The sequence below is a fragment of the Ovis aries genome, chromosome 3 (assembly GCF_016772045.2).
Source record: "Ovis aries strain OAR_USU_Benz2616 breed Rambouillet chromosome 3, ARS-UI_Ramb_v3.0, whole genome shotgun sequence".
Classification (NCBI taxonomy): Eukaryota; Metazoa; Chordata; class Mammalia; order Artiodactyla; family Bovidae; genus Ovis; species Ovis aries.
This window is the reverse complement of record NC_056056.1, coordinates 194351903-194475083: the sequence shown is the minus strand read 5'-3', so window position 1 is coordinate 194475083 and position 123181 is coordinate 194351903. Positions and strand designations below refer to the sequence as shown.

Genomic DNA, 123181 nt, shown 5'->3' with positions numbered 1-123181 from the left:
GGACCAGTGACCAGAGAGAAGGCTCTGGCCCATCAGCTGCATAGAAATGAATTTCCGCATAGAGATGGAAAGAAGTAAAACAAGTAAAGTGTTTGTTTATTAGGAGGAAAAAGAGGCCATGCGGATAGCAGGCACATAGGCAGGCTCAGAGAGAGTCAAGCCCTCATGGTAGATTGAGTCCCTTTTATGGGGCATTTCTTCTGGTTTTTTCTTCAGCAAATCATCTTGCTTTGCTTGGTTCTGAGTCTGTATTTGGTTGATCTCAGGGTCCATAGAGTCAAAGCTATGGCTTTTCCAGTAGTCATGTATGAAAGTGAGAGTTGGACTATAAAGAAAGCTGAGCACCAAAGAAATGATGTTTTGAACTGTGGTGCTGGAGAAGACTTTTGAGAGTCCCTTGGACACCAAGGAGATCAAACTCGTCAATCCTAAAGGAAGTCAACAACAATAGGATCCTCCCATGTGTGCATACGCATCTCTTAGCCAAGATGAATTCTAGCGGAGAGGCCTATGAGTAGGCTGATATCACTATGAGGTGATGCCCCCTCTCCTTTGACTTCCAAGGAGCCTTTCTGTATGTTTGTAGTCAGGAAGGTCTCCTTGACTTTGAGAATGAGGAATATGAGGTCTTTGATCTCTTATCTGACCAGAACTCAGCTCCTCTCTCACTCCTGCTATTTTGGAGTAACTATCCACAGGGCACCAATTCCACCTTCTTAGCCTGGAGCTTATCTCTTGTCTCATGTGGATATGGCTATGGAGACAGGTAGGCTTGGTGAACCAGGATCTTGGGGGTGACCTGTCCTTCCCTGGATAGTGGAACTTCTCTTCCTGCTGCCCTTCCCAGCCACAGGAGTTTTCAACAGCACCACAAGCTACAGTTTTTGTTGCCCGTCCTCATGGAAGAGAAAAGTTTCTCTTCCTTAGAAGTCATTGTTCAGTTGCTCAGTTGTGTCTGACTCTTTGTGATCCCATGGACTGCAGCACACCAGACTTCTTTGTTCTTCACCATCTCCCAGAGTTTGAGCAAATTCATGTCCATTGAGTCAGTGATGCCATCCAACCATCTTATCCTCTATCATCCCCTTTTCCCCCTGCCTGCAATCTTTCCCAGGATCAGGGTCTTTTCCAATGACTCAGCTCTTCACATCAGGTGGCCAAAATACTGGAGCTTCAGCATCAGTTCTTCCAATGAATATTCAGGGTTGATTTACTTTAGCATTGATTGGTTTGATCTCCTTGCTGCCCAAGGGACTCAGCAGGAAACCTTTATTAAAATTAAATTTCCCATTTAACTCTAATGTTTGCATTGGGATTTTTTTTTTAAAGTCATGATCCTCTTAAAGTATAGCACATGGAATTTGTTATGACTTTTTTTGATCCCTGTTCTAAATAAATATTCACTTTTAACTTTATTTTGTATTCATAATCTTGAATTTAGTAAAAATATTTATTTATTTATTTGGCTGCACCAGGTCTTAACTGCAGAATCTAGTTTCCTGACCAGGGATAAATCCTGAGCCCCTTGCATTGATAGCATGGAGTCTTAGCCAATGGGTCACAGGGAAGTCCCCATTTTGAATATTTTTATAGGCCTTTCTCTCAAATTTGGTAAGCTTAAAAATCCATAAAACTCAGCCCTGCCTCTGCTACTGGCCAGGCTCTTCCTGTCTCCCGGCCACACCGTGTGTCACCATCTTTCATCCTAGTGCTTCTTGTCACTCCTTGAGTCTAGCATCCTCACTTCCCAAAGGAAGAAGGAAAAAGGGCAAAATGTCTTCCCAGAAAGCTTTGTCTTCTTATTTTGGAAAGAAATCCCTTCCCATCTATGCCTCTGCCAGTATCTCATTGATCAAAGCTTGGAGTCTCTGTAACTGTAGCCAGCAGCAAAAGAGATGTTCTTAACATTTGTTTCTACCTTTCTGTAAATCAAAAAACAGTGTTAATCCTTCTTTTATCAACCCAGAGTCATCATTACCCTCAAGACTGGATGAGAAGCTTTACTCTGTGACTCATCTCATGTCCATAGGGTTTGAAATTACTTTGTGCTGTTTGTCATCCTGTCATTGTTTTCTGTGTATATGTATTCACCTGATAAAATGGCACCAACTTAAATTTTACAGCCTACAACTTAGTTTATTACCATGTCCTTACATACATGCACCAACATGCATATCCTCTAAAACCAAGTATAGAAAATAAATCGTTCAATAAACAGCCACTGGAGAACCTTTGAAGCTCTCACAATTGGAAGACTCAGTTTCCTCCCTTTCTGTAAAATGCCTTACTTCCTTTCATATTGCTTTTGCTGATGTGTTCTCTGTGAAACATTACATTTTCATTGTATTTTACATGCACAGGGAAAGTGAAGTTGCTCAGTCATGTCTGACTCCTTGCAACCCTGCACCAGGCTCCTCCGTCCATGGGATTTTCTAGGCAAGAGGACTGGAGCGGGTTGCCATTTTCTTCTCCAGGGAATCCTTCCTGACCCAGGGATCAAACCCAGGTCTCCTGCATTGTAGACAGACACTTTACCATCTGAGCCACCAGGGAAGTGGATCACACGGAAAAGAAATCAGAATATAAAAGAGACGAAAATGCTTGTAGACTTTTGGATCACAGCCATTCTGACTGGCATGAAATGGTACCTCACTGTGGTTTTGATTTGCATTTCTCTGATAATGAGCGATGTTGAGCATCTTTTCATGTGTTTGTTAGCCATCTGTATGTCTTCTTTGGAGAAATGTCTATTTAGTTCTTTGGCCCATTTTTTGATCAGGTCGTTTATTTTTCTGGAATTGAGCTGCAGGAGTTGCTTGTATATTTTTGAGATTAGTTGTTTGTCAGTTGCTTTATTTGCTATTATTTTATTCCATTCCAAAGGCTGTCTTTTCACCTTGCTTATAGTTTCCTTTGTTGTGCAGAAGCTTTTAATTTTAATTAGGTCCCATTTGTTTATTTTTGCTTTTATTTCCAGTATTCTGGGAGGTGGGTCATAGAGGATCCTGCTGTGATTTATGTCGGAGAGTGTTTTGCCTATGTTCTACAAGCAATAAATGCTGGAGAGGGTGTGGAGAAAAGGGAACCCTCTTATACTGTTGGTGGGAATGCAAACTAGTACAGCCACTATGGAGAACAGTGTGGAGATTCCTATTAAAAATGGAAATATAACTGCCTTATGAAACAGGAATCCCATTGCTAGGCATGCACACTGAGGAAACCAGAACTGAAAGAGACGCGTGTACCCCAGTGTTCATCGCAGCACTGTTTATAATAGCCAGGACCTGGAAGCAACCTAGATGTCCATCAGCAGATGTATGGATAAGAAAGCTGTGGTATATATACACAATGGAGTATTACTCAGCCATTAAAAAGAATACATTTGAATCAGTTCTAATGAGGTGGATAAAACTGGAGCTGAATATACAGAGTGAAGAAAGCCAGAAAGAAAAACACCAATACAGTATACTAACACATATATATGGAATTTAGAAAGATGATAACAATAACCCTGTATGCGAGTCAGCAAAAGAGACACAGACGTATAGAACAGTATTTTGGACTCTGTGGGAGAGGGAGAGGGTGGGATGATTTGGGAGAATGGCATTTAAACATGTATACTATCATGTAAGAAATGAATCACCAGTCTAGGTTTGATGCAGGATACAGGATGCTTGGGGCTGGTGCACTGGGGTGACCCAGAGGGATGGTATGGGGAGAGAGGTGGGAGGGGGGTTCAGGATTGGGAACACGTGTACACCCATGGCAGATTCATGCTGATGTATGGCAAAACCAATACAATATTGTAAAGTAAAATAATAATAATAATAATAAATAATAATTTTTTTAAAAAAAAGAAGAAAAAAATTAAATTAAATTAAAAAGAGAGATGAAAATGCATTGCTCTTTGCATCTCTTCCTGGGTCTGATGCAGCAGAGGCAACCACTTCTCTGCGGTTCTGATAAGATGTGTTTGCCAATTTTATCTGAATTTATCATGATTAAAACACATTTAACTCTGTGCTATAAAATATGAAAAATTCCTCTCCTTCCCTTTATGCTTTTCCCCAATTTTCATGGTTTTTCTAAGTACTTATTTGTAAAGTTCCCATAAATATTAGTTATATTTACAATTATAAACAATATATTAAATCATTTCTTATTCCAAGAACTTTGGCTCCTCGCAATATTAAATAAGACCATGAATGACTCTAAGCTTCCTATTACCTGTTTCCTGCTGTTTCTCTCCTCTACTTTCATCTGCTATACTTTTACTTCTACACTATCCTGAGAGAGGCCAAATGCCCAGAAAAATAATTGACTTTCCCAGGCTTCTTGAACTTGAACAACAGAGGTCAGGAGTGGTCACAAAGCATTCCAACACTCAAGAAGCGTCAAAAGAGAACCCTGCAGCAAAATGTCATCTTTCCCAGCAAGGAATAAGGGTGAGCCCAAGACACTGGGTCCAAAATCATCTCTCTCTTGACCTACTTTGCTCCATTTAGGGTATTCAAGTGGGTGAACCGTGCATACAGTTCAGACTCAGCTTTCCCTGATCACTTTAAACCCATCAATAGTAGTCAAGAAAGAGCCACAGGTACTCAAGATTCTGCTTTTTCAGTTTGCCTCTGTGACAAGGAGTCATGAGGGAACCCAGTCATGACACCATCTGATTTTGACACTCATGGTCTTGCCAACACCATCTGCCCCGAAATCCATCAGGACTCATCTCCCTATGTCAATTACCTAAAAATTCCCAGAATTCCAGATGATCTCTCATTCCCTTTATTCTAATTTTCATTGTCTAATTTCCACATTTTCAATTATCAACTTTTTATCTCAGACTTAAATTTTGAAATCTTCCCACTTTCAGTGAATCCTCTGGAACTCTGAGTCCCTCACCTCCAAAACTGTTCCTATTCTAAAACTCATAAACCAGCATTCTTTTTCACAGCTTCAGCCTCACCAAAATCTGGGTTTCTCCTGAGGACTCTGCTTCCCCCAAGAGCTTCTCATATGGTAGCTGTTTTTCTCACAACTCTCTGGATACAAGGTAAGTCCTTGCTTCTCTTTTACCTTCCAGACCGCTCTCCCCATTTCCTCCCTTCCCAAATACAGCAGATCCAAGTTTCATTTCACCCTAATACCCAGTGGTCCCTCATCACAGTTGCCACACCTCTCCTGAGTTGGAACTCCTCAGTTGCAATGATTTTAGCTCCACTCTCCAGTGTAAATACTATTCCTGCCTTGAATCATGGTTCCTTCTAAGACAGTCAGAGATGAAATCTCAAATTTCACAAGCACAGAATTTAACTTTTAATCCTCCACTCAAACCTGTTCCACTCAGTCCTCTCCGTTGCTTTCTTCTTAAATGATGCAACCAATTTTCAGGGGATCTTATTGGTCTGCAAAGTTTAGTTGCTAAGGTTGAATAGCTGAAGAAAAAAAAATCCAACAATCTTTGCTACATGATTTTTAATTACTTAATTAAGTTTGTCAGTACTCTGGAAAAATGAGAAAATATATGATATGAATCACAAAGGAGGGAATGAACGGAAAGCAAGTGATAGCATATTAGTGAGTCAGTTCAGTTCAGTTCAGTCATCCAGTTGTGTCCAACTCTTTGCGACCCCATGAACTGCAGCATGCCAGGCTTCCCTGTCCATCACCAACTCCTGGAGTTTACTCACACTCATGTCCATTGAGTCAGTGATGCCATCCAACCATCTTATCTGCTGTAGTCCCCTTCGCATCCCCTTTTCAATCTTTCCCAGCATCAGGGTCTTTTCCAATGAGTCAGCTCTTTGCATCAGCTGGCCAAAGTATTGGAGTTTCAGCTTCAGCATCAGTCCTTCCAATGAACATTCAGGACTGATCTCCTTTAGGACAGACTGGTTGGATCTCGTTGCAGTCCAAGGTGCTCTCAAGAGTCTTCTCCAACATCACAGTTCAAAAGCATCAATTCTTCAGTGTTCAGCTTTCTATATAGTCCAGCTCTCACATCCATACATGACTACTGGAAAAAGCACGGCCTGACTAGATGGACCTTTGAGGCAAAGTAATATCTCTACTTTTTAATATGCTGTCTAGGTTGGTCACAACTTTTCTTCCAAGGAGCAAGCATCTTTTAATTTCATGGCTGCCATCACCATCTGCAGTGATTTTGGAGCCCCCCCAGATAAAGTCTGCCACTGTTTCCCTATCTATTTGCCATGAAGTGATGGGACCAGATGCTCGATCTTAGTTTTCTGAATGTTGAGCTTTAGCCAACTTTTTTACTGTCCTCTTTCAAAGAGGCTCTTTAGTTCTTTGCTTTCTGCCATAAGGGTGGTATCATCTGCATATCTGAGGTTAGTGATATTTCTCCCGGCAATCCTAATTCCAGCTCGTGCTTTTTCCAGCCCAGCGTTCCTCATGATGTACTCTGCATATAAATTAAATAAGCAGGGTGACAATGTACATCCTTGACATACTCCTTTTCCTATTTGGAACCAGTCTGTTGTTCCATGCTAGTTCTAACTGTTGCTTCCTGACCTGCATACAGGTTTCTCAAGAGGTAGGTCAGGTGGTCTGGTATTCCCATCTCCTTCAGAATTTTCCACAGTTTGTTGTCCGCACAATCAAAGGCTTTGGCATAGTCAATAAAGAAGGACTAGATATTTTTCTGGAACTCTCTTGCTTTTTCAATAATCCAATGGATGTTGGCAATTTGATCTCTGGTTCCTCTGCCTTTTCTAAAACCAGCTTGAACATCTGGAAGTTCACGGTTCACATACTGTTGAAACCTGGCTTGGAGAATTTTGAGCATTATTTTACTAGCGTGTGAGATGAGTGCAATTGTGTGGTAGTTTGAGCATTCTTTGCCATTGCCTTTCTTTGGGATTGGAATGAAAACTGACATTTTCCAGTCCTGTGGCCACTGCTGAGTTTTCCAAATTTGCTGACATATTGAGTGCAGCACTTTTGCAGCATCATCTTTTAGGATTTGTAATAGCTCTACTGGAATTCCATCACTTCCACTAGCTTTGTTTGTAGTGATGCTTCCTGAGGCCCATTTGACTTCGCATTCCAAAATGTCTGGCTCTAGGTGAGTGATCACACCATCATGATTATCTGGGTCATGAAGATCTTTTTTGTATAGTTCTTCTATGTATTCTTGCCACCTCTTCTCAATATCTTCTGCTTCTGTTAGGTCCATACTATATCTGTCCTTTATTTTATAAAGGACAGAATTTTATAATCTATTTTAAAAGAATCATTTCTGTAATGAATAGGAAGAGTTAAAGAATAATTCCAAAATAGAATAAAAATATTTAAGCTTCTTTCACTTAAAGTCTTTGACTTTGTTCACTCTTTCACTTTGTTCACTTAAATTTGAGCAAAATCCTTAAATATTCACATATGAAGAAAAGAATATCAGTCTCCTAATAATCATCATATCAAAGCAAGATTTCAATAGAATTAAATAGATTTTCATAATAGGAAATTTTTAAAAATAATTTGGAAGGGATGTGGGAAATATTTTGCATGAGTTAAAAGAGAAATTTTTGTTTTAACAATTTAACATAAAAATAAAGTTGGTTTTAATATCCTGTTTTGTTTATAAATGTCTCTGAGGAAAATCTTAAATGCCATTGTTGCCTCAGAAATACTATCATGAATATTTTTTCTCCATGAGTTAAAAAAAAAATGTTGAGGTTCTTAAAAATAAGGAAAAGTTATCTGCAGTACCTCTATTGATTTTAAAAATGATTAAGTTGTATTGTGTTCTCCAATTCTGGAAAGCATAATATAAAAGAGTATTATAGCTTTGTTTTCAATTCATCGTCATTCAAAACTTTGGCATTTTGATCCACTTCTTTGCCCTCATTTTCCTTCCCTTTATACTTTGCCACAAGCATAGTTTCTGAAGAGGCATTTTCCTCAGATAGTCGATACTTCCTAAAAATAAAGAGAATCAAAAAGGCTGGAATATAGCTTGATCCTCTTATTGCTGCCGGTAATCCAAGATAGATGTATCTATTTAAAAAAAAAAGTTAAAATGTATTAAAACTTATGAAGATACAACTAGTTTTGCATATTTTTAATTATTAATATTTTACCCCATAAGGACAACAGCAGCTAATTGTTTTGCATGTCAGCCTTAGGAATGAATCCCATGAATATTAGGAATGAACCTCATGAGCTTTCATTCATTAGCTGATGAATTCTAACTTTTGTTAAAATTATTTGGGGAATATTTTATCCAGGAAAATCAAAATTTATTTTCCTCTTTTTAATTTTCTGTTACTGTTTTTATTTTATCTTTTTACATTAAATATACTTTCTAAATTAAATTTAATACTGACAGTGATAGCAGTTTTTTTTTTCAGTGTTTAGCAAGAATGCTTCCAAAGAATCACCACTAATTGTAATATTTACTCCTGTGTTTCCTTATATGATCTTCATTAGGTTAAGGAAATTGCTTTCTCTTCTGAGTTTGCTCAAAGTTTTAGTTTTGAACTTGTAAAATACCACCAAATCATTTTTCTGTATGTAGTTAGCAGAATAGCCAAGACTATTATTATTATTCTGAACAAACTCTATTTGTTAGTTTTTACACATTAATAGATTCAATTTGTTAACTTTTTGCATGTATAACTAAAATCAGCTTGTACTTTTTGCCTTGTATTGAACTTGTCTAATGTCAATATCAAGACTGCATTAGCTTTATAAAATGAACAGGGAAACTTTCCTCCTTTTTCCATGTCTAAGAATAACTTGTATTATGCAAGGATCATCAGTTCATTGAAGATTTGTAAAACTTGCCTTCAAAGCTTCTGGACTTGATGCCTTTGGAAGATGAGAATTTATGGCTCATTCACATTTTTTAATGACTATGAAAATATTCATGTTTTTTATATATTTATAGTAAAAAAAGGAAGATCAAGGCATCCGGTCCCATCACTTCATGGGAAATAGATGGGGAAACAGTAGAAATAGTGTCAGACTTTATTTTGGGGGGCTCCAAAATCACTGCAGATGATGACTGCAGCCATGAAATTAAAAGACACTTACTCCTTGGAAGAAAAGTTGTGACCAACTTAGATAGTATATTTTAAAGCAGAGACACTACTTTGCCGACTAAGGTCCATCTAGTCAAGGCTATGGTTTTTCCTGTGGTCGTGTATGGATGTGAGAGTTGGACTGTGAAGAAGGCTGAGCACCGAAGATTTGATGCTTTTGAACTGTGGTGTTGGAGAAGACTCTTGAGAGTCCCTTGGACTGCAAGGAGATCCAACCAGTCCATTCTGAAGGAGATCAGCCCTGGGATTTCTTTGGAAGGAATGATGCTAAAGCTGAAGCTCCAGTACTTTGGCCACCTCATGCGAAGAGTTGACTCATTGGAAAATACTTTGATGCTGGGAGGGATTGGGGGCAGGAGGAGAAGGGGATGACTGAGGATGAGATGGCTGGATGGCATCACTGACTCGATGGACATGAATCTGAGTTAACTCTGGGAGTTGGTGATGGACATGGAGGCCTGGTGTGCTGCGATTCATGGGGTCGCAAAGAGTTGGACACGACTGAGCGACTGAACTGAACTGAACTGAACTTAGTAATACATATTTATCTTAAAAACTTCTACTTGATATGCTTCCAAATTACAATGTTTAAAATTCCTAAGTATCTGTATTTATATTTTTTCCGTTTTTAATAGTGCTTATTTGTGCCTCTTCTCTTTTTTTGCCTTTCCAGATTGTTGTTATTATATTTTAATATTTTCAAAAGCACAGCTTTTTTGTTATCTCTATGGCCTATAGTCTCTTTATGAATTTCTGCTTCTTGTATTCATTTTCCTAGTTCTAAATTTTTCTCTTATTAGGAAACATATCCAGAATTAAAGAAAAAAAGAGTTAAACATATTTATACTCATCACCCAGGTTTTTTAAATGATTAAATTTTGCCATTTTTGTTTCAGACCAATTTAAAAGATATTAATACGTTTAATTCCTCTGTATATTCCTATGATCCTATTATACTCTAACCCACTCCAGATATAACACTATGTTGAATTTTATGGATTTTGTTCCTACTTCATTTCTATAGCTTTACAAATTACACATGAATCCACTCATACTTTATACAATTATTGCATATATTTTTACATTTTAAATAATTGGCATAATATTATGTTTTTATTCTGAAATTTTTTTCTATCAGTCCACCATTTTAGACTAGGCTTATACATGTAGTTCTACGTTGTTTATTTTTAACTATTGAACTACATTGCAACAGATGAACATAAAAGCAATTGTTTCGCCCCTTTTCTGTTTACCCATTTCTGTCCCCTCTAACTTTAAAAACCTAATTATAGTAAAGAAATCACTAAACAATTGAAACTAATTCCTGATTTATGCTTTCTTGAATGTATACCATGTGTTGCCTAACCTGTTGATTCTTTTCCTAGATAAAAAGAAGTAAGAATGAAGAACTAAATAGTTAAAAAATGATAAGCTCTCTGCCCTCCAACAGCCCTTTTAGCAATCCTGCAGGAAGATCATTCAGGCAAGATAACACCTGAAGAGAGAGTCAGCCAGTCTGCACTCAAAGGAGAAGAAAACAGAACCAACTCTTCTGCCTCGATGATTCACTGAGATCCTTCCCCTCAATATTTTTCCTTTAAAAACAGTCATGACTGAGCAGAATCCTTGGAGTTGGTCTCTGGGCATGAGTTCACCTTCTCCCAAGACTGGCAGCTTTTCTGACTCAAGCACATTTCCTCTCTACCAACACTGCCTCTAGCAACCAAACCTGCTGCTGCCGCTGCTAAGTCACTTCAGTCGTGTCTGACTCTGTGCGACCCCATAGACGGCAGCCCACCAGGCTCCCCCGTCCCTGGGATTCTCCAGGCAAGAACACTGGAGTGGATTGCCATTTCCTTCTCCAATGCGCAAAAGTGAAATCGCTCAGTCGTGTCCGACTATTCGCAACCCCATGGATTGCAGACTACCAGGCTCCTCCGGTCATGGGATTTTCCAGGCAAGAGTACTGGAGTGGGGTGCCATTGCCTTCTCCGAACCAAACCTGAGTTCGGTAATAAACACACCACAGCTTACTATCCATTTTCCTATTGGACACTTTCGTTCAGATTTTTTCTAATATTAACAAAACTGCAATAAACCTTGGTTGACATGTCTCCTTGTGCATGTGAGCAAGAGTTTCTCTAAAATATGTGTAAGGATTTTAGAGGATGCAATTGGGCTTCCCTGATAGCTCAGAGGATGAAGCATCTGCCTGCAATGCGGGAGACCTGGGTTTGATCCCTGGGTCGGGAAAGATCCCCTGGAGAAGGAAATGGCAACCCACTCCAGTATTCTTGCCTGGAGAATCCCATGGACGGAGGAGCCTGGTGGTCTACAGTCCACGGGGTCGCAAAGAGTTGGACACGACTGAGCGACTTCACATTCACTTTCACTATCACCTTCAACTTAGTAGAAAGAAAGAAAAGAAAGAAAGTGAAGTCTCTCAGTCGTGTCCGATTCTTTGTGAGCCCATGGACAGTAGCTTGCACCAGGCTCCTCCATCCATGGGATTTTCTAGACAAGAGTACTGGAGTTGGTTTCCGTTTTCTTCTTTAGGGAATCTTCCCAACCCAGGGATTGAACCCAGGTCTCCCTCATTGTAGACAGACGCTTTACTGTCTGAGCCACAAGGGAAGTGGATACATTTTGAGATCTGCAACTTAGTAAATATTTCCCAAGAGTTATTTTCCGTAGTTTTTATTCACCACCAGCAGTGTATGAGAGAGTTCCTGATGCTCACCGTTTATGTCCTATTATTCTTCATTGTCTATAGTGTCTTTAATTACAAACAAGTTTTTAGTTTTATATGCAGCCAGTCACATTTGCCCATTTCTTATTCTCTAGTTTGTGTTTTTGTTTCAACCCAAACCCAAGGCAATAAGGATCATAAAGATATTAGGATCTACGGTTGTTGATAATCTATCACTATTGGTCTAATCATATTTCTTTATAAACCATGTGTTTATTTCTCTGGGTTGTGCTTATGTTTTTTTCTTAATTTGAACATTTGTAATTTCACTTTGATATGTCTATTTAATTCATCCTACTAGGCATTTAAAGAGCACTTTTGATCTGAAAATGTATGTCTTTATTAAATTCTAGGAAATTCTAAGCCATTAATTCATTAGTTTATTTCTACTATTTCTTCTGCTCTCTGTTCTGAAATTTCCTGAGATATATCTTTTAATTTCTAATTGATCTTTAAAATTACTAAGGTGGTTCTTCTGTGTTTATGAGATCAAATCATTAATTTTCATTCCAGATAATTTCTACAATACCCACTTTCAGTTCACCAATTCTCATTTTAACTTATGTGGGCTTGAAATTTATTATCTATTTAGAATTCCTTTTATTTCAATGCTATCCATTTAATCTCTAATATTTCCAAGAGTTCTTATTCATATTCTTATTTCTGCTAGCATTTTTTTTGTTATTTCTTATTCATTTTAATGGATATTATGCTATCATTTTATTATTTTTAATCCTATTGAGCTGGTTAAACATCTTATTTTAAAGTTTGTCAGACTCTTACGTTAGAGTAAATTTAATGTGGAATGAAGTCATGTTTCAACTGGAAATTTATGTGCTTGTCATTTTTACTATTGGATTTATTCATGTATTTTAATGTTTTAGTTTACAAGCTCTTTTTGAGTATTTTGTTGTTTGTTTACTTTGGTTTTCTTTGCTTGCTTTGTTTCTCTGTATTTACTCTTCCAAATCTGCTCTTTTCCCTTTGCTTTTCCCACTCCCTGGGTTCTTAGGCCTTTCCTAGTGTTTTTCATAGTGATTCTATAAATAATCACAGAGGGAGCAGATCTAGTCCTTAAGTGTATCTGTATCTATTCCCTCCCAAGTATCACAGCAATAATATGCAAAATATTTTTAATCTATTTTACAATGAGATTTCTATTATTTTCCTACAGTTGTGATACTTGGGTTTAAAAAAATCACTCTATATCTATTAGATAATGCTTGCATAGTCAGATGGTTCAAATCTTCTATATCGTCATGAGTTTTTCACCTGTATTTTATATTCACTTCTTGAAAAGTGTGTTGCAAATTTCTACTCTGTAGACGTCTGCTTGTAATTTTGTGAATTTTTGTTTTATATATTTGAAGTTATACTGATAGATTTATATGGATCCATGATTGTTATATATTTTTGGTGAAGTATTTCTTTTATTATTAAGTAATACCCTTTTTTTACTCTATGATTTTTTCTTATTTTAAATTCTGTTTGTCTTATAGTCAATATAACTGAGGAAAAGGGAACTGATGAAAACATGAATCTCATTCTGTCTGCTCTCTTCACAGTTCTTGACATATATATCCTTTTACTGATCAAGAGAAGACCTTAGACTCTTTTAAACAATACCAAATCATTTTTTAGTAATTGAAAGAGTTGTCTTACTGCCCATAGTCAGCAATTAAGACAAATCTAGACAGAATTCAGGTCTCCAAATGGAAAAGAATCTGAAAATAAAGAGAAAAATGGAAGAGTTTTGTTCAAAAACAGGTTGATATTAGATGAAGTTTGTTCAAAATCAGATCTATATTTACAAAAAATAAGGCTTGAAGAAACATGAAGAATACTGTGTCAGTGAAATTTACTAAGGGAGAAAAAATATTTTAGAGATCAGAAATGGATGGCCAAAGGAAGTAAGGATTTAAGCTAGTAAAATGCTGGAATGATGTAGGATTAAACGAGAATACTTGAGAGTAATATAATTTAGATAGGTAGTTACTCCACAGACATGGCCTTCAATAATATGCTGATTGCAACCAATTTAAGGAACAACCTTTTGAAAGCCACCTGTTCTTATATTTATCAAGTGCTTTGAAAATATTGAAGAAATAAAATGAATATGTAAATAAGAAATAGAGCTATAGTATCAGTACCTATTTTGTAAATAAAACCAAAAGTAGTCTAGTCTCTTGACAAAGAAAGTGTTAGACATGTACTGTGGTACCATGTACCATTTTATACATCATCTCTGCTTAGAAAGCAATTTTTTTTAATTACTATCTTTACCTGAAGCTGTTGGAATCATATATCCTGCATGCCCCTGACTCACCACACTTCAAAGTTCCCCAGTGTAAACATGTGTAGTCCACCAAAGCTCCGAAATATATAGGTGCAGGAATTCCAGCTACAATTAAAAGGGAGAAAGAAGAACCCATTAGCAAGGTAAGAAGATATGTTGTTTTGTTTGAAAGTATTAAAATTTTCTCTATTTGTAGAACAGTTTAACAGAATATAAATCTACAGCTTTAAATTTTACTTTTAGAAACTAGAAGTTACTTTTAGAGTTAAGTTTCTAGATTTAAAAAGGTAAGTAATTAAATGGATAAAGGCAAAATAAAAAACTATCAGTAGAGAAAAACACTGAATTAATGATTATTTATACTTTTTTCTGCAATATTTTGGGCAAAGCACAAGCACATTTTATTTTAACAAAACATTGCCTCTTTGCTTTTCAAGTTTATTGATGAAAAGTAGAATGTCAGGTAGGTCTTTTTCAAGTAAAAGGAACAAATTTTTCATTTCTTCTTGTTCTTTATTCTCATACTAATTACAAAGTGCTATTTACAAGCAGAAGGGATATTTGCTAAATTGTTACTCTGAGGGAATGACTTCATTTACTCAGTATTCAATAGTGGTCTGATATGATATTGGGAAAAATAATTATTTTTACCAAATACTCGTGTGCAAAATGCATGTAATCCCACACCAAGAGATTTCTCTTCAGGCTTGACAAACCTAAAAATTTAATGAAGTTATAAATTTAAAAACTGCCATAGTGTCTTAAAACAACTATTTGTATGCTAGTAACACATTGAGCATTAGCAAATTTTCTTGCATACTCAAGTCTTGGCTATTCAAGGCCTAATTATTCAGTTCATAAGTTTCACAGAAGCCCCACCTCTGGTCTTTGGCATTCTATCCATCACTTTTTGCTCACTCATTTCTATCATAAAGTTATCAAAGAAGAAAACATTTCATATCAATTGATTTCTACCCCAGTATCCTCTTCTCAAAGTAGTTTGTGATTCTAATGGTTACACCTTTAGCCTCAAACCAAAGAAGAATGCAACCCTAAGTGTATTTAAATTATTTGTATTAACAAAATACAGAAAAGCCAAGGATTTACATAAGTAAATGTAAACAGAAAAGAAACAAGAATAAAAGTTTTCCAAGGAAAGTGATTTTTAAAAATCCAAAGCAAACATATTTTAAGTGATTTGGTATCTATTTAAAAGCTGCACAGTTTCATCCATTCTTTCCAAAAATTCCCCCACCTTTTCACCATTGCCTGAAATAATTCCTTAGGTAGAAGTGTGTGTGTGTGTGTGTGTGTGTGTGTGTGTGTGTGTGTGTATGTAATAAGTCACTCAGTCATGTTCAAATCTTTGGAACCCCTTGGACTGTAGCCTGCCAGGCTTCTCTGTCCATGGAATTTGCCAGGCAAGAATACCAACCCAAGGATCAAATCCAGGTCTCCTGCATTGCAGGCAGATTCTATAGCACTGCGCCACCTGGGAAGCCCTTATATGTAGAAATAAAGACTATTGTTTCTGGTGGCATTTTCTGTGCTCCACTCACTTTAGCATTAGCATGGCTATCTGCTCAATGAATTCACTTAGAGATTTCCTCTGTATTCCCTTCCCTTCTTTGACTAACCAAAGCTGAGAAAATGAAAGCAAATTTTTAAACAAAAGGACACAACACATTTAAGCAAAAACATCGTATTATTGGTTCTTACCAATTATCATATTATCTCCTTAACTTGCTAATGGATTCTTCTTTGTCCCTTTTAAGTGTAGCTGGAATTCCTGCACCTAAATATTTTGGAGCTTTAGTGGACACCGCATGTTTACAATAGGGAACTTTGAAGTGTGGTGAGTCAGGGGCATGCAGGATATATGATTCCACCAGCTGGCAGAATATGTTAAGATAGTAATTTTTAAAATTTGCTTTCTAAGTAGAGATGATGTATAGTTCATGATCTGAGTTGACTATGGCTCAGATCATGAACTACTTATTGCCAAATTCAGACTTAAATTGAAGAAAGTGGGAAAACCACCAGACCATTCAGATATGACCTAAATCAAATCCCTTATGATTATACAGTGGAAGTGAGAAATAGATTTAAGGTACTAGATCAGATAGACAGAGTGCCTGATGAACTATGGACGGAGGTTTGTGACACTGTACAGGAGACAGGGATCAAGACCATCACCATGGAAAAGAAATGCAAAAAAGAAAAATGGCTGTCTGAGGAGGCTTTACAGATAGCTGTGAAAGGAAGAGAAGTGAAAAGCACAGGAGAAAAGGAAAGATATAAGCATCTGAATGCAGAGTTCCAAAGAATAGCAAAGAGAGATAAGAAAGCCTTCCTCAGAGATTAATGCAAAGAAATAGAGGAAAACAATAGAATGGGAAAGAGTAGAGATCTCTTCAATAAAATTAGAGATACCAAGGGAACATTTCATGCAAAGATGGGCTCGTAAAGGACAGAGATGTTATGGACCTAAGAGAAGCAGAAGATATTGAGAAGAGGTGGCAAGAATGCACAGAAGAACTGTACAAAAAGATCTTCATGACCCAGATAATCACAATGGTGTGATCACTCACCTAGAGCCAGACATCCTGGAATGTGAAGTCAGGTGGGCCTTGGGAAGCATCAGTACATCAGTACAAACAAAGCTAGTGGAAGTGATGGAATTTCAGTTGAGCTATTTCAAATCCTAAAAGATGATGCTGTGAAAGTGCTGCACTCAATGTGGCAGCAAATTTGGTAAACTCAGCAGTGGCCACAGGACTGGAAAAGGTCAGTTTTCATTCCAATCCCAAAGAAAGGCAATGCCAAAGAATGGTCAAACCACCACACAATTGCACTCATCTCACAGGCTAGAAAAGTAATGCTTAAAATTCTCCAAGTCAGACTTCAACAGTGTGAACCATGAACTTCCAGATGTTCAAGGGTTTTAGAAAAGGCAAAGGAACCAGAGATCAAATTGCCAAAATCTGCTGGATCATCAAAAAAAACGAAAAGAGTTACAGAAAAACTCTGTATCTCTACTTTATCTCTGCTTATTGACTATGCCAAAGCCTTTGAATGTGTGGATCACAACAAACTGTGGAAAATTCTTCAAGAGATGGGAATACCAGACCACCTGACCTGCCTCTTGAGAAATCTGTATGCAGATCAGGAAGCAACATTTAGAACTGGACATAGAAAAATAGACTGGTTTCAAATAGGGAAAGGAGTACGTCAAGGCTATACACTGTCACCCTGTATTTAACTTATATGCAGAGTACATCATGAGAAACGCTGGGCTGGATGAAACACAAGCTGGAATCAAGACTGCAGGAAGAAATATCAATAACCTCAGATATGCAGATGACACCATCTTTACGGCAGAAAGTAAAGAAGAACTAAAGAGCCTCTTGATGAAAGTGAAAGAGGAGAGTGAAAAAGTTGGCTTAAAACTCAACATTCAGAAAACTAAGATCATGGCATCCGGTCCCATCACTTCATGGCAAATAGATGGGGAAACAGTGGAAACAGTGGCAGACTTTATTTTCTTGGGCTCCAAAATCACTGCAGATGGTGACTGCAGCCATGAAATCAAAGACACTTTCTCCTTGGAAGAAAAGCTATGACCAACCTAGAGAGCATATTCAAAAGCAGAGACGTTACTTTTCCAGCAAAGGTCCATCTAGTCAAGGTTTTTCCAGTAGTCATGTATGGACATGAGAGTTGGACTCTTAAGCTGAGTGCCAAAGAACTGATGCTTTTGAACTGTCGTGTTAGAGAAGACTCTTGAGAGTCCCTTGGACAGCAAGGAGATCCAACCAGTTCATTCTAAAGGAGATCAGTCCTAAGTGTTCATTGGAAGGACTGATGCTGAATCTGAAACTCTAATACTTTGGTAGCTGACGCAAAGAGCTGACTCATTGGGAAAGACTCTGATACTGGGAAAGATTGAAGGCAGGAGGAGAAGGTGACGACAGAGAATTAGATGGTCGGATGGAAGCACTGACTCAATGGACATGAGTTTGAGTAAACTCCAGGAATTGGTAATGGACAGGGAGGCCTGGCGTGCTGCAGTCCATGGGATCACAAAGAGTTGGACATGACTGAGTGACTGAACTGAACTGAACTGATGGGCATTTTCTTGGCATAAGTTTTTTACTACTTTGAAAAACTCTTAAGCACAATAGAGTGAGATATAGTTGACCAGTTCACTATCTAACACAGATTATTTAGGCAACATCAATGATTTTACTCAGAAGGAAGTAATAAAAGTCAGGAGACCTCACATGATCCCCTTGCTCCCATGGTTACCATTTAATATAGAAAATATGGTATTTAAATTTACTGAAGAGTTTTTCTTTCTCCTCTGCCTCTAACATACCACCTTATGATCTCACAAAAACATGAAATCCTTATAGCTAAGAAGTTACAAAACAGTTAGAAATAAAACTTCATAGAAAATATTAGCTGAGGTATAGCTAAAGCAATACTTGGAAGAAAATTAATCATTTTATATATATTAATCAAAATGAGCAAATTATGTAAGTATTAAACTCAAATAGTTATATATAGAACAACAGAAAAAAGACCCCAAAAAAATTTAATAAATAAAATAAAAAGCAGAAATAGATGAAATAAAGAGCAACAAAACTAAAAATTGCTTCTTTAAAAAAGAAATTAAAAGCAACCTCTGGCAACAATGATCAAGAAATAAAAATGCAATAAACAAAATACAGAAAAAATGGAAAATACTTCAGATATATCACAGAATATCCAAATGATCAAAGAACATTATAAAGAGTTATGCAGTAACATCTGGTATAAGTGTAAATGGAAAATGTAAATAGACACTAACATTAAATTGAAATGTTATAATGAAACATTCATGAAAATAATGAAAATAATAACCAAGTATCACTGACCAAGTAAGCCCAAAGTACAAGTAGTTTTATGAGTGAGTTCATAAAACTTTCAACAAATAGATATTTAATGTAAGTAGTTCCAGAAATTGAAAAATAGTATCAATTCATTTTGTGGGCCTAGAATGATTTCAAAACAAACAAACAAACAAAAAGAATAGAAAATAACATTTATGTTTTACCAATCAACATAGATACAATAATTTTAAATAGATTATTATTTAAATGTGACTAATTGTGACTTTTCTTAGATGTCCAAACAGCTCAATGTAGAAAAATCTATCACTTTTTTCACTACACTAAAAGTACTGAATTGGAAGACTATATGTAAATTTTTTCCTAGAAGAGAAAAAATAGTAGTTTGATACTGAGTTTATGATTAAAAACTCAGAAACTAGATGAAAATATATATACTAAAAATCTATAGCAAGCATCATATTTAATGGAAAAATTTTATATGGTTTCTATTAAAAGGATACTTGTTATCACCATTACATTTTAACACAGTTTTGGAGGTCCAAGTTGACGCTATAAGAAAATTTTTTTAAATCTAAGATGTATAGGCTTTAGAAGCAAAGAGATAAAACTCTCCTTGAGTGCACATATTTCTATAAAGAACACCTAACAAAGTCAGCAAGTTATCAGAACAAATAAGAAAAATTGCTGGATAAATAATAAATGTTAAATAATCAACAGCATTTCTCTAAACCAACAATAACCAACTAGAAAATGTAAGAGAAAATAGTACCATATTAAATTACAAATAAACCCCGTATCCATATATATATATATGTATAACTGTACATGGTACCATTTTCTGTGTGTGTCTATATATACATGTGTATGTGTAGTATCTATACAGGAAATTTTAAATAAATGGAAAAATATTTCATGGTCACAAATATTTGTTGTCAGAGTTTCTTTAATTAATATATATAATCCATACAGTCAAAATTCATATGTAAGTATAAAGATTCATGCATCAATAGCTAAGTCAGTTTGGGGGGAGAAAAAGGAAGAGTGAAGGTGAAAGTGATGAACGGATAAGGAAGAGCTACCGTATGAGACATGAACATATGCAGTGTCACTGCTTTGAGAACAGACAAATAAAACTCTGGAAGTGTGAAGACACCTTGTGTTATATAAAAACTTTAAATATGATAAAGATGGCACCATGAATCAATGGAAACAGGACTTCTTATTTGTGCTATGATGTTGGGAAAACGTTTGGATAAAAATAACATTGAATATCTCTCTCCCTTTCACCACACATAAAGATTAACTTATGATGATTTAAAGAACTAGGTAAAAGCCATGTAACTGGTAAGATAAAATTTAGGGGAATATTTTTATAAATTAGTAATATAAAAACCCTTTTGAAATGTGACTCCCCAATACATAAACCCTAAGGCAAGTAAATTGTCAGATTTCAGTACAACAAAAGTTAGGATTGAATTTCACAAAAAAAGCTATGAAAAATTTTGAACGAAAGATGAGAGATCAGGAGAAGATAATTGTATCAAGTAAATAATATTAGATTAACGTCTATAATTCACCAGAAAACTATAGGAATTATCATGAAAATGGACAAAAATAATGAATAAGCATCTTGAAGTAAAAGTACTAGTAGCTAGGAAAAAAGTTTAAGGAAATTCTTAAACTCATTGATTTAGGAAATCACGTATTAAAACATCAGTGAGCTACCATCTAATACCCATTGGAATAGTAAAAGTCAGAAAGTTCAGTAATTCTAAATATTAGTGATGCTATGAAAGTGAAAATGAAAGTTGCTCAGTCATGTCCAACTCTTTGAGACTCTAGTTCATGGAATTCTCCAGGCCAGAATACTGGAGTGGGTAGCCTTTTCCTTCTCCGAGGGATCTTCCCAACCCAGGGATCGAACCCAAGTCTCCCAGATTGCTGGCGGATTCTTTACCAGCTGGGCCACAAGGGAAGCTCAAGAATACTGGAGTGGGTAGCCTATCCATTCTCCAGGGGATCTTCCCAACCCAGAAATTGAACTGAGATCTCCTGCATTGCAGGCGGATTCTTTACCTACTGAGCTATGAGGAAAACCCAATGAAGAGGCATGAATTGATGGTATGAGAATAACTCATAAATAAAAGCAGTATTTGGTGAATTTATATTTGCATGTGCATTTTGAACCAAAACAAATTTGTAGCACAGTACTGTTTCTGTGCATATAAAAAACAATACACAACAAACAGTATTTTACAAAGGAAAGCATGTATTTAAGACTGTATGTCTACCATATTAATGTGGATGCCTATGGTGACAGGAAGTGGGAAATGGAATGAAAAAAAATAAAAATAAAGTAAAATAAAATAAGAGAAAAACCTTGCCCCATCTAGGATGAACTATGAACTGAGAATTACAATCAATTTAACTCTTCTTCAAGATGAAAAAAACTATGGACTTTGTTTACTAGTTATGTTTAAAATTGCTTATGAGACACAAAGATGCTGTCATTGAAAAAGCCTGTGTGATAAACGTAAGTTTACAATCTAGCTCTCCAGTTTCCTAGTTTTAGTAAGCCCTTCAACATTTATGTATCACAAGAGCCTCTTAAGACAGTTGAGCATTCATTATTATATCCATTTTTTTATTAAACAAAAGTAAGCCAGAAAGAAAAACACCAATATAGTATACTAAGACATATATATGGAATTTAGAAAGATGGTAATGATAACCCTGTATGCAAGACAGCAAAAGAGATACAGATGTAAAGAACAGACTTTTGGACTCTGTGGGAGAGGGAGAGGGTGGGATGATTTGAGAGAATGGCATTGAAACATGTATACTATCATGTAAGAAACGAATTGCTAGTCTAGGTTCGATACAGGATACAGGATGCTTGGGGCTGGTGCACTGGGATGATCCAGAGAGATGATATGGGGAGAGAGGTGAGAGGGGGGTTCAGGGTTGGGAACTCATGTACACCCGTGGCGGATTCATGTCAATGTATGGCAAAACCAATACAATATTGTAAAGTAAGAAAATAAAATTAAAAAAAAAAAAGAGCTCAGAAAGATCAATTCACCTGCCTTTGCCCTGTTGATACTAACTGGTGAAACTGGGACTTCCAACAGCTTTTAATTCCACTGTCCTAATACATCAGACTACAGGAAATGAACTATAGGCAACCACTCTTACCTAGGAAAATAACCATTTCATACGGTTTACCCTAAAATATAAATGTGTCTCTTCTTGTGTTAAACCATAAGCGTCTGCTAATTTAACTCTAAGTAATAAGGTAGGAAAGATAGGGAGGGAAATACCAGCAGATGAACATTTAAATTTGCTAGCTCAAAATTTTTTGTAAAATTCAACAATGCTTATTTGGAAAATCTTAATAAATGGTATGATATATTAGAGCACCAAGTTCTTAGATACTGTGAGCTTCACGTGACTTTCTTAGAAAAAAGCTTCCATACTAAATAACCAGAAATAAATCCAAATAAAGAAAATAATTCTTATACCTCAGGAGAACCATATATCCAGGTATGGCAGATAAGGAAAATATGAAACTACTGAACACGGACAAGATTAAAAAGTACTGTAGCATCATGGAACAGTCCTTTCCTTTATCACATAGCCCAAGAACTGCAGATGAATTTCCTGGTGTTCGAATGCAGCTACAATTTTGGAACACCTGCCAAAAATAATATATTACCTTATGTAAGGAAGGAAACTCTTGAACACAAATCTTAAATATTTTCTTTTCCCAGTTAGATCAAGATAGACGTTGTTTACTCCCTTTATTCTCATATCCTTTATGATCTCTCTCAGGATTATAGCATGTGACAAGACATAGAAGGGTAGTTTCCAAAAAATGGTACTTCTTTCTAATTTATTAAGTAAATTTGCAATAACTCAGCTGTCCTAAAATCATGCTTTTTACAAACACACACTATTTCAACATATGCTAAATATGACAAAATTTGCTTCAGAATGCCCAATTGAAATATTTAGATACTTACTAATAAAAAATCTTTGTTTAAAATAAAGTTTATTTCACAAGCAGAATAAAGTCAACCCTTTTTGAATTCTTACATTCCCAGGTTTTAATAAGAATCAAAATTTATATTTTATTTTGATCACCAACCAAGATTTTAAGTGACATTTTTTAAGCAATAAAACATGCCCAATTCCATCTTCTCAAAAATCTGTCAGGATGTAAAAAAACTCCGAAAGCACGTGTGTATGTACACAGAAAGAAAGAAAAAAATAGCAAAACAATTGACTGGATAATTGAGATCAAAACTGCCAACTTTATCTCAGTCGATAGTATTATTTTTCAGTCTCAGTTCAGTTCCGTTCAGTCGCTCAGTCGTGTCCGACTCTTTGCAACCCCATGAATCGCAGCCCGCCAGGCCTCCCTGTCCATCACCAACTCCCGGAGTTCACTCAGACTCATGTCATAGTTTTAAATGAAGTTAAGTAATCATGTCAATTGCTATGAAGCTAAAGATCAATGCTCAGGAATGCTAAAGCATTCAAATAAGAACTAGGAAGTAAAATGTAAACCAAGCAAGCATACACAGTCAGTCCCCTACACGCGAACCTTCAAGTTTTGAACTTTCAGAGATGTTAGTATGCGTTCACATATCCAATCATGTAAGTTAGTTCACGTGTCTGGCATACACTGTCACGTGTGCGTATCATCTACAAGCGGTTGTGGTTTTGTGTACTTTACTGTGAAAGCGAAAGTGAAAGTCGTTCAATTGTGTCCGACTCTTGGCAACTCCATGGACTATACAGTGCATGGAATTCTCCAGGCCAGAATACTGGAGTGGGTAGCCTTTCCCTTCTCCAGGGGATCTTCCCAACCCAGGAATTGAACCCACATCTCCCGCATTGCAGGCGGATTCTTTACCAGCTGAGCCACAAGGGAAGCTCAATACAATACAGTACAGTACAGAGTACAATAGTGCAGTATCTTTATTTCAAGCACAGGATGTTTGGAAGCAAGCGTAAGAGCAGCGATGATGTAGCTTGCACTGCTAAGAAGCACCAAGCAATAAAGGTGGGAACAAAAGTGAAAATAATTGAGAGAGTGGAGTGAGGTTTAAAGATGGTAGAAGTCACTTGCTCTTATAATATTGAACTCCTTGCTGTGCAACACAAGGAGCTTACTAATAAAGACCTGATAGAACTGGAGGCCCAGAGGAAGGACAGAGACAGAGGAAGAAATAACTGAGGAACTGAAAAGATTCACAACACAGGAAACGGCAAGGGCATTTTCTTAATTTGAGGAGGCACTGTTAGTTTTTGAGGCATGGAACACAAATGTAGCACAGGGCACAATCTAGTGCTACTGTGTCATCTACGATGAGAAAGAAAGTGCTACTATCCAGAAGTCGCTGGATCAGTTTTTCAAGAGGGTAGATTATGTTGAATCCAGCAAGAAACAAGGACCTGTGCCACCAACATCAGGTGTGAGTGAAGGCGCAGCTTGCCCTCCGTCTCCTGTTGCTGACGAACCTTCAGTCTCCCATCTCCCACCTCCTCCCCCTCCTCCCATCAGTAGCTCTTCTTGATTGCTCACTCAATGCCAGCCCCTGAGTGCCAGCTCTTGTGCCGTACTACTGTACTTTTCAAGGTATTGTACTGCAAGATTAAAAATGTTTATTTTGTGCGTCTGGTTTTTTTTTATTATTTCTGTGAATGCATTATAAACCTATTACAGTACAGTATTACAGAGCCGATTGTGTTAGTTGGGTATCTAGGCTAAATCTGTTGGATTTACAAACAAATTGGATTTCCAAACATGCTCTCAGAATGGAATGCATTTGTATGTAGCAGACTTACTATAGAAAGTAACATTTTTTTCACAAAAGTTTCTAATTTGGTTTTGAGGAAAGACTTTAATTTTACTTTTGTCAAATATGGACCGAGTTCATAGCTGGAATGTACCAATGCAGTACATAAGACAAAAGTTCTGTTTAAAAAAAAAAAAAAGGCCAAAAGGATATTTTACCATTTTTCTTCCTGTGCCAGAGGATGTCTCACAACCAGCAAGGCAAGCTGACATATATGACAAGCCATTGTCTCCACACACAGGGTCCCATACTTTAGTCGGACAGTTACAATCCATGTTGCAGTCAGCAAGAAAATTTTTCACGTGTAAATTTTGATGTATTCTGAAATGATTTAAAATAATGCCATAGATATTGAAAGAATATTAGAGCTTTTTCTTTTTACCTCAATTCACAAGTATATTTCTTCTGCTCCCCAAAATAGAAACAGAAATCTTTCAACTGTCAATATATGGTCTGGATATCATAACTCGGGCCTAACAGATACCTTGCTTTGGTGACCATAGCTACTTTTTCGATTATTTCTGTCAAGTAAATAAAAGCCAGTAAACAAGCATTAATTGAAAACTTACTATACAGAAAATATTTTTCCAGGTATTAATCAGAACTCAAAAATGAAGATAAGTAAATCCCGGTGTTTGATCCTTGCATGCATGCTAAGTTGCTTCAGTCATGTTTGAGTCTGTGTGACTCTATGGACTATAGCTCACAAGGCTCCTCTCTGTCCGTGGGATTCTCCAGGCAGGAATACTGAAGCGGGTTGCCATGCCCTCGGAGCCACCTCCATATGGTGGCAAAATAACAAGAAAGATTATTGCTTTATAAAAGCAATCTCAAGGGCGAAAAATCCGTAAGTGTAATTTATAATGCAGATAATACATTTAGCTCCAGAAATGTAACTATTTGAGTAAACAAATACAGTCTTCTACTAAAAAAAACTGTTCAGTGATCATCAAGAAGATCAATTCGCAGCTACCCTTAAACAGACACTACTGTGTAAATCCCAGAACCCAGCAGTGAGACCAAAGCACCCTCTGAACCACAGAGACCAAGAATGATGACCTAAGAAGGATAACAGGAGCAGTAAAACTCTGACTGGATGGCTCCTCCCCCAGGTTAGCACACCACGTCAAGAGAGCTCCCCTCTGCTTATGGTTTCTCTAGTGCGAAAAGAGAGCCCAATGCCCCCAGATTGTGGAAAGCTTCCCAGGAGGCCCACTCAGGGATCACTGGGGAAATCTGCAGAGTCTGATCCTGAGAATATATAATGTATCAAATCATCAGATAATACCTGATGGTTTTTATTGTTTATGTCTTAATAAAATCAGGGGGAAAGGTCATAACACAGAGAAAGACAAATATTATATGATAGAACTTATATGAGGAATTTTTAAAAAAATGATACAAATGAACTTATTTATAAAAACAGAAACAGACTCACAGACATAGGAAACAAATTTATGGTTACCAAAGTGGAAGGAGAGGAGGGATAAAATTAGAAGTTTGGGATTAACTGATATATACTATGAAAATAAATGGAATTACATAAAAAATAGTTTATGTAAAACAAATAAGAACCTACTATACATCATTGGGAACTATATTCAATATCTTGTAATAACTTATAATGGAAAAGAATCTGAAAAATATGTATGTGTGTGTGTGTGTGTGTGTGTGTGTGTGTATAACTGAATCACTTTGCTGTACACCTGAAATTAACACATTGTACCTCAACTATATTTTAATTTAAAAAGAGGGCTTCCCTGGTAGCTCAGTTGGTAAAGAATCTGCCTGCAATGCAGGAGAACCCAGTTCAGTTCTTGGGTCAGGAAGACCTACTGGAGAAGGGATAGGCTACCCACTCCAGTATTCTTGAGCTTCCCTAGTGACTCAACTGGTAAAGAATCTGTCTGCAATGTGGGAGAACTTGGTCAAATCTCTGGGTTGTGAAGACCCCCTGGAGAAGGGAACAACTACCCACTTCAATATTCTGGCCTGGAGAAGTCCTTGGACTATATAGTCCATGTGGTCACAAAGAGTTGGACCCAACTGAACGACTTGCACTTTCTTTAAATTTAAAAACAGATCTAAAAGTCTAATTACAATAGTTTTCTTGTGCTTAATGTAAAATGATAAAAAGAACCCTAGCATGGGAGTCTAGAAACTGAATTAAAGTCCTGGCTTATGGCTGGAGTATGCCTTTTTGTACATTTGCTCTGGGAATCAGGATAATTGTACATAGATTACATAGATTTGTAATACTTGTACATAGATTAAGATTTTCAGTTCAGTTCAGTTCAGTTCAGTTCAGTTGCTCAGTCGTGTCCAACTCTCTGTGAGCCCATGGACTGCAGCACATCAGCCCCCTCTGTCCAACACCAACTCCCAGAGTTTACTCAAGCTCATGTCCATTGAGTCGGTGATGCCATCCAACCATCTCATCCTCTGTCATCCCTTCTCCTCCTGCTTTCAATCTTTCCTAGCATCAGGGTCTTTTCCACTGAGTCAGTTCTTCACATCAGGTGGCCAAAGTATCAGAGTTTCAGCTTCAGCATCAGTCTTTCCAATGAATATTCGGAGTGATTTCCTTTAGAATGGACTGGTTGGATCTCCATGCTGTCCAAGGGACTCTCAAGAGTCTTCAACACCACAGTTCAAAAGCATCAATTCTTTGGCACTCAGCTTTCTTTATAGTCCAACTCTCACTTCCATACATGACTACTAGAAAAACCATAGCTTTGACTAGATGGGCCTTTGTTGCCAAAGTAATGTCTCTGCTTTTCAATATGCTGTCTAATTTGGTCATAGCTTTTCTTCCAAGGAACAAGCATCTTTTAATTTCATGGCTGCACCCATGAAATTAATGCAATCACCCACCATCTTCAGTGATTTTGGAGCCCCCAAAAATAAACTCTGTCACTGTGTCCACTGTTTCCCCATCTATTTGCTATGAAGTGATGGGACTGGATGCCATGATCTTAGTTTTTTGAATATTGAGTTTTAAGCCAATTTTCACTCTCCTCTTTCACATTCATCAAAAGGCTCTTTAGTTCTTTTTCACTTTATGCCATAAGAGTGGTGTCATCTGTGTATCTGAGGTTATTGATATTTCTCCCTACAATCTTGATTCCAGCTTGTGCTTCATCCACCCTGGCATTTTGCATGATATACTCTGATTATAGTTGCATGACATAATCTGATAAATACTCATATTATGTATTTGATATGATTCTAATTATATAGTCCTTGATAATTTTAAAGGAGCCATTTTATGATGCTCCTAATTTCATCTTAACTAATTACTCCTTTATCCTAAATATGTCCTACAAATGAATTTTTAAAATTCACATCAATATGTAAAATCTTCCTGTGAACCCATGTATCCCTCAAAATGTGAATCTAAAACCATTCAATGATATAGATATATATTAAAATAAAATATATAAATTTATGAAAGCATAGCTATACATATGTTAGGATTCAGTTAAGCTAAATTTAAGCCCATCAAGGAAAGATATATAGGTGATTGAGATTTTATATATATATATATATATATATATATTCAAATCTTAATTTTACCTATTTATGGTTGTATGAAATGTATGCATAACACATCCTAATACAACCTAAAACCATAGGTAGTTTCCTCATTTTACTATCTACTAGGACATCACAAAGACACATAAACACAATCATAGACTCACTATCTCTGTGATATATTCCCAACCTTTTTAAATAAGATGGAGAAAGACCACAAATTAACTCCAATAGGCAACTAATCTGGTCATGGATAATCATTGTGGAAAATATTAACAGTTGAAAGAGTATAATATTCATTAGAAAATAACATACCCTTCGTAAGACGTGGTTATGCCAGCAACTGAAGAACTATCACAGATCATGAAAAAACACAAAAAATGGAGAAGATACTCAGTAAAAGATAACCAACATCCTATGTGGGCAGCTTGTACGACAGTAATCTTGAACTTCTTCATAAATAAACCGCCAACTATATATCCAATGCATATTGGAGGGAAGTTATAAATACCTATAAATGCAATTAAAATATTATATACAAAGTGACATAGCGAAGGAACAAATATTATAACACACTGATCTACTATGTCTTACATAAAAAATCATTTAGGTCCAACTCATAGTGAAGAAGTTTAATTTAAACTTATCCCCTCTTAGTTACATATTACATACAGAGAGATTTTTAAATGCCTCACAACATCAAAGTAATTTTGGAAGACTGTTATCATTATCATGTATTTAATTAATAGCAGAAGTATGTAAATTTCTTGTCTGAGTTATGTTCTATATCTCTTTTCTTAGGATGCAGGTAGAAGTGACAAGTCAAAGTCAACCAGCCATTTATTACTTTCTGTTTTTTGGGTGGGATTATATATATAATATTTGTATGTAATGTATAGTATTAAATCATAAATAGTAATAGTAAATCATAAATAGTATGATTTATATGATTCTACAGCTGTTTATTCCCACTCTGATTCTTGAGAACTTGACTCAGCTCAAGGTATTTTAAAGGTATTTTGCTGAGCCTGTAATTGTCAAGTGTCTTTACATTCCATGCCTTACTGCTACTGACTAGCACTCTCCCTCCCCTAATCCCCTAATAAAGGAAAGAAAAAAGGGGGGAAAGACAGCCCTAGATTGCATCCATATAATACCAGGGTCTGTCTACCGAATCACATTCTTGGAAGAGCTTAATATCCATTCTTGAGTCCCATACCAGAGAGTCCAATTTAGTATAACTGAGATGAGTCCTAGATACATGGACTTTTAACACCCTAAGTGATGTGGATACATGTAATCTGGAAATTTTCCTTTCAAAACAGTAAAAAAAAATCTCAGGAAAAACTCAAGGTGGAGTAGAACTATGGAGTTGAGAAATAGACTGCTTCCTGCCATATCAGTAAATAAAGGACAGCACAGTCGTCAGCAATTGCAGCCACCACAGACGGCGAGCGGGTAAGCCCTGAAGGAACTCAGGAAAGAAAAAATACATGATATCTAGCAGCCATCAGACTGCAGCCACTCCCTGTGGTGAGCCCAGAGGATGTGAAACTCAGCATGTTAAAACACCCAAAACTGGCCCCAGATAGCTGAGATGCATTTCAAAGGAATGATTTCAGTGAGCCCAGACTCTTCTATCTTTCCATAGATAGAAAAGTGCTAAATTCCTTAACTTGCCATATCTGGTTTCCTTTAATTAGCAATCATCTTTTGATGTTCTGACTACCTGGCCTTTGTTGTAAAACTTTATAGCATAGCTCCTCACCCCCTTATCTCTTAGGAGCAGTTCTCTTGGGGGGTTACTTGAAATGCTATTTCCCAGGCTAAAAGTCCTAAAAATTTCTCCTGAATAAACCATAATTTTCAGCTTTTAGATTGTGAATATTTTTTAAATCCACAGAGATTAGTGTGGTAGCAGGAAAATCAGAATATATGTGCTGCAGAGATATCTCAAAATTGCAGAAGAGGGTCTTCCCTGGTGGCTCAGTGGTAAAGAATCTGCCTGCTGATGCAGGAGACATGGTTATATCCTGGAGGATCCTACACGCCATGGGGCGACTAAACCCTGGTGCCGCAAATACTCAGCCTGTGCTCTAGAGCATGGGAGCTGCAACTACTGAGCCCACGTGCTTTTCAACTAAATGAAGCCCACATGCTCTAGAGCCCCTGCTCCTCAACTAGAAAGTAGCCCCTACTTACCACAACTAGAAAAAGCTAGGACATAGCCACAAAGATCCAGCACAGGCAAAAATGCTTAAATAAATAAATAAAATCAGAGGAGCTGAGGAGCTAAGTTAGAAACCATGGAATTAATGGATTAGAGCCAGAAAAGCAAAATCTGGGAGTGAAATACAACTCCTGATCAGTTAACTGTCTTACTTTTTACATGAACAAATTAACCAGGGTGAAACTTTCATCCCCCGTGCATTCCCCAAGATTTCTACAAACATTTCAAATTTGCATTCTGACTAGGGAAAAACCCAAGTGTGTTAGTCACTCAGTTATGCCCAACTCTGCGATCTCATGGACTGTAGCCCACCAGGCTCCACTGTCCATAGAATTCTCCAGGCAAGAATACTGGAGTGGGTTGCTATTTCCTTTTCCAGGGGATCTTCTCAACCCAGAGACTCAACCTGGGTCTCCTGCATTGCGGGCAGATTCTTTACCTTCTGAGTAGCCAGGGAAGCCCAGAGAAAGACCCAAAGAGAAAAAGAAAACAGGATTCTATGCCTACTTCCCTTCCCTACCCTCTCATGATTTCCCTGGAAGCAGAAGGTGGAGAGTACCAGAGGCAAAAATATCCTAACATTTCAACTGAGGAGTTTCCTAGATTCATCATCACACTGTTCAGCATTTCATGGGGAAGAAAGTGGGCTACTAATACAGAGAAGAACAAACATACCAAGGAGAAAGATTGCCTCTGAAGCTGATTTTCCATAGTGCTGTTCCATATATTTAGGCATGAAGGAAATCATACTGACAAATGCATTGAACTGCAGCACACTTATCAGTATGAAAAGCATGTAAATTGGGTTGCATAAAAGACTTTTCATGAAGGGTAAAAAATCTGAAAGGAAAGAATGACAAAGGTGTCAGACTAACTTGGTTTGCATTTTACGACTGACTTTTTCTGAAATATCAACCTCCCCTCTAAATTCTGTTTTCCTGTTTTGTAATGCACATTTATACAAAAGGATTGATTTTATTCTTCTTACCCTTTGAAAGGTAAAGTTGTATCATTGTTTTGGTAGCTTCTGCAAGTCAGTGAGCCTGCTGACTGGACAGGGATCAGAACACAATCATTTACCTTCACTAAGTTACTATCGTGCCTTCAGGAAAAAGCAATATGAGTAAAATATTGCTCGAGTTCACACCATTTCCTTTTTTATCCTTCTTTTTTCCTCTACTACTATCCTCTCTTCTCTAGATATCATCTAGCATGAGAGATACTTGTTCTCTTGTTCTGTTCTCTGAAGTCAGGAAGGAAATTAATTCGATAGAGAGGTATCACAATTGATATTATCATTCCTGAGTATTTAAAATGAAGATACATGTGGAAATTCACAGCATAAAAATTTTCTCAAGTACTAGGTTCTCTGCTTCTGCAATACAATTTTGGTGGTTCTGCTTATGGTTCACACATAATCTCTTAAAATAGGTCTCATGCCTGAGACCCTGATTCATTTGGTATATACTAAGAATATACCATGCAAATCATTTGGTATATACATTTAAGATACATTGTACATACTGTGTAAATGCTTTAACCAAAGCATTTTCCTGTTTGTATGGACTAAGAAAGCTCATAGTCAAATTTGTGACCTAGCTCTGGCAAAGATTCTGGGTCATGCTTCCTGCATTTGGGGTCAAAGTGTCACTCATGGTTTCTTTTTACTTCTGTCTTCACATTCTTCATCTTAATTTCCTTACTTATCATATACTATCTTAGTTTGCTTCATAGACTGCCTAATAATCATTCTAGAACAAAGGATCAACAAATAAACTGGAAGAGAAGGAAAGACTCTAGTTGTAGGATTCATATTTATGAATAAAGTCATTGCCGGGAGAAACTTGTGTCAGAGCTCTTTGAAGCTTCTTAAGTTACCCGTGTTTGTTGACATTCTGTTCTAACAGATGAGTCTCTATCATCTAATTTCTATTCATTTTCTAGATTTCTTATACTGAGTTAAGCGCTTGTTATCCTTTCCTCTATCAAATATAGAGAATTACATGACCTGTAACTTTTCTCTTTCTGCCTTAGCTTCCAAGAAGCTCACAGACAAGCTAGTATTTTTGTTTCAGAACTATATAGTACTTATTTTGATTAGCAGGTATCTTTCCTCTTTTTTTCCTTGGTTTGAATTTCTTTTTTAATTAGATCTATGCGTTCTATAGGAGAAGGCAATGGTAACTGACTCCAGTACTCTTGCCTGGAAAATCTCATGGACAGAGGAGCCTGGTAGGCTGCAGTCCACGGGGTTGCAAAGAGTGAGACATGACTGAGCGATTTCACTTTCACTTTTCACTTTCATGCATTGGAAAAGGAAATGGCAACCCACTCCAGTGTTCTTGCTTGAGGAATCCCAGGGACAGGGGAGCCTGGTGGGCTGCCGTCTATGGGGTTGCACAAAGTCGGACACGACTGAAGCAACTTAGCAGCAGCAGCAGCATGCTCTATATAAAATAGTTTTTTAAAGCAAATGGGGACAAATTTATTTACTTACTGATTTGAATGCCCAGGTTGACATAAAATTTTATAGAAATGCTGATCTGAGATAATTCAGCTTCTAAATAATATCGCTTATTTTCATGTAATAGCATGTGAAGAATCAGGCTAGCTAGAAATTGACTGCTGTCTGCTAATATCAAATTGTCTTCATGTACCCTAGCACACTGTTAGACTGAAATACAGACATAATTATAGAAAATATAAAGTAAATTATATAGACTTGAAATGTTTATATTTGCCTTTAGTGATTCCATCCCTTTTCTTCTTGACATCTTCTTGTTTCTCTTTGTCATTTTTAATGATCTCAGCATTATGTTCTAGTCCTTCCTTTGGAAGCGTTTTGGGCAAAAAGAAAAAAGGAATGGCAGTGAGCACATTCACTCCTGCACAAATCAAAAAGCCAATCCACCATGCACCAACCCAACGAGTATCAGTGGGAGTTATGGTCAGATCATCTGTAAAGAGATATACACATTTTTTTATTAGCTTAAGTCATTATTTCCTGTACAAGCTATAGAAAATTATTACCATTACAACTGTCAAGTTCTAGCCAAGTATAGAATTTGCATAAAATTCAGACATTGATAAAACTTGCCTGAAAACATATGGTATTACAATATTGCCTAGCAGTAAACTAGTTTGACTATCTGTCCTACCAGGTAAGGAATTAATAAATAGGTACAAGGGCTTCTCAGGTGGCAAAGAACCCCCTGCCAATGCAGGAGATGCCAGAGACTCGGGTTTGATCCCTGGATCAGGAAATTCCCTGGAGTAGGAAACAGCAACCCACTCCCATATTCTTGCCTGAGAAATCCCATGGACAGAAGACTGGTGGGCTACAGTTTGCAGAGAGTCAGACACAACTGAGCACACACAAAAAATATATAAATAGGTATATATTAATTAGCTATAAGGGGACTTCCCTTAGAGCTCAGTTGGTAAAGAATCTGCCTGCAATCTGGTTTGATTCCTGGGTCAGAAAGATCCACTGGAGAAGGGATAGATTACCCACTCCAGTATACTTGGGCTTCCCTTGTGACTCAGCTGGTAAAGAATCCGCCTGCAATGTGGGAGACCTGGGTTTGATCACTGGGTTGGGAAGATCTCCTGGAGAAGGGAAAGGCTACCCACTCCAGTATTCTGGCCTGGAGAATTCTATGGATTGTATAGTCCATGGGGTCACAAAGAGTTGGTCACAACTGAGCAACTTTCACTTTCACTTTCTACTTGTTATCCACAAATGATTGCTTGATTTTAAAAAATTCAAACTGATGTGCTTAAATCTCCTGAAAAAAAAAAAATGACTTGTGCAATAGAATGAGTATTGGATTCTGTTTTAGAACATCAGCATTTTATCATGCTCTCCTGTTCACTGGTTTGAAATACTTGAAAAATTTTTTAAACTCCTCAACCTCAACTTGGTCACCTGAAAAATAGAGATTCTATCTGAGGGTCAAGTAAGCAAAATTTAAATGTGATATACTTGATGATGTTTTGTGTATTATAGACATTGTTTAGATTTTATGGAATTACCTGTGTTCACTGATTCAATGTCAACATAAACATTTGCACAGAATGACGCTAATGAAAGACCAATCAAAGGACCAATGATAGCTCCTGTTTCGATTAACCCTAAAAATGAAAGTAAATGTACAGTTATGGTAAAGTACTATACCCACATAAAGAGTTCTAATCCCATGAAGACTCTGAGGATTGAATTGTTTTTACCTGAGATATTTTTGCCTTATGTATTCAATCTGTTGGAAACTTACTTGGTTTACAATAAGTAACACAGTTGTTTCTTTAAATGTTGAAAAAGGAATCTCATAATTTGACGCCACTTTCTCTAGGCCTCCAAATTCTCTTTCACACCAGGTTACAAGTAAAGGCTTGTGATTAGAAGTGATTGGCTGCAGCAGGATGAGAATATTGTATGCAAACTCCCTTCTCCAAGATGAAATATCCCTTTTCACTTATGAAAGACTAACTTAAAATGATCAGAGTGTTTGTATGACTCCATTCCTTAATAATAATTTTGAAATGAAACTAAGGAAATGCGAATCTTTAAATTCTATGGCATCATATTCCACAATCTCAAATTGACCTGGTAAATTGATAAGACAAAGATTAGGTTAATAGACTGTCTATATTATGATTCAAAACCATTTTCTATTGTGGTATTATAGGTTGGTTAGAGTGATTGCCTTTTATGGCAAATTCTGTTGCGTTTTGTGAGTAAACCATTTCTGTGTCCCATTTTGGAATAGAATTTTCAATACTGTATCACGGGTGGATATTTTGATTACAGCTGAGATCTTGCTATTGAAAAAGTCACATTACAGAGCAAAACCCTTTTGATGTTTTCCACAGTCATATTTTTGAATGAATTTTAAAGCAATATCAGGTTATGATAAATTTCTTGTGGCATATTTTCAGAAAAATTTCATTCCCAAATCAACAACTTGATAATGTCCTTATATGCACAAACTTCTAAATTTTGATAAAATCTAATCATCTATTTTTTTCCTCTCATTGCTTGTGCTTTTGGTTTCATACTTAAAAACTGTTGTCTAATTCAAAGTCATGAAGATTTACACCTATGTTTCCATCTAAGAGTTTCACAGTTTACCTCTTACATTTAGGTCTTTTATCCATCTTGAGTTAAATTTTTGTATATGGTACCAGGTAGGAATCCAACTTCATACTTTGGCACCTGGATAGCCAGTTGCCCTTTAACTATTTGCTGAAAATAATCTTTTCTCACTGAATGATTTTAACATCTATCTTAAAGTCAATTAACCATAGAGGTATGGGTTTATTTCTAGACTAGCACTTCTATTCTATTGGCCTATATATCTACCCTTGTGGCAGAATCACAATGTTATTATTATAATTTTGTAGTAAATCTTGAAATCAGAAGTATGAGTCTGTTGTGGTTTTTTTTAATTTTATTTATTCATTTATTTTTGACTGTGCTGGGTCTTCATTGCTACCTGTGCTTTTCTCTAGCTGTGGTAAATGGAGGCTACTCTCATTGCAGAGCACAGGCTCTAGGGCACACAGGCTCAGTAGCTATGGTACATGGATTTAGTTGCCACAGGCATGTGGGATCTTCCTGGACCAGAGGTCAAATCTGTGTCCCCTTCATTAGCAGATGAATTCCCAACCACTAGACCACCGGGGAAGTCCATAGTTCTTATTTTTTAAGGATGTTTTGGCTGCCCAGTGCCCTTTGCATTTCCATTTGCATTTTAAGATCAGCTTGTCCATTTCTCTAAAAATAAAAGCAACTGGTATTATAATTTTCCTAGGCATTGCACTGAATATGTAGATCAATTTAGGGAATACTCTCAAGTTAGAATACTTGAACTTTTTCTGGTTCTATCCTCACTTTTAATGACACTTCTCTTCCATCTTACTGTCATATCCTTTCTTATCCTCCACATTCCCCTTCATCCTTACTTGACTTTTTACTCATCTGGATTGTTGTCATCAGCTATCTCATGACTTGTCTATAATTCTGAGTCTATAGTGATCCTTCCCTGCTTCCGTTAAAAATCAAGGCATGAGCTTCTTCAACTTTCTTCTTCGTTACTTCAGAATAGATCTTCATTTATTGCCTATGCCTTCTCCATAGTTCTATGGGTTCGTCCACCCTGCACACACCTGACTTCTTGATGCCTACCCTTTCTGTCTTCTCTGATGTTTTGTTCAACCAAACACTCTCTCTTGTGTATCTGTTCAATCTCCCTCATCCACTGATTTCTGCACTATATCAAATTCACACTGATTTCTTTCCTGTCATTACACTCTGCATCTACTTCCTGACCACTCACTCGACTCAAATGCTATCACTTTCTACTCACAAAACTCTCAGTATCTTTTGCCACTTGTCTATGTTAGTTGCTCAGCCACTTATCTGGTGTCCTTTTCATGGTCTTCATCTTCTTACCTGGCCAGCTTTCTTCTGATGCTCTTCCTCTTAAGACTCAGAAATCTGTGCATTCATCTATTGTTCCACTTTTTCCCTCATGACTACCCCTTCTTTTCATTTTCTTCCTTCCACTTCCTCCCTTACTCCCTTCTACTCGACAAATAAGAATTGTTGCTTTAGTATATTATCCCTGGGACCTTTCACTATACAGAATAAGTCATCCTATCACAGTCTATTTCTCCCTCTTGATTTTATTTTTGTCTCTGTATTGATGATTCTCAAATTTTATGTCTAGCTTTTATATTCTCTCCTAAACTCTACAGACATGCATGGAAATTTTTTCTTGGTGTATAGCCAGTTAAATTATACCTGGCCATATTTATTTCACTTTCCCCTAAGTTTAATGTAATTTTTCAAATTTAATTATATACATATTTATCAAGTTTTATTTATTTATAATTATGTAGTTATTTGGTTTCCCAGGTGGCTCGGTGATAAAGAATCTAACTGCAGATGAGGGTTCAATCCCTGGGTCAGGAAGATTCCCTTGAGGAGAGCATGGCAACCCATGCCAGTATTTCTTGCCTGGAAAATCTTGTGGACAGAGGAGACCAGTAGACTACAGTCCAGATGGTCACAAAGAGTTAGACACAACTTAGCAACTGAGCACATGTAGTCACTTATATACTAAATTTTGTATGGACAATGTCTTACTCATCTTAATACATCCAGAGATTATCAGTTGTTTCTATGTATTATATACTCTAATATTTGTTGAAGAAAGAAATACATATTTTAACAAGGCATTTGTTAATTTATTGCAGGTGAGCATTTTGTATTCTTTCAGTATAGGTATGTAGAGGGATTTGAAAGGATTGAATAGAAAGACACTGAAAAAGATTATTGCAAAATCAATAAGTCATCAAAAATCTCCCAAAGTTGCTTCAAATAATGGTTCCTAAATATTTTAACTCCTCATTATGTGTAGCTCTGTTCCTACCTTCTCTCACGCTCTTTGATTCTTCTGGTTTAAAAAAGCTATTTCAACACTAATAGCAAAATGTCCCAGTATTCAAAGTTATGATTTTACAACTAACAACAGATGGAATAACTAAGGAATATAAACAAATTATATATAATAAATTAAGACCTTTTAGGAGATTGTAAGGCAACATACAAAGGTGGATGTTAAGTTGCCTATTGTGGGAGGTAGTGATAGATTTTAAGAAAGTAAATTTCAGGAAACATAATCAAAGGTCTGAAGACAGATATCTATGGAAAATGTTGTAGAGAGGTTGTGATATCATAGAGAGACTGTGATAAAGAGAAACTATATAGGAAACTAGATAAATTGAGGGCAGAGCTAGGAATAAGTGGTGGGCTCATATTTAATAAAGAGTCAGCATACTTCATCAACTTGAGAGAGAAGACATTTAATATATTTGAGAAACATTATATTGCAAAAATTTTTATAAGAAATTGATTTTAAATACTACAGGTCAAATGACCAATATCAAAGCTAACAAAGACCTGAACAAAAATAGAAGTAATGAAAATAGAAAGATTTTGAATAAATGACATTTTAGAGAAAATACTGCTAAATTTCTTCACAGATTGGGTATACATTGGTGCCAAGAAACTGAAGAAGGCAAATAGAACTCCAGAGGAACTAGATTATTGGTATTTTCAATAGTAAAAAGCAATTTTAGCAAAGTGGCTTACTTGGAGATAGCCTATAACTGCTCTGTTCAACAAACATTAATTGACAGCCAATTGCACCAAAGCACTCTGTTCAACATTCTGGAAATGCCTAAGCATCTAAATAAATAACTCATATCCATGCTCAAGGAAATTACTGAAAAGAGGCTAAGGTAGATTTTCCAACTCACCAATATACAAAGGAGAGTTTTCAGATTTGGCAAAATCTTCTATGTAGGAAATACCCAAAGGCATGATGGGAGTTTCACCAATTCCACGTATAATATTTCCTACTAATACATACACCCACATTAATGATTTAACTTCCTTCACACATTCTGCATTAAAAGAAAAAAGGCATTGCATTAGTGTTTGAGTAGCAAAATATTAGCAATATTTAACTCTCAGTTTTTGGTAAGCATGTCACAGTTCTTATGTGACCCCAGCACTTACCAACAACTTACAATGCCAGAGTCTGGATGGGAGGGGAGGTTGGGGGAAATGGACACATGTATATGTATGGCTGAGTCCCTTTGCTGTCCACCTAAGAGTATCTCAACATTGTTAATCAGCTATTTTGTTGTTGTCATTTCATTGCTACATCATGTCTGATTCTTTGTGACCCCAGGGACTGTAGCCAGCCAGGCTTCTCTGTCCATGGAATTCTCCAGGCAAGACTACTGGAGTGGGTTGCCATTTCCTTCTCCAGGGGATCATCCCAACCCAGGGATGAAACTCATATCTCGTGCATTTCAGGCAGATTCTTTAGCACTGAGCCACCTCAGGGAAGCCCATTAATCAACTCTTTCATTGTCGCTGTTTAGTTGCTATGCTGTGTTCGATCCTCTGAGACCCCATGGACTGTAGCCCACCAGGCTCCTCTGTCCATGGGATTTCCTAGGCAAGAATACTGGAGCAGGTTGCCATTTCCTTCTCCAGGAGATCTCTCTGATTCCAATATAAAATAAAAAGTTATTAAAAAAATATTGAATTCAAAGCAATATTGCATAAAGTGAAAAAACTTTACTATACCAGCAAAGACTCATTGGGCCATCTTTTTTGCATTTTCAAACAAATACTTAGGTATGGCCAACAATAAGTGGTATCCTGGAGCCAGTTCCTACTGGGTTAGGAGAGATGAGTATACACATCTCTTCCCAATTCAGTATTTAGCAGTAGTTTGGTGAGAGTATTTACACCACAGAAATTTACAAACACTAAAAATCATAGCTTTTTTTTCCCCCTCCAGAGACTTAATTTACTAGCAACTACTAGACTTAGTTAACTGCTATAACTGCTACCCAATTTATATACTAACTTTGGGGAGAGGAAGAAATACAAATATCTCTTTCTAGAATTGTTACTATATTTATAAGATTTAAGAGTTTAAGTTCTCTACAGTTATAATTATTATATAGAAACTAAAAATGTTTAACTGGGTAGTAATATAGAGTCCACTATGTATTTGACCACCAAATAACTTTTTCTAAAATTGAAGTACAGTGACTTACAATACTATATTAGTTTCAGGTGAACAACACAGTAATTCAATGTTTTCATAGATTATACTCTATATAAGGCTACTATAAAATATTGGCTATATTCCCTGTGTTGTACAATATATCCTTTTGTCTAATTTATTTTGCCTAGTAGTTTGTATCTCTTAATTCCCTTCTCCTGTTTTCCCCTCTCCTATCCTTCTCTCCACTGGTAATCACTAGTTTGTTCTCTGTACTTATGAGTCTGTTTTGAATTTGATACATTCATCCATTTGTTTCATTTTTTAGATTTCACATATAAGTCAAAACATACAGTGTTTCTCTTTTTCTGACTTATTTCGCCAAGCATAAGACCCTCCATGTTGTTGTAAATGGCAAAATTTCATTCTTCTTTGTGGCTAACATATTCCATTGTGTATATACCGCATCTTCTTTATTCATTCATCTGTTGATGGATATTTAGCTTGCTTCCATATTTTGGCTATTGTAAACAATGCAACTGTGAACATTGAGATGCATGTATCTCTATGAATTAACATTTTTGTTTGTTTATATGTATATACATACACACACACATACAGGAGTAGAATTGCTGAATCGTAAGGAAATATTAAAAAGCAGAGACATTATTTTGCCAACAAGGTCCGTCTAGTCAAGGCTATGGTTTTTCCAGTGGTCACGTATGGATGTGAGAGTTGGACTGTGAAGAAAGCTGAGCACTGAAGAATTGATGCTTTTGAACTGTGGTGTTGGAGAAGACTCTTGAGAGTCCCTTGGACTGCAAGGAGGTCCAACCAGTCCATCTGAAAGGAGATCAGTCCTGAGTGTTCATTGGAAGGACTGATGCTAAAGCTGAAACTCCAATACTTTGGCCACCTCATCCTAAGAGTTGACTCATTGGAAAAGACCCTGATGCTGGGAGGGACTGGGGACAGGAGGAAAAGGGGATGACAGAGGATGAGATGGCTGGATGGAATCACTGACTCGATAGACATGAGTTTGAGTGAACTCCGGGAGTTGGTGATAGACAGGGAGGCTTGCCGTGCTGCGATACATGGGGATGCAAAGAGTCGGATATGACTGAGTGATTGAACTGAACTGAACTGAACTGAAGAAAATGGCTACCCACTCCAGTATTATTGCCTGGGAAATCCCATTGACAGAAGAGCCTGGCAGGCTGCAGTCCATGGGGTTACAAAGAGTCAAACACGACATAGCCACTGAACACCAATATGTTAGCTCTATTTTTAATCTTTTGGGGACTTCCATACTGTCTTTCACAGTGGCTATACAAATTTACATTCCCATCAGGGGCCTACAAGAGTTCCCTTTTCTCTGTATCATCACCAACATTTGTTACTTGTCCTCTTTCTGAGGACAGCTATTCTGGCAGGTGTAAGATGGTATCTCATTGTGGTTTTTGATTTGCATTTTCCCAGTGAGTAGTAAACTGTGCCACCTGCAGAAGTGAAGGTCCTGAACACAGCTGGATCTTGAAATTTCTTGTGAGGCTATCTGTCAGTTATGTCCAGTCCAGAAAATCATAATTTCCATTTCTTGGTATTCATATTTTATCTTGATGAGCATAAAGATTTATGTCTACAGATATTAAGCAAATTCTAGTTTTCCTCTAAGGCAAAAAATGAATATACCAAGGAATCAAAGAATCGACACACTCTCCTGGAGGCACACCATACTGGGAAGGCACACCATATGGAGGCACACCATGTTTATCTACTACAAAGCACACTAAGAAAAATAGGAAATAGGACCTGAATCATTCTTTGGTAAAAACCAGCTCAAGGAGAACACAGGCTACTGCTGATGTCACTGTTTCCCATTGTTTCCCCAGGGGGTTCCTTTAGCTTAGAGTTTCTGAGACAGCTATTCTTAAACTCCTTTGAACTATTTAGAATAAGGACCCACTATATAATAGCACAGGAAACTCTACTCAATACTTAATAATGGCCTATATGGGAAAAGAATCTAAAAAAGTATGGATGTATGTATAACATTCACGCTGCTGTATACCTGAAACTAACACAACATTTTAAATCAACTATACATCAATGAAAATTTAAAGAAAAATAAACTATTTTGCTTCCCTCTTATTCCATCCTGGTAGTGAAATTTCCAACCTAGGGGACCACCATAACTTTCACTAATATGAATCCAGCATGAAAATGTCCCCATCACAGGAAAAGAAGTTCTGGTCTGAGGCAAGTCAGTAGGGTCACCTCTTTGCTATAGAATATCAATTGTTTGCTATTACGTCGCTCAGTCATGTCTGACTCTTTGTGACCCTAGAGACTGTAGCACACCAGGATTTCCTGTACCTTCACTATCTCCTGGAGTTTGCTCAAACTCATGTCCATTGAGTCGGTGATGCCATCCAACCATCTCATCCTCTATCTTCCCCTTCTCCTCCTTCCGTCAATCTTTCCCAGCATCAGGGTCCTTTCCAGTGAGTCAGTTCTTTGCATCAGGTGGCCAATAATATAACACAAATCTTAAGAATTTTCTTTCTACCTCTGTTTCCTATTTAGATAATTGTATAGACCCAGATAATCATGATGATGTGATCACTAATCTAGAGCCAGACATCCTGAATGTGAAGTCAAGTGGGACTTAGAAAGCATCACTACAAACAAAGCTAGTGGAGGTGATGGAATTCCAGTTGAACTATTTCAAATCCTAAAAGATGATGCTGTGAAAGTGCTGCACTCAATATGCCAGCAAATTTGGAAAACTCAGCAGTGGCCACAGGACTGGAAAAGGTCAGTTTTCATTCCAATCCCAAAGAAAGGCAATGCCAAAGAATGCTCAAACTACCGCACAATTGCACCCATCTCACATGCTAGTAAAGTAATGTTCAAAATTCTCCAAGCCAGGCTTCAGCAATATGTGAACTGTGAACTCCCTGATGTTCAAGCTGGTTTTAGAAAAAGCAGAGGAACCAGAGATCAAATTGCCAACATCCGCTGGATCATGGAAAAAGCAAGAGAGTTCCAGAAAAACATCTATTTCTGCTTTATTGACTATGCCAAAGCCTTTGACTGTGTGGATCACAATAAACTGTGGAAAATTCTGAAAGAGACGAGAATACCAGACCACCTAACCTGCCTCTTGAGAAACCTGTATGCAGGTCAGGAAGCAACAGTTAGAACTGGACATGAAACAACAGACTGGTTCCAAATAGGAAAGGGAGTACATCAAGGCTGTATGTTGTCACCCTGCTTATTTAACTTATATGCAGAGTACATCATGAGAAACACTGGACTGGAAGAAGCACAAGCTGGAATCAAGATCGCTGGGAGAAATATTAATAACCTCAGATATGCAGATGACACCACCCTTATGGCAGAAAGTGAAGAGGAACTAAAAAGCCTCTTGATGAAAGTGAAAGAGGAGAGTGAAAAAGTTGGCTTAAAGCTCAACATTCAGAAAACGAAGATCATGGCATCCGGTCCCATCACTTCAAGGGAAATAGATGGGGAAACAGTAGAAACAGTGTCAGACTTTATTTTTTTGGGCTCCTAAATCACTGCAGATGGTGACTGCAGCCATGAAATTAAAAGACGCTTACTCCTTGGAAGAAAAGTTATGACCAACCTAGATAGTATATTCAAAAGCAGAGACATTACTTTGCCAACTAAGGTCCATCTAGTCAAGGCTATGGTTTTTCCTGTGGTCATGTATGGATGTGAGAGTTGGACTGTGAAGAAGGCTGAACACTGAAGATTTGATGCTTTTGAATTGTGGTGTTGGAGAAGACTCTTGAGATTCCCTTGGACTGCAAAGAGATCCAACCAGTCCATTCTGAAGGAGATCAGCCCTGGGATTTCTTTTGGAAGGAATGATGCTAAAGCTGAAGCTCCAGTACTTTGGCCACCTCATGTGAAGAGTTGACTCATTGGAAAAGACTCTGATGCTGAGAGGGATTGGGGGCAGGAGGAGAAGGGGACGACCCAGGATGAGATGGCTGGATGGCATCACTAACTCGATGGACGTGAGTCTGAGTGAACTCCGGGAGATGGTGATGGACAGGGAGGCCTGGCATGCTGCAGATTCATGGGGTCACAAAGAGTCGGACACGACTGAGTGACTGAACTGAACTGAACTGAACTGATAGACCAAATCATCAGTATAAACCCATCCTTCTAAGATGCTTTCCACAATGGAATTAACTCTACAGTGGCCCTTGGCAGGATGTATTTGCCTTTTTTTTTTTAATATCTGTTTATTTATTTGGCTGCAACAGTTCTTAGTTATGGCAGGTGGGATCTTTTTAGTTGCAGCATGGAACCCTTAGTTGTGGCGTATGGGAACTAGCTCCCTGACCAGGCCCCCTGCATTGGGAATGCAGTCTTAGCCACTAGCTTACCAGAGAAGTCCCTGACTTTTTTTAAATAACCATTTTAAGGAATAGACAAAGCAGTCTTAGTCTTAGTAAGTATATGCAAATATAAGAGGACTAACATTCTCTGTTCTCCATTCCTATTCTCTGTGATCCTCTCAAAAATCCTGGGGAGAAAATATCTTTTTGTTCATTTACGTTACTTAACCAAACTCAATAACTCATTCAAAGCCCTTCCATAGAAAGTGTTCAGTTACAAATTAACTAAAGTAATGAAATTTATAACCTGATGGGTCTTCTGTTGGTTTGAAAATCTGGGTTCCATTTTCCATACACAAGAAACTGTTTGAAGACAAATTGCCAGAAACTGAAACTGTAGATTCATATTCATATCTGTATGAACACAAAAACACACATGTTATGGAGTTGATGAGGACAACGTGAGCATTGTGAAGATGTTCATGCTTCATTTAAGATACAACATCCAAACCCAGGAAATGAGATATCTTTTTATCTTTGCCACCCAATCATCCTGGTTTAATGTTGCCAAAATGAACTTGCCACTCATGTAAATGTCTGATTCACTCACAGTTAGCTTTTGATTATCTGCATATCTACACTTTAGATTACCTACCATCAACCTTTTGTGATTTTTGGGTGATCATTTCCTGGAATATTACTGTGGGATAAGAAACAAAAACTAAGAAAAATAATAGACTCTACAAAGTATAATTAGAAAAATAAAGGCTTGTGGGGGCAGAGGAACAACATAATGAAACAAGTCTCCCATTTTGTTTTCTCTAAGGTTTGCTCATAAAATACATATTCCCACTTTCTGAGAATTCAAACAATAATCTCTTCATGCATTTACCAATCTCCAAGAAAAACAAAACATTTGCCCATCATAATGAGAGACCTTTGGATATTCAAACACTATGAGAGTGCAGTGTAATGACATTTTCTCTTCTCATAAGAACAAAATGGTTAATAGATTATGAACGTATGCCTTATATACCATAGGCAAATTACCACAAGAATCCTAGGCCCTTTCCAAAAAGTAGATTATTTTTAAATTTTTATTGGAGTGTAGTTGATTCATAATGTTATGTTAGTTTCTGTTGTACAGCAAAGTGAATCAGTTATACATATACATATATCTACCACTGTGTGCAAGAATCCCTTAGAAGAAATGGCGTAGCCATCATAGTCAACAAGAGTCTGAAATTTAATACTTGGATGCAGTCTCAAAAATGACAGAATGATCTCTGTTCATTTCCAAGGCAAGCCATTCAATATCACAGAAATCCAAGTCTATGCCCCGACCAGCAACGCTGAAGAAGCTGAAGTTGAATGGTTCTATGAAGACCTACAAGACCTTCTAGAACTAACACCCAAAAAGATGTCCTTTTCATTATAAGGGACTGGAATACAAAAGCAGGAAGTCAAGAAACACCTGGAGTAACAGGAAATTTGGCCTTGGAGTACCGAATGAAGTAGGGCAAAGGTTAATAGAGTTCTGCCAAGAGAATGCACTGGTCATAGCAAACACCCTCTTTCAACAACACAAGAGAAGACTCTACACATGGACATCACCAGATGGTTGACACTAAAATCAGATTGATTATATTCTTTGCAGCCAAAGATGGAGAAGCTCTATACAGTCAGCCTAAACAAGACCAGGAGCTGACTATGGTTCAGATCATGAACTCCTTATTGCCAAATTCAGACTTAAATTGAAGAAAGTGGCAAAAACCACCAGACCATTCAGGTATGACCTAAATCAAATCCCTTATGATTATACAGCGGAAGTGAGAAATAGATTTAAGGGACTACATCTGATAGACAGAGTGCCTGATTATCTATGGGTGGAGGTTCATGACATTGTACAGGAGACAGGGATCAAGACCTTCCCCAAGAAAAACAAATGCAAGGAAAACAAAATGGCTGTCTGAGGAGGCCTTACAAATACCTGTGAAAAGAAGGGAAGTGAAAAGCAAAGGAGAAAAGGAAAGATATAAGCATCTGAATGCAGAGTTCCAAAGAATAGCAAGGAGAGAGATAAGAAAGCTTTCCTCAGTGATCAGTGCAAAGAAGTAGAGGAAAACAACAGAATGGGAAAGACTAGAGATCTCTTCAAGAAAATTAGAGATACCAAGGGAACATTTCATGCAAAGACAGGCTCAATAAAGGACAGAGATGGTATGGACCTAACAGAAGCAGAAGATATTGAGAAGAGGTGGCAAGAAAACACAGAAGAACTGTACAAAAAAGATCTTCATGATGGAGATAATCATGATGGTGTGATCACTCACCTAGAGCCAGACATCCTGGAAGGTGAAGTCAAGTGGGCCTTAGGAAGCATCACTAGGAACAAAGCTAGTGGAGGTGATGGAATTCCAGTTGAGCTATCAAATTCTGAAAGATGATGCTGTGAAAGTGCTGCACTCAATATGCCAGCACATTTGGAAAACTCAGCAGTGGCCACTGGAAAAGGTCAGTTTTCATTCCAATCCCAAAGAAAGGCAATGCCAAAGAATGCTCAAACTACTGCACAATTACACTCATCTCACACGCTAGTAAAGTGATGCTCAAAATTCTCCAAGCCAGACTTCAACAGTACATGAACCGTGAACTTCCAGATGTTCAAGCTGGTTTTAGAAAAGGCAAAGGAACCAGAGATCAAATTGCCAACATGCACTGGATCATCAAAAAAGCAAGAGGGTTCCAGAAAAACATCTATTTCTGCTTTATTGACTATGCCAAAGCCTTTGACTATGTGGATCACAAGAAACTGTGGAAAATTCTGAAAGAGATGGGAATACCAGACCACCTGACCTGCCTCTTGAGAAACCTGTATGCAGGTCAGGAAGCAACAGTTAGAACTGGACATGGTACAACAGACTGGTTCCAAATAGGGAAAGGAGTATGTCAAGGCTGTATATTGTCACACTGCTAATTTAACTTATATGCAGAGTACATCATGCGAAATGGTGGGCTGGAGGAAGCACAAGCTAGAATCAAGATTGCTGGGAGAAATATCAATAACTTCAGATATGCAGATGACACCACCCTTATGGCAGAAAGTGAAGAACTCAAAAGCCTCTTGATGAAAGTGCAAGAGGAAAGTGAAAAAGTTGGCTTAAAGTTCAACATTCAGAAAACTAAGATCATGGTAGCTAGTCCCATCACTTCATGGTAAATAGACGGGGAAACAGTAGAAACCATGTCAGACTTTATTTTTCTGGGCTCCAAAATCACTACAGATGGTAACTGCAGTCATGAAATTAAAGATATCTCTTGGACTGCAAGGAGATCCAACCAGTCCGTCTTAAAGGAGATCAGTCCTGGGTGTTCATTAAAAGGACTGATGTTGAAGCTGAAACTCCAATACTTTGGCCACCTCATGCAAAGAGCTGACTCATTTGAAGAGACTCTGATGCTGGGAAAGATTGAGGGCAGGAGGAGAAGGGGACAACAGAGGATGAGATGGTTGGATGGCATCACCAACTCAATGGACATGGGTTTGGGTGGACTCTAGAAGTTGATAATGGACAGGGAGGCCTGGCGTGCTGCAGTTCATGGGATCACAGAGGGTCGGACATGACTGAGCAACTGAACTGAGACTGATACATATATCCACTCTTTTTTAGATTCTCTTCCCTTTTCAGTCCTTATGGCTCATTGAGTAGAATTCCCTTGCCATACAGCAAGTTCTTATAGTTATCTATTTTAAATATCATTGTGTGTATACATCAAGATCCCCATGCCCTTTCTCTGAAAGTAAATTATAAGCTGCGATAATGGAAGAAAATATCTCCAGCTAAATCTCTCTTTGTTAGAAATTATGTTGGACTAGTTTCTATATTTCTACTAGAAAACAGAAAGCCAAAATAAATAAATAAATAAACGTACCCTTCTGAGTTCCAAATGAGCTAAAGAATGTTATACTAGGAAGTCACTGATAATTCTAGTTTCTATGCTATTGAACATAATAAAAAGGGTCAATATACCTTCCCCTTAGAACAATTGTCCAGTCATGGCCACAGAGCTTGGCTGTGAACTGTGGACAAAGGCTTTTGTCTCCACACTCATGATCCCGTGACACATGCCAGCTTCAGACAAAAGACTAGCAGCTTTAGCAGAGGGTAGAAAGAAATATAAATAATAGCTGAATATTATTGATGTTGTCTTGGATAGGATAGAAAATAAAAGGATAGTAAAAACTTTTTGCCTGAAAACTCCTGATCCCTTCAGAAAGGAGATGTCATGTCATTTTCATTTATCTGATCCACAAAACTCATCAAAATAATTCATTCTAAGTCCGTTCATCCCGAAAACTTCCGCAAAATGACAGCTGATGACTTATAAAATGGCAAAGGAAATATAATGTCACAAAGGTAAAGAGAATGGAAGATTGACAAGAAGAAAGGGAATTTGAAATTTTGACAAGAAGATAAGATTTGGAAAATGGGAAAATCAATAAGTGGGTGGTCACTGAACTAGAAAATATAAGAAATACAGGCCTGAGGAAATGCCTGCAGGAGAGCAACCAAACATGAGCCACACACCCTTGGAAATTTCAGAGAGAATGCTAGATAAAGGTGGGAGTGGATATGATCCCAAAAATCAGAGGACTGATTTTAAATGTGTAGGAAGAGTAGTTAAACCTTTATAGGCATTGTCCACCAGCCCAACAAAAATGGCCTAAACTGCAGACACTCAGAACGGGCACTTTGAGGACAGCTTGTTGTTGTCATTTAGTCCCTAAGTCATATAAGAGGCCACACTAAAAACTAGGGATATTAAGTAAAAGAAGAATCTATGTACTGAAGAGTAAGACTCCCACTCCCACCTGGCTGGTAGCCAAGTTGCACCATGTCTCAGACAGCAGATTGGAGAACCCCTGCCTAGATTAACTGACCCATGGGCAGTGCTGAGCCAGCTCTGAACCATCTAGTCCCTGTGCTGGGAAGAAGTCCTCCCACAACCATGTCGTACAAACGCACACAGAACTTCTGGATAGTCTGTTGTTTTATCCCTGTTTCTTAAGTATGAATAGCTAACCAAGGACCACCAGATGTATGAAGACCTATAACATAAGAACAGAGACAAAGCAAATAAAAAACTGTACACTTGAAGAAGACAGAGACAAGAAGACAGGCGAAGAAATGTAGATGGAAAAAGACATTGCATTCTTAAAATAAGAGCAAGATGTTTCTTAAAAAGATACCTTCAAAGAACAACAAACAATACCTTGAAAATTTAAAATATGATAGCAGTGTTCTTGCCTGGAGAATCCCAGGAACGGTGGAGCCTGGTGGGATGCCGTCTATGGGGTCGCACAGAGTCGGACACGACTGAAATGAGTTAGCAGCAGCAGCAGCAGCAAAAGTTAGAAATGCATTCAAAGGTTTGGAAGGTAAAGAAATCTCCCCTGAAAGTAACAAGAAGACAAAGAGATAGAAAATTGGAGAGAAAAGATCAGAAAATTATAGGTTAACTCATCAGAGTGCAACAACATTCAGGAATGAATGGAAGTTTTATAAAAAGAAGTGGAGGAGTGAAAGTTCCAGACAGAGCATGTGTGCTCAAGTTGTGTCACAAGAATACTGGAGTCAGTTGCCATTCCTCAGTTGGTAAAGAAACTGCCTGCAGTGCAGGAGACCCAGGCTGGATCCCTGGGTCTAGAAGATCCCCGGGAGAAGGAAATGGCAATCCACTCTTGTATTTTTGCCTGGAAAATCCCATGGACAGAAGAGCCTGGTGGGCTGCAGTCCGTGGGGTCGCAGAGTCAGACGCGACCAAGCACACACACGTGCCATAGGGAAATGAAAGTAGGGGGAGGGGATATTATCCAAGAAACAATACAAATCATTTTTACAAATTTCCAGATTGGAGGCACCTAGAACAATAAAGGAAAATCACCTATACCAAGGCGATTATCATGAATTCAAGCTCTGGAGTTTAAAGAAAAATCCCAGGAGCTCCAGAGAGAAGAAACTGGACACAGGGTTTAAAATGCTATAGGATTCTCAAGAAAAACATTGAAAATGATATTTTCAACATCCCTAGGGTGAAAACCTCAAACCAGGATTTTATACCAGGTAAACTTTCAACCAGGTATGGAAGGAGAATAGGAATATTTTCAGATGTCCAAGGTCTTAAAATCATTACATCCCTTACACACTTTCTCAGAAACCTATTAGATAATGTTTTCCACAAAGAGTAAGAATGAAAAGGAAAGTGGAAGATACGATACCCAGGAAGTAAGCAACTGAATGGAAGAAAGAAGCAAAACAAGTTCGCAAGGAGAACGGTGAGTGAAAATTCCAAGGAGGCTGCCATGCAGCCGGCATGGAGAGTCCCTAGTTCAGATTGCAGATGGGATCAGTGGTGACAGGGGAGGCAGCTCAAAGACAAAAATGAAACCGTCTGATGTGTACAAGCGTATTCAGAAGACATCGCCTTAATGGTAGAGAATTTGGTGATGAATAGTGGGAAGTGAAAATGAATCAAATATAAAATGAGGGGAATTTCCCTGTTGGTCCAGTGGTTAAGAATCCACCTTCTAATGCAGGGAATACAGATTCAATCGCTGGCCAGGGAACTAAGATCCCACATGCTGCAAGGCAATTAAGCCCGTGGGCCACAACTACTGAACCCACATACTGCAACTAAGACCTGATGCAGCCAAAAATAAACCAATGAATATTTTTTAATATACTAAAATGAGGCAATTATTTAATCTAGGAAAAATTAAAAGTGATATAAAAAAGGAAAAATAGCATGGTTCAGCTGAAATATAAAAAATATTTACATAGTCACACGTGGAATAGTGACTATGATTTTACAGTAGGAAGGCAATATGTTTATTATATAACACTAAACTATCAAAAACTAAAAGGATAAACCTTTACTTAGAAATACAGAAGCAAAGAGCAGAAGAGCAAAATGAGTTGGGCGTGGCCACCTCTGAGGAGCAGTAACATGAGTAATATTGAAGGGGTGGAGGATAACACTTTTTTAAAATAATTCTACTTTTTGCAGCTTTGTACTCATTAATTTGGTAAAAGTTAAAATAAAAATCATCCTGAAGACTAGTCTATCTCTTGGTGACCTATAGTTAAACAAAAACTATAATTGTACAGAATAACATAATTAAACAGAAATAACTGGAAAAAAATTGTCTGTAGAAAGGAGTAATCCCAAATTTTTCCAGGTCCTAAGAAATTTCATCAATTTCTAACATAATTCCACAATGAGAGAACAGACTGTGTATGATTTTAGGCCATGAAATTTTTGCACCTTGTTTTATGTCCCTGGCTATGTTCCAGAGTTTCCCAGTTTACCGTCTATGGAAATTTGAATAGAATTTGTATCCTACTATTATGTGAAAACTGTATAAATTTAATTATGTTGAATTGGTTCACGGGGCTTTTCAGGTCTACTATATCCTTCTACCTCTCTGTATATTCATTTTATTAATTTTTGAGAGTTTGATATTGAAACTCCAACAAAAATCTCAATTTATCTACTTAAAAAAATAATTGCAATATATAGTAACCTCATTCTGTATTTTCCAAATCTCTTATAAATGTGTCATCATAGTTTGATAATTTAAAAAAATTAAAATTAAAAAAAGAATCTTCATCAGACTCAACTCCACAAAAGCACTGTCGCAAATGTCTGTTTCATAAATTGACATGTTAAATGGAAGTCAGATAGCCAAGAGCATAGAAGAGGCAAGAAGGACAGAATCTGCACCTACAGTTTTTTTTTTTGCAGTTCTTATGACAGTTCTCTGTGACTTTAGGAAGCATTATTCCTAGAAAGGAAACCCAAGCTTATTTCCTGCAGCTGAAAATTGCACCTAAAAAATCACCAGAAGCTGCAATACTTACCGGCCCATGAGGAAGTGAGGTAGTGATTGTAAGAAACACCCTAGGCCCATAACCACACACCCAACACCAATCATTATTGGTCTATGCAGTTTTGTTCCAAAATAACTCACGAATATAATCAACAAAAGATTTCCTAGAAAAAAAAAATTGATGTGAGAAATGAATATTTCAATAATTATGAACAAAGTCTGAATTAACAACTTCACCCAATCATTAACTATCTAGCATTCATTACATAATAAATATCTCAAATACTGGAATTGGTGCAGAGGTGCATGAAGTAATAAGTGATTAAAACACAACTTCTGCCACGAAGGAGAGCTCTGTTTCATAATGTGTTTCAACAGAGGTTCTTGAGCTGCAGTCTATAAACCCTGAAATAGTCCATGAATAGAAATCAGTGTTCCGTGAACTTGAGTGAGAAAAATAAAATTGCATCTTTATTTTCACTAACTTAGCTAAATATTAGTGTTTCCTTTGACAATGAAAGCAGACACAAACTCCAGGGGTATTGGCAGCATGTACAATTTTGTCACCAATTATCACCAACAGAAGTTACAGGTATTTGCATATAACATTACAGTTGATGCAGATGCCTCAAAATATTATTGACACTGATGATTACTTCAAAACTAGTGTAGATATTGTTATCTAATGTGTTGGTAAAAAGTGCAAATATGTTATTTTTCGTATTTTGCTAATTTAAAATTTTGATAATTTTGATAATATATTTTATTTCAGTATAATTGGCTCCCTTTGTACTCTTATAATTTTTGATTTATGCAATTAAAATGTTATTCTGAGAACACTTGGCATCAGATTGCCAAAGAGGTCCTTGACACAGAAATATTAATAACCCCGGCCACTTCTCTTAGTGATTCTCCGTTATCTAGAGGATAAAAGATAAGTTTTGTAGTGAGCATACAAAGCTCTCTAGTAACTTATTTCTCACTCCTGCCTGTTTCTACAGACTTATAATCTAGTAATTCCCACCTGAAGCTTGGCCAGTTGATAATATTGGGCTTAACATTGCTCTACGCATGAGCTACCATGCTGTTTCATCCTTATGCTGCTTCTTCTAAGGGAATTCTCTTCAAACTTATCAACCCTGTTTCTTCATCTGGAAAGCTTTTTCTTCAAGAGCCTATCTTCCTTAAGGGAGGTTGTGTCTCTTCTCTATGTTCCTAGAGGAATTGTCATATACCTATGTCACCCTACTTACTGCATTCAGTTAAATTATTTTGCATCTATGCCCTTTATTAGACTGTGAGCTGGGTTCACACAGGGCCTAGACAAGGAGTGACTTCTGGCTCCATGGCCAGGATCTGCCACATGTGTGGTGCTAAATGAGGTCTGAGAGGAGGGAAGACTAGGAGACAAGATCAGGCATCACTGGTTTCGGTTTTGCCTTCTCCAATATTAATTTTTCTGTCAGATACTGATTAAAAGTACTAAAGGCAACTTTCCTCTTAAAGGAAGTAAAATTCACTATAAAACTAAAGGAGTAACATTTGCATTTTCATGCCAATTTGTTCACAGGAGAAATCTTTCCCTTCCTCATTCTTTCTCTCTGTCCTCACATCTTCCCAATCAGCCACAAATATCAGAGCCCAAGAATAGACTTTATTCTTCCCTACAGGCTGTTTCTAAAATAAAGTCAGTGAGACATGAACACAGTTTCTTCTTCCCTCTTCACTTAGAAAAGAGAATTGTCAACCTCCCAGAAACAACAGGAGAAGAAAAATATGTGCTTAAATTAAAAAATGAATTCCCTTTTCCCTCTTGATATCTTCTAAACATGAAGATACAGCCCTACAGGTCATAAATGATAGATTAAATATTAGTACTCTAAACACTCTGCTGCTCATGCTAGCTGACCAAACGACTATTAGATTTTTAAAAATTTAACCATTAGAATAAAAAGTCCTGTGATTGGATATGTGGCAATGTTTAAGTGTTATTTGGGGATAATATTTAAACTAATTTTTTCAAAACATATTTCAAAGTGAGCCAGGTTATTTAAGCCATTTTAGAAAATGTATTCAGTCAGATTGAATGATGTAAAGCAGAAAATAAGGAAAGTAAAATTCAGACTAGCTCCGTAGATAATACATACAAAGAAGCAATGCAAAAACAATTCATTACCAATCTCAAAACTTCCATTAATAAATCCAACTAGAGATGTTGGGATGTTGAATTGTCTTTCTATTTGTGTGAGCATGGAATTCATATAAGATCCGGATAGTGTTTTGGACACAAATGCACATGTTATTGCCAACAGAAACATCTAGGAAGAAAAAAAGTACAAGAAAACATGAAAAACTTATTTTCAAATTGCATATTTGCCACTTGTTGATGAAATACCTTCTACCAAAATACTGATTGTTTCCAGTTCAAGTAACTCTTATGTTTAGAAGAACCTTTTAAAGTGAACTCTTCTTGTTTTCTATGCTGTGTTCTAACTTTAAAAATTCAAAGTTGAATTAATCGATTAGTGATATTGAATTTTGTAGGTCATTGGTAGCCTCATTATTTTATGGAAATGTCTTATACATACATAGAAACAAGTTATCATTCTAAATAAGACATAGCAAGTGATTTAAATAGATTTTCAGCACTATAATGCTATCGTAGAACAAAAGAATACATGCATGTTAATTTTTAAAAAAGAAGGTAGCAAAAAAAAAAGAAAAAAGAAGGTAGCATTACACAAAGGCATTATTTCTGTAGCAAATTTGCTTAAGTTCTCTTTTATGCAAAGCTATATGCAATGTTTACAGCATTATTTTGCTATTTACTGCCAGTTAATTTATTTAAAAAAATATTTTAATTATAAACAATAACAGAAATATTTCTAAACTGAACACATACTTTCTAAGATAAATAAATATGAATACAATATTCCACATATTTAATCATGTTTCCTATGTATTGGTATAACTTTAGACAGCTGTCAGACTGACACAATCCATAACAAAAATCAAGGACAAGTTAACAGATAGAATCATTGTGATCAGCAGGAACAAGAATGGTTAAAATATGAAAGGCTAACATTTTGATAGTTTTATTAAGTCAGAAGGGAAAAGATTTAGATCTTAGAAAGAGATTTGAAAAAGGAGCATTGTATACTGGGTAAGCATAAGTTAGGTAGATTAATTACTGCTTCAAAATCAACAAATTATGGATAAATAGATTTATGTCAACCTGAATGGTGGTCTCCAATCTTATACCATGGGGCTTTTTCCTTGAACTCCTTAAAAATAATTCCTGATGACATTTCCATCCTGAAAGACCATTCAATTCACTCTCCAGCTAGTACACTCATACACTAAAATCTTTACCCCTCCAATTTCTCAATCTTGAACCAACCCCATAATTTATACTCTCCCTTCAAGAGAGGGCTCCAACTCAGCCATGTGCTCCTCTTGATCAGAAAATGATCTCAACATCTCCACCTTCAAATTTACCTCTCCCTGCCCCTCTAATTTTCCTCCCACTTTTAAAAGGATGGATCCTTCCCCCTATTTCAGAGAATTTCTCCATCCATGTTCTGGAACCCATTCTTTCCATTGCTGAAGTCCTAATTCATCAATTACTAACCCCCTCCTCTAATTTCAACCTCATGCTCTTTACTACCTCCCTGTCTACTAACTTATAAATATATGCAAGATATTTCTGTCCTAAAAATCTTCCTTCTGCCCTGGTAGTTACTCCAGCTACTATCAAGCTGTTTGGAAGAACAGTCTAGATTCATTGCCTACACGAACCTTCCACTCACCCTTCAGTCTACTACAGTCTAGCCCCTCCTGAAGCTACTAGCTACTCAGTAAAAGGTCATTAACAACTTCCTGATTTCCACATCCAATAGATACTTCTAGGTCCTCAGCTAACTTGATGTCTCAGAGTCATTTAGCATCATCAATTTCTCTTTCCTTCCTGAAATTTCCTCTCCCAATGCATATTTGTCTCTGCCTACCTGCTAGACTCTGGCTTCCCATTAACAAAAACCCTTTACTTTTTACATGGCAAACAAAGCCTCATCTATATCTCACTATCTATCATCTCCTGCCCCTTGTCCCCAAGCATAATATTCTATTTGTAGTTCTTTTAATTCACCATGCTACTTTAAATCTCAGTGACTTTTCTAGGTGGTCCTCCACTTGTAGTGTTTTCTTCGCTTTGTGCATCTGATAAATGTATGTTCAATATTTAAAATTCACTATACCATTATTTCTACTGTGGAGTCTTCCTTGTCTTTCTACTTACCAGGTATCCTCCTTATCTTCCCACTTTGCTGTGTTCCTGCCTATATTACAGCCCTCAGCACAGTGCACTTTATTTTTCTTAAGGGACATTATTTTTTTATTGGCCATGCCACACAGCCCATGGGATCTTAGTCCCCTGCAATGGAAGACAGAGTCCTAACCACTTAACTTCCAGGGAATTCCCCACAGTACACTTTACTTATGTGTTTGGATGCCTATAACCTCCTACTTCACTATCCTGCGAGCACCTCAATGATAGGAGCCATATATTATTTACCTTTGAATCTTCAGTCTCACAAACAATAGGTACTCAGTGCAATTTATTGAATAAATGACAGAATCAGTATTCAAAAACATCTTGAAAAAGTAGTCAGATCTGAAAGTAAGCTGACTATAGATGAAATTCAGTAGGATTAACTACATCTAAGCCAAAAGTTACCTGCACCAATTAATTTGGGGAAATCTGAATATAAATATATGTGGGAAAGACTTAGGAAATTTAAATATCAAGCTCAATATAAGTCAAAATGAATATTGTCATATGACTGACTAGATAGCATAGTTGTATCTCTAGCTATTTATCCTTTTATATTAAATCCCATTTATAAAAACCATGTCTGGCATCTTCCTGTAAATCTTTGCAGAGTACACTGTAAATAATTTCACATGATTTTATAATTCAGATTTTATATTTAAAAACAAGCAAAGCCAACCAAGCATAGTACAAATCATATTTGAAAGAATAATATATTTAACATTTTAAGAAAGGAAGCTAAATAAATCATGATCCCACTTTTCTTTTCGTGAAACTTCTAGGTAGGCTGTCTAACTAGTGGCTATTCCTACTCATGTCTAGTACAAAATAACCTTGATATTTGTAAAGCTAGTCCTATCAGCTTTTAATAATGCCCCAGCCTTTGAAGCAAACTTGTTGAAGAGAGTCATTACTTTCTAAAAATGCTTGCTTAATGAGCATATTTCTGAGGTCAGAGAATCAGAAAAACCCCAATGATTTATTAAGCAAGTGTCTTTTACCTGATAAATTTGTGCTCACAATATTTGGCTGTCATATTCAGATAATATCTAATCCTGCCAAACTCCAACATTACAAAAAATTAAAAGCCAATTTTTAATATACAATTCTTGACTTTTATCCACAAATGCTATTAATAATAACTAGTATTTATTGGCTGTTTATGATATTCCAGTCATTGTTCGGAGCATGTAAAAAGAAAAAAAAAATTCTATGAGATAAAAGTAAATTATCATTATCTCTTTCAGAGGAGAAAACTGGACCACAAAGAGGTTAAGCAACTTATCCAAGGGCACATAGCAAACCAGCAGTTGAACTCAGCACAAATCTAGGAAGCCTGGTCCTCAGTCTTTGTTTTTAAACCCTCAGTTTTAGGAGATGGACATCAGAATTAAGGAATAATTTAAGGGGATTTTTAAAATACAAAATTAATGTAGCATTTCAGGCAAAAGTAGTTTTCTAACTCTATATCATGATTCTCAACTTTCTTGTACACATGTAGATTTTTCCTACACACATATAAAAACAAACTTTTGATAGGAAGAAAATTGGTGGCAGTGTCATAGTTTGATAACCACTTGTAGGCACTAGCTGTAGAATCAGGACAAGTATCCAGATCTTCTGGTTTAAAATAAACTCAAATTTTGCTTGAGGGCAAAATGGTTTTATGGCTATGCAAAAAGAATTTCTCTGAAGTAGTTAAGAATACCCGAAACAGCTAGCAAAATGGGCATTTTTCTTATAGAGGATGACTGGTATGCTGCCAAAGCTTGAAGTAAACATTTGCTTTAGTGGATCATTGTGAAGTCATCACTGAATACAGATTAACAAAGCTTTTCTGTCCAATGTACCATTTTCCAGGAGAGATCTCCATACTCCTCTCACCAGAAGGGTGAACTTTAAATAGGCCTTTGATCCAGGAAAGTAAATCGTACTGTATTATGCGTGCTTGAAAATGTTTAAGATCCTGTCTCCCATTTAAATCCTTCAAAGCTATTCTGATTAAATTTCCTGAATCAATAATCCTATTTAGACACACTCTCAGTTACAAACCAATTTCATTAAAGCAAGAAATTATCAATATATCAGGTAGTATGATGTTATTATCAGATCACTGCTTGAAGATATAAACAACTTTACAAGACCTAGGTTTAAAAAGAAAATACAGTACATATACATATATCCACACAAAGCAAGTCCATACCTTCAACTTGGAAAGACATCTTATTCTATGAGTTTCAATTCTTTCCTCAGTTTCTCCCATGTTGTTCTTCTGAATAGTCCAAGATATTTATGTTCTAAATCTTGATATTTCTTAATTCTAGTCTTTTAAGAAGACAAAAATCTATTAAATTACTGACAAAGTCATAAAGGGTCATTCTTGTGAAGAAAACACTGAATCTGAATAACAGAATCAAGAATCCATTGTGTAACAAAAATACCTAGGAAGCTTCTGATTCAGATCCAGAAAGTGATGACGTTAGAGAAGGTTTAGTTGTTAGTTTTCCATTGAAAAAGTTACATCAAATCACTTTAGTTACTCTTTAGTGAGATTAAAGATTAAAATAATTTGTTATGGTCTCCTTGCAAAATAATAACCACATTGTTAAAACAAAACTTTTCACTTCTTTAGCCAAAATAAATAAAACCAAAATGAGCTTCCTGCTTACATGAAAATGCTGCTTTTAGGAACACATGGGCTTTGATTTGTGTTTGTGTTAAGTATCTGGTTTAGCAAGCCTACAAGGGCTCAATCTCGTTTGGCCAGGCTCCCTCTTCAAGTTCTTTGGATTCCAAGACTTCCCTGGAGTCTCAAGAAGGGAAACGCTTTCTGGGGCACTGCTGATTCACGGAAACCTGGGGAGACATGGAATTTTAATCATGGAAATAGCCTAAGTAAAAACAACAAATAATTCTTTGATCTGGAAAGGAATCCTACAGCTGCCAGTTAAGAAGTGAGGTCTAGGAGAAGACCAAACAAAGGTGGTGATCTATATGTATACATATATAATAAATAGAGATATATGTGTGTCTAAGTATATATATGTAATATATAGATACACGCTTTTATATGTAAAATAAAAAGATGGCCATGTCTTTTAAATTCTACTAATGTGTTGTCAAAGATTTTGCCTATTTCCTTTCTTGAAACTAGGGCAATATTTTGTACCAAAACCAAACTATATCACTCTGACAATATTTATTCTAGTAAATTTACTTCAAGTTGTCAGATCCTATTACAACAGTATCCCCAGGATTAATTGATTAAAATCCTCTGAAACATATCCATTTAACAATATCCAGACTGGCCCTTATTTTTAAAAACCTGAATCTAATTCCCTACATACATTAAGGCAGTAGCCACTGAAAAATAATGTATGAATTTAATTCTCTTTAGTTCTTCTTTTGTGAAAACAACAAATATGTATCAAAAGTCTACACTATGCCAGTCATTATGCTAAGCATAGGATTCCAGCTGTGAACAGGACAGATAAGTTGCCCTAAAGACAATAAATATATATCACTAGAGAAGAATAAGATTCTGTAGAAGGTACTTGAATGCAGATCCCAAGGAACTTATATATTTATTGGGAAAGGTAAACCTCTTCAATAAAACATATTGGAATAGAACTGGACAGTGTGTGATCAAATATAAATTGTTTGGTATGTAAGTGGTGAAAAAATTCATAGGTCACGAGTGAAAATTCTTAGAGACCACCCTTAACGATTCTGAATGACAATACAAATGAACTCACACTAAAACCCCTCCCATAAAATTCCAAATCACCTTAAGTACAGTTCAAGTTCATGACACTAATTTTAGATAAACCCATAGACAGGGATGATTTATCAAAAGGCTGGGAACACCTCTTCTTTGGTCTTCATCTATGGGGATGCAATGCAGGAGATGCAAGAGACCCAGGTTTGGGAAGATCCCCTGGAGAAGGAAATGGCAACCCACTCACTCCAGTATTCTTGCCTGGAGAATGCCATGGATGGAGGAGACTGGCAGGCTACAGTCCAAGGGGCCGCAAAGAGTCAGACTGAGCGACTGAATATACAGTCTTAATCTGGTTTTATCATAAATTTCTTACCTCACTTTTTCCTCATTTTTTCCTTCTCATACATTTTAAATCCCTCTCTCCTATGCTTTTTTTCCCCTTTTTTTCCCCATTCTTGCTTGCTTATATTTCAGTGTATGACAGTTCAATATAACCACCCAACCAAACAATAAGAGGGAGAGAACTTATTCCTCTTGGCATCAAAGTTGTACTCATGTATCTTGGTGGCTAAAATCATGACTATTCTAAATGCCCATTTTCCCCATATTGCTACGGAGGCATAGAAGTTGGAGTTGGTAAGAGAAAATCACTACCCTGGGAATTCTGTGTTTCCTTACATGCAATGTGATACTGTGCAGGTTTTATCATCATGCCTCAAGGATTTGTTACAAAATGTGTTTCCAGCCTTGAAAGAAGTTTTTAAACAATTGTCTTAACTGGGACAAAATGCACTGTTTAAAGCTAAGGATTTGAAAAGAATTAAATGTGATTCAATTACCACTAGTGTTAACCCTCAGTCATGTCCGACTCTCTGAGATCTCATGGACTGTAGCCCACCAGGCTCCTCTGTCCATGGAATTCTCCAAGCAAGAATATTGGAGTGGGTAGCCATTCCCTTCTCCAGGCGATCTTCCCAACCCAAGGATCAAACCCAAGTCTCCTGCATTGCCAGGCAGATTCTTTACCATCTTAGCCACCAGAGAAATCCTCAATTAGCACTAAACTTTTCCAAATTTGCTAACTTATACACTGAAAACATTTTAGCTTTTCAGGCTTTGGAAAAATTTTAGTGGAAATAAATAAACACACTCTATTCTTCTTACTTAACAAAATTAATTAATGTCACCGTCACTGCTGAGCACTTTGGCCATAAATCAGAGACTACACATGTTTCTTCCTTCATACCCTCAAGACCAGACTAGTGCCAGCCTAATGAACAGTCCCCTTTTCTCATCACAGCTCTGTTTACATGGTGATTTCTGCTCCTAGGACTGCAGCATCACTGACCCAATCCCCATCAATCATCACTGCTGATGAAAATGCCTTGCTGCAGCTTTATTAAGTAGAGAATCAGTTTATTTCTCTAACTCCTTCTGAGCATTCAGATGGGAGCAGGTAATTCTGCAGCATGCACGTAGTTGAATTTTTTCCATGTCTACTGGTCACAACTCTGCTTTTTGTGTCTTCTTTTTGTTTTCGTTCTAATTGTGGTAAAATCACATTACAGAATTGTTCACTCCAGAACAATTAGCACGTTTTTGGTTAGTGGATTTCTAGAAATTTTTCATCATATGTGATTGAAAGTCTATACCCATGAAACAGCAACACTCTGGGGTTTTTAACACCCCTTGGTATCCAGCCCATAATGATGCATCTCAACCACAAAAGAATACAATCTTTTATAAAACAAATAAATGGTCTTATTATGTTCTTTTCCCAATGATAAATACATAGCTTCTATTCTTACAAACCACCTGGGGAAATGCATAATTTAATTTTATATTATTCTATACTATTGAACTAACATAATAAAGGCTTTACTTTATCATGGCAAAACTAATAGTACATACATGAAGAAGGTTTAGGAGAACATCCTTTCCCTGGGAAAAAAGACAGGGTCACACCAGCAAAAATCTTACAAAACTTGTTTATTTCCAGAATCTTCAAATGGCTCCTTGCTCTGCAAAAAGAGAACAGCCTCTTGGTGGTATCCAGCTGAAATCATATCAGCAAATACCAATCCAGGCAAGTACATGCCAAACAAGCACAAGGAGAGTCAACAACAGCCCTTTGTATGATGCCTACCAAATTGTCTTGCTTCTATTAGTTCCTTTTCATCAGAAATCAAAGAATAAGACAATGGATTCTGCAAATCGCCCTTACAAATAGAGGCATTATTTTAAGTGCAAACTCAGAGGAGGTATCGGGAATGCATCACTCTGCTAACACTAAGCGAAAAACTTAATCAGGCCATAGACTTGCACATATGATTTTACTATGCAAAACAAAGAACGGAACACTCAGAAATATAAGTAAAAACCATCATCAGTAGTCCAGCAATAGACATACCTACCCCAGTTACTTTGGCTACACAGTTACTTTACTGTCTGGTGTTAGATAACATGGGCTTCCCAGGTGGTGCTAGTGGTAAAGAAACCACCTGCCAAAGCAGGAGACCCCAGAGATGCAGATTAAATCCCTGGGTTGGGAAGATCCCCTGGAGGAGGGCATGGCAACCCACTCCAGTATTCCTGCCTGGAGAATCCCAAGGACAGAAGAGTCTGGCAGGCTACAGTCCATGGGGCTGCAAAGAGTCAGACACAACTGAAGTGACTTAGCAGGCATACACATTGGATAATAAACCAAGACCTGGAAAAGTAAAGCTAAAATCTGTCTTCTAAGTCTTTAGGAGAGCTGGTTGTGAATATCATCAGTGTTACATCTCATGCCAAGTAACTAGAGAATGATTAGATAATTATGGGAGTAGCCAATGTTTTTTCACATCAGCAACTTAAACTGTTTCATTTTTCATATTTTTACCCCAATTTCTCTTTTTTTTTGCCTTCATAGACATAGTTTTAGATACAAAAACTTGTTCTTTTATATAATTATGGCAAGAAAATACCAAACTCCTCCTTTTTCTCATAGAGATAAGACTTCATCTGTTTATGAAGCTCCTCTAAAAACTGTAAATCCAATATGTTTAGATTTTTTTCCAACCCAATTATTTATACATTTTTTCTTCACATTAATGGAAGCAGCCAGATATAATCAGACTTTAATTCTAGTTTAGTTGTGAATTGTTTAAACTCTGAGTTTATTTTCCCTTAACTATGATGCTGGAATAGTTATGCCTACCTTGCAAGATTGTTTTGAAGATTGAGTTATAAAATTTATGTAAGACCCTTAACAGACTTACTAGAATGAATAATCACTCTGTACACAGTAGTGATTATTATTCATTCATTCCACAAATATTTATTAAGGCTCTACTACATTCCAAGCACAGTAGTTGGTGCTAGGAGTACAAAGTTGAATACAATAAGTGCTTACTCCCAAGCAGTATCGCAAGCTAAAGGGAGAGATAGACAGTTAAATGTTAATAATAGTTGCTTAGTGCTATCATGCAGACAATTTGAGCCAAGTAATAAAAATATGCATTGTATGAAAATTGTTTATTTGAACATTCATTCGGAATGTCCTTTGCATACAGCATAATCATTTTACTTGGGCTTTGAAATGAGACACAACTGGTTTGAAAGCCTGTTTTGTACAAGTCACTTAATCCACCCATACAATGAAGATAATCTCTATCTTTTTATCAGTCAAGATTCAGACACAAGAATAGAACACATGACAGGTAATTTAATAGAGGATTTAATTATGGGAAATTAGTTATATAACCATCAGAAGCGTTAAAAAGCCAAACTTGGAAGACAGTAGGCAACCCAGAGACTTACGTCAATGGCAAGTGTCTTTCACTCCTGAGACTATATCAGAAAGCGAAAAAGGCTGAGCTACCAGGGACAGACAGACGCTGCCAGAGGCACCACTTAACACAGGGAGCAGGGAGCAGGAGAAGCGTCTTTTCCCCTCTACAACTCCAGTCTCACACCAGTACCTCCCATCAACAGCCTAACTGGAAATCAGATGCAAGAGAACCTGGAAATTTTATCCCAAAAATTCATGTTCCTTCTTAGGTTATTAATTTAAAGTAAAATTAAGCTTCATAATGTACTTGCAAGGACTTCCCTGGCGGTCTAGCGATTGACAGTCTGCTTGCCAATACAATGGATACGGGTTCAATCCCTGGTTCAGGAAGATTCCACATGCCTCAGAGCAACTGAGCCCATGTGCCACAACTCTGAACCCATGCACCTAGAACCCACGCTCCACAACAAGAGAAGCCGCTGCAATGAGAGGCTCGCGCACCGCATCTAGACAGGAGCCCCCGTCCGCTGCAACTAGAGAAAGCTCATGTTTAGCAGTGAAGACCCAGCACAGCCATAAAATAATAAATAAAGTTTTTTAGAAAGTACTTGCCACATTTTTAATTATTATCCATGGATGACAAGTGTCTCTATTTGCAGTTGCCTTGTGATTTACTCAAGCCTGAGCACCCTTTGTCCTCTGGCTAATTGCCTCTGTGTTCAAGCAATGGGAAATCTATACTGTACTTGTTTTTGGTTGTTGTTGATTTACAATGTTGTGTTGTTTTGTTTGTTTTTGTATTTTTTCATTTGTTTTGTAAGTTCTTATATTTTCTTATTTGCTTTTTGCTAGAACACTACTTTTAGACTGGATCCAAGACATCCTCTTTCTATTCAGCAGAATCATGGAATCTGTTATAATTTTCCCTCCTGCAATTAAACACTCTGCCCCTAGACAGCAATTACTAGCTGTACTGTTTAACCCTTGCTCACTTACTATTGAGATCAGTACACATTTGTACAGTTTTTATATGTTCTTGTAGATATTCCTGGCATGAGGAAAGATATGTGGGGTGCCTTAGAGAAAGCAAAGTTGTTGAAACCTGAGGAAATTCTGAGGTAAGAGGAAGTTGAAAGAATACGTGTGGAATGACTCCTATATTCTCACCAGAAAGGCAGAGCATCAGGGATGTGATAGAAGACCTCAATAGGATGAAAAAAGTCAAAATAGTCATCATGGATATCAAAGCAAGAAGTCAAATGGAAGTGATTAAAAAGATTGGTAAATAGCATTGCTTGCTAGACTGTGTCAGATTGGATCATATGAAATATACAGATCATCAATGTCATCGTGATTTTTATGCCAGAAATATTCAATTTGAAATACAAAAAAAGAGGGAGATACATAGATGCATGTGCTCACTCGGAATTTTGAACCGGTTGTTTTGATTCAGCAATGGGTTGAGAGAGTAAACGAATCTAAGAGACAAGTAAGTAAAGAACTGAAGTCATGGACCATGAGGTTATTTTGAATATACAGAAGAAAGAGAGAATGAAGGAAGTGACAGATTAAAACCCCAGGGAATGTTGTGTTATGAGTAATATGATACAGGTCAAAAGTTGACTAATTGAAAGGTTAGAGAGTTAGACAAATAAAACATTACTGGTTAAAGAAAAAAATATTGAAATACATTTTCTAGTGGAAGATATCAGATAAGAAGTAGGTTTTTGAGGGGATTAGGCCACAGAACAGCCAGATATGTGGGTTGTTGATCTAAGGTTGGAAGTGAAAATATTAGTAATGGAAGGCAAGGTCAGGGTTTGAATAATTCAACCAAAGAGTGTGAAATTTTCTCAGACTAAGCAAAAGGCTTTCAAATACATTGTTCCTGAAAATTTTCTGATACATTTATAATTAGCATTTGGCAAGACTATGAGTTCTTTTGCCTTTAAAAAAAAATCCCCATAGCCAACATTTCAAAACAATCTATAACTGTTTTCCTTTTCTTTTTATGACACACTCCTTACATACAAAATTTCTTCAAGGTTTGCTATTGCTAAGTCACTTCAGTCGTGTCTGACTCTGTGTGACCCCATAGACGGCAGCCCACCAGGCTCCCCTGTCCCTGGGATTCTCCAGGCAAGAACACTGGAGTGGGTTGCCATTTCCTTCTCCAATGCATGAAAGTAAAAAGTGAAAGTGAAGTCGCTCAGTCATGTCTGACTCCTAGCAACTCCATGGACTACAGCCCACCAGGCTCCGCCCATGGGATTTGCCAGGCAAAAGTACTACAGTGGGGTGACATTGCCTTCTCCAATGCATAAAAGTGGAAAGTGAAAGTAAAGTCGCTCAGTCATGTCCAACTCTTTGCAACCCCGACTCTCTGCAACCCCATGGACTGCGGCCTACCAGGTTCCTCCGCCCATGGGATTTTCCAGGCAAAGGTACTGGAGTGGGTTGCCATTAAGACTAAAATCCTTAATAAAGGCCTTGCCACATTCGTACATTTAGAACATCTATCCCCAGTATGAATTCGGTGATGGTGAGCAAGGGCCAAACTCGAAATAAAGGCTTTGCCACATTCTTTACATTTGTATGGTTTCTCCCCAGTATGGACTTGCTGATGTACAATTAACTTTGAACGACAAATAAAGCTTTGGCCACACTCTGTACAATGATAAGGTCTCTCCTCAGAATGAATTCACTGATGTTGAATAAGAACTGAGCGATAGATAAAGGCTTTGTTACATTCTTTACATTTATAAGGCTTCTCTCCAGTATGAATTTGCTGATGTTGAGTAAGACGTGAGCGATGGTTAAATGCTTTGCTACATTCTGTACATTTGAAAGGTTTCCTTCCTGTATGAATTTTCCTATGTCTACTTAGGTTGGATGACTTACTAAAGACTTTCTCACATATCTTACACTTGTATTCTTTCTGTGGTTCTGAACAGTCTGCTGTTGAATAAGTTCTGAAGACTGATTAGAAACCTTACCATATTCACTACAAACCCTCTCTCCAGTACAAGTACTCTTATCTAGAGAAAAACCTGACATTTGATAAAAGGTATTTCTACATTCATTGCTTTTAGAATCCTTGTTTGAAAATTCGGGTCCCTGATGTTTCTTAAGGTTTGAGTCTCCTTCAACCATACACCCAGTTTCATTGCCTGAATACCTTCTCAGTCCACCATAAATACTGTTGTAATTATTAGAGCTGGAGCTCTTACTTAAGGTCTGACTCATCTTATTATGCATGGAAAGTTGTTGTATATTAACCATATCACAATATGTTTTGAACAATGATGGTTGGATTACATCTCTTCCATTGTCATCAACATTACACATCTCAGAAGGGACAGAAAATATCTGTTGGGGGAAGAATAATGATCCCCTGCTCATGGATCCCTCAAATTGGTTATATTATGAGTTTTCCCCCTCATTGTTAAATTTTAGGTGTTCAGACATGCTTGAATATATGTTTAGTTGAAGCCTATGTTCAGTATTTTCTGAATGAGTAGAGATTAGATTACCTTCCAGATTTTTGATGTTTCCTTTCAGAAAACATGTATGTTTCAAAAAAGGTTGGAAATCTTTTCTTAAATTCTTACACTTCACGTCAGATGTTGAACACCGAAATTGGTTTTCCCCAGTTTGATTCATATTGCTCATTTCTTTTTGCAGTAATGTTAGCATTATGTGTAACTGTCTTCATTTCTTTATGTCCATATAAACATCCTCTCTGTCTTTCATATACTCTCGTATATTCCCAGTCTTTCATTAAATTTAAGTTTCTAAGGTGAAATATTTGATATACTCCTAGGTTTGCTTTTGGGAATACATTAGGGATGCTATTAAAGAATAGGGCTCTCTGAGAATTCCCTGGAGGTCTAGTGGTTAGGACTCGACACTTTCACAGCAGGGGCTCAGGTTTGATCCTTGGTCAGGGATCTAAGATCCCACAAACTGCAAAGTGCAGCTGAAAAGAAAAAGAAAAGGGAGAAAGAACAGAGTTCTCTGAGAGCAGAGAGGAAAAGAGGATAAAAATCACAAAAGAACAGAAGTCAGCTGGTAGCATTTAAAGATCAGAAGCAAAACAGGTACAATTATTGCAATGAGCATCAAGGCTGGGGTGGTAACCAGTGGTATCTGAACTACAGAAAGTTATGGGAATGGTTAACAGAACATGACAACCCTAAGGTGCAAGATAGGTAGATGACCAACAAGGACATAACTCAACCTACACAACCAAAAGAAAACAAGGGTGGATACTCAGGAGGCTGAGAGATGCCATCTCTAATAAAACGTTACAATACCTTATTTATTTACCCTACTCGAGCTGTTTTTCAAGTTGAAAACCATTAACTGAAGGAGAGGACATGTCTGAGCAACTGAGCACTCATATAGGAAAGAGTAGACATTTACAAAGATAGCTAAAAGGGGGAAAGACAGTGTGAAGAATATGGCAAACTTCAGTGTAAGAATCACAAAAGAGACCCCCTGGATTTCTAAATCAAGACTGCAGCTACCAGGTGATGGAAATGATGGAGGTAACCTGAAAACGAATTGCCGCTGAACTAGCGCCCCCTCTGGGGAGCGGCCCGCCCGAAACTCAGAGATGACAGGCAGTCCTCCTAGTTAGCAGACCTTCAGGCAGTGCACTTGATCCTCCACTTTGTGTGGTGAGAGAAATGGCCCAATATGAAAATGTATCCAAACTCAGGGGCAATTTTACTTTGAGAATTCTGCCTAACAAACAACCACAACATCTTACTGGCCTGAAACAACAGATACTTATCTTCATGCTAATGCATCTGCTGACCAGTCATTTTGTCTAAATGAAAGAAGCTAGTAGGCATGGTTTTCACCCTCTCAGAAGTCTTTATATAGACCATACCTTTGCTCTGCAGCTGTACCTAGAGAATAGTTCTGGGATATGATTTTTGTCCTGAGGATATGCCTTAACTGGGTTACCCGGAAGGCTCAGTGGTAAAGAATCTGCCTTCAGTGCAGGAGACACAGGAGACTTGGGTTTGATCCCTGGGTTGGGAAGATCCCCTAGAGGAGGGTATGGCAACCCACTCCACTATTCTTGCCTGCAGAATTCCATGGACAGAGGAGCTTGGCCGACTACAGTCCATGGGGTTGCAAAGAGTCAGACACAACTGAAGTGACTTAGCATGCACACACACATATACATCTTAATCACTAAGATATCATCATTGTGATGAGAAACAATTTTATTTTGCAATCACAAGTTTCTGGGCTCTCCATGAAAGTGAAAGTGTTAGTTGCTCAAGTCATATCCAAATCTATGCGACCCCAAGGACTATAGCCCACCAGTCTCCTCTGTCCATGGAATTCTCCAGGTAAGAATACTGGAGTGGGTTGCCATTGCCTTCTCCAGGGGATCTTCCTGACCCAGGGATCAAACCCAGGTCTCCTGCAATGTAAGTAGAATCTTTACCATCTGAGCCACCAGGGGCTCTCCATAATCTCTTCCAATTCTGCTTGCAAACAACCCACTCTCTGAGTACCCCTTTTTTTGTAGTACCTTACCTATTGCAATTAGCAACAACCAATTCATGCTATCAACATTTCTGCCTCAAAACTTCCTTGCCAATGCTGCAAGTTCATTGGGTATGTTTTCTCTTTTGTTTTCTCCATTATTGCAGACCAGTTCTTTGACCAAATGTTTCACTAGCACATACCATGGGACCTTATTTTTCCAGTTCAGATTTAGCTCATTGCCATCTGATTCTAAAACCAGTGATGTCTGTTTCATGTTTTTGTTACAGAAGAACCCTATTACCAGTAACAATTTCTACATTTATTGGGTTTGAGTACAATAGCACTGCACAACAATCTCAAAAACTTCAATGGCATTAAAACAAGTGTGTTCACATTCCAGTCTGTTGTTTGGCTCTAAGGCAGATAAAGGCCTTACTTAGTTGAGCTGGGTGGGACTTTAGAGTTCTGTGATGCTTTAGTTCTGTTTCACTGATTCATTTAGGGACACAGGTTATCTGATGCATATTCTTCTCATATCAGTTCACTGGAATGCAGACGAAGTGAGTAGAAACTTGCAGTTGCAATCAGTGCTCCTTCATGCCTATGCTGGAACTTATGAAATATCATTTTGAGTGCATTTCACTGATCAAAACATGCCAAATGGCCATGCCAATATCAGTGTGTAGAGACTGGTGGCTTAGAGGTTAAAGCACCTGCCTCCAACACGAGAGACCCGGGTTCGATCCCTGGGTCGGGAAGATCCCCTGGAGAAGGAAATGGTAACCCACTCTAGTATTCTTGCCTGGAAAATCCCATGGACGGAGAAGCCTGGTAGGCTACAGCCCATGGGGTCGCAAAGAGTCGGACACGACTGAGCAACTTCACTTCACTAGAGACATATATACACCCATAATGTCAGAGGTTCTGAAAAGTTATCACACCCATACTCACTTCTGTATTCATGCTGTGCTCCAACTACACGTACCTGCTAGACATTCTTTCAAACTCATCTACTACTGTATCTTCCTGCATGATGGTCCATCTCACTAGAAGATGTTGCTGCTTTCTCTGCTATCTAATTCCACTTACTCCTCAAGATCACTCTTTGAAGTCTCCCCATCCCATTTTCATCTTCCTTCATATAATTTGTTGCCTTTCATTGTATCACTGCCCTTGCATTATAAATATGTGGATATTTGTAACATTATAATTTCTTTGAGGAAAGGTAGGATATTTAACTGGTTGTTGCCCTCAACACTGCTGCTGCTGCTAAGTCGCTTCAGTCGTGTCCAACTCTGTGCAACCCCATAGACAGCAGTCCACCAGGCTCCCCCATCCCTGGGATTCCCCAAGCAAGAACACTGGAGTGGGTTGCCATTTCCTTCTCCAATGCATGAAAGTAAAAAGTGAAAGTGAAGTTGCTCAGTTGTGTCTGACTCTTTGCGACCCCATGGACTGCAGCCTACCAGGGCCCTCTGTCCATGGGATTTTCCAGGCAAGAGTACTGGAGTGGGGTGCCATTGCTTCTCCTCCTCAACACCACTGCTGCTGCTGCTAAGTCGCTTCAGTCGTGTCTAACTCTGTGCTACCCCATAGACAGCAGCCCACCTGGCTCTCCCGTCCCTTGGATTCTCCAGGCAAGAATACTGGAGTGGGTTGCCATTTCCTTGTCCAATGCATGAAAATGAAAAGTGAAAGTGAAGTCATGTCCAACTCCTAGCGATTCTGTGGACTGCAGCCTACCAGGCTCCTCCATCCATGGGACCTTCTTGGCAAGAGTACTGGAGTGGGTTGCCATTGCCTCCTCAACACTAGAGCTTCCCAAATTGTGGCCACTTATTTAGTGAATGGATTAAAGGTGTGGTGAGTTATTAACAGCCCACCAGAATTAGTGTTCTAATTTCATTTTTTTACATGTAGCTGTCCAGTTTTCCCAGTACCACTGATTGAAGAGGCTATCTTTTCTCCATTATATAATTTTGCCTCCTTTATCAAAGATAAGGTGCCCATAGGTGTGTGGGTTTATCTTTAAGCTTTCTGTCTTGTTCCATTGACCTATATTTCTGTTTTTGTGCCAGTACCATTCTGTCTTAATTACTGTAGCTTTGTAGTATATTTTGAAGTTAGGAAGGTTGATTCCTCCAGCTCCATTTTGCTTTCTCAAATTTTGGATCTTTTTTATTTCCATACAAATTGTACAATTTTTCTTCTAGTTCTGTGAAAAATGCCATTGGTAATTTGATAAGGATTGCACTTAATCTGTAGATTGCTTTGGGTAGTATAGCATGCAGCTCAATATCAGGAAAAAAAAAAAAAATAAACAGTTCAAGAGAGAGAATATGTGTACACTTATGGCTGATTCACATTGTTGTATGGCAGAACAAACATAATATTATAAAGTGATTGTCATCCAATTAAAAATACATTTTAAAAAATCAAAAACAAAAAACCAAACCCAGACAAATGGTAAAAGCACAATCAGACAAACAGAAAAACAAAAACAAAGGAACATTTGCACCCATATGCAGACAAATGCACCCATACACATACAAAAGAAACCAAAACAAAGCAAAGAAACCACAGTACAAGAAAGTGACCCAGTGAACAAAAGAAGACACAAATGAAATCGACCAGTTGAAACCAAAACTAAAACAGAAAATAAAACCGTAGCAGAGTCTAATGGAGGAATAAAGCAAAGAAGACAAAGCAAGCAGTCCAAAATGGTGAAAAAAATAGAAAAGCAAGGTTAAAATAGAAATAGATTAAAAGGATGTATATATAAGAAAAACAACAACAACCAAAAATAAAGCACAGAACAGCAAAAAAAAAAGCAGCATAGAAGTAGAAATATATGAAAGAAATAAAAAATATTATTTAAAAAATACCAAAAGCCTATGGGATTTCCCTGGTGGTCCAGGGCCTGAGACTCTCTACTTTCAATGCAGACAGCCAGAATTTGATCCCTGAACAGGGCTTACCTTGGTGGCTCAGATGGTAAAGAATCTGCCTGCAATGCAGGAGACCCAAGTTCAGTCCCTGGGTTGTGAAGATCCCCTGAAGAAGGGACTGGCTACCCACTCCAGTATTCTTGCCTAGAGAATTCCATGGACAGAGGACCCTGATGGGCTATAGTCCATGGAATCGCAGAGGCAGATATGATTGAGTGACTAACGCACAAACTGAGATACACGCGTATGAGAAACTAGATCCCAGATGCTGCAACTAAGACCTGGTGCAATCCAAAAAAAAAAAAAAAGGGTTAAGAAGAAATTCCAAAAGGCTAAATAGAAATAATAATAACCACAACTTCAACAACAGAGGAAAAGGAAGAGGAGGGAAAAAAAAAAAACAGAACCAACAGCAGAGCAAATCAAAACATGAAAGTAATAATACATGTTTTCCTAGGATTTCCTTGTCTGTGCTGTGTGCCACAGCCCGTCTCTGTCTTCCTAGTGTTCTGGAGAAGAACCAAGTCTGGCCCCATGTTGGAAACTGTTTCTTTGATGTTCTTTTCAGACTTGTTTTTCATTGCTGTTATTTTTATAATGATACATAATGACCTGCCTCCAAGGACCTTGCCCCTCTGCCTGACTGTTAAACTAAAGTGACTTTGTTCAGATCATAAAAAAATAATCTGACCCTGCCTGCCTGTGAATGGCTACAAAAAAGATTAACACACCCCTTCCAAAGGCTGGCCCTTCCCAGAGATGTTTTACAAGACTGAAGACCCTTTTTACTCTACTTCCTCACTGCCTTTTCCTCTCCACTCTGCCCTTTGACTTTAGTTCCTCATTGCTTTTCTCTCTCTCACTCTGTGAAAGAACCTGGCATCCAGATCCCAACAAGATGGTTACTTTGAGACACTGGCCTGCCATCTTTTTGTCAGCCAGCTTTCCAAATAAAGTCGTATTCCTTGATTCAACACCTCGTCTCTCTGATTCATTGGCCTGTCATGTGGCAAGCAGAGCGTGTGGACTTGGTGACCCTAGGAGGTCCTCCAGTACCGTGGAGGGCTGGGCTTTGGACCTGTTTTGTGAGGACAGCTCAGACTATAATCTGGTCCTACTTCCTTGTATGTTTGCATCCAATGTCCACAGCTGCCAGAGCTAGAGAATTTTCTTTTATGGAAGCATTCATTGTCTTTTTATATATTCCAGAGGCATAGAGTCTACCTAGTTAAACATGTGGATTTAGTCTGCAGCTTGTGCAGCTGCTGGAAAGGTTTTTGATACTCTTCCATAGTTGTTCGGTCCCTGGAGGTCAGCTGTGGTTTTATCCCCACTTCTGCTTGTGGGTCATCCACAGAAGTCTGCTCCTAAAGCTGCCCTGGAGGACTTGGGTCTTCCTCAGTGAGGAGAGGGCACGGCTGCATGGAGGCAGAGACCCCAGTGACACCACGTGAGCAGGAAAGTCAACAGCCAGGGTCACAAGAGATATGGCAGTATTCAGAGTCTTTTGTGGGCTTCCCTGCTGGCTCAGACAGTAAAGAATCCACCTGCAATGCAGGAGACCCAAGTTTGAACCCTGGGTTGGGAAGATCCCCTGGAGAAGCTCATGGCAACCCACTCCAGCATTCTTGCTCAGAGAATCCCCATGGAAAGGGGAGCCTGGTGGGCTACCATCCATGGAGTTGCAAAGAGGCAGACACGACTGAGTGATTAAGCACGGAACAGCACAGCATAGGAGTCTTTTCTAGCCTCTGACAAAAGACATTCAAAGGGCAGCTCTGGCTGGTCCTGTTGCCCAGCTGTTGGTACTGGCATGTGGGGAAAGAGAAGTTACAGTGGTGACTTGCCCCTATATGTGACTCAGCAGTAGCACCCTGCTTCTGGGTGCTACTGACCCTGACCACCTGGTTTTCCCCTAAAGGCATCCCTATTATGGATTTATGGCTCTCCTCCCTTCCATTTCCTCACTCCATCTCCCTGCAATCAACAGTAGTCCTCACCTTGGGAACACTCTCCTAATTTTTTTTTAATGTTGAGCCGCCTAAAAGTCATGGTTTATTATATCTGAAGAAAGTTCATAATTCAAAGACAACCGAACTGTACATTTTACAATCACATTCTACTTGTAAACTGTCAAAAACCACTGACTTCTTTTGTATCTTAGGACACAAGCAGAATTAAGACAAGGAAATGATACCAAATACTGTACCGTTAAAATTTTTACCCTTGTTTAGTCTCTCTTCTTTGACTAAGCAAGCATTATAATGTTACCTGTATTTTACATTTTTTGTATTCCCCCAAGAAAGAGATGGAGGAAAGAAAGAAATTTTTTTAAATGGTGTAACTCATTAGTTTGCAACATTTAAAATTGTTCTTTATACAATGAACAATTCCATAAGAACAATACCTTGGTTATAGTATTCACAGTTAATGATTTGGGCTTTACGGCACAACAGCCCCAGCTCCCATCACCCATGTGCACTGGTGGACAAACTTGCTTGTCCAGGTTACATAGAGCCACAGCACAGATTGTCCATGTGGTTCTCACTCTATTCATACCGTCACAGATCAGCTGTTTCACCCTTCTCTGACAGTCTCAAACGCTTCCCTTCTATCCCAACCGCTTTCCCCAGATGTGGAGTCTCTCCCCTGCTTCAGCTCCCTAACCCCTGGGTGGAGGTCCATTCCTGCTCGCTTTCCTCCTCCTTCTCCCTCCTTTCTTTCATCCTACCCAGTTATTCGTGGATACGTGGATCCGTATAATCCTTTCCGGTGGTCAAGGACTCCTGCTAGTATTCAGCTGGCATTCTATTGCATCTGTAGACGTATTCTGGACGCATTTGTGGAGCAAGAGGCACTCCACATCCACCTACTCACCATCTTGGCTCCTCCTCCCAAACTAATTCCTACCTGTCCGCATTTTCTACATACATCTGAATCTTGGGGCCATCTGCTTCTCCCTTTGACAAAGCTAAAAATAGCAAACATAATAAAGGTTAAGAAATGGGCTATGCCTTATCTTTTCAGTTTAGACAGCTGTCTCTGCCTATTATTTCACCATCATGAAACTCACACCAGGACAAATGAGGTAGATAAAAATATCAGTTGTCATTTTTGTTGTTCAGTCACTAAGTCCTGTCGATTGTTTTACCAGGCACATACCTTAATTTAGAGATCTGCCACCCAGGAGGGGAGGAAATCATTAAGTATTTGGAGCCATATTGTTATTTAACGTTTTTATTCTCCCTCGTAAGTAACCTTTGATTCAATTATTTTTTCCTCTCTTTGCCACCATCCTAGTCCATTTCACCATCTTGTCTCATGTGGTTTCAATGGTACACTACTATTTTATTTAATAAGGGAAAAATAATTCTTCTTTTATTTGATCACGTATCTCTCCCCATTCTTTCTGTATGTAACAGATTTGTTCAATAAGTACATTTGTTGTTGCCTAATTGCTATCATATCTGACCCTTTGTAATCTCAAGGACTGTAGCCCTCCAGGCTCCTCTGTCCATGGAATTTCCTGGGCAAGAATACTGGAGTGGGTTGCCATTTCCTTCCCCAGGGGACCTTCCTGACCCAAGGATTAACCCCACATTTCTTGCATTGGCAGGTGGAGTCTTTATCACGGAGAGACCAGGAAACCCTCAATGAACATATATTATATATACTTAATACATACAGAATAGTCTCACAGGTGCTTGTAGGACAGATAGCTTTAGAAGGTGTGATTTCTGTTTATATGAAGCCTATCATCTGATAAAATATTTACAGCAGAAACTATCATTCAAAGCCATGTAATGCCAATGCAGAGGCTAAGGAGTAAGGGGCCATGGAGCCAGATCATCTTGATTTTGATCCCGATACATAACTTTCTCCCTAAGTTTCCTTGGAAAAATTATCTAACCTCAGTTTCCTCTTCAGTAAAATCCACTCAATAGGAGAACTTGCCTCCTGGGTTCCTTGTGAGAATCAAATGAATTAATATATGTGGAGATCTTAACATCATGCCTGGAACATAGAAAGTACTCAAAAATGTTAGTTACTATTATTAAGGAAGAAAAGGTTCATGAATTAGGTGATTCTTAAGTTGAACTTAAAAGGTAGAGTTTAGGTAGACGAAGTGAGGGGTGAAGGCATTCTAGATAGGAGATTAGAAGAACAAAGTCAGCACAAAAGTAGCAGGGCTCTTTCAAGAACCTCTGCATTTTCATCACAGGCACGCAGGCAAAAATAGAAGGTGGGCAATTGCTAAGGAGTAGGACTAAATGTCTGATGATTGTTTCTCATCTGGTCCTTGTCTACCATTCTTCTCTGCTATTTCCTTGCTATTTCTGATGTTTTCTTTGTGTAGAAAGACAGGGATGAATTAAATAATTATATCCTTTTTCAGATGGGGAAACTGAAACCCAAAACACTGAGATTAGCTCAAGGTAACATCTTAGGTAGTTGTAGGAGTGAGCCATCATCATCTGATTCCCAAAGCAGTTCTCTCACCTGTGCTTTCATCTCCCCGACTCTGTCCTTTTAAATTCCAACACACACACACACACACACACACACACACACACACACACACACACACACACACACCTTATTTTCTACCTAGTTGCAGGCAGTTGTATCCTAAGGTGAACACCTAGAGGAAACGACACCCATTTTCTCTATATTAACCAAAAGGAGTCACTGGTTTCAAACCAAACAGAAGAAATAAGTGGCCCTGTAGCCTGCGGCTATCTGCATTTTATTTATCTATTTAGTTTTCAGTAACAGAACCACAAAGAATTCCTTCATGTAACCTAGTTGTAGCTAATGCTATTGTGTATAAAGGAGAAAGCAGAGCTGATAAAAATCTAGTCTGCACCCCAAATGATGTAACTGTGTCAGGCACAAAAACCATTGTTTAATGCTAGAGACAGCAGAGTAAAAAAAAATATTTTAATTACTTCTGAAATATTCAAATTAGCTCCCTGCATCTTAAATTAGTGGATACTTGCCAATTTGATCCTTTCTTGGGACTGCATAGAATGGACATCAGTATCTCCAGTGATCAAAGTATTATTTAAAGTTAGCCAAGCAACTTTCTAAGCAACTCCCTTAGTGATATTATTATTTAAGGTAGATGAAATCCTTTTGAGTTTATCTAATCATCTTAGTTGCTTGCAAATTAGCTTTGTTACACCAAGGGCTTTGATTAATACAGTTTACAGAAAGAAATGCAATGTAGGCTGTAGCACAAAGACTTCATTCTCTCAAGTTTTCATAAAAGGTCACTAATTATGATTCATCAATCACTGGCTTTTGTAACTAGATAACATTTTACTTTCATTACTCACCAAGCCATAATTCTGAGTTTGTGGAAATGTGACTGTCTTCCAATTCATCATACAAGGGTAATAGGTTCTTGGTTAGCAGAACAGCTAATAGGTATAATTTACTAACATGCTTTTTGTTTAAAATATCATTGGCCCTACCAATATGGGGAGAGTTAATTAAACATCTGTTGGCGGCTTGTTAACTCTTTCGTTTCAACTGACCCAAAATAAATGGTTGCCTACACAGTGGCATTTAAAAAAAAAACTTTTTAATGTGAGATCTTAGCTCCCTGACCATGGATCAAATGTGCACCCCCTGCATTGGAAGTGGGGAGTCTTGGCCACTGGACTGCCAGGGAAGTCCCCTGATGGGATTTTAAGAAAACTAATTCCAAAATATCATTCTCAAGAGGGTACAATTTCCTTCACTCCTTCATAATAAAGTCTTGAAAAATCTCTGTTAAAAATGTATTTTTGTGTGTAAAAGAGGCTTAATAAATATGTGTAGATTGGCTAATTTTATATCAGCCACCATCAGATTGCCTTATGCATAGTGAACTATTTGGTCAATAGATACAGCTGATAAAGCTTGTAGTTGCACCACATGCCTCCAATAAGCTAAAGCACCTATGAAAAACCCACACGCACATGTGCAGCCACATGACCCACACCTGTCATCTCCAGAGAGTAAACTGCCCTTTTCATTTTTTTTTTTTCTCTTTAATCAATCAAAGTCAGGCTAAACTTCATAAAATATGAAAACATATTTTTCAGGCCTTTCCCCTAGACTCCCTTTCCCTAACTCTTTAGATATGATCCTTGACTGCCTCATTTTACTGCTGCTGCTGCTGCTGCTAAGCCGCTTCAGTTGTGTCCAACTCTGTGCGACCCCAGAGACAGCAGCCCACCAGGCTCCCCCGTCCCTGGGATTCTCCAGGCAAGAACACTGGAGTGGGTTGCCATTTCCTTCTCCAATGCATGAAAGTGAAACGTGAAAGTGAAGTCACTCAGTCATGTCCGACTCCTAGCGACCCCATGGACTGCAGCCAACCAGGCTCCTCCGTCCATGGGATTTGCCAGGCAAGAGTACTGGAGCGGGGTGCCATTGCCTTTTCCCTTCATTTTACTACTTTCCAATATAACACCTACTCACCCAAGACACCATTCTGATTAGGAAGTTGCTTACCCTTTTCCTCTTTCCCAGATAAAAAGAAATGCATGTTTGTAAAACACAGGAAAAAAATTTCACTTCAGTTATCTCATGCAAAGAATAAGTTTCCATTTGCAGGGACGTGGGATAGAATAGCACAAAACATTGCACTACCTTTTAAATCACATCCACTACAAGGCCACTAATTCTGTCTACACAAAGTCAAGATACAGATATATGTATACGCTGATACATGTTGATGTTGGACATAAAACAACGAAATTCTGTAAAGCAATTATCCTTCAATTAAAAAATAAGTAAAATTTTTAAAAAGATACAGATAAGGTGTGAGAATTGACTGAAAAAACCAAAAGGATGATATGGGCCAGACTTTTTTTCTTTTGATGATGGCAAGTTTGATAAAAGTACTGCTAAGCAATGAAAACTGGCACTTCCATAACTGAATTTATATATCTTCAAGAAAAAAGAGATAAATCTAATTTATTGAGTGACTGTTTGCAAGCAGCATTACTGTTAGGGGTTAAACAATTCTATGTGCTGTCTTTCAGAAGGTCTAGCATGAGAGAGCCATTTAGGATTATAGAAAGCCTGACAGAAGACACAATCCAAGGAGTACCTCTTCCCCTTAACCACAAGCCCACAGTGTACCCTACACTTGGCCTCACAGAGGTATAAATTATAGTGCTTCACCTGACTCATTGCCCACAGTGTTTTATGCCCTGGTTCTTCTCTTTTCCAGTTGCTATGAAACTAACTGAGTTAATAAATTCATACTGATATATTACTACCTTTTAATTTTGAATTTAATATGCTCCTCCCAGGCAGATACATATTTTAATAGAGGTGGCTCAGACTGTAAAGAATCTGCCTTCAATGCAGGAAACCCAGGTTTGATTCCTGAGTCAGGAAGATCCCCAGAGGAAGGCATGGCAACCCATTCCAGTATTCTTGATGGGAAATCCTATGGACAGAGAAGCCTGGCAAGCTAAAGTCCGTGGGGTTGCAAAGAGTAGAACATGACTGAGTATACACGCAAGAAAAAAAAAAGCCTCAAAGGAACCATGGATCAAGGGAGTATATGAAATCTACCAACACCAGGCTATTATGTCCCCAAACAACTAAAATCAGACAAAGAGGATGGAAGCCCCTGGGTCTTTGGAGCTTAGTTTATACTGATTTGAAATTGGCCTTAGGCCATTTCCTCCTGGATTTCAAAGAAAGTTTATGACCTCAACAAAATCTTGAGACAAATCTGTAGAATAGATTGAGAAGGATTCAAGATGCCTTCAGATCCCCATATTGTTATGGAAAATGTCAGGCCTCCAAATTGCCACCAGCCTCTTAAACTCTTGCTGGGGTTTTTTGTTTGGTTTGGTTTTGTCTTGGTTTTAGCTGTCCACATTTTAGTTTTATTTTATTTCCATATTGGTTTTTTGTTGTTGTTTTTATTGTTGCAAGAACACTTAACATGAGATTTACCTTCTTAAATGTCTATGGATGCAATACAATATCGTTAACATAAGTGCACTGTTATACAGCAGATCTTTAGAACTTACTCATCTTGTGTAACTGGAACTTTATACCTGTTGAACAGTGGTTCTCCATTTCCCCCTGCTCCCAGCCCCAGAAAACTACCATTTGGCTCTGTTTCCAGAAGTTCAATTATTTCAAGTACTTCATGTAAGTGGAATCACTCAGTATTTGTCCTTCTGTGACTGGCTGATTATTTCCCATAGCATAACCTCCTCCTTGGGCTTCCCAGTGGCTCAGTGGTAAAGAATCCACCTGCCAATGCAGGAGATAAGGATTCAATCTCTGGGTTGGGAAGATACCCTGGAGAAGGAAATGGCAACCCACTCCAGTATTCTTGCCTGGGAAATCCCATGGACAGAGCAACCTGGGTCCATGGGGTCAATAAGAGTTCGAGATGACTTAGCAACTAAACAACAAACCTCCTCCATTGCATGTGGAGCTAAAACTCTTCAGGGCTTCAGTGACTCAAACCCTGAGTTAGTACCAGCCATCCCTCCTGGTCTTTCCTTCCTGTGTATTTCAGGACAGTCTTTAAGAGGAAGGTTTGCTGTTTTATTACAAAGATTGAATTGTACTTCACCAAGTAATTGAGTTCAGACTTACATCCCCAAAAGTTAATTTATCTCTGGAAATGCAGAGAAAGGAAAAATTAAGAGGGGGTGGGTGGTAGCAATTAGATAAATTTCTAAGTCCTGAAGGGCTTTAGTCTGGTGACTCCATTGCAATAGTGTCAGCAGAACTCCAGCTAAGCCTATTCTATTTCCCCAATTACTGGATCATTATGCTTTTTCTCTCCCTTCATCTGATTGCAATTATGTCATCTGATCGAGCAAATCTCTAAATTGAACATTTTGAGTCTTCCTCTTAAGGATGTTATTGTGGCTGTGTATGTGTCCAAAACCATCACTCACTGTCAAGGAGTCCTTCATGGCTACCCATAGGTAAACACTCCTTTTTGTCTCCTCATCTGTTGTTTACATGTTAACACTCTGTTGTGGTGGGTCTCTGAGTCTGAACATATACTTTCAGAATACATAGATGTTGGCTGTTCTATCCAAAGCCAAAAGCATAGTGCAACAAATATCTTCAGTCCATTTATGCTGAAACACATTAAAATAGAAATGCTCTTTCTCTGTTTCTCTACATGTTTGGTTGGTTCATTGGTTGTTTCCATGGGAGTGGAGATGAGAGGAGTATGGGTAGATGTGGGCAAAACTATCTCAGTGAGCTTGACAATTTTGTCAACCAATTAATTTACACTTAAAGGGAAACAGCTAATCTTTAAAGGAATTTTTGGCATACAGTATTAAACTTTTTAAGAGTGAATATAAAATAGCTAGATTTCAACTTTAATCACATGCTATTTCTCTGAGCAGTGCTACAACTTAATCACAGGGTGTTCCTGTTAGATTATTATAAGATCTGCTTAAAGAATCATAGCCAAATCAGAGTTCTTTTGATTACGCACATTATCACTTAAAACTCATCTCTATGAGTTAGATAGCATCACTAGTTCAATGGACATGAATTTGAGCAAACTCCGGGAGATTAGTGAAGGTCAGAGGAGCCTGGTATACAGTCCATGATGTAGGAAAGAGCGGGCCACAATTTAGCGACTAGACACCAACTGTAACTATATCCAGCTGCAGCATTCACTACACAACAAAAAAAAATGACTATTTAAAACCAGTTAATTTTTATCACATATCTACTTAGTTTGGAAGTTACTTAGCATGAGATTGAATTGTAATAAAACTCAAATACAAACAACATAAAGTAATATTATTTGTAAAGTGTTCCTAAATATAAAACAAAAAAATGTAAATAAGGCTCCAAAGAGCCAATAATCTCTTGAACCAAAATGAACAGTAATATTGTACAGAGGGAAACAAGGTTGGTCTTAAAGCTTCTACAATGTGGCTGATTCCACAGCCTCTTTCTGTACTTGCCGGTTGTTTCTCAGGAAAGAATAAAGTAACAACAAAAACAAAATCAAACCTGGGTGGCTTTAGTAGGAAATAACACATGATTGCTCTGATGAATCTATAATGTTCTCTTTGTTCTCCCTTTCCATTTAGCTCATACTTGAAAATCTCTAAACAACTTGGCTCCTTCCCAGAGGTTTGCATCAGTCCCAGCTTCCATGCTGTCAGACCTGAAGGAGGGCAGGGTGCAGGACCCAGGGGCTGCAGGACTATGTGACTTCTCTTTAGGAATCAAAGGGACAGTGCTGAAAAGTCAGTAGAGAGGAGTAAGCCAGGCTAATGGTCATTCCCACTGGATCATTCTGTCATTTGTAAGCAGCTCCTCTCAGAAGGCCTATTGTCTTGTGGCTTTAGTAAAGTTATATTTTAACTTAACCTTTACATCGGGTGCCTCCATGCTTCACCAAGCTCCCACCCAAGCACTCCTCTCAAGTCTTTTGATCACACAGTGTCTTGTCTAACCTGTTGAATTTTTTCTTAGATTGAAGAAGTAGGAATGAAGAACAAATCACAAATGATTAAAACTTTTCGCCAGCTTCCCCTTCAGTAACCCTGCGAGCTGACTGCATGAACAAGATAGCATCTAAGAAAGATTCCAAGTCAACAAACCTGCACACAGTGGGAGATAGTGAAGAATCTGACATTTTACCTCAATGATTAACTAAGATTATCTCCTCTTTTTTCCCTTTAAAAAGTTTCATGGCCAAGCAGAATCTTTGAAGTTGGTTCTGAGCTCAGCAGTAAAGAGCCCCTGCATCTGCCTGCAATGCAGGAGACACGGGTTATCTCCCTGGGTCAAGAATATTCCCTGGAGAAGGAAATGGTAACTCACTCAGGTATTCTTGCCTGGAGAATCCCATGGACAGAGGAGCCTGGCAGGCTACAGTCCACGGGTCACAAAGAGTCAGACACACTGAGCATGAGCACTGGGACTCAAGTTTGCCTTCTCCCCAGGTTGCCAGCCTCCTGAATCAAATCACCTTTCCTTTTCATGACAAATAGACGGGGAAACAGTGGAAACAGTAACAGACTTTATTTTGGGCGGCTCCAAAATCACTGCAGATGGTGACTGCAGCCATGAAATTAAAGACACTTGCTCCTTGGAAGAAAAGCTATGACAAACCTAGAAGACATATTAAAAAGCAGAGACATTACCAACGAAAGTCCATATAGTCAAAGTTATGGTTTTTCCAGTAGTCATGTATGGATATAAGAGTTGAACCATAAAGAATGGTGAGCACTGAAGAATTCATGCTTTTGAGCTGTGGTGTTGGAGAATACTCTTGAGAGTCCCTTGGATGGCAAGGAGATCCAACCAGTCTATCCTAAAGGAAATCAGTCCTGGATATTCATTGGAAGGACTGCTGATGAAGCTGAAGCTCCAATACTTTGGCCACCTGATGTGAAGAACTGACTCATTGAAAAAGACCCTGAATCTGGGAAAGATTAGAGGCAGGAGGAGATGGGGACGACAGAAGACAAAATGGCTGGATGGCATCACTGACTCAATGGACATGAGTTTGAGCAAGCTCCAGGAGACAGTGAAGGACAGGGAAGGCTGGCGTGCTGTAGTCCAAGGGGTCACAAAGAGTCAGACACGACTGAACTTTCTTTTTCAACCAACATTCATCTCTTGAATATTGGCTTTCTAGCTGAAAACAGGCAAACCTCCATTTTTGGTAACAATGTGACAGTGAAAACAGAAACTCAAATTTCCCTCCTCTCAAATTCCAGCCTTAACTATACAAATTAACTCCTTTACCTCTGTATAACTGTCCCAGGTGTGGCAGTTTTGCTGTGTGATGAGTAGAGGTTAGACTCTTCCCCTTGCCACTTTTAAGGTGAACCTGAAAAAGCTGTTCAACAACAGACTGGTTCCAAATAGGAAAAGGAGTTCGTCAAGGCTGTGCATTGCCATCCTGCTTATTTAACTTATATGCAGAGTACATCATGAGAAACGCTGGGCTGGAAGAAACACAAGCTGGAATCAAGATTGCCAGGAGAAATATCAATAACCTCAGATATGCAGATGACACCACCCTTATGGCAGAAAGTGAAGAGGAACTAAAAAGCCTCTTGATGAAAGTGAAAGAGGAGAGTGAAAAAGTTGGCTTAAAGCTCAACATTCAGAAAACAAAGATCATGGCATCCGGTCCCATCACTTCATGGGAAATAGATGGGGAACCAGTGGAAACAGTGTCAGACTTTGTTTTGGGGGGCTCCAAAATCACTGCAGATGGTGATTGCAGCCATGAAATTAAAAGACTCTTACTCCTCGGAAGAAAAGTTATGACCAACCTGGATAGCATATTGAAAAGCAGAGACATTACTTTGCCAACAAAGGTCCGCCTAGTCAAGGCTATGGTTTTTCCTGTGGTCATGTATGGATGTGAGAGTTGGTCTGTGAAGAAAGTTGAATGCCAAAGAATTGATGCTTTTGAACTGTGGTGTTGGAGAAGACTCTTGAGAGTCCCTTGGACTGCAAGGAGATCCAACCAGTCCATTCTGAGGGAGATCAATCCTGGGATTTCTTTGAAAGGAATGATGCTAAAGCTGAAACTCCAGTACTTTGGCCACCTCATGCGAAGAGTTGACTCATTGGAAAAGACTCTGATGCTGGGAGGGATTGGGGGCAGGAGGAGAAGGGGATGACAGAGGATGAGATGGCTGGATGGCATCACTGACTCAATGGACATGAGTCTGAGTGAACTCCAGGAGTTGGTGATGGACAGGGAGGCCTGGCGTGCTGCGATTCATGGGTTTGCAAAGAGTCAGACACGACTGAGCAACTGAACTGAACTGAACTGAAAGATTCAAATGCTCATCTGTGAAAGCTAATGTTCTCTACTTCACAGGGTTCTCTGAAGATGAAGTTACGTATTGGACAAACGTATTGGAACACAATGCCTGACTCGAAACAGTTTCTGAAAGACACACACTTCTAGTGACTACTTTCCTCTTCCCCATGGACTCACCTCTCCGTTATGTTCATGACCTCATGGCCTCCCAGTTCTTCACAGACATGATACCAACATACCTTATCTTTTCTCTCTCCTGTCTCACCAAACTCTCCTTTCCTGATGAAAAGTGGATAAACATTCATTGATTATATAGTTAGTAAGTGCCAGGCATTTTTTTACATGTTACCTTAACCTAACCCTAACCTCTCCTGGAGCTATCAGTCTGTCTCTCTTCCCTTTATGATGAATCCTCTACCATGAGACTACAATAAGGGAATCCATATAAAGGACTATAACTGGGGGGTGCTCAGTGCTTGGTTTGGACAGGCATAGTGTAATGGGATAGCATGACAGCCCTGAAATGTTACTGACATAGATCAATGGATCTTAACATATTGAGAATCAAGTGTTTTTTAAGACTCTGATAGAGGAAAATGGCCTCTATTTTCTCAAAAATGTGAATTTGAACATGCAATCTAAATTTCAAGCACAGTATCTAGACAACCTCCTTTATACAAGACAAGACTCAGGAGCTAGACTAAATCTGAATCCCAGTTCTATCACTAAATCCCTCTCTAGTCTAAAAGAGGCCGGGGGTGGGGGGGGGGGAAGGGGTGGGGTGCACGGCGGGTGTGTGTGTAAGGATTAAACAAGATAATATACATAAAATGCTTAGATCAATGTCTGATAAAATTAAGCACTGAAAAATATATTTCATTATTAATATGACAGAACCAAGCCCAAACATACCTATTACATCAAGAAATACATGGGCTTAACTTGCTTATTAAAGCAAAGATATTTTTCCATGTAATTCATGAAACAAATCTCAATATAGGCTGTGTATAAAAGACACACTAAATACAAAGAGTAAAATTAAAGAATGAGCAATGATACTCCTAACATATGCAAAAAAAAGAAAAGAGGAAAAAGAAAGCAAAAGTCATGATCACAGTATTTGACAAGGTAAAATTCAGAGTTAAATGCAGTATACAAGACAAGTACCTTTCAAGGTACTAAAGAAAACAATTTAAAGAGAAAACACAAGTGTTACACATTTTTGTGCACCCAGTGGAAGCAAGGAAATTTCATAAAACAGAAAATGCAGGAGGTGCAAAGATAAACAGGTAGAAGGGATTCAAGTAATAGGAATTCATTTCTTTCCCCAGTTCAAGGTAGAGAAAGATGAAAAGCATAAGAAGGATTTAGAAGATTTAAATAATGTTTTCAATAAGGGAGATGGTATGGATATGTATTGAATTTTATACCTGAATTGAAGGTATGACTCTTTCTAAGTGCTTATGGAAGTTCTAGTAAAACTAATTATGTATTACATCACAAAAATATTAATAAAGTCTAAAATATAAGTAGCACAGAAAACATTGCTTGACCACAAAATAATAAAAGAAATTCCTTTACTGAGAAAACGTTTTAAAAAACAGAATTAAAGGAGAGAATATAAGACATATTCTTGCTGAGAACTACCTGCAGAACCACGCTTCTACAGCCAAGACTGTAAAGAATAAACCATGTGGAATTTGGTAGGAGGGAAAGAGAAGAGAGTTGATCCAGGCCTGCACCCTTAGTGGAGGACCCAGGAGAGGGGAGGGACATTACAGGGAGCAGGGGGCTTAAGCTACATGTTAGGAACCCCAGTCCTTGGGACTGACAGTGGGAAGCACTTTTGATGGTGTGAAAACCAATGGGGTGGTGTTGTTGTTCAGTCACCAAGTCGTGTCCAACTCTTTGCAACCCCATGGACTGTAACATGCAGTACAGGGAGGGCTATAGGAGACCAAAACTCCATTCTTGACCAAAACTCCATTCAAGCAAACATACTTGCACAGCACAGAGGCAGCAGATTGAAAGCTGCCAGGGGTTTTGGCCAGCCTGCCAGAACTACCCCAGTGTGCATTTCAGCCTGCACTGAACTCCAGCGCCAGCCCCTTCTGCTCCAACCCTTCTCCCCACAAGGCAAGGATCACCATTGCAGATGTATCTGCACACCTCAGGGAGGAAGCAGAGCCAGCTCAGGACCAGCTCTGCCTACAGCCAGGACAGAAGTGTGGCTCAAATTCCTTGGGCCCTGATTCTGCCTCTGACCAAGGCAGAGACCCAGAGCCAGCTAAAAAAAGCAGCGTCAGTCCCTCAGGGAACCAGCCCCTCCCGCAATGGGATGGTGACTGCCATTGAACCTAGGACATATCCTGGCTGGTACCTGCCTCCAGCTCCAGCCTGTCTGATGCAAGTCCTGGTAGGAAATAAGAAGAGAATGTTGGAAAAGTCATTTTTCACTTAGGGACTTCAAAAAGGATGTCAAGAAAAAATGACTACTATGTATAGCAATTCTAGATTCCTCTGCAGCAAAATCATTCTGTAGTACAAAGCAGTAAAAGTGTTTGTGTGTCAGAAAATCACCCAATTTGCTAATTTGTACCTTTTTGCCTAGAGAATAACTCACTTATGTCTTCGTGGTTGAGTGTGTCAACTACAAACAGCCACTTGCCAAGAGCATTTGCCATCTGCCTCTGCAGAGATTCAATCTGTGCTACTGTCACTGTTGACCTTTGACATCCCCTGAAGAGAGTCCAGGGTGAAGAGTGAGGCACTCTGTGCTCCAGGGAAACAGGTGAAACAGGTGTTTAGATAGTGAGATATTGTCAGGAACTGATTTCATAATCCCAATACTTTGTGGGAGAAGGGAATGATAAACCACGTCAGTATTCTTGCCTTGAGAAACCCACGAACATATGAAAAGGCAAAAAGATAGGACACTGAAAGATGAACTCCCCAGGTAGGTAGGTGCCCAATATGCTACTGGAGATCAGTGGACAAATAACTCCAGAAAGAATGAAGAGACAGAGCCAAAGAAAAACAACACCCAGTTTTGGATGTGACTGATGACCGAAGCAAAGTCTGATGTTGTAAAGTGCAATATTGCATAGGAACCTGGAATGTTAGGTCCATGAATCAGGGCAAGTTGGCAATGGTCAAACAAGAGATAGCAAGAGTGAGCATCGACATTTTAGGAATCAGTAAACTAAAATGGACTGGAATGGGTGAATTTAACTCAGAGGACCATTTTATATACTACTGCGGGCAAGAATTCCTTGGAAGAAATAGAGTAGCCATACTAGTCAACAAAAGAGTGTGAAATGCAGTACTTGGATGCAATCTCAAAAATGATACAATGATCTCTGTTCGTTTCCAAGGAAAACCATTCAATATCACAGTAGTGCAAGTCTATGCCCCGACCAGTAATGCTGAAGAAGCTGAAGTTGAATGGTTCTATGAAGATCTTACAAGAATTTCTAGAACTAACACCCCAAAAAAAGATGTCCTTTTCATTATAGGGGAGTGGAATACAAAAGTAGGAAGTTAAGAAACACCTGGAGTAACAGGCAAATTTGGCCTTGGACTATAGAATGAAGCAGGGCAAAGGCTAATAGAGCTTTGCCAAGAGAATGCACTGGTCATACCAAACACCTTCTTCCAACAGCACAAGAGAAGACTCTATACATGGACATCACCCGATGGCCAATACTGAAATCAGATTGATTATATTCTTTGCAGCCAAAGATGGAGAAGCACTATAGAGTCAGCAAAAACAAGACTGGGAGCTGACTGTGTATCAGATCATGAACTCCTTATTGCCAAATTCAGACTTAAATTGAAGAAAGTAGGGAAAACCACTAGACCATTCAGGTATGACCTAAATCAAAGCCCTTACAATTATAGAGTGGAAGTGACAAATAGATTAAAGGAATTAGATCTGATAGAGTGCCTGAAGAACTATGGACAGGGGTTCATGACATCATACAGGAGACAGGGATCAAGACCATCCCCAAGAAAAAGAAATGCAAAAAAGCAAAATGGTTGTCTGAGGATGACTTACAAATAGCTGTGAAAAGAAGAGAAGCAAAAGGCTAAGTATGAAAGAAAAGATATACCCACTTGAATAGCAAGGAGATATACCCAAAGAATAGCAACAAGAGATAAGAAAGCCTTCCTAGGTGATCATTGCAAAGAAATAGAGGAAAACAATAGAATGGGAAAGACTAGAGATCTCTTCAAGAAAATTAGAGATACCAAGGGAGATAAAATTAGAGATACCAAGGGAAAATTAGAGATACCAACATTTCATGCGAAGAAGAGCACAATAAAGGACAGAAATGGTATGGACTTAACAGAAGCAGAAGATATTAAGAAGAGGTGGCAAGAATACACAGAAACTCTATACAAAAAAGATCTTCATGACCCAGATAACCGTGATGGTGTGATCACTCACCTAGAGCCAGACATCCTGAATGCGAAGTCAAGTGGGCCTTAGAAAGCATCACTACGAACAAAGCTAGTGGAGTTGATGGAATTCCAGTTGAGCTATTTCAAGTCCTAGAAGATGATGCACTGAAAGTGCTGCACTCAATATGCCAGCAAATTTGGAAAACTCAGCAGTGGCCACAGGACTAGAAAAGGTCAGCTTTCATTCCAATCCCAAAGAAAGGCAATGCCAACGAATGCTCACACTACCACACAATTGCACTCATCTCACACACTAGTAAAGTAATGCTCAAAATTCTCCAAGCCAGGCTTCAACAGTACGTGAACTGTGAAGTTCCAGATGCTCAAGCTGGTTTTAGAAAAGGCAGAGGAACCGGAGATCAAATTGCCAACATCCATTGGATCACCAAAAAAGCAAGAGAGTTCCAGGGAAATATCTATTTCTGCTTTATTGACTATGCCAAAGCCTTTGACTGTGTGGATCACAATAAACTGTGGAAAATTCTGAAAGAGATGGGAATACTAGACCACCTGACCTGCCTCTTGAGAAATCTGTATGCGGGTCAGGAAGCAACAGTTAGAACTGGACATAGAACAACAGACTGGGGTCAAATAGGGAAAGGAGTATATCAAGGCTGTATATTGTCACCCTGCTTATTTAACTTATATGTAGAATACATTATGCAAAATTCTGGGCTGGATGAAACACAAGCTGGAATCAAGATTGTCGGGAGAAATATCAATAACCTCAGATATGCAGATGACACCACCCTTTGGCAGAAAGTGAAGAAGAACTAAAGAGCCTCTTGATGAAAGTCAAAGAGGACAGTGAAAAAGTTGGCTCAAAGCTCAACATTCAGAAAACTAAAATCATGGCATCCAGTACCATCACCTCATGTCAAATAGATGGGGAAACAGTGGAAACAGTGACAGACTTTATTTTTTTCAGGCTCCAAAATCATTGCAGATGGTGACTGCAACCATGAAATTAAAAGATGCTTACTCCTTGGAAGAAAAGTTATGACCAACCTAGACAGCATATTAAAAAGCAGAGATGTTACTTTGCCAACAAAGGTCCATCTAGTCAAGGCTATGGTTTTTCCAGCAGTCGTGTATGGATATGAGAGTTGGACTATAAATAAAGCTGAGTGCCGAAGAATTGATGCTTTGAACTGTGGTGTTGGAGAAGACTTCTGAGAGTCCCTTGGACTGCAAGGAGATCCAACCAGTCCATCCTAAAAGAGATCAGTACTGGGTGTTCATTGGAAGGACTGATGTTGAAACTTCAATATTTTGGCCACCTGATGCAAAAAGCTGACTCAATTGAAAAGACCCTGATGTTGGGAAAGATTGAAGGCAGGAGGAGAAGGGGACGACAGAGGATGAGATGGTTGGATGGCATCACGGACTCAATGGACATGAGTTTGAGTAAACTCTGGGAGCTGGTGATGGACAAGGAGACCTGGTGTGCTCCAATCCATGGGGTCCAAAGAGTCCAACATGACTGAGCAACTGAACTAAACTGTACTGAATCCTTTGTTGTTTAGTTGCTCAGCCGTGTCCAACTCTGCCATCCCCATGGATTGCAGCATGCCAGGCTTCCTTGTCCTTCACCATTTCTGGCAGCTTATTCAACCTCATGTCCATTGAGCTGGTGATGCCATCCAACATCTCATCCTCCATCACCCCCTTCTCCTCATGCCCTCAATATTTCCCAACATCAAGGTCTTTTCCAACGAGTCAGCTCTTTGCATCAGGTGGCCAAAGTATTGGAGCTTCAGCTTTTGTATCAGTCCTTCAAATGAATATTCAAGTTTAATTTCCCTTAGGATTGACTGGTTTGATCTCCTTGCTGTCCAAGGAACTCTCAGGGTCTTCTCCAGCACCACAGTTCAAGAGCATCAGTTTGTCAGTGCTCAGCCTTTTTTATTGCCCATAGCTTTACTCAAAATATGAACCTTTGCAGGCGAAGTAATGTCTCTGCTTTTTAATACTCTGTCTAGGTTTGTCATTGCTTTTCTTCCAAGGAGCAAAACTAATCCTTGCATCTCCTTATAACTAGAAAAGCACTAAATCCTTTCACGGTGACATCAGCTCCTCGTCATGATTCTGTTTAACTCCCCCTTCAGCAAAATCATATACATTGACCTTCCCCCACTACATCTTTGGAGCAGTTTCTCAGAGGTATTTGAGGTGCTGTTTTCTGGGCTGCTGTCCTCATTTTTCCCTCAAATAAAACTTAACGCACAACTCTCACATTGTGCATTTTTTTAGTCAACAAGCAGGACAACATAAGTATCATTTGACACCATATAGCATAGATTTACAGAGAAGGCAATGGCACCCCACTCCAGTACTCTTGCCTGGAAAATCCATGGACGGAGGAGCCTGGTAGGCTGCAGTCCATGGGGTCGCTAAGAGTCGACAGGGCTGAGCAACTTCACTTTCACTTTTCACTTTCTTCCATTGGGGAAGGAAATGGCAACCCACTCCTGTGTTCTTGCCTGGAGAATCCCAGGGAGGGGGGAGCCTGGTGGGCTGCCATCTATGGGGTCGCACAGAGTCGGACACGACTGAAGTGACTTAGCAGCAGCAGCAGCATAGATTTAAAACACATTTCTGAGACTGTTAGGTGGCTGAAGTGGTACAGAATCTGCCTGCAATGTAGGAGATGTGGGTTTGATACATGGGTCAGGAAGATCTCCTGGAGCAGAAAATGGCATCCTACCTCAGTATTCTTGTCTGGGAAATTCCATGGACAGAGGAACCTGGCAGACTATTATTCATGGGGTTGGACACAATTGAGTGACTAAATAACGACCATCTTTACACTATGCGTGGCAATCTGTTAACAACATAGTTTTAAAACTATATAACAACATAAAAAATGTTTGGAGAAAAGTAAGTCATAACCTAGTATTCTAACACAGAAACTTGTGTTCTATTTTCATAAGCAAATATTGTATATAAGAACAATTTTGTTTCTTTTATTTTATTTATCACTAATTTGTATCTTCTGGTGTTTGACTCCTTTCAAAATTTTTATAATCAGAAAGATAATCAGTAAACAAGACATTTTGAAAATTAAAAATACATGATTGTCAAAGTTTTTTCAATTGTGAGCACACATAAATTTGGTCAAAATAGAGATTATTTTTAAAGACGTTTAAAAAATCTTTTACTTTTTAAAAATGTTATACAAAGCCCATGCATTCATATTATCCTCACCTGGCATTCATCTTTGTGCTCAATTATCCCTCATTTGTTCCCCATACATGATCCTTTCCACATCGTGCATGACTGTGAATGTGATTTGTATTTGTTTATTTCTCTATCTCTTAAGACTAAGCTTTCATCGTCTCTCAACTGGAACACCGCCTAGTCTCCCAACAGATGTTCTATTTTCACTCTTGCCACTCTCTGAGCCATTCCATACACAGCAGTCAGGCTGATGTTTTAAAGATGAAGAAGAAAGCAAGTCGCAGCCCTGCTTGGACCCCTTCAATAGCTTCAGATTGCTCTCTGAATAAATCCAAGTCTTAAACTCAGCCTCTGAGCCCTGCATCTTCAAGCTTCCACTATGTCTTCGGCATCTTTCCACCCCTCGCTCATCCTTCCCTTGGATTTGCACATGCTGCTTCTCTTTTTCCCAGCACTCTCTTCTTGGTTCTGTCTCACGGTTTAGGATTCAACCTAAATGCCGCCATTTTTCTTTCTCTCACCACCATATCCATTCTCTCCACAGTACTTATCATTTGTAATTGCATATATACTTATTCACTTGCCTGTCTTTGTTTCCTCCCCAGGCTCTAAGCTGCATGAGATCAGGACCTTTGCTTTGCTAGAACATTCCCTTTCACAGAACAGGCCCTTGATCAATCCTGACTGAATCAATGAATGAGTGGAATGTACAGTAGGACAGTTTTTCTCAAAAGCTTGCAGATAGCCACAGAAGAGATCTGTTTTTCAACTCATGTTCTGATTCAGTAGATCTGGGATCTGGCCTGAGATTTGGTGTTTCTGACAAACTCTTTCAGTTCAGTTCAGTCGCTCAGTCATGTCTGACTCTTTGCGATCCCATGAATCACAGCACGCCAGGCCTCCCTGTCCATCACCAACTCCCGGAGTTCACTCAGACTCACATCCATAGAGTCGGTGATGCCATCCAGCCATCTCAACCTCTGTCGTCCCCTTTCCCTCCTGCCCCCAATCCCTCCCAGCATCAAAGTCTTTTCCAATGCTCAACTCTTGGGTGATGTCAAAGCTGCCAGTGCCTTATTCACATTTTGACTAGCAAGGTCAGAGGGATTATAAAGATGAGTGATAGTGGTGTTTGTCCTTATGATCTGGTAAAGAAGTTGCCTCAGAAAAATTATCTAAAACACCACAACTACCATGACTTTCATTGGTACAGGAAACTGTTTGAAACTGGTGTCAATGTTGACCTTACCCCGCCAGTACACAAAACCAACATAAAGAAATGTCTAGCTATAATAAAATCATTCAGAGTTATAATAAAACAAAAAATTTACAAGAAGCAATTGGTAATTCAGTCTATAGGAATAGAGATGCTTTTTTCACAAAGCGATAAATATCATGGGACAGACAGATGGAAATTTGAATTTCATTTTGCCCTTGAGTAGTTGTGCAGCCTTAAGTAATGTATATTCTCTGGATCTCAGTCTCATCACTCATCAATCAGGGCAAATGATATCCACCTTAGAGGTGAGCAGATGAAGTGGATCTCTCATATCAGTTAAATAACTGTGCCTAATATCTGGTAGTCCTTATTAGGCTCCTGTCCCTTTCTTAGGTAGAACATTTTCCTTATAACATTAATTTCCCAGGGGGAGAGAGAATCAATTTTTGAGTGTATGTTTGACACATTTACCATCTCAGAGGGAAAAAAAAATTTAGGAAAACAAATAACTAGGTAGGTTAAAAGCAAGCATTTTGGTTTAAATGAACACTACACTGTGAATTAGAAAAGCAAAGATCTGGTCCAGGATTCAACACAAACTAAATGTGAGACATCAGACATATTATTTGACACCCCTGGGCCTCTGTATTATTTCTAAATCATTGTATGAGCATACATGCCTGCTCAGTTGCGTCCAACTCTTTGTGACCCCACCGATTGCAGCCCACAGTCCGTGTCCGTGGAATTTTCCAAGAATACTGGGGTGGGTTGCCATTTCCCGCTCCAGCGGATCTTCCTGACACAGGGATCAAAACCACATCTCCTGAGTCTCCTGCATTGGCATGCAGACTCTACCACTGTACCAGTTGAGAATCTCCAACAGTTTTTAGCAAAGAATTGGTAAAAAAAAAAAAAAGAAAAGGTGATTAAAAATATCAACAAATATACGTATTTGCAAAGAATGAAGCTAGGGACATTGAAGCATCTACTTGAATTCAAATAACCCCAAGGGCTTAATTCCATGGATATTCAATAGTATATTAAGGTATAAAGGCAAGGTATATAGAAAAAAAGACACAGAAGAGGATTGAAAGCCATTTATAATGAAGCAGGGGGGTTTGAAGCATAAAAGCAATCATTTCCAATACACAAATTCATTTGTCAGCATTTAAATAGAGACAGATAACTTCACAACCCTAGTCGAGCAGTTTTTTCACTCACTTTTTTCATTATTGCATAGAAATATTATAATTATTTTTAAAAATTTATTTTCTCCAAATTGTTCCTGTTTTCTGTATTTCTAAGACATATTTAAGTTAATATTCTAAGTTATGACAACTTAAGAACATATATAACAACTAAAATTCTGTCAGTGAAAATTGGCATGTCTGTATAATCTAGAAAAGATGGAAGTTTTCCAAATAAATTTTAAGTTCTCTGATTTCATATATTTCTTTAAAACTGAGTAATATAGTCTGAGGGTGTTTATGAAGATCTTAGGAGGAAATAAACTGTTTTCCAATCTTTGTTCTAGTTACCAATGAATCTGAAATTTCAGTATTTTTTTTTTTAAATTCTGAAAGGGAATGTAAAAATCACATGATTTAGAAGGCTAATGATTTCCCGTAAGAAAATAACCAACATATTTTACAAAGTGTACATGATGATCTGGGGCTTCCCAAGCGGCACAATGGTAAAGTATCTGCCTGCCAGTGTGGAAGACAGAAAGAGATGGGGGTTCAATCCCTAGGTCCGGAAGACCCCCTGGAGGAGGGAATGGCAACCCATTCCAGTATTCTTGCCTGGAAAATTGCATGGAAGAGGAGCCTGGTGGGCTACAGTCCATGGGGTTGCAAAGAGTCGGACACGACTGAACATGCCACACACACTACTAGAAACTTCTCTTTAATCCTTGAAAATTCACTCTGGTATTTTACAAAGATGGCAAATTCAAACTTCTGCTGTGTGTGACACACCATTAACTCCACCAAGATACGTTGTATCTGCTAAGTTAACATTTGCTGATGTGTTAGTATAATGACCCACCTGCTATTCCTATCTATAAGGCTCTTTCTCTCTGTAGGGATGGAAATTAATGACAGAGCCTCTCTGAACTGTCTGATGTCAGAGCTAGAAAAAGTGTGAAGTGTATATATGAGCTGGACTACTGGCTAGCAGGTTGTGGGGTAAATGTTCCAGTGGATGCAAGCTTGGGGATTTTTGTGAAGCTTCCTTGCTAACAAAGGCATTTTCTGATATTGCTGACACTGAGACACTAAAAGGTAAGGAATTTTCTGTGTCTAGAATACTATTATTTATTTAGCATTAGAACAAATTTGGGATTAAATGTATGGCTTATTTCAAAGGAAGACTAAAGAGATAATGTATAATGATATCAATTTTCTAGATTGTTTTTAGAAGGAAACTGGGTAAAGGAAAATTTTGAAAATATTTGAAAATTGCATGAGCAGTCTGAGCTGTATCAATAAAATTATGATCCTTGGAAATTATGTTTTTAAAAGATGTTTTAAAGTAGGCTCTAGTTTAATATGTCATTAAACAAAGCTACAATAGATTTCTTGATTTTAGAGCTGAATTATTCTTTTCAGAAAATTTGAGAAGCAATGGGCATTTTGAAGCTGCCGGTGGTTCTCACTGTGCTCTTCATTGCGTTAAACCATCTGGAAGGTGGTGGTAAACCCACTAAAAGGTTAGTAACTTGAAAATCCTAGTTTCTTTTGAAAGTATGAAAAAATTATAATCAAATACTGCTATGTAATTAACAGCCCTTGTGCCATTAGATTTACAAGTCATATTTAAAAATAGAACATTAAGCTCTTCCACTGTTTCTTAAATTATATGTTCTTTAAAGAATAAAGTCAGTCTGATAAATCTCTCTGATGAAACTTCTGACAGACAGGAATGGATATTTTCAGCTTTGCCAAGAAATATGCTATTGGAACTTAAAGGAGCAGATCCAGAACACGAAGCAAGAAAACCCAAAAGGTAGTAACTTCTACTCTACTAATCCGATTCTCAAGCAAACTAGGAGAAACTCAAAGTATATATTTTATATGAGGTGGAATTTTGCTGTGTGCTTATATAGACATTTTTCTCAGCTCTGGCAATATCCTGAACTTTCACATCTCTTTCTGGAAATCTAACTAGGAAATAATCAAGTGGCAAATTAAATCTGGTAAGAAGTTAAATTTAGAAGATCCAGTTAAAAAGCCATTAGTCTTTAGGGGATTCTTTCTATATTGCTAACTGCTCTGCTAATGAAACAGAATTATAATTAAAATATTATTCTTCATGAGAATATTTCCAATATGCTGTAAATATAAAATAATATTTCTTGAAAATGTTTTCAATAAGTAGCATGTGCATCAGGATTTTTTTTTTAAAAAAAAGCTTATTTTGAAAGGTGTCATTTTATTTGAATGGTAATTTTAAGAAATTTTTAAAATTGTGAAGGGTGAAAATGTTTGCAGTATTTACAGCTTTCAAGTGGAAAGCCTTTAAAACTGTTATTATCCATTTATTAAAAGAGTCTTAAGTCCATAGGTATACATATATTCCCTCCTTTTTGAAACTCCCTCCCATCTGCCTCCCCATCCCAGCCCTGTAAGCTGATTCATGTTGAGGTTTGACAGAAAACAGCAAAATTCTGTAAAGCAATTATCCTCCAGTAAAAAATAAATTTATTTTAAAATGCTATATTTAAAAAGTCTTAAGTCCAAATTCATGTATATGTCATAAATAATATGATTTGCTTGTGTCTAAATTGGTTTTGATTCCATATGGTTTTATAAAACTGAATTTAAACTCTCTTGAAGACCAAGGAGAATAAGTTTATTCATGAAAAATCTTTGCTTTAAGTCATGTTAGAACTCTTCCCATAGAATTATCGGCATTTTGTCTCTTTTCTTTCTGCGTGTTTTTTGTTGAGGTGGAGGTCCTTTGGTGATACATAAAGGTTTCTAAAGCACCTATGTGTAATGGATTGTACACATAGTTTTTTTCCCTTTCCTTTCAAGGCTTACCTAGTTTATGGGACATTCTTCTCAGAACTGACTGTAGCGTTCAATTGGTTTTCTCCTGGATAAAAGCAATTTTAAACCTGCCACGAAGTTTCTGGTAAACTAGCAGAACATTTGAACAATGACAGAAAAATTAGTGATATTATGTCTATTTCTGTAATATTCTGTAGTATTTGTCTATATCTTGATCTTTTCTTTCATTAGATATATTCATCTGCTAAATATTTTTACCCAATATGTTTTTAAGGAAATTCATTAATTATGTGGTGAATTTCACTGAGAAATAGAATAACAATGTTATTTATTAACGATTATATTTTCATGCTGGTCTCACAACCTTTTTGAATTACTAGAAATATTTATAAGACATTCATCAATTACTTTTCACGAAATTGAATTTCCCGGAATCAGTATATTTGGTCAGTTTTTTGAGGAGAAAGAGAGAATTTAACATTTTGAGCCATTCAACCATATAATATTCTATAAAGCTCATAGAAAGCTGAGAAAGCCTATGTAGAAAATATCTCAAACTATGAACACCTTAAAAAAATAAAGCTGATGAAGATTTATTCTTCAGTATTGTTTTTTCACAAAAATCAGTCATCTCATCTGAGATCTTTTTCAACTTTTATACTTGCATGGGATGGGATTAAGAAGTAACAGACTTTACAAACTATACCAAAACATGGTTATGTCACTTGACACTCATGAGTGAGGCAGAAAGATCCCACACTTGCCCACCAACTTTTTAAGACTCAGTAGTAAATAAGGTTCAGTGGTATCTGCCTGGCAGATAGTAAGAGAGCAACCAAAAGGATAATTACATGAGATTCAAGCTAGAGTCACTGAACGCTCCCTTTAGAAACTCACACACCTCTACAGACAACTATTCAGAGCTGGGATAAGGGACCCATTTAAAAACTGTTTCATAAGCCCCTGAAACTGAGATGTTTTTAAAGAAAGACAACATAAGTGTTACAATTTGGCCTATAATTATCACTGTTTATATTCTCTTCTTATTGAAGTATAATTGATTTACAATGTTGTGTTACTTTTTCATGTATAGCAAAGTGATTCAGTTTATATATACATATATATGTATTCTCTCTATATATGCTTTTCTTTTTTGTGTTCTTTTCCATTATGGTTTATTACAGGATATTAAACTTATTTATGAAACAGAAACAGATTCAGACATAGAAAGCAATCTTACATTGTGAGTGAGGGATAAACTGGTTTGAGATTAGCAGATACACGCTACTATATACAAAATAGATAAACAACCAAGTCCTACTGTATAGCACAGGCAACTATATTCAAGATTCTATAATAAGTTATCTTAAAGCCAAGAATTTCCATGTGTGTGAATGGTCATAGCTTTAAACTAGTGTTTGTTATTAGCTGGTGGGTAGGCTGGTAGGCCATGTCTGGCTGGTAGTCAATGAGGGAAAATACAGAAAAGTTGGGGTGTTGGGCCTTTCACTAACCAACTTAGTCAACTTTCTTCATCTTAATGATAATTTAGGGTATATCCTGACTATCACATTTACATAAAAATTCCTATTTGGGAAAGCAGTTTCACAGGTATGAAACCAAAAAACATAAAAGTTCTTCATATTTCTTTAAAGTAGAATCATGATCCTCCTAGTTAACTCAAATTAGAGAATATTTTAGTTAGAATAATTTTAAATCCTATTACAGACCTTGAGGCCAATTATCAAACATTCACCAATTATCACTGAGCACAAAGAGTATTTCACATTCTGTTCAAGGCATTCACCAAATATATCCTGGAAAAGAAATCCCTTTGAACCTTCTCAATTTGACCCACGTTTCTTTTATTACTTTAAATTTACTAGTTTGAAGTGTTTGGGTCAAATTCTGATTACTACTGTTTTTCAGGAAAAGTTTATCACCTTTTAGAACTGAATGTTCAGTGTATGAATTGCTGGTTCAGTCTTTATAGGAGCATTAAACCGTTCTTTGAAAATGCACATTGGCCATGCTTACCACACATGAAAAAGAAAGAGTTAAACAGATAATATGAATAAGACTGATATATAAGCCAGGGAGTTAGGCTTCTGTGGGCTTCCCTCGTGGCTCAGTCGATAAAGAATCCTCTTGCAGTGTAAGAGACCTGGGTTCAATCCCTGGCCCTGGCGAAGGGAATGGCAACACACTCCAATATTCTTGCCTGGAGATTCCATGGACAGAGGAGCCTAGTGGGCTACAACCCGTGGGGTTGCAGAGTCAGACATGACTGAATGACTAACATAAACAAATTAAGCTTCTAGGTGTGTTTCCTTTGCTTGAGGAATTGGTTTGTCAGCATATACTCACACTCAACAGATACTCAGTTCATGTAATTCTGTAAGAAAAATTTTCTGTGGAGAATATCTGAGAGTATAAACCATAAAGTTTCACACGAGTTTTTAAAATATTTACTCTTAGGCTATCTCTATACAAAGATACAGACAATGAAGTACTTCCCATACAAAATAAACACATTGAGATAAAAGCCATCGCATAGTGCTTCAAATTATGTATATACACTGGCTTCTGGACATTGAGTTTTTAGCCTCCTACCAGTATCTCTCTTCCACTTTACACTTAATCAAAATTTAACCAAGATTTTGGTTTTTACAGGAGCTGAAATTTCCCTAGAACTCCTAATAATCAGCAAAAAAGCAATCATTGCGTCTATTTCCAGTACACTAAAACAAAAGATGGTACAAAAATATAGGATTGATATAAATAAATTCTATAAATACTAAGAAGTTAAGATACAAATGAATTATTTACAGTTATCATTTATGACTTATCCATAATATTATTATGCAACTTTTCCAGGTGAGTGAAGGAACATGATGAATATTAATACCATGGACACAAAAAGCCTTTTGGTTTTAACATTTAACCTATCATTAAAATTGTTGAAAATATAGGAACATAGTACATAGCAGGGACATAGTAATCTTCATGTATTTATGCTAATAGTAATAGAATTCCCACACTACAGTAGTTAGAGTGCCTGAATAGGTGATAAGTTTTATTCCCTTGAAATAATACCTGACATCTCTCAACACTGTCAATTCAGTGAAATCAGGAAACTTAACAAAAATTAACTAACACTGCTTAATTCTTGTTTGAAAGGTATGAGAAATAAATATATATATATTCACATATTCCAGATTACATGCATAATTTCCAATTCAAGACCTTTTTTATAAATTTGGGAACTAGATTGGTGGTGACGGTTTAGTCACTAAGTCGTGTCCAACTCTTGAGACCCCATGGACTGTAGCCTGCCAGACTCCTCTGTCCATGGGATTCTCCAGGCAGGAATACTGGAGTGGATTGCCCTTTCCTTCTCCAGGGGATCTTCCCAACCCAGGGATCAAACCCAGGTCTCCTGCATTGCAGGCAGATTCTTTACCAACTGAGCTATGAAGGAAATAGATTAATCAACATTTAAAAGAATATAAGACAAAAAAACTTTTATTATCATTATCTGGAATATATTCTGAATTGCCAAAGAAAAAGACTACACTGGGAAATTCAACCTTAACTATAATGGAGGGTTTGCTATCTGATTTCTGAGCTGCATCTTCAAGGTGTCCAGAAACTCGATCAAATCATCCAAGTATTTTGCAAACCAAAACACTGAGTTACTGACGTGAAGACGTTTCCTTTCATTTTCATCAACATGAGATATTTGATGTCACAGAGATAGTTGTATCCAATCCTAACTCTAAGTTTCTAACCTTTCCTATTTGTTCAGTGTCACCAGTCATCAGATGGAAAAGCGGAAATGCGGCACTGCCACTTGCGCGACTCAACGCCTGGCAAATTTTTTAGCTCCATCCGGCAACAAACTTGGCGCCGTTTTCTCACCTAGGAAGATGGGATCCAATACACACGGCAAGAGGAAAAAAGTTGAGATCTTAAAGAGAAAGCCACTGAGTTACTTAGCCATTTAGAGGTCCGTGGTCCTCTCCAGCTCTTATTGCTTTAATGTATTATATAACTACTCCAGTGATTTCCTTTGTTATTTAACAGTACCTCTTCCGATACTAGAATAAATATATGAATCTCTGCATCCCATGTTTGTTGCTAACGCATATAAAATGCCATGTTAAGAATTGCTTACATTAATACTGATTAAGATCCCGTAATAAAAAGGCAGTGTCTTTCAAAATGAAATGTTCTTGCTGTAGTGTTTATTTTTAAAATACTTATTAAAGGTTGTTTCTTTTGCCTGTATCTTTATGACCTACCTGAGTTTGAGAAAATGGTTGTTGGAAACCTCATAAATTGATAAACTTGATACTTGATCATTGAAACTTGATAAACTCGATAAATTATTAGACAGCTAAAAATAAAGTTATGATTATAAACATTAGAAAACTAGCAATTGTAAGTATCCTTGTTAAGCAATCGTTTTTGCATTAGATTTCTGAAATGATGTAAAATGCTATTTTAAAAAATAAAAGCCGACTGCTGACTCAGTCAAAATATTTTTTTAACTCTGTTTTTTGTTGCATTTGCTGGTATGAAGAGTTTACTTACAAAATAAATTAAAGCATTCTCCTAACTCAGTCAAAATACTCTTTTTATAATTCTGGTTTTTGTTGTACTTGCTGGTACTAAGAAGTTGCTTCAAAATTTAAAAAGAAATGTTTTTGTACACACTGCTATATTTAAGATGGGTAACTAACAAGGACCTACTGTATAGCACATGGAACTCTGCTCAATATTATGTGGTAGCCTGGATGGGAGGGGAGTTTGGAGGAAAACTGATACATATATATGAATGGCTGAGTCCCTTCGCTGTTCACCTGAAACTGTCACAACATTGTTAATCGGCTATACCCCAAAACAAAATTAGAAGTTTGAAAGTAAATAACTAAGACAAAAAAAAGAAACAATGTCCCTGAGAGTTTTATTGTCTGCTATTATCAGTGAGCTTATATTAAATGTATATGCCCTTTATTCTGTTTAAGTGGCTTACAGCAAATCTTAGCCACATTTTTATACAGAGTACTACAAAATCAATATTTATTCCTATTAATTCTGTCTTCATTTAAAAGACTATAGATTTCTGGAAATTATGTACTGTATAGCAACTTATTGTCTTTGTTTTATTAATTGGACTTTTCTGGCAGAGGTTCCATGTGTGTGATGCCCTCCCTGACTGTTTTTGAAGGAACATGCGAGGGCACCCCACTCCAGTACTCTTGCCTGGAAAATCCCATGGACGGAGGAGCCTGGTAGGCTGCAGTTCATGGGGTCGCTGAGGGTCGGACACGACTGAGCGACTTCGCTTTCATTTTTCACTTTCATGCCTTGGAGAAGGGAATGGCAACCCACTCCAGTGTTGTTGCCTGGAGAATCCCAGGGACGGGGGAGCCTGATGGGCTGCCATCTATGGGGTCGCACAGAGTCGAACACGACTGACGTGACTTAGCAGCAGCAGCAGCAGTACTAGAAATGAAATGAAATATTTTGCTCTAAGTCAAATTCCTACAGGGTATCTGCTTTTCCCTGACTGGGAGTTCCATAATTTTGGAAGCATCATTAACTCATATCAATGGCTATTATGCTGCATTATGCATTGCTCAGGGCTCAGCTTTTATTTTTAAAAACTGAAAAAAAAAAAAAAGCAGCATTTCAGTCTTAGTGAGAATCCAGCTCACTGACTTAACTGCTACATTAAAATTGCTCCTCATAAAATTTACCTTAGATTATCATCTTTAGAGTTTGTTATTGTTGTTTGGTTGGTTGGTTTTTTCTCAGAGGGGAGGGTATAGAGAAAACAGATGTTAGTTATAATGATTTTATGTCATGAATCGCATACTGAAATAAATGAGTGATTGAATTCTATTTGTGATATTCAACTATTAGCCCCCTTTCAGAGTGGACATAAGCTCAACATTTTGAGAATTCCATGGACAGAGGAGCTTGGCAGGCTATGGTCCATAGGGTCTCAAAGAGTTGGACACCACTGAAGCAACTTAGCACACATGCAAGGTACAATTAAATTAATCTCTTAAACTTACTCAGTTAAAAATTTTCCCATAATAGTCTACATTAAATAACAGCATTGCATCTCACATCTATATCAACTCCCCAGTCAAGCCTGGTGGTCTGCAGACTATGGGGTCACAAAGAGTCGGATACAACTTCACTTTCACTTTCACTTTCAATCTATCTTTTAAGAGTTAATTAAATTTTAATGAGCTCATATAGTAATCAAGGACATTGTATATAACAGTACACAATTCCCAGGTATAAGACAAGAAGAATTAACATATAGTAACCTAATGACTTCTGGTGCTAAGGAATAGGATAGAGTTAGGGTTGCTATGTCGCTTCTCCAACCAGGAGACTTTTGAGAAGGAAAGAGTTTATTACATTGATACAATAAAAATAAATAGTTGATGTTATTATAAAGTTTACTCATTATGTTTATTAACAAAGTGAAACATTTGAGCACATTCAGCATTCTTTCCATCGTTGGTATTCATAGACCAATAGAAATCATAATATATAAAGGTTGGGAATGCCTTATGCCATGGAATGTAACAAATACTTCCCCTGGCCTCTCATAATTACCCTGTGAAAATAATTAATTTTTCTTTATTGATGTAACTGGTGATATCAACAGTAAATATTTGTGACTAAGCTTATTTCAACTCTTCTTATTGTGCCTGTAGTACATGAAATCATAGGTGCTACTGAGTAGCCTTCCAAATACTTATGTACATGCCACAAATTAAATTCTATTGAAGATTTAGAAATACAAATGATCCTATGTTCCCTGTTGCAATACTGACCCAGAACAAAGAATTTACTTTCTAAAACATCCAGAAATTCTCTTAAGCATTGTGAGAGAACATTCTGCAATAAGCCTCTTACTCCTCTGCAGCCTGAATATCATTGTTATTCAGTCACTAAGTCATGTCCAACTCTTAGAGACCCCATGGACTATAGCACACAAGGCTCCTCTGTCCTCCACTATCTCCTGAAGTTTGCTGAAATTCATGTCCATTGAATCAGTGACTCTATCTAACCATCTCATCCTCTGCCCCACCCCCTTCTCCTCTCTACCCTCAATATTTCCCAGCATTAGGGTCTTTCTTTTCCAATGAGTCAGTTCTTTGCATCAGGTAGCCAAAGTATTGGAGCTTTAGCTTTAGCAGTAGTCCTTCCAATGAATATTCAAGGTTGATTTCCTTTAGGACTGACTGGTTTAGTCAAACCAGTCAATCTTGAGTATCATTACCTGGTAATATTATGCTGAAATGAAAGAATCAGTTCAGTTCAGTTCAGTTGCTCAGTCGTGTTAAGAGTAGAAATGCCTGTGAGTCTAAACCTCCTTTGGCTGAGTGCAGGGAGAGCTTTTCATATAAAGTAGGAGAAAGTTTTCTTTTTCTACCCATTATCCTCCCTTTTACACACACATAACCCACAGTGATGGAAAAATCCATCTTCCTTACACTCACTGAATGTGTAATACACACTGTTAGTGTTCACCAACGTCCTCTTCTTCCTGAGCATACAAGGGTATGTAGTTCTCAGCTCCCTCATATTCAGGCGGTGCCATGAGGCTCATTCTGGCCAATGAAATATTAGCAGAAGTGATGTGTTTCGCACCTAGGCTGACACAATATGTTAAAAAATCTTTGAGAAAATTTTCAGTCTTTCTCTTTCCTTTGCTACTGCAGTTCCTGATGAGTGTCCTGCTAGCTGGGACTCTAAATGGCTTCATGGAGAAAAAGATTCCCTCTCATCTGTCTTGGACATGGAGTGTGACCAAGAAATAAACTTCTGTGACATTATTTACCGCCTACCAAAACACACACACACAAGAACCAAAATCAATCAGCTAGGTAACCTTCATGATACCTAACTTCCCTGTTAATACTTCTCTCCTGACTCCATGATATCTAATAGTAGCAGAACCATTCTTCCACTATAATTCAGCCTTGAATCTTAAAATTATCACCAAGTGCTCTAATTCCTTGTCCCACACATTCAAATTAGTCTTCAAGACACAGGTACTCTAAAGTACCTTCCTGTTACTAAGATACGTCCTCCTTTCTTCTCCTGGTGCCAGTAATATAGCTCCAGTCCTCTTTACTGCAAGCCAGGACTCCTGCAACAGGCTGCTGAAATAGTTCTCCAACTTCAATCGTTACTGCTATTCTATACATTGATACAGAACAAGTTCCAAATGCACATTTCTTACTGAATCAATCTTTCCATACAAATTTTTCAAAGCCTTGTCATTATCTACAAAAATACATAAATTATTTTTGCCTGACATTTAAGTCCTTTCACAAAATAACCCCTGTCCTCTTTTCCAGCTTCTCCCCACATCATTTCTTTTCCTATTCCTACGCTGAACCAAATTCTCTGGTTGCTTTAGTTTCTCTTTAACTGATATCATCACATTTCCTCTTATTTCCCAGGCTCTGGCTCATTCCTCCATTCCCTCCAAATTGAACAACTATCCCGTGGTGCAACCTCTTGAAGTCCTTCAATAACAAGGTCAAGAATCTTCCATCATTGCCCTACTGAATATGATTTCCCCACTCACTGAGCTCTCCTCACACTGTGAATATTCAAAAGAAGTTTGATATTAGAGTATTATATTATTAGTATTTTATTTTCATAAAATACTGCATTATAATTATATTACTGCTGCATTATGTGTGTGAATGACACAGTACTCTTCAATACTGCTAGGTTCCTAAGGACAAGAGACTGGAACTTAGTCATTTTCTATTCCACACATTACTTCACAATCAAGAAGTTAAGCCTATCTACATAATCTGGAGAAATTTGGACTACTTGAGCACTTCCCATATTCTGTTATTGATATTGTGCTGGCATATAGCTAAACAACCCCTCTTCTGAAAATAACTTGATATTTACCACCAACATCTTTTGGTTGACAACAAATGAAGCAACTGTGCTTTCTAAACATATCATAAAGATTATAGAACACATTCTATCCCAGTGGTGTTTTACCATGTAATTGATAAATTGCTGTGAAATGTATCTTCATTAACAGGTTTTCTTGATTTGAAATATGAAACCATTTATGAAATGAATACCATCTCCAAATAAACTAAATATTGTACTCTACAATATTAAATTCTATAGCATAATTATCAAAATAAAGATTCTAACTTTTCATAATAAGTAGGATTAAGTAAATTCCATAAATAAAGGGTTTTCTGGGGGAATGAGATAGGAGCAAATGGTCATGTTTCTCACTTTCTTGGAAAAACTGGAAAAATACTGTATGCTAGCATACATTCCTTCCCCTTGATTGATTCACAATGCAAGTTTAATTCATGAGCAAATTTTATAAACAAAATTCAAATCTTTGCCTATTGACAAACTCTGAAAATTAATTTTTGATCTTTTTTGTGACGACAAAGTGATATACGTTGGTCAGTCATCTACATGCTGCTCTTTATACATTCTGAGAAAGTTTCTGCTTTGAAACATCTATTAATAGAGCACAATGAGATATCAAAAAACACAGTGAGTCATAGTTCAGCGAAATTTTCAACAGAAGAAATAAAGACACATAATACACCTGAAATTCGTTTGTTATACTCAAACATGCCTTAATAATTAAACTTAAGAGTTATGGTCAAACAAGAGAGAAATGGATTAAGCAGTCATGGTAAGTATATTTATCAATTTAGAAGCCAAACAAATGCTTAGAGTTTACATATTGACAACCAAATGTTTTTCTGTGAAAAAACTTGTGAATGAGTTACAATAGCTTTATCATTTGGCTTACAATTAATATTCTTAAAGTTACAAAGATTGTCATACTCTATATTATCTGGAATTAGGAAAACTCTCAATTTCTTAGAAAATTAAATTATGCTGTGACAGTTATCACATAGCAACTAATATTAAGTTTCCTTTTTATACTTAGGGAGAAATCCTTTATTATACAGTGACTTTTTTCTGCTAAAGAAATCACTGAGTAACAAGATTCAGTGGAAAATTGCATTGTGCGTTCAAGGTCTGTTCTACTTCTGGGCGTCTTCTAATGGTTTGAGATACAACTTTGCTGGGATTAAGTAAACAATGGTAGCTTCTTCAAAAATTGCAGTCCAATTCTTCACCTCTTCTTTATTGTATAAGAGGTGTCAATAGCACTCTTGGTCATTTCAAATCTGTTATTTCTTCATGCAGCATCCCTAATGGCTCAGATGGTAAAGAATCTGCCTGCAATGCAGGAGATCCAGGTTCAATCCCTTTGTTGGGAAGAGTCCCTGGAGGAGAGAATAGCTACCCACTCCAGTATTCTTGCCTGGAGAATTCCATGGACAGAGGAACCTGGCAGGCTACAGTCCATGTGATCTCAAAGAGTCAGACACGACTGAGCGACTAACACTTTCACTTTCATTTCTTCATAATGACAAGTGTAGAAATGCTTATGAAGTAGGAAAAAAAAAAACAGTATGAACCAGAGATTTGAGTTTTGATGTATCATTATTGATCCAAAGTTTTTTGTATGTCTTAGGAAAGATACTATATTTCTCCTGGAATGGAGTAGAAAATCTTTTTCTTTCTCAGAGGAGGGAAACACCATTTTGCTGTTAGTTACCATGCTTTGGCGGAGAAGGCAATGGCAACCCACTCCAGTACTCTTGCCTGGAAAATCCCATGGACAGAGGAGCCTGGTAGGCTGCAGTCCATGGGGTCGCTAAGAGTCAGGCATGACTGAGTGACTTCACTTTCATGCATTGGAGAAGGAAATGGCAACCCACTCCAGTATTCTTGCCTGGAGGGACAGAGGAGCCTAGTGGGCTGCCGTCTATGGGGTTGCAGAGCCGGACATGATTGAAGCGACTTAGCAGCAGCAGCAGCAACCATGCTTTGGAAGATGAGAGATTTGTGTTTGTTCTACAGCAAAGCAGCTTGGGAGAACCAAGCGACAGCCAGTAACGGTGTATCCTAAATGTGTATGTAGCCTGGAGTCGCATAGACTTGGGTGACTATGATCAAGTTACTCTGGACTTCTGTCTCCTCTTGTGTGACATGAACAGAATAATAACTCAGAGATTGCCTGCTGCTGCTACTTTAGTCTCTCAGTCATGTCGGACTCTTTCTGACTCCATGGACTGTAGCCCACCAGCTCCTCTGTTCATGGGGATTCTCCAGGCAAGAATACTGGAGTGGGTTGCCATGCCCCTCTCAGGGGGATCTTCCCAACCTAGGGATCGAACCCAGGTCTCCCACATTGCAGGCGGATTCCTTACCATCTGAGCCACCAAAGAGATTGGCAGTGAGGAAGAAATGAGATTGTGTCAGTGATGAGAATAGCTAAGACTTTGGCTGCAAATTTGCCTTACAATAAATGCTGGTTCCCCCTTTCTCCTTGTAGAGGAAGGTCCCTCTTTCTCCCTGGGATGTGTTTCTCACAAGGGTCACCTTGCCACAGCACATGGCATTGGATCACACTTTGGAAGAGGGTGGTATCTGCCCACTGCAGAGCTCAGGAAGGTGTTTGAGGGAGCAGTTGATATATTCTTTTAATAATAGAGATTCTACCCTACCTTTGAATTCCCCTTTCTATTTTTCTATCTCACCTTGTACTTGGCAGGATTCCGATGGTACCTATTAATTTCTGAGCCCCAGTGCCTTCCCATTTAGAGCTTCATTTATGGTAGTCTCACTATGTGCCAGATGCTGTTTTAAACTCATTCAAATTCATATGCATTTACTCCTCATAAAACCCTGTGAAATGAAGTTATTTCCAATTATGAAATAAGCTGCGATGATGTAATGAACTGCACAGTGACTAAGTAATAATATATTGCACATTTGAAAGTTGATAAGAGGGTAGACTTTAAAAGTTCTCATCACAAGAAAATAATGTGTAACCATGTTTGGTGATGGATGTTGACTAGACTGATGGTGGTAGTCTTTATCAACATATATACAAATCAAATCACTACACTGGGAAAACCTGAAACCAATTTAAAGTTATATGCAGATGATTGTTCAATAAAAATACTATTATTGTCACCATCTTACAGATGAAGAAACTGAGGCTTTCTGACCTTGGGTAAATCATTGCACCCTCTTCTGCCTCAGTTTATACCAAATACAAACCAAGTCAACGGTGGAGCCAAGATATTAACCCAATTATTCATCATTTCATATGTTTGCTTAGTACCGCTTATGTGCCAGATACTCTTTAAAGTTTTAGGGATGCCTCAGTAAATGGAGAAGGAAATGGCAACCCTCACCGGTGTTCTTGCCTGGAGAATCCCAGGGACGGGGGAGCCTCGTGGGCTGCCGTCCATGGGGTCGCACAGAGTCGGACACGACTGAAGTGACTTAGCAGCAGTAAATCAGACTGACAAAATCCTCTGTCCTCATGGAATTTACCTTCTAATTTTAAGGGGTGATAGTGTGTACCAAAAGTGTACTCTTAAGTCACTATGCTATAACACTTTCCCCAGTGACAGGGATTTGTAAAAATCTCTCATCTTCCTTTCACAGCACTTTGAGGAAAATAAGAAATCAGGACAGAATTAGGAGGAAAAATAAGTCGCTGTTTTCTAAGTACCATCTACATGCACTTTATATATATTCTATTGTTAATCCTCATAAAACTCCATCAAGCAGGTATTGTTATACTATTAACTGATATAAACCAAGGAATAAAAAACAGGCTGATGTAAAAATTTCATTCTGAATAGATAAGAATAAGAATAAATAAAATGACAGGGATTTCTTTGCCTTCTCATAACAAGCCATGTCTGTCAAAATAAAGGATAGCAGCTATAAAAGAAAATGAGCTGATTTGTCCCAGATCACACAGTTAATAACGGTCATTCTAAGACTGGGACTAAGGTTTATCAGACTCCGAAGCCCGGGCAATTTTGCCATATCATGTCCAAACAGAAACCTTTTTTTCTTACTTCTACTGTAGCTTATTTTGTGTAGAACCCTGCCAAATCAGTTTGTCTTAGAACTGGACAAACAAGTCAGGCAAAAGAATAATGGGGCAAAAACTGTGTTCAGGATATAAAGAACTTGTGTGCTGTTGAAGATAACAATCTTTACCTAGTGTCACATTTTGTTCTTGTTTTATTTTGTTTTATAAAGTTTCAACTGAAAGTCTGAAAAATCTAATACACTTATCAAAATTTTTCAATGCTGAAAGATTGCTCGAGGCTTATCTTTATTCCCCTTCCCAAATCCACTTGAGATGCTCATACTGATCTTTCTTTTATTTTATCAAAGTAGAGTTGTGGGCTTCCCTCGTGGCTCAGTGGTAAAGAATCCACCTGCCAGTGCTGGAAATAGGTTCAATCCCTGGGTCAGGAAGATCCCCTGGAAAAGGAAATGGCAACCCACTCCAGTGTTCTTGCCTGGAGAATTCCATGGACAGAAGAGCCTGGCAGGCCATAGTTCATGGGGTTGCAAAAAAATCAGACATGAATGAGCAACTAAAACAATAATAGTTGGTGTACAATGTCATGTTAATTTCAGGTATAGAGCAAAGTGATTCAGTTATACATAAATATATGTATATATATGTATTCTTTTTCAGACTGTTTTTTTTACAAAATATTGAGTATAGCTCCCTGTGCTATACAGTAGGTTCTCGTTGGTTACCAGTTTTACATGGAGTAGTGTGTATATGTCAGAGAAGGCAATGGCACCCACTCCAGTACTCTTGCCTGGAAAATCCCATGGATGGAGGAGCCTGGTAGGCTGCAGTCCATGGGGTCGCTAAGAGTCAGACACGACTGAACGATTTCACTTTCACTTTTCACTTTCTTCCATTGGGGAAGGAAATGGCAACCCACTCCAGTATTCTTGCCTGGAGAATCCCAGGGACAGAGGAGCCTAGTGGGCTGCTGTCTATGGGGTCACACAGAGTCGGACACGACTGAAGCGACGTAGCAGCAGCAGCAGCAGTGTGTATATGTAAATCCCAACCTCGTAACATATTGCCTTTTCTATTGAGACTTTCATTTCTTTGTTCTGTATACCTTCACGAAAATTTTCTTTTATGGCTCAATGAAAAGTCTACCAAGTGAATAAGCCCACTTCCAGTAGCCAGTCCATGAAAGTCCTTCCCGTGGAACTTCAGACTACATTTCACACCCCTCACTCGCTCACTTCCACACCTCAGCCCCTACAGTTTGCTCACCTTGCAATATCCTCCCCTCACCCTGTTGGAGTTTACACCCAGGTTTTACACAAATGCCGCAGTCTCCAAGGAACCTCTCCTCTTAAGTTACATAGACTTTTATCTGTATTACTCTTCCGATATCAGTTGATTAAAACATTCATTCAACGCATGTCTATTAAGCTTGCATTGGTATTTGATATACTTTTAGTGGCTAGAGTTTAGAGAATATCATGAAGTTTACAGATTTGCCCTGTATTTTTGGTTATGTATGCACAGGCATTATTTTCTCATCTAGCCTGTAATCTAGGACAAGGATGTGTGAGTTACCTTGGTAATCCCCACAATATTTCAATCCCAACTTTGCACATAACAGGCACTCAATCAATTTTGGCTGAATCAATATATTCTATGAATAAAGCACAAGAAAATGCATGAGTGAACTTCAGTGTAAAGTTCTGATATCGCACAATGATGATGCTGATAGAGTATGACATCTTATAGTCTCTTAGTAAAAATTATAATAATAATTGTAGGGTTATATTAAAGATTAGGAAAGAAATACATGAAGTGTGGGGCATGTCTCTGGTATTCAGTCAGTGGTAACTATTCTGGCCATCATAACTCTACACAAACAAAAAACTGATATAATATTACATGGGTACTTTTGTTATTAATAGGAAACCAGACCAGAGGATTTAAAAAGAGAGACAAATGGGGGGAGCATAAAAGTGGGTAACAAAAGTGAGCACAAAATAGCATGGGGAAATGGTCAAAGAAACAAAAAGAGAACTAGGATAATGACAATAATCTGTCCAAACCCTAAACAGGATTTGTATCACTGGATACCTTTCCTGCTCCAATAACCAATGATGCAAAGGCATTTGTCCCACACCATCGCATCTAGAATTACAAAATCTTTGACAGGACTGCACGAGATGCAGGTTCTGAAAATACCCCCTCTTTCTTCCCTGTGGGAACATTCCTTGTTACTGAGAACAACAGTTATGCTCAGTAAGAAGTGTCACACAAATCCTATAAAGGAAACCTCAGACAATGCAGAAACAGCTCATCTGGTAGAGATTACCTGATTTGTAAGTAGATTAGAAGAGTGAGAGCAAATTCTGAAATGTCTAAAGGGATAGAATTTCAGCAACTGGCAATGTTACCTCCTACATAACAAATCATATATTGATGAATTCAATACTTTTAAAATTGAAATCATGGATAGGCATTATAAGAAGGAAAATGAGTTTTATCAAAAAAATTGTAGACAAGTTTTTAAAAATCTTTCTTAAGCAACAAAAATTTACTGTATAGTACAGGGAACTGTATTCAGCATCTTATAATGACCTATAATGGAAAATTATCCTTAAAAACTACCAAAATATATATTTCCCATACACCTAAAACTAATGCAATATTGTAAATCAATCACACTTCAATTTAAAAAACTATCATGACCCTTTTTTTTAAAGCAGTATCTTTATTTTTTGGCCGTGATTAGAGGCTTGTGGAATTGTATTTCCCCAACCAGGGATCTAACCCAGGCCCTCTGCAGAGAAAGCACGGAGTCCTAACAACTGGACCACTGGGGAATTCCTGTAACTGTCTTAACTTAATTAAAATTTGGAGATTTTTACATTAAAAAAAAAAAATCTCTTCTTCATCTCCAAGGGTATAATGCCCTGATTATCCTATAAACATGTGAATATGAGGCCTACATAAGTGAAATGATGGAATACTGTCAGCTTACATGAAGGCTAGGAAGCTGTGGTCCCAATTATAACTGTGATAATAGTAGATTCTGTGTGTGTGTGTTCGTGTGTGTGTACATGTTAATCTCTCAGTTGTGTCCAACTCTTTGTGACCCCATGGACTGTAGCCCGCCAGGCTCCTCTGTCCATGGAATTCTCCAGGCAAGAATACTGGAGTGGGTTGCCATTCCCATCTCCAGGGGAGCTTCGCCTCCCAGGGATTAAACCTAGGTCTCCCGGCAGATTCTTTACCATCTGAGCCACCAGAGAAGCCAAAAAAAGTAGATTCTGGCTTGTAATAATTCAGTTTCTTTATTGAACACATACCTCCACTTTTGAAATATTAATTATCTGAATAACAAGCAGGTTTCAAGAAGAATTCATGACCCAAATTAACCTCCCAAACTTCCTACAACTTGAAATTCATTCTTTTGCATTTTAAAAACTTTTTAGTTCAAGAGTCTCTTATTGAAAGACAAATCCCTCTTGACAGGGAAATCTTTATCACTGTTACTAATGCCCTAGTTGAAATCACATAACAGGAGCTGAGAGCAAAGGCCTAGAAGAACGGAATGCACTCCTGCAGACACACACACACAAAATGATTAGGGAAGAAAGGAGGAGAGCTATAAGGAAAAGAAAAAGGGGCAAGGAGGGAAAAGGCATAAAGGAGCCTTGATTACCAATTAAAATATCTGTGTTCGTGCATGGGGGCCTACATACATTTGCAACCATTTCCCTGCAAACAGCTATGCCTGAACAATATTGAAAGTACCAGTTGTTCTCTAGTTATGAAAATCCTAAATGTTAACCTGGCCAACAAGGTAGAAAAGGCGAGCAGGGCAAGAGAAAAGAACAAGACAAGGGAAATCATTTGTTTTTCTCTGAAGCTTCTTCAGACTTCCTCAGACAGTATTGCATACTCAGGAACTCTCTGTTTCCAGAGTCCCTCCTGCAGAAAGGATACGGGAAAATAAAAGAGGCTATGAAACAGAACCAAAGCCTTTGAGTTCCAGGATAATTGGAGTCTTACTTGAAAGTTTCTGGAGCTTTATTTGAATTTGAGCTTAAGAATAATAACTGTCTGTACCAGCACAGATTGTCTAAATGTGTTCAAATGTTATAATATTAAAAGTAAATTAATCATTCTAAAAATTCCCAGTTGTGCTTTTGAGAGTAAAATATCAACAAGATGCTAAAAACTACTATGGTAAGACCACTGGTATAGTGGGAAGGGCAGGGTTTTCAAAATCAGGCTAACTGACCTTTGTTAAAATCCTAGTTCCTTTTCAAAACTTTATATATATTTCTTAACTTCTTTTAGCCTCAGTTGCTTCATTTATATATGAAAATACATATACATGCATGTATATATATGTGTGTGTGTGTGTGTGTGTCTTCTTGGCAGAGATATGAAGATAGACGATTCATGAAAAAGTCTCAGAATATAATTACACCTGTCTCAGCCACATTTAACAAATATTAACTGTGATTATTATTCATTAAATTCTAGAATATGGCATTGACCAAAGCATGAGATATTAAAAAAAAAACTATTCAACTTCACTACCACCACATGTGGCCCCATTTTGATTCTAAGACTTGTGAGTAAAAAATAAGAAAAAAATAAACCCAGGTCAAGGCTTTAGGAGAGTCTAATAGCTACAACTGGGAAAATCTGCAAGTGTAGGATTAATCTTCTAGAGTGTATTCAAATGTAGAAAAGACCCTTCTGTACTTAATCATTGTAAACACCATAGTACAACAATCTGATGCGCAGAGGATCCTGGTGGGCTACAGTCCATGGGGGTCACCAAAGAGTTGGACACAATGTAGTGACTAAAAGACAATGTATGCTTAAATGTGGCTGTCTTAAGACATGATGTGCCAAAGCTCTTTAAAATCTTTTAAATCTTATATATCTCTAGTACATGTTGTTCTTTTGTTACTTTTGAGTTTTTTAGGAGCTGCTGCTGCTGCTGCTAAGTCACTTCAGTCGTGTCCAACTCTGTGCGACCCCAGAGATGGCAGCCCACCAGGCTCCCCCGTCCCTGGCATTCTCCAGGCAAGAACACTGGAGTGGGTTGCCATTTAGGAGCTAAATCACCCAAAATGGATAATGCACTGCTTTGCCACCAGGAATGAGCTTGGGCTATGACCAGTAATCTGAGGCAGATTGTCTTCCCATTTGTAATACAGGAAGGCAATATGATGTAACATTTACCTGTCTGAAAATAGTTATAATCATGAGTTACTTTTTATAATATGTTTTTATCCAGAAATTTGCTCCAGAAAAACTTACATCTTAGTGTCACCTATACACTTTTCTTTCTAGCCTTTCCTAGGACTGTATATTTAAAACTTAATTTACCCTTAAAATTATCCCCAAATGTGACAATAGCTTCCAGATACATTGAGACATTACTAGGCTAAGGTCCAATTTAGCAAACGATCAGCGTCCCTACCAGAAAATAGAAACTTCAAACGGAGTTTACCCTCTGCCCTCTTCCTTTCACATATAAACAACTCATTCTGCCACATAAATAAACAAAAGATAAAATAGCAGATTCAAAGATAGAGGTTCACTACTTGTGTATGTTTCTGACATTTCTGAATTTATTTATTCTGAATGAATATCTGAATTCACATCGGTAGTTCAACCAACTAGCCTCATCTAGCATGGGTTTTAACAAGATTTACAGCGTAAAGAACAGGAGCTTAGAAACCACAAATGACATAAGCTCGCTGGTAAACACAGAGATAAAAGGAAGAAAGTGGATAGAAAAAGAAACCAGAACTTTTTCAAAACAAAGTGCCTTGTATGGACTTTTCATAAATTGTTGTATTTCATATGCTGTTGGGCTTCCCTGATAGCTCAGTTAGTAACGAATCTGCCTGCAACATGGGAAACCTGGGTTTGACCCCTGAGTTGGGAAGATCCCCTGGAGAAGAGAAAGGCTACCCACTCCAGTATTCTGGCATGGAGAACTCCATGGACTATATAGAGTTGGATATGACTGAGCAACTTTCACTTTTCCCATTTTAGAATGCAAATAAAAATTACACCATCTCACTAAAATCATTATATTATATTCTCATAAAAGTAGATGAAATGATAGATTGTTGCTATCAAAAAATTTCTAATTTGTGAAACAAAAATGTTGGTGAACCAAGCCAATGCAGAATTCAGTCTACATTTTTTCATACTTGTCCTACATTGTCATTTACTTCGTATATTTGGAATACTGAAGCAGCTGCTGTCAGCATTTGAATTAATTCTAACACTGAAATCCAAGTGACCTAAATTTCTCTGAAGCATCAGAAACTGCCAAGAAAACATCTTGATAAGTCTTGTTAGGCTTCCTAGATCGACTAAATAGGAGATATGTAAATCTCTTGCTGGATCCTAAAAAGATTAGACTTCCACCTGGCATATAACAAAAAAATGAGATGATTGATGTAAACTGCCAGTCTGAGAGCCTGACATGTTTCAGCTGCCTCTATTGCTAACAAAGTAACTGAAAAGTGAAGTTGTCAAGCTTGAGTTTCATCTTGTCCACATCCTGCCTCTAAGTATCTAGGAGACAAGAGATGCGGGTTTGATCCCTGGGTCCGGAAGATCCTCTGGAGAAGGAAATGGCTACCTACTTCAGTACTCTTACTTGGAAAACCCATGGACAGAGGAGGGTTCTGTGGGGTCGCAAAGAGTCTGACGCAACTGAAGCAACTTGGCACAAGCAAGACATTTTCTACTTTCTATCCTCATTTCAAATACAGGACATGTAATTCTATTTATTTATTGACTTATGAGAAGTAGGTGGCTATTTTGAAGATTTAAAATTCTATACTCATTCCTGAAATCACCATAAACAGGTTGCTTCTGTTTTCTATCAGCTTCTTCCAGCCTCTCCCCATCCCCATACACCCCTCTCTTCCTCCTCAGTAGAACAAGCCTGCCTTTGTCTCCTGCAGAGTTGAAACTTGAAACTTGTAGGAGTTGGTGTGTGCATGTGATGGGGGTCGGTGTGGTGGTTAATAAAGCAGGAAATGCCATCCTTGCCTCCTTTGGCCAGGATTCATATTTGAAATTGACGCTCTCTGGTGGCCATTTTGAGGGCTCTTGGGCAATCCCACCCCTCATTCACCATCTCTCACCTGCAGTGTCCTGGCAGGGTAAATGCACCTCCGCTAATTGATCAGGAACAATTTCTCCTTCAAATTTTGAGGAGCAGCGTACACGTTTAGCCTCTTTCTACTGGGATCTCAGCATTGCTCCATATAATCCAGTCCAGATGTAAGACAGCCCCGAACTAGCTCTGGCTGACCCACAGTTGACTGGGACGTTGCTCCTTTTTGAATGTAGCCCTCTCTTCTTTCCACCTCCTGGCAGGTGGATCCTCCCACAACCTTTTAAACTACTTCAGCAGGAGTTGGACACCAGTCCCTGTGTCATCCAAATTGCAGAGGACAGATTAACCACTCACAGCGAATTTCTTAAAGTCATGCTTGCTCACTGGGCTTGAGTTTGAGAAAAAGACCGCCCCCACCCTGCCCTGAAATCATAAAGGATGGTAGGAAACTGCCATGGAGATACTGAAACCATTGGTAACATTAGTCTGATTAGAACAGCACGTTCTGAGCCAAAAAAACAAGCACACGGGTCACTGGTGCAAAACTGAGTGCGTTACAACATCCAGTAAACCAGAAAATGTGTATATGATAAATACATTAATAATAGCTCACAGGAAAAAACAGAGCTTATTTAATGAATGATAGTGATATCATAATTGAATCGCTATCTGAAAAGAAAATAGACTGCTGCTGTTGCTAAGTCGCTTCAGTCGTGTCCGACTCTGTGCAACTCCATATACGGCAGCCCCCATAGACTGCTAGCCCTGTCTAAATATCATGTTTAAAATTAAAAAAGCAAAGGATGAAAGACTTCAATGTAAAAACATATATATATATATATATATATACATATTTTTTTTTAAATAGAAAAGTGCTAGGATTGGAAAAAAATTCTTCAAAAAGACCAAAGAAACTTTAAGAAACTATAATGGGAAAAGTTCTCAAAGTTGAATTCATCATAATACAAAGTAAACAAAGGCAAAAAAAATTACCATAAATAATGTTGGAAAAACAGAGATGGAAGAAATGTTTAAAATATATATAAGAAGCAGGAGGTTATATCGCTAATGTGAAAAAAAGAGCTTCTACAGATTGATTTAAGAAAACAAACGTGGGTATGGACTGAGGTTCATAAAAGAAGAAATGCAAATAAACAAAAAGTGTATTAAAAGCAGTTTATAAAAGATGCTGAGTCTCACTAATAGACAAGGAAACACAATTCAAAACAACACAATACTCTCACTGTTTCATATAATAAGTTAACAAAATTTTAAAGAATTATAATATTCAACATAACGGGCCATAGAAACAGTAGGGTTGTGAATTACGGCACACATTGTTCTATAATTTCAGTTTTGGAAATCTGCTCTATAGAAATAGACATATTTCAAAGAAAAAAAAGTAGGCCAAGAATGACTGAGACACATGTGCTGACCTAGAGGAATACCCAGAGTACACAGTTTAAATGAATACAGTAGCAAGTCAAGTCACGTATCTAATGATGATCCTATTCCTATGAATAAAAGTAGGGGAACACACGTATATAAATTCATGCAATTATATTTGTTCTATATATTTTTACATGTAAAAAGATATTCACCAAGTTGACTTTGTCTTTTTACACTTTTTTGTGCTATTTCGCTTTAAAAGACTAACTTTCTCATTTTTGAATTTTGAAAGAAAATTCCAACAAAGTGTGTGTGTGTGTGTGTGTGTGTGTGTGTGTGTGTACATCTGTGTAATACAGTATAGTATAGACCACTAATGCTCTAGGATTTCATGGGAGGGAGACAGGTATATGAAAAACATATGGCTTGATCAAAACTTGAAGGATGAACTTGGAGGAACTGGATAAACAAAAAAGAAAACAAAATAGGAAATAGAAACAAAATAGAAAAAAGAAAACAAAATAGAAAAAAGCAGGAAGGAAATATTATCTGGCTCATTTAGACTCACTTCAGATATTCTAAACCACTGGTAACTACGTATTTGAAAAAAATCAATATATTCCATGGTTGAAAATCAGCATCTGTATTTCCAGATTTGTCTGCAAACAAGTAATAGTGCTACTATTACACGATCCTGCATTAAATAGAATTGGTGTCACTATCAGGAAATTAAAGGCAAATTAGAAAACCCAAGGAGTCTTAAATTTCTCAGCATTAAGTCTACCTTTTACTTTTTGCAACCAGAAGTGATAAACTGCAACCCACAACAGCCCAAATAAATGAACTTCCTTTACCTTAGCATTCACCATCACCTTCATTCATTGCTGCCTCTATACTGTAAGATAAGCAGACTTTTTAAAATTATATATTGAGTAACCAATATGAATTAACATCTGAATACATGTAAGCTGGAGCTTCTTGCTCTCCAGAGAATCAGAGCTGGAAATAAAAGAATCTCTGTTTACCTAAGTTTTAATCCTTTCGTAAAATTTCTTTGGCTCTGAAGGCTGCATGAAACAGGTGAGAGAAAAGATTAGTCAACTGGAACCAGAGGCTCCTCCTTTCTGTGTTGTTTTGTCCAAACAGTTAACCCTTACCTGGCCAGAGCTCTGACTATGACATCGTGTTCAGAAACTATAGGAAAACTCAGAGTGTTCACATTAATAAACTAGCTGAACCTCTATTCTGAGTTTTTTCTTTTGTGCTTTAAGAAGTCTTTTGTAAATCAAAGAATTACTTACTGATTTACTCATTCAGTAGGACTTACCTGATAGCTCAGTTGGTAAAGAATCTGCCTGCAGTGCAGGAGACCCCAGTTCAATTCTTGGGTTGGGAAGTTCCCCTGGAGAAGGGATAGGCTACCCACTCCGTATTCTTGGGCTTCCTTGTGGCTCAGCTGGTAAAGAATCCACCTTTAATGCAGGAAGCCTGGGTTCTATCCCTGGGTTGGGAAGATCCCCTGGAGAAGGGAAAGGCTACCCACTCCAGTATTCTGTCCTGGACAATTCCATGGACTGTCCATGGGGTCGCAAAAAGTCAGACTTAACTGAGCAACTTTTGCTTTCACTTACTCATTCAGTAAAGTAAGACGCTAATATACTAAGCATGAGTTCAATTTCTTGTGTGACTGGAAAATGTAAGAAAAGATAATATCACAAACAGAAACTTGAAGAACAGAGTTGTTTTAGGCAGGAACATTCATTTCTACTGGGTGCCACCACTATTTTTGAACAGTTGACTGAGGTGAGAAAAACACCATTTACCAATTATTCTTATGATAACTTTCTACCTGGGCTTCCTAGGTGGCTCAGTGGTAAAGAATCCGCCTGCCAACACATGAGATGCAAGGGGCGAGTTCAATCCCTGGGTTAGGAAGATCCCTCGGAGAAGGAAATGGCAATCTACTCCAGTATTCTTGTGTAGAGAATCCTATAGAAAGAGGAGCCTGGAGGGTTACAGTCCATGAGGTCATAAGAGTAGGACACAACCGAGCAACTGAGCACACACACAACTTGCTTGCAGAACTGGATGAGCGAAATATTAGGGACAGTGTCCGGTGCTAAGGTGGTCTTTTCCAAATGGAATTTGAGATGAAGTTTGAAGCATAGTTTGGACTGATTTGTTAAAACAGGGAAACATAATACAAATGTATTGTGATGCTTTAAAGTGCCAGCTGGACCCAGCTCCAGCACTGATGAGTTGTGATCTTGAGCAAGTTCATTAGCCTCAATATTTTATCTATGCCATGGGATAGTTATAGCACTAATCAAAAAGAATTGCTGAGATTACAGTTCTTTCTTTCAACAAACACTTGTTGAGTGCCTATTCTATGCCAAGGGCTTCCCTGGAGGCTCAGCAGTAAAGAATCCGCCTGGCAATGCAGGAGAGGAGGGTTCAATTACTGGGTGGGGAAGCTCCCTTAGGGGAGGGCACAGGAACCCACTCCAGTATTTTGCCTGGAAAATCCCATGGACAGAGGAGCCATGAGGGCTACCGTCCATGGTGTTGCAAAGAGTCGACAAAACTGAAGCGACTTAGCACACATTCTATGCCAAACGCTATTCTAGGTACTAAGGATATAATAATAAGCAACGTAGTTTAAATTTCTACTTTGTTAATTCTGGTTAAAGGAAGGATGAAAATAAGCAAGTCAACATAGTAAGATTAAGAGGGACTCTTGGGACTTCTCTGGTTGTCTAGTGGTTAAGAATCCACCTTCCAATGAAAAGGATGTGGATTCGATCCCTGGTTGGGGAACTAAGATCCCACATACTGCGGGGAGCCCCTGTGCTGAAAGGAAGATCCCGCATGCCACAACTAAGACCCAACGCAGCCAAAAATATAACAAATACATTTTTTTAGAAAAACTCCACTGAAGATGAGTTCACAATCCAAAACCGTTTAAAAAAAAAAAAAGTAGTTCTCTGTGAGATTTTTTTTTTTAAGACCAAAAAAAAAATGTATTCCTTGTAATGAGAACACTTAGGATTTACTCTCAACAACTTTCATGTAACATCCAGTATTACTCAGATGAGTCATGTTTAACCTTACATCCCTAGGACTTATTTATCTTATAACTGGAAGTTTATACTTTGAACCACCTTCATCCAATTCTTCCTCTCCCCGACTCTGAACCATTTTGAGTTCAGATCAGTAACTCCTGTCAGCTCTGAT

General features: G+C 37.9%; 2 protein-coding genes across 6 annotated transcripts; one reads left to right on the top strand and one right to left on the bottom strand.

The window, feature by feature from the left end:
- Positions 1-5460: 5460 nt before the first annotated feature.
- On the bottom strand, positions 5461-121042 carry SLCO1A2 (solute carrier organic anion transporter family member 1A2). 5 transcript variants are annotated; one of them, XM_060413323.1, is made up of 18 exons: positions 120802-121042; positions 85758-85859; positions 62456-62565; positions 59493-59679; positions 59027-59143; positions 54670-54811; positions 52525-52657; positions 44910-45016; positions 38959-39105; positions 34669-34767; positions 33375-33590; positions 31309-31473; positions 28719-28914; positions 25028-25190; positions 22527-22699; positions 14762-14826; positions 14098-14215; positions 5461-8019 (listed from the first exon to the last, which is right to left on the bottom strand). In XM_060413323.1, exons 5-18 carry the CDS (start codon positions 59084-59086, stop codon positions 7803-7805), a joined length of 2001 nt encoding a protein of 666 aa, XP_060269306.1. In that variant the 5' UTR covers positions 59087-59143; positions 59493-59679; positions 62456-62565; positions 85758-85859; positions 120802-121042; the 3' UTR covers positions 5461-7802. The 5 variants fall into 5 exon arrangements, with proteins under 5 accessions (XP_060269306.1, XP_042103382.1, XP_060269307.1 ...); XM_042247448.1 differs by lacking the exons at positions 59493-59679; positions 62456-62565; positions 85758-85859 and having other exon boundaries at positions 59027-59148; positions 120802-120842; positions 120973-121042; XM_060413324.1 differs by lacking the exons at positions 59027-59143; positions 59493-59679; positions 62456-62565; positions 85758-85859 and having other exon boundaries at positions 120802-120842; positions 120973-121042.
- Positions 97068-102545, top strand: IAPP (islet amyloid polypeptide). The gene is made up of 2 exons (XM_004006801.6): positions 97068-97153; positions 102274-102545. Exons 1-2 carry the CDS (start codon positions 97068-97070, stop codon positions 102461-102463), a joined length of 276 nt encoding a protein of 91 aa, XP_004006850.3. The 3' UTR covers positions 102464-102545.
- Positions 121043-123181: the final 2139 nt, after the last annotated feature.

Coding starts and splice junctions, on each gene's coding strand:
- SLCO1A2 (XM_060413323.1), bottom strand. CDS start 59,086: ATGGGAGAAACTGAGGAAAGAATTGAAACTCATAGAATAAGATGTCTT. Junction 45,017..52,524: donor CCTCACTTCCTCATGGGCCG/GTAAGTATTGCA, acceptor GTGTTCATACAG/ATATGAATATGAATCTACAG. Junction 14,216..14,761: donor ATTTTGCACACGAGTATTTG/GTAAAAATAATT, acceptor TTTTAATTGTAG/CTGGAATTCCTGCACCTATA.
- IAPP (XM_004006801.6), top strand. CDS start 97,068: ATGGGCATTTTGAAGCTGCCGGTGGTTCTCACTGTGCTCTTCATTGCG. Junction 97,154..102,273: donor GGTGGTAAACCCACTAAAAG/GTTAGTAACTTG, acceptor CAGTGTCACCAG/TCATCAGATGGAAAAGCGGA.